This window comes from Elephas maximus, chromosome 2, assembly GCF_024166365.1.
Source record: "Elephas maximus indicus isolate mEleMax1 chromosome 2, mEleMax1 primary haplotype, whole genome shotgun sequence".
NCBI lineage: Eukaryota > Metazoa > Chordata > Mammalia > Proboscidea > Elephantidae > Elephas > Elephas maximus.
Genome location: NC_064820.1, coordinates 233712940 through 233857118, shown reverse-complemented (window position 1 = coordinate 233857118; position 144179 = coordinate 233712940). Strand labels below are relative to the sequence as shown.

General features: G+C 41.4%; 1 protein-coding gene across 4 annotated transcripts; it reads right to left on the bottom strand.

The window, feature by feature from the left end:
* Positions 1-39232: 39232 nt before the first annotated feature.
* Positions 39233-102910, bottom strand: NLRP3 (NLR family pyrin domain containing 3). Of its 4 annotated transcripts, none has more exons than XM_049875140.1 (11): positions 102689-102910; positions 59051-59112; positions 58199-58612; positions 56517-56630; positions 54248-56006; positions 50321-50491; positions 46719-46889; positions 45864-46034; positions 41454-41624; positions 40778-40948; positions 39233-39527 (listed from the first exon to the last, which is right to left on the bottom strand). In XM_049875140.1, exons 3-11 carry the CDS (start codon positions 58479-58481, stop codon positions 39428-39430), a joined length of 3111 nt encoding a protein of 1036 aa, XP_049731097.1. In that variant the 5' UTR covers positions 58482-58612; positions 59051-59112; positions 102689-102910; the 3' UTR covers positions 39233-39427. The 4 variants fall into 4 exon arrangements, with proteins under 4 accessions (XP_049731097.1, XP_049731096.1, XP_049731095.1 ...); XM_049875139.1 differs by having other exon boundaries at positions 58199-58519; XM_049875138.1 differs by lacking the exon at positions 102689-102910 and adding an exon at positions 62444-62538.
* Positions 102911-144179: the final 41269 nt, after the last annotated feature.

Genomic DNA, 144179 nt, shown 5'->3' with positions numbered 1-144179 from the left:
TTGTTATGTAGCATACAACTAGGAAAGAAAAATAACAAGAAGCCCCCAGACATCAGAAAGAGAAGGAAACTAGTAATTAGTAGGATAATTAGTAACTACAAGTTCACGGCACAGTAGTCTATAACTAAAACTTCAGGGTGATAGTCTTACAATCCTTAAAAAAAAAATCACTGAGGAATATATATTTTTGAATCTGTTTTACACAGATGACAGAAAGTGTGATTTAGAGGAAGGAGACTGAGAGGGGAGGTGGTCACCGCCCCCACTGAGACAGTGTTTCTCAGAAGGGGTCAGAGGACTCCCTTCCCAGACCACATAAAGCTCCTATTTGAAATGCTGCCTCCCGACTCAACGCCAGAGCAGCAGATGCAACGACACTGTGGGTGGAACATGGGAATCTGCTGCTCATTTAACAGTCTCCCTGGAATTTTCTCAGGCACCCTAAATACCCGTAGACTTCAACAGTAGAAGGGACTTGCTCAAGGCCCACAGGTGCCAGTGGAAGACAGATCGGGTGAATCAGGTCACGGGGGAGGATAGGGGAAGACATTCCAATGAACAAAAGGGAAAAGTATCTGAAGAAAGTAAAACAGGGCAAATAAAATGTAGAGTATAAGCAAGTACAGGATCTTCGTAGAGAACAGTGAGACCAATGCTAATAAAGTGTACATTTCGCTAGAGATCATGGCTGGATAAAGGGGAGAAACTAAAAAATATTTTTGTTTAAGTCTTTTTAGATGATGACTGAATTTGCTTGAATACAATTCATTGTCATGTTCTACCATAGCCATATTCATTCTTAGCCAGCCTTCCCTCACATGATGTAATCAGCTCATAGACAGGCAGTGGCTTAAAGCAGTCTTTCTACTTTTGGAAAAAATATCACAGTTGATAGCTGTGAAAATTTTGTGGCATATATATACACACATAAAAATATTTTGGAGTCAGAGCAAAACAGTAGAGGCAAGATAGAACCTGGGAAAAATGGAGTAGAAAATAATCAAAATGACAATAAATTTCAATATTTTTTTATAATTATTGTAGAAAGGAATATTTACAGGTACATCTCTAAATTTTTAGGTTGATATCCTAGATGGGTCCCTAATTCAGCTGTTGATTTATTCACAGAACGTTTGTAAGAGACCACACTGTACTGAATATGTACAAGGCAGTGAGGCTACACAAGAGAAAATAACTTACTTATCAAGTTTTCTTTTGACAATAAGCAAGTAAACATTTTTAAAGGTAAAGACAAATTATTATAAGTGTTAAAAAGTAAATTTATTTGGCAGCATCTGGTGGAGACCACTTCAGCTAAATCATCAGAGAAGACCTCTCTGAAGAGGTAAGACTTGAGCTGAACTAGAAATACTGGGAAGATCCAGCATTTTAAGAAGTCAGGAGTGAGAATTTCGCAGTTAAAGAACAAAGGCCATGGGCCATAACATGGATTTTGCATTTCCCAGAAGCCAGAGAAAAGGGAAACAATAGTCAGTTAAAGGCTCAAAAGCCACAAGCTAGGACCAAACTAAATGCTCAGGGAATGTGTAGCTTTCCCAGTCAAGGAAAAAATGATCCCATGGCTTTGTAGAGTGGAAATTGTAAATAATATGAATATATCACCTTTGCATCAGAATATGGTGAAAAAAAACTTCTCATGAATGGTACTGTAGAAACAGACACTGACCCAGCTGGAGCTGCCATAAAGCAGGGTTAACTAAAGAAACTTAGGAACCTGTCCGCCCAATAGCATCAAATAGAATGTATCATAAACACATTTCTTTTTGACTCCACTGCTCTAGGATTTTAAGTCACTTCGGGGTATGCTGAAATGAATCAAGTGAGATGCCTGCCTCATTTAACTGAAATTATCATGCAAATGATTTGCATCCTTTCCACTCAAAGGAAGGAAGAGCACCCTATTTCCACTATTCAAAGTTAAGGCTCTTTGCATTTTCAGAAGCCTGAGAAATCCATGTCTGCAGTTAATGACCACAGCAAGTTCTTATTTGCTAGGAGTTCCTGATTTACCACAGTGTGCCAATGTCTACAAAAGACATTTGTAAGAGAATAAATAACACAGATAGTCTCACATAAGAATGAAAATAAAATCAAGAAAGTTGATGAATAAAAGAGTAAAAAGACAAGATGCATTTATTTTTGATTATTATGTATTAATAACAGTTAAAAACTGTGGCAGGTATGCTTGGGTGATACAAAAAATTGCAAACTGTTGACAATCTAATTATTTAGAATATGGTTTGGGGGAGAAATTTAAATACATGAAGTGGTTAGGTAGCAGGCAAGATTGCATTTTCCTTAATCCCAAGTAACTGATATGAAACTAATTTCTGTAAGACCTCGGAGACAGCAGACACTATGACATGGTGATCAGAGTAGCCAGAAAGTGGAATGAACCATTGATGTGGGTAGGTGATTTGGGTAGGGGAGAGCCATCACACCGGTGGAAGCACTTGTATGTGGACATGTTTAGAGAGATTGATGTCAGCAGACTCTCTGCCTGGAGGAAAGGACTCAAGTTGGGAATAACTGGAGATCATTGAATTTTGCTGGCGGAAAATGGGAAACCTAATTATGGATTGTTCAACTAATTATTTTAAATTGACATTATGGGAAGACAGCCTATAAAAGAAGATTCTGACAAAAAAGAGGAATGGCAAAATGGATGTTTTCTAAGTGGGGATGCTGAAGCATGCCAGCATGATGGGTGCTGGACCTGAGCTACAGTGTCAATGAGTAGGGGAGAGAAAGAAGTCAGGGGGGTACTGCCAACAACAGAAAAGTAAGTTTGGGCATAGACATAGTGTAGATGAGCAGCAGGAAAGGGAAAAGGGCTTTCTCAACTTCATTATGACCCCGTGATATTGTTATATACCGTAACATCCATAATGTCCAACAAAGAATATATCTTGCCCCCCAAAATGGGCAATTTGCACAAAATCTACGTGAAACATTGTCCTGACCTCAATCTACACCCCTTTACTGTTACGCTGCTGTTTCCTTAAAGTGCCCTAAGAATTTACATGAACTCACGATTCTTCTCTACCACTTTTACTACTACTTGCTTTAAGATAGGCCTTGACTAATGTTTTCCCAGGAACTCTCAAGACTTAACCAAATTGGGGAATTGGAGGTGAAGCCAACATGGCGCTGTAGACAGAAGCACCATGCCATCCCTCTGCAGCAAAGACCCAAAAAGCTAAGTAAAACAAATTTACAAACGTCAGTCCTGGAACCCTAAGCACCAAATGAAGGTATAAAAAACTCAATTAAGCACTGAATGGAATAAGAAACCGACAAATAACAATAAACGAGGAGAGCTCTGGAGTAGAGGTCCCATACCAGCTAATGTGACCAGATTCGTCACCTTGGGCTTCAGCCACAAAAGAACTCAGGGAGTACAGGAAGGCAACTTCATGGAGCTCCTAGCGGGAGACAGAGTACCCAGTAACCAGGGAAACACACTTTCCCACCCCTCACCATCCTAACTTCTACAAGAGCCTCCGTTGCTTGCCAACAGGCCATGGTTGCTCAGCCGGAGTGACACTAGCTCACTGCTGCCAGGGGCCCGCCCCACCCCTACTGGCCAGCCCCTTCAGCCCTATTTGTTTGCTTGTTTTTTTTTATTTGGGAGGATCATATTTTTATTTGTTTTTTGATTTTTTGGGGGGGAGGCTTTTTTGGTTGTTGCTTCTCTAGCCCCGTAGGCCATTCCCCCCTCCCCCCTCTTGAGAAGTTGTGATTGTTTGTTTGGTTTGGTTGTTTTTTTCTTTTTATGGTTTGTTTGTTGAGGGTTTTTTTTTTTTTTTGGCTTTTTTTGATGCTTTTTTCCCTCTCTCTTCCTTCTTACTCTTTTTGCTAGATCTGTGTGCCATTCCCTCTCCTTTGTGACAGGCTGTGATTTTTTGGTTTGTTTATGTTGTTGTTTGGCCTTTTGGGGGGGGGCTCTCTCCCTTCCTTCTCTTTCTCCCAAAAAGCTAACCCTGTGAGCCATCCCCTCCACTTCTTGACAGGCTGTGATTTTGGGCTTTGTTTATTTTGTTCTTTGTTTGCTTTTATTTTTTGCTTTTTTTGTTGTTGCTTTTTTCTCTCTCCCTCCCTTCCTTTTTGTTCTCCCAACCAGATAACCGTGTTGTGTGCTATCTCCTCCCCTTCTTGACAGACTGTGATTTTTTGGTTTTCTTTGCTTTGTTCTTTTGTTGTTGTTGTTTGTTTGTTTATTTATTTATTGGCCTTTTATGTTGCTTCCCTCTCTCTCCCTTCCTGCCTTTCCTTCCCCCACTCAGCTAGCCCCATGTGCCATCCCATTTCCTTCTTCATAGGCTGTGATTTTTTGGTTTGTTTGCTTTGTTCTTTTTTTTTTTTTTTTCCTGTTTTCTCTCTCTCTCTACTACCTTTCCATTCTCCTGCACACCCAGCCTTGTACACCACCCCCCTCCAGGAGAGACCATGCTGCGCAGCTCGATTGGAGAGTCACTGAACTTGGCCTTCCTGTGTCTGCATTGCCATCACCAACCAGCTCCTTCATTGCCATTTTATTTATTGTTTGTTTATTTGTTTTTTTGGTCTTTTTTTCTGGTTTTGTTGTTGTTGTTATTGTTTCTCCTCTCTCTCTCCCTTCCTTCCTTTCCCCTGTCGCATACACCCAGCTTCATGTGCTGCCCCCATCTTCTTGGTGTCTGTGCTGTACCACTCACATAGAGAGCCTCTGGCACACAGCCTCCTGGGCTCTGTACCACCCTCAGCACCATACTTTTCATTTTTCATTATCTTTCCACCTCTCCTTTTCCTTCTCCATCCCATTCCTTTCTCTGCCTTTGTCCCTTCCTGACAGACTGTGCCATGCCACCTGACAAGAGAGACATCAGCTCACCGCCACAATTCTGCCCCGCCTGCAACAGCCAGCTCACCCACTGCCATATTTTTTGTTGTTGTTGCTGTTTTTATTTTTTTGTTTGTTTGTTGGTTTCTTCTCTCTATATCCCCTCTTTCCTTGCTCCCGCCCACTAGCCCCATGCACCACCCATGCTGCTTCTTGACAGGCTGAGCCACATCACACTGATAGAGAGCCACCAGTACATAGCCTCACCAGCTCTGCCCCATCCCCATCCACCAAATCCTACCACATCGCCATTTTATTTACTTTCTTTCCATTTATTATTTTTTCGCTTCAATTTTGCCTTTTTTTTCTTTTTGGAGGGGCTTTGTTTCTCTCCCTTAGTTCTCTTCTTTCATCCACCCACTTAGCACTGCACATCATATCCTCTCCTTTCCCTCCTGATTATCTGCACCTTGTGCAAAGCGCCACACCCCTGAGCAACATCAGCGCAGTTCCCCGGACCCTGCTCTGCACTGCCCCCAGCCCCACCCTGTCACCCCTGGTTTGCACCGCAGACTACCCATCCCCACCTCTCCACCTCCACTGGATCTGCCATGCTGCACCATAGCTGAGTGACTGGCCCTACCCACTTGGACAAGGTAGTGAGAAAATTGTGTGTACAGGCAAGCAAACAACAAAACACCCAGCCTGCCTGCCCAGACATAACCAAATAAAACAAAAAATCCAGATGGAACAATCAATACATGAAGAAAATAATTCCTGGATGTTCCAGAGACAGCAAACAATCTCAAGATATGTTTTTTTTTAAAAAAAAAAAAAAAGGAGAGGATGGCTCCAAAAAACAACCAAAATAAAACACCAGATGGCCTTCTGCTAGAAGAAAAGACAGTAGAACTACCAATTAGGAAATTCAAAACAAATACACAGGGTTTTCCAACAGATGAAGGAAAATGCAGACAAAGATAAGGAAAAATAATGGAGAATAAAGGCAAAAACATGGAAAATACAGACAAAACAATGGGAGAAATCAGGAAAATAATACAGGAACAAAATTTCAAAATAGATAAACAACTAGAAATCATACAAACACAGCAATTAGAAATCCAAAAGATAAAAAACAAGATTTCAGAAAAGGACAGTGCAATACAAGGTTTTAGGAGCAAATTAGAAACAATGGAAGGCAGGATCAGTGAAATGAAAGATAAATCCTTGGATACCACTTTGAAGAAAACTCAGAGAAAAGAACAAAGAAAAGTGAAGAAACTCTGTGAATGATGTGGGGTAAAATCAAAAACAAAAATCTGCATGTGACTGGAGTTCCAGAATAGGAGAAGAAATAGGAAAACACAGAGAGGAAGGGATACTTCCAGACTGATTCTATGAAGCCAGCATAACCCTGATACCAAAACCAGGCAAACACACCACACAAAAAAAGAAAATTACAGAGCTAAATCTCTCATGACTTATAGATGCAAAAATTCTCAACAAAATTCTAGCCAATAGAATTCAGCATCATATCAAAAAAATAATACACCACGACCAACTGGGATTCATACCAGGTATGCAAGGATGGTTCAACATTAGAAAATCAATCAATGTAATCTACCACATAAATAAAAGGAAAGAATCACATGATCATCTCAATCGATGCATAAAATCATTCGGCAAAGTCCAACACCCATTCCTGATAAAAACTCTCAGTAAAATAGGTATAGAAGGGAAAAACCTCAACATAATAGAGGACGTCTATACAAAACCAACAGCCAACTCCATTCTTAATGGAGAGAGGCTGAAAACATTCCCCTTGAGAACAGGAAAAAAGACAAGGATGCCTTTTTTTCACGACTTCTATTTAACATTGTGCTGGAAGTCCTAACTAGAGCAATAAGGCAAAACAAAGAAATAAAGTGCATCCAAATTGATAAGGAAGGAGTAAAACCGTCCTTATGTGGATGTTATGATACCATACACCCCCAAAAAAAACTCAAACCCATTGCCAATCAGTTGATTCCAACTCATAGCGACCCTAGAGAGAACCCAAAAGACTCCACAAGAAAACCATTGGCAGTAATGAAAAGATTAGGCAGACTAGCTGGATATAAGGTAAACATACAAAAATCAGTTGGATTCCTATACACCAATAAAAAGAACAATGAAAAGGAAATGAGGAAAACGATATCATAATACCCCCTTAAAAAAATAAAATAATTAGGAATAAATCTAACCACTGAGGTAAAAGATCTATGCAAAGAAAACTACCAAACACTAGTGCAAGAAACCAAAAGAGACCTACATAAATGGAAAAACATACCATGCTCAGGGATAGATAGACTCAACATTGTGAAAATTTCAATTCTACCCAAAAAAAAAAAAAAAAACTAAAGCAATCTACAAATACAATGCAATCCTGATGCAAGTATCAACAGCATTCTTTAACAAGATGGAAAAAGTAATCATTAACTTTATAAGGGAAGGGAAGAAGCCCCAAATAAGTAAAGCACTCTTTAAAAAAAAAAAAAAAATTTTTTTTTAAGAAGAATAAAATAGGAAGATTTGCACTACCTGACATCAGAACTTACTATACAGCTATGGGAGTCAAACAGCCTGGTGCTGGTACAATGGTAGAGAACCCAGAATGTACATCCATCAACCTAAGGTCACTTGATCTTCAACAAAGGCCCAAACTCCATCAAATGGGGGGAAAGACAGCCTTTTTGACAAAAGGTGCTAGCAAAATTGGATGTCCATCTGCAAAAAGATGAAACATGACCCATACCTCACACCATACACAAATATTAATTCAAACACATCAAAGACCTAAATATAAAACCAAAAACTATAAAGGTCACAGAAGAAAAAATTGGGTCAATGCTAGAGGCCCTAATACAGGGCTTAAGCAGGATACAAACTGTAACTAACAATACACAAACACCAAAAGATAAGATAGATAACAGGAATCGTCTAAAAATTAAACACATGCTCATCAAAAAACTTCACCAAAAGAGTAAAAAAAGAACCTACAGACTGGGAAAAAATTTTTTGACTATTACAAATCCGACAAAGGTTTGATCTCTAAAATCTTCAGGAAAATCCAACACCTCTACAACAAAAAGACAAATAATCCAATTAAAAATGGCCAAAGGAGAGCTAGCGGAGCCAAGATTGCGGACTAGGCAGACGCTACCTCGGATCCCTCTTACAACAAAGACACGGAAAAACAAGTGAATCAATCACATACATAACAATCTACGAACGCTGAACAACAAACACAGATTTAGAGATGGAGAACGAACTAATATGGGGAAGCAGCGATTGTTTTCAGAGCCTGGAGCCAGCGTACCAATCAGGTACGGCACAAGCACAGAGAGCTGCTCCACCCCCCTGAACTAACCCCGGGAGGGGGACCAGCCGGTTCCGTGGCAGCATGAGACGCAGCCGGTAGGAGAAGTCCCCGGGAGGCAGTGACTGGTCTTGGAGCAGGAAGAGCAGCGTCCCAGCCGGGGAACCGTCTCGCCGGGATTTGGACTGGACGCAGGTACGGCATAAACACGGAGAGCTGCTCCACCCCCCTGAACTAACCCCGGGAAGGGGCCCAGCCGGGTCGCGCGGGCGGTGTGGGACGCAGCCCATAGGAGAAGTCCCCGGGAGGCAGCGACTGGTATTGGAGCTGGGAGAACAGCATCCCAGCCGGGACACTCGGTCACGGCACAAGCACGGGGAGCTGCTCCACCCGTCTGAACTAACCGCGGGAGGGGGCCCACCTGGTTCGCAGGGGCGGCACGGCCACGTGGCTGGAGGGACGAGAAGTCCCCGGGAGGCAGCGACTGATTTTGGAGTCAAGAGTGCACCATCCCAGTAGGGGAGCCTTGACGCTGGGCGTGGGGCTGGAAGCGGAGGATCTGACCGTGACTCCAGCGGGCCAGACCCCCCGGGCAATCTCCACACAGCCAGCACACACAGGCGACGTGCCCGCGGGAATCTCAGATATAATAGTCATTCCAAGCAAGAGAAGCAACTCTGGCTGTATTCTGAGGTGCTACTCTCCTATCTCTCTGTTCCCTCCCCCAACCTCCCCAGGCTGCTTCATTAACATCCGAATAGCCTGAGACAGAGGGAGAACTCTCATAAGGGTCTGACTGCATTTTTTTTTAGCGGATTTTCTGGAAAAACTAGTTTCCCAGTGATGGCTCGGAGACAACAATCCATATCAAACCACTTAAAGAAGCAGACCATGACAGCTTCTACAACCCCCCAAACAAAAGAATCAAAATCTTTCCCAAATGAAGATACAATCCTGGAATTATCAAATACAGAATATAAAAAACTAATTTACAGAATGCTTCAAGACATCACATACGAAATAAGGCAAACTACAGAAAAAGCCAAGGAACACACTGATAAAACTGTTGAAGAACTCAAAAAGATTATTCAAGAACATAGTGGAAAAATTAATAAGTTGCAAGAATCCATAGAGAGACAACATGTAGAAATCCAAAAGATTAACAATAAAATTACACAATTAGACAACGCAATAGGAAGTCAGAGGAGCAGATTCGAGCAATTAGAATGCAGACTGGGACATCTGGAGGACCAGGGAATCAACACCAACATAGCTGAAAAAAAATCAGATGAAAGAATTTAAAAAAATGAAGAAACCCTAAGAATTATGTGGGACTCTATCAAGAAGGATAACCTGCGGGTGATTGGAGTCCCAGAACAGGGAGAGGGGACAGAAAACACAGAGAAAATAATTGAAGAACTCCTGACAGAAAACTTCCCTGACATCATGAAAGACGAAAGGATATCTATCCAAGATGCTCATCGAACCCCATTTAAGACTGATCCAAAAAGAAAAACACCAAGACATATTATCATCAAACTCACCAAAACCAAAGATAAACAGAAAATTTTAAAAGCAGCCAGGGAGAAAAGAAAGGTTTCCTTCAAGGGAGAATCAATAAGAATAAGTTCAGACTACTCAGCAGAAACCATGTAGGCAAGAAGGGAATGGGACGACATATACAGAACACTGAAGGAGAAAAACTGCCAGCCAAGGATCATATATCCAGCAAAACTCTCTCTGAAATATGAAGGCGAAATTAAGATATTTACAGACAAACACAAGTTTAGAGAATTTGCAAAAACCAAACCAAAGCTACAAGAAATACTAAAGGATATTGTTTGGTCAGAGAACGAATAATATCAGACATCAGCACAACACAAGGTCACAAAACAGAATGTCCTGATATCAACTCAAATAGGGAAATCACAAAAACAAACAAATTAAGATTAATTAAAAAAAAAATACACATAACAGGGAATCATGGAAGTCAACAGGTAAAAGATCACAATAATCAAAAAGAGGGACTAAATACAGGAGGCATTGAACTGCCATATGGAGAGTGATACAAGGCGATATAGAACAATACAAGTTAGGTTTTTACTTAGAAAAATAGGGGTAAATAATAAGGTAACCACAAAAAGGTATAACAACTCTATAACTCAAGATAAAAGTCAAGAAAAACGTAAGGACTCAACTAACATAAAGTCAAACACTATGAAAATGAGGATCTCACAATTTACTAAGAAAAACGTCTCAGCACAAAAAACTATGTGAAAAAATGAAATTGTCAACAACACACATAAAAAGGCATCAAAATGACAGCACTAAAAACATATTTATCTATAATTACCTTGAATCTAAATGGACTAAATGCACCAATAAAGAGACAGAGAGTCACAGACTGGATAAAGAAACACGATCCATCTATATGCTGCCTACAAGAGACACACCTTAGACTTAGAGACACAAACAAACTAAAACTCAAAGGATGGAAAAAAGTATATCAAGCAAACAATAGGCAAAAAAGAAGAGGAGTAGCAATATTAATTTCTGACAAAATAGACTTTAGACTTAAATCCACCACAAAGGATAAAGAAGGACACTATATAATGATAAAAGGGACAATTGATCAGGAAGACATAACCATATTAAATATTTATGCACCCAATGACAGGGCTGCAAGATACATAAATCAAATTTTAACAGAATTGAAAAGTGAGATAAATACCTCCACAATTATAGTAGGAGACTTCAACACACCACTTTCGGAGAAGGACAGGACAGCTAGTAAGAAGCTCAATAGAGACACGGAAGACCTAATTACAACAATCAACCAACTTGACCTCATTGACTTATACAGAACTCTCCACCCAACTGCTGCAAAATATACTTTTTTTTCTAGCACACATGGAACATTCTCTAGAATAGACCACATATTAGGTCATAAAACAAACCTTTGCAGAGTCCAAAACATCGAAATATAACAAAGCATCTTCTCAGACCACAAGACAATAAAACTAGAGATCAATAACAGAAAAACTAGGGAAAAGAAATCAAATACATGGAAAATGAACAATACCCTCCTGGAAAAAGACTGGGTTATAGAAGACATCAAGGAGGGAATAAGGAAATTCTTAGAAAGCAACGAGAATGAAAATACTTCCTATCAAAACCTCTGGGACACAGCAAAAGCAGTGCTCAGAGGCCAATTTGTATCGATAAATGCACACATACAAAAAGAAGAAAGAGCCAAAATCAGAGAACTGTCCCTACAACTTGAACAAATAGAAAGGGAGCAACAAAAGAATCCATCAGGCACCAGAAGAAAACAAATAATAAAAATTAGAGCTGAACTAAATGAATTAGAGAACAGAAAAACAATTGAAAGAATTAACAAAGCCAAAAGCTCGTTCTTTGAAAAGATTAACAAAATTGATAAACCATTGGCTAGAGTGACTAAAGAAATACAGGAAAGGAAACAAATAACCCAAATAAGAAACGAGAAGGACCACATCACAACAGAACCAACTGAAATTAAAAGAATCATTTCAGATTATTATGAAAAATTGTACTCTAACAAATTTGAAAACCTAGAAGAAATGGATGAATTCCTGGAAAAACACTACCTACCTAAACTAACACATTCAGAAGTAGAAAAATTAAATAGACCCATAACAAAAAAAGAGATTGAAACGGTAATCAAAAAACTCCCAACAAAAAAAGCCCTGGCCCGGACGGCTTCACTGCAGAATTCTCCCAAACTTTCAGAGAAGAGTTAACACCACTACTTCTGAAGGTATTCCAAAGCATAGAAAATGACGGAATACTACCCAACTCATTCTATGAAGCCACCATCTCCCTGATACCAAAACCAGGTAAAGACATTACAAAAAAAGAAAATTATAGACCTATATCCCTCATGAACATTGATGCAAAAATCCTCAACAAAATTCTAGCCAATAGAATCCAACAACACATCAAAAAAATAATTCACCCTGATCAAGTGGGATTTATACCAGGTATGCAAGGCTGGTTTAATATCAGAAAAACCATTAATGTAATCCACCACATAAATAAAACAAAAGACAAAAACCACATGATCTTATCAATTGATGCAGAAAAGGCATTAGACAAAGTCCAACACCCATTTATGATAAAAACTCTTATCAAAATAGGAATTGAAGGAAAATTCCTCAACATAATAAAGGGCATCTATGCAAAGCCAACAGCCAATATCACTCTAAATGGAGAGAACCTGAAAGCATTTCCCTTGAGAACAGGAACCAGACAAGGATGCCCTTTATCACCGCTCTTATTCAACATCGTGTTGGAAGTCTTAGCCAGGGCAATTAGGCTAGACAAAGAAATAAAAGGTATCCGGATTGGCAAGGAAGAAGTAAAGTTATCACTATTTGCAGATGACATGATTATATACACAGAAAACCCTAAGGAATCCTCCAGAAAACTACTGAAACTAATAGAAGAGTTTGGCAGAGTCTCAGGTTATAAAATAAACATACAAAAATCACTTGGATTCCTCTACACCAACAAAAAGAACACCGAAGAGGAAATAACCAAATCAATACCATTCACAGTAGCCCCCAAGAAGATAAGATACTTAGGAATAAATCTTACCAAGGATGTAAAAGACCTATACAAAGAAAACTACAAAGCTCTACTACAAGAAATTCAAATGGACATGCTTAAGTGGAAAAACATACCTTGCTCATGGATAGGAAGACTTAACATAGTAAAAATGTCTATTCTACCAAAAGCCATCTATACATATAACGCACTTCCGATCCAAATTCCAATGTCATTTTTTAAGGTGATAGAGAAACAAATCACCAATTTCATATGGAAGGGAAAGAAGCCTCGGATAAGCAAAGCATTAATGAAAAAGAAGAAGAAAGTGGGAGGCCTCACTTTATCTGATTTCAGAACCTATTATACAGCCACAGTAGTCAAAACAGCCTGGTACTGGTACCACAACAGGCACATAGACCAATGGAACAGAATTGAGAACCCAGATATAAATCCATCCACATATGAGCAGCTGATATTTGACAAAGGCCCAGTGTCAGTTAATTGGGGAAAAGATAGTCTTTTTAACAAATGGTGCTGCCATAACTGGATATCCATTTGCAAAAAAATGAAACAGGACCCATACCTCACACCATGCACAAAAACTAACTCCAAGTGGATCAAAGACCTAAACATAAAGACTAAAACAATAAAGATCATGGAAGAAAAAATTGGGACAACTCTAGGAGCCCTAATACAAGGCATAAACAGAATACAAAACATTACCAAAAATGATGAAGAGAAACCCGATAACTGGGAGCTCCTAAAAATCAAACATCTATGCTCATCTAAAGACTTCACCAAAAGAGTAAAAAGACCACCTACAGACTGGGAAAGAATATTCAGCTATGACATCTCAGACCAGCGCCTGATCTCTAAAATCTACATGACTCTGTCAAAACTCAACCACAAAAAGACAAACAACCCAATCAAGAAGTGGGCAAAGGATATGAACACACATTTCACTAAGGAAGATATTCAGGCAGCCAACAGATACATGAGAAAATGCTCTCGATCGTTAGCCATTAGAGAAATGCAAATTAAAACTACGATGAGATTCCATCTGACACCAACTAGACTGGCATTAATTCAAAAAACCAAAATAATAAATGTTGGAGAGGCTGCGGAGAGATTGGAACTCTCATACACTGCTGGTGGGATTGTAAAATGGTACAACCACTTTGGAAATCCATCTGGCGTTATCTTAAACAGTTAGAAATAGAACTACCATACAACCCAGAAATCCCACTCCTCGGAATATACCCTAAAGATACAAGAGCCTTCACACAAACAGATATATGCACACCCATGTTTATTGCAGCTCTGTTTACAATAGCAAAAAGCTGGAAGCAACCAAGATGTCCATCAACGGACGAATGGGTAAATAAATTGTGGTATATTCACACAATGGAATACTACGCATCGATAAAGAACAGTGACGAATCTCTGAAACATTTCATAACATGGAGGAATCTGGAAGGCATTATGCTGAGCGAAATGAGTCAGTTGCAAAAGGACAAATATTGTATAAGACCACTACTACAAGATCTTGAGAAATAGAAAAAACAGAGAAGAACACATACTTATGTGGTTACAAAGTGGGGAGGGAGGGAGGGAGGGAGAGGGCTTTTTATTGATCAATCTGTAGATGGGAACTGCTTTGGGTGAAGGGAAAGACAACACTCAAAACAAGGAAGGTCAGCCTAATTGGACTGGATTAAAAGTAAAGAGGTTTCCGAGATAAAATGAAAGCTTCAAAGGTCAGCGAAGCAGGGGCTGGGGTCTGGGGAACTTGGTTTGAGGGGACTTCTAAGTCAATGGGCAAAACAATTCTATTATGAAAACACTCCGCATCCCACTTTGAATTGTGGCGCCTGGGGTCCTAAATGCCAACAAGCGGCCATCTAAAATACATTAATTGGTCTCAACCCACCGGGAGCAAAGGCAAAGGAAGAACACCAAGGTCACACGACAACTAAGAACCCAAGAGACAGAAAGGGCCACTTGAACCAGAGACCTACATTATCCTGAGACCAGAAGAACTAGTTGGTACCCGGCCACAATCGATGTCTGCCCTGTCAGGGAACACAACAGACAACTCCTGAGGGAGCAGGAGACCAATGGGATACAGACCCCAAATTCTCATTAAAAGACCACACCTAATGGTATGACTGTGACTAGAGGAATCCCAGAGACAATGCTCCCCAGAACTTCTGATGGCACAGGACAGGAACCATCCCCGAAGACAAATCATCAGGCATGAAAAGGACTGGTCAGTGGGGGGGAGAGAGATACTGATGAAGAGTGAGCTAATTAAATCAGGTGGACACTTGAGAGTGTGTTGGCAACTCTTGACTGGAGGGGGGATGGGAAGATAGAGAGAGAGGGAAGATGGTAAAATTGACACGAAACGAGAGACTGTAAGGGCTGACTCAATAGGGGAGAGCAAGTGGGAGAAGGGAGTAAGATGTATGTAAACCTACATGTGACAGACTGATTGGAATGGTAAATGTTCACTTGAAGCTTAATAAAAATTAAAAAAAAAAAAAAGAAGTGGGCAAAGCATAAGAACACACACTTCACTAAAGAAGATACTCAGGCAGCTAACAGATACATGAGAAAATGCTGTCGATCATTAGCCATTAGAGAAATGCAAATTAAAGCTACGATGAGAATCCATGTCACTCCAACAAGGCTGGCATTAATCCAAAAAACACAAAATAATAAATGTTGGAGAGGCTGCGGAGAGATTGGAACTCTTATACACTGCTGGTGGGAATGTCAAATGGTACAACCACTTTGGAAATCTATCTGGTGTTATCTTAAACAGTTAGAAATAGAACTACCATACAACCCGGAAATCCCACTAATCGGAATATACCCTAGAGAAACAAGAGCCTTCACACAAACAGATATATGCACACCCATGTTTGTTGCAGCTCTGTATACAATAGCAAAAAGCTGGAAGCAACCAAGGTGTCCATCAACGGATGAATGGGTAAATAAATTGTGGTATATTCACACAATGGAATACTACACATCCATAAAGAACAGTGACGAATCTGTGAAACATTTCATGACATGGAGGAACCTGGAAGGCATTATGCTGAGCGAAATTAGTCAGAGGCAAAAGGACAAATATTGTATAAGACCACTATTATAAGATCTTAAGAAATAGTATAAACTGAGAAGAACACATACTTTTGTCGTTACGAGGGGGGGAGGGAGGGAGGGAGGGAGAGGGTTTTTTATTGATTAATTAGTAGATAAGAACTGCTTTAGGTGAAGGGAAAGACAACACTCAATACATGGAAGGTCAGCTCAATTGGACTGGACCAAAAGCAAAGAAGTTTCCGGGATAAAATGAATGCTTCAAAGGTCAGTGGAGCAGGGGCGGAGTTTGGGGACCATGGTTTAAGGGGACTTCTAAGTCAATTGGCAAAATAATTCTATTATGAAAACATTCTGCATCCCACTTTGAAATGTGGCATCTGGGGTCTTAAATGCTAACAAGCGGCCATCTAAGATGCGTCAATTGGTCTCAACGCACCTGGAGCAAAGGAGAATGAAGAACACCAAAGTCACACGACAACTAAGAGCCCAAGAGACAGAAAGGGCCACATGAACCAGAGACCTACATCATCCTGAGACCAGAAGAACTAGTTGGTGCCCGGCCACAATCGATGACTGCCCTGACAGGGAGCACAACAGAGAACCCCTGAGGGAGCAGGAGATCAGTGGGATGCAGACCCCAAATTCTCATAAAAAGACCATACTTAATGGTCTGACTGAGACTAGAGGAATCCCGGCGGCCATGCTCCCCAGACCTTCTGTTGGCACAGGACAGGATCCATCCCTGAAGACAACTCATCAGACATGAAAGGGACTGGACAGTGGGTGGGAGAGAGATGCTGATGAAGAGTGAGCTAATTATATCAGGTGGACACTTGAGATTGTGTTGGCATCTCCTGTCTGGAGAGGGGATGGGAGGATAGAGAGAGTGGGAAGCTGGCAAAATTGTCACGAAAGGAGAGACTGGAAGGGCTGACTCATTAGGGGGAGAGCAAGTGGGAGTACGGAGTAAGATGTATGTAAACTTATATGTGACAGACTGACTTGATTTGTAAACGTTCACTTGAAGCTCAATAAAAGTTAATAAAAAAAAGTATAAGGTAGATATTGAACATAAGTCATTATAAGCATTCACATATGACCCACATGGAAATACTGATAAGATAAATATCAAATTTTCAAAAAAAAAAAAAAACCAAACTGGTTGCCTTCCAGTTGATTTCAATTCATAGCAGCAACCCGACAGGACGGAGTAGAACAGGCGCATAGAGTTTCCAAGGAGCTCCTGGTGGGTTGGAACTGCCGACCTTTTTGTTAGCAGCCATAACACTTAACCACTATGCCACCAGGGTTTCCAGGGTTTTTTGTTGTTGTTGTTGTTGTTATTTTTAACTACTCTATGACCCAGAAATTCCACTGCTAGGAATATACCAAGAGAATTGAAAGCAGCGACATGAACAGACATATGTACACCAATGTTCATTGCAGCACTGTTCACAATAGCCAAAAGAGGAAACACCATAAATGCCTATCGACAGATGAATTTTGAATTCTCATGGACTCCAGACTTTCTAGAGCCCTCGAGGCTGGATGAACCCCTGAAACTATTTCCAGCAGATAATCTTTAAACCTGAAATCAAAAATATCTACTGAAGCCTTCTTTAAATCAAACAATAAAACAATAGGTTAGCTTAATTAATAAAGAATTTCTGCCTTAAGCATTGTACTCTTTTAAAGAACTATCTATATGGAATCAAGTTGACAATAGCAACTTGAAAGATTAGATAGCAAGTTTAGGGGGTAGTGATTTTATGTTAATGGAGGAGAAACAATTTGCAAAAGGAGGATGAGAATGGCTGCACAACTTGAATGTAAACAATGTCACCGGATTGTACATGTAGAAATTGTTGAATTGATATATGTTCTGTGGTTGTATATTCAACAATAACAAAAAATAAAACAGATCTTTTTTTTAAAATAGATCAATTCTGTAGGGTGTCACAAGACCAGTTTCTAGACACAGCAGGAAGCTGGACTGTCAGGTACAAACAGCAACTGAACTTAAGTGAACTTCAAAAATGTACCATATTCTGTTCAAAGTATCTTCATTTTATCCTAAAAACAACACTATGACCATGAATTATTAACCTCATTTTACAAATTAGGAAACAGAGACTACATAACCCCAATGGCCCAGACCACAATGCTTCTCAGGAAAATGGAACTATGAATGTGCTCTATCATTTTTCCAGAAGAACAGAAAGGCAGGCCCATTTTTCCAGCATCACAGATGCTGGATGGCCCTTAAAAAAAATTACCACAGGTCCACGTGACTGTTACAATCAGTCAGAAGGAACTGTGTAACCAGAGCCTCCCCCTAAGAAAGTCCCTCTTGCTTTCTTCATCGAAAGAGGAATTCAAATTCATAAGTAAGCATGTGGGAGCTTAGGGTGGGACTCTTTCTAGGGAGCAAAAAGTACTGGTGTTTGTTCCTAAAGGGCATGTTTCAAAATATAATGGAAAACACAGAACCTGATTTAAAAAATATAAAAAAAAAGTATTTTTATGAAAGTTAACCTATAATTTACATTGATAAATCATTTAAAATAAAATCCATCCATCATCACAAGTAAGTGAATAGGCACTCAAAGTTGTGCAAAACATGCATTTGTCTCAGGATAGATGCATCTTGACTTCCCTCTTTTAAGAAGAGCTGTGGTTAGATTTAGCCAAAACAGCATGCTTGGGAGTTTATCTTCCAGGGAGTCTCTGCTAATCCCTGGCTCAGGATGAGTCTCTCTATATCTGATTCTATTTTTTACCTCTTACACATACTGGACATCATCCCAATACTATGCAGGATACAGAGACCTTCATCTTCCCACCTTGGAACCAAAACCAAATCCATTGCCGTGGAGTCGATTCCAACTCATATTCACCCTAAAGGACAGAGTAGAACTGCCCCATAGGGTTTCCAAGGAGCACCTGGTGGTTAGCAGGTGTAGCTCTTAACCACTTACACCACCAGGGTTTCCCTTCACACCCCACCAAATACGTATTCACTAGCTTGTTCTTCCTGTATCCGCTTCTCAATGAGCTGTAGCATACTGTCCACCTTTTGGAGTCCAGGTGAGACCACCAGCTTACTGGGTGTGGAACTCAGATCTTCATCTACTTGACAATGTACTCCCGCAAGGGTATTTCATGAATAGTCATGACTTTTGATTAATGCTGATGTGCTCCAACTTCTTCATTATATGTGTGCTTCCCTTCCTGAACCATATCAGACACGCTCTATCCTTGTGTGGGTAAGAGGTGACTTCAACTCCATTACTCCATCATCATGAAAGGGCTTTTCTGTGTACATCACCAGGTGGATGCTTGTGTATATGTGGCCCCATTATTGATAAGGCTGCCTCTAAATATCTAGGTGTTTCTGGTGATCACATCTCTTACTTACCTTTATCTTTTATGATTACTTTGTCAAAGCAAGGTGAAACATTGGCCTTGATTGAGGAGATGGGGACGGTAGAAAGAAGGACATTCATGTTGCTGTGATCATCTAGTGGCAGTTTTCCACTCTGGCAGTAGTATAATCTACATCTGACTCAAGAGCCATTTTTTTCAAAAAACAAGACAAAATATTCTCATCTGCTGTACACTAGACGATCCCTGCAATCAGTGCACTCACCTGAAAGTTCAGGTATGTGAGTGGGCACTGAAAAGGTCTCACAGAGGACTGAAGGCTTGAGTTTCAGGAGTTATATGTGCATCTGTCCTAAAATTCCACATTAATGAACAGGAGCAATAACATGTATTATCCAAATCAGAGGATTGTCTAAAAGTCATGTATGTTGGGTCATATAATTTTTTACTTTATTTTGAATACTGGTGTGCTTGTTTTAGAAATCCACCATGAACCACGCCACAAAAGAGAGATCATTCAGCAATTTAACACTAATTGCCCTAAGCTCTATTTTCCGGTAGATACATCCCTGATTCCAACTCATAGTGGCCCTATAGGACAGAGTGGAACTGCCCCATAGGGTTTCCTAGGCTGAAATCTTTATGGGAGCAGGCCACCAGATTTTTTTCTACTTCAGAGTGGCTGATGGGTTTGAACAACTGACCTTTCAGTTAGCATCTAAGTGTTTAATGAGGGCTCCAGTACTATATTCCCTTAGAGTGTAAGATTCGGTTGGTCTGGGGTGGGATCCAAGAATTTGTGTTTCTAGCCACTTCCCAGGTGATGGTAATGTTGGCTTGTGGACCACATTGTTTTAACCTTATCTGGAAGAGCCAGATCTCCCCACAAAATCAACCATGTAGCATACAAATGAAAATAATTGGAACTGTGAGAGGAAGATGTGGGTTATCTCGAGGGTTTGTAAAGGATCTCTGTACTACTTAGGGCAAAACTAACAAACTGCAAAATTGTTCACACCTTAACAAAATATGGTTCATTTGTTACGAAATAGCCAATGAGGGGGTTGCTGGTCAGAGGACAGTTCCCTTCCACATGGCGATTCAGAGTTTAACGATTCGTCTGTCTTGTGGTTCTGCCATCCCATAGGACCTTGGAGTCTTTGTATCCAGCCAATGGATCAAAATTAAAGGGTGAAGAAGGCACACTCACTTCTTACCCATCTTGGCCCCAAAATGGTGCATCACTTCCACTCTTATTTCATTGCTGAGAATTAGTCAAATGACCCCACCTAATTGCAAGAGATGCCTTGGAAATGTAGTTCTGGCTGGGCTGCTGCTTCCGGCACCAACTCTACGCTATGTCAGGGGGGTGTGGATTTTGGTGGACAATTACCCGTATCTGTCTCAGTTTAGGTATAAACTTTTCCATTGCTAAAAAAATAAATTCAAACAGTACAGCCTTCTGAGAGTGGATCATTAGTAAGAAGCAGCACAGATGTAGAAAGTCATCTTCCTCTAGCACTATAGCTCATCAAAGTTAAATTCCACTTTGTGGCAATTATAATCCATGTATTTAATTAAAGCCATGCTACATTTCATTGATGGTCATTAGCATCTCGTTACTTCCTTCACTCCAACTTTATGTCATTGGCCTTCCCAGGCTTAGAGCAGGCATGAAATAAAGGTCTGACAAATGAATAAAAGGCTTTTTCAATCAATTAATCAACTTTAAATTTACAGAGCTGCAGCAGAACAATGTGATTCCAGCATTTACACTCAAATTTCTCCAGAAAGTATTCTGATGGGAAAGAGGAGTTTGGTCCTCAGAGACCGCTCCTTTCTACCTGTATACACACTGTCAGCAGGGGTATCAGGAAACAAAACCTTCATCAGAGTAAGCAAGGTGAATCACACTGCATTATTTAGAAAAATCCCAATAGATTTTTTCTATGACTCTTGTTTTTCTAAAAGTCTTCAGTTGCACTAAACTCATTAAGTCATCTGAATTTACATTTTAAGGACCGTATTATTAAATCTTTTGAAATTGAGAATTTTTGGTAGCTAACGTTTTCATCATTTAGTACTGAGTATTTATAATTTCTATTTTAATTCCCTATTGAAGCATGAATTTTTAGAAGTGTGTTTCTAGCTTTCAGATGTATCTTTTCTTGCTGATGTTTTTATTTATTTATAAACTCATTGTATTATAGTAATAGAATGTGGCCAGTATAACAATTCTTTGGTATTTGCTAAGACTTGTTTTGTGACCTAGTTCATGGTCAATATTTGTAAATATTATGTGTGTTCTTAAAAGCGTGTATATTCCTTAATTATAAGGTAGAGGTGTCTGTATACTTTTATCAGAACAAGCTTATTAATTGTGTATTCAAATTTTTAAATTTTCCTGAATATTTTTTTGTTATTAGTATTAGATAATTTTGGGCAGAACTGTGCTAAACTCTGCCACTAAAATGCTAATTTTTCCAAAGTTCTGACTATCGATAGATAGATAGAGATGAAGATAATATATATGTGGATCTCATTAGTCATGGTAGTTACATTCTATAAGACCAGCATGAATACTGAATTATCACATACTGAGGAAATGGAGGATTTGGTTCCTGCAAGCTTCTGGTCACAACATTATCACCAATCATTCAATACGTAACTTTGTTTTCTGTGTTTTTCTGTATAAAGACAGCTTATTTAATATATATTCCTTACAAATAATTAGTTGTATGCAATATGTCTTTATAATACAATGCTAACCGAGAAGGGTTTAACACTTTCCTAATCCTGAGTAAGCAACTATAAATTTCTTTGGCTTTCAGCATCACAACAATGCTGTCCGCTATGCCGTTTTTTTTTTTTTTTTTCGGTCTCATCTCATGAATCCATAAATGAAGCCACTTCCCCATCTTTCTCAAAATTTCATCATATACTAACAACGTCACTTTAGGGTTTTGGGGATGCTCTCATGTATAGATCGACAAATTTCCTCTTCCTCTTCCTTTTTCTGGGTTTACCATATTGTTGATTCATTAACATTGAACTCATGGTCAATTAACACTGTAACTCATGCCTGAATAAAACTTACCTGCAGTTAGAAGCCAACAAGTCAGTTCTGACTCAGCCACCCTATGTACAACAGTACGAAATGCTCCCTGGTCCTATGCTATCCTCACAATCGTTGTTATGCTTAAATCTGTTGTTGCAGCCACTGTTTCAGTCCATCTCATTGAGGGTCTTCCTCTTCTTCACTGACCCTCTACTTTACAAAGCATGATGTCCTTCTCCAGGGACTGATCCCTCCTGACAACATGTCCAAAGTATGGGAGACGTAGTCTCACCATCCTTGCTTCTAAGGAGGATTCTGGCTGCACTTCTTCCAAGACAGATTTGTTTATTCTTCTGGCAGTCTATGGTATATTCAATACTCTTCGCCAACACCATAATTCAAAGGCATCAGTTCTTCTTTGGTCTTATTCACTGGTCAGCTTTCTCATGCATATGAGGCGACTAAAAACATCACCTTAGGTCAGCATACCTTGGCCTTAAAGTGACATTTTTGCTTTTTAACACTTTAGAGAGGTCTTTTGCAGCATATTTTCCCAATGCAATGAATGGGTCATTTGATTTCCTGATTCCTGCTTCCACAGGCATTGATTGTGGATCCTAGTAAAACGAAATCCTTGACAAAGTCAATCTTTTTTTCCGTTTATTGTGATGTTGCTTATTGGTCCAGTTGTGAGGATTTTTGTTTTCTTTATGTTGAGGTGCAATCCATACTGAAGGCTGTGGTCTTTGATCTTTATCAGTAAGTACTTCAAGTCCTCTTCACCTTCAGCAAGCAAGTTTGTGTCATTTGCATATAGAAAGCTGTTAATGAGTCTTCCTCCAATCTTCTTCTTCATATAGTTCAGCTTCTCAGATTATTTGCTCGGCATACAGATTGATTAAGCATGGTGAAATGATACAACCTTGATGCACACTTCTCCTGATTTTAAACCACACAGTATCCCCTCGTTCTGTTTGAACAACTGTTTCTTTGTCTATGGACAGGTTCCTCATGAGCACATTTAAGTGTCTGGAACTCCCATTCTGTGCAATGTTACCCATAACTTGTTATGATCCACATAGTTGAATGCCTTAGCATAGACAATAAAACACAGGTAAACATCTTTCTGGTATTCTCTGCTTTCAGCCAAGGTCCAAGTGACATCAGCAATGATATCCCATGTTCCACGTCCTCTTCTGGATCCAGCTTGAATTTCTGGCAGTTCCCTGTCCATGTACTGCTGCAGCCTCTTTTGAATGATCTTCAGCAAAATTTTACTTGTATGTCATATGAATGATATCGTTCAATAATTTCTGCCTTCTGTTGGACATATTTTCTCCATAAGGCATACCACAGCCTTCTTGCTCCTAGGAACACTTGACACTTTAGCACTATACTTGGCAGTCATTTTTAAACAGTGAAATCACCAACAAACAAAAATACAAAAATGTGAAAAAATGTGGCACTAAATAGACCACAAAAAAGACTTTCATTTACAATATGAGAGCAGAAACTAGAAGACAGAGTGTCATCTTGTTTGACCTCAACTGGGGCCATGCACATCTGGTAATTCAAACTTTCACTGCTCTTCTCATGTCTGTAAATATCTGTGAAAGCCCCCAAAATATTGATTTTAGAGTTACGAATAAATTTTACCAAGTAGGAAAATTTGCAAATATGGAATTTTGACAAGGGCCAACAGTATATGTATTGTATACCTATATTGTACTTACATATATATGGGATGTGTATATATATATATAAAAGGAAGCCTGGTGGCTAACTGAAAGCTCAGCTGTTTGAAACCACAGTGGCTCCACAGGAGAAAGATGTGGCAGTCTGCCTCTCCAGAGATTTACAGCCTTGGAAACCCTATGGGTCGCTATAAGTCAGAATTGACTCAAAGGCAATTTTTTAATATATATGTATATGTATACTTTCAGGCTAAGTTGTTAGATACGCATTAGCTTAGACTTTTCATTTGTTCCTTTCCTTTGTATTTTAACTTCTTGAAGTCTCAGGTTAAGTCTCTTACTCCATAAGGATCACGAAGTCAGCAACCCAAAGATGGGGGAACAGAATACATCTTATATTACTCTCTCTGTGAACATCCTGGGACAAATTCCACGGACAAAGGGGGAAATAATTCACAAAGAATCAGGAAAAGAGGCTTGAATACGCAGATTGAGACAACCTCTGGCAGCCTATAATGTCACCTGTATTTTTCCAGGTCATAGAAAGCAGGTCAGTAATTTCCTGCTTTTAAATTCTGCCAGTATACTTTACCAGTAACTGCACAATCTATAAAACCAAAAAAAACAAACCTGTTGCTGTCGAGTAGATTCGAACTCATAGCGACCCTATAGGACTGCCCCATAAGGTTTCCAAGGAGCAGCTGGTGGATTCAAACTGCCAAACTTTTGGTTAGCAGCCTAAGTTCTTAACCGCTGCACCACCAGGGCTCTGCACAGTTATCCCAAAACACCAAAAAAGTTATAGCAAGGTTAAAATGGTAACACTAACTCCTGGAACTGGTGTTATCACTAGCAGCCTGTTGAAGCTTTCCCACTGACCAAGATTCTTAAGAATATGTCTGCCACTTGAGAGAAAAAGAGCGTCTCAGGAAATGAAAACTTTTAGTGCAGCCAGTGAGACAGAGGCATAATATACTGACCATGCTATATAATTTTAATCTGGATTTCTAGACTAACAGTTATGTTTTTTGAAAAAAACATATTTTTCCTCGGTGGTCAAAGCCAGGATGTGTTACCATCTGCCCCAAGTGGCCTTAACCAAGTGATCATCTGCACCCCTCAAAATACACACAGGAAGAGTGCAGTCTGGGTGCTGTTGCCAACAAGATATTTTTGTAAGATAGACAAGGAAAATACATGTAAGCATCTTGTGACCATGGAGTAAGCATCCTGTGAAACTCTCCGTAATTGCTAACTATAGTAATAATCAGTAACCAGAATGCAATTATTATAATATTCATTGATTTTCCTGTAATTGCCCTCCCTATAGCTTGATTCTTCTTTTTACCCCATAAGAATTGTAAGAATACTTGTGTAACAAAAAGGCCCTGGGACTACCTGGTTCCATTTTCAATGAGCTACATACTTTCCCAATTGCAATTGTTGTAAACCCTTAATAAACCTCTCTGTTTTAACTTGAAAAAATGTGCAATTTTTTCTCTGCAACAGGAGCCTGATTCGTATTTGTGATTGAGGTAGGGAAAAGCCCCTGCTTTTGAGGAGGACAGTGCCTGTATTATTAGTTCCTACGATTCATCAGTTACTGTCTCAAGGTTAGAAAAATGACAGAACAAATTATGTGGGTGGGAGCCAGTGGTGTGCTGGTTAATGTTTAATAACTGCATCTCCAGGAGGGAAAAACCTAATCTGTAGCATTTTTCACTTCCCACGGTATAAATGTTTCCAGCGTAATCAGTTTCAAGCTGCCAACATGGTGTTAACTGGCTCACAAAATTCCTCCCTGGAAATTTTGCAATCAGATTTCAAGAAATTTCAGCCCACCACTGAACTCTAGATGAGTACAACTGGCTTTGATTTATCTAAAGACCAAAAGGTAAATGGATGGACATTTCAAGGTCAAATTTATTACTAAAATGAGTTGTCATGAGCCTTTCTATGGAAGTATCATGTGAAAATACCATGTCTTGCTTTTCCTCGTTCCTAAGTACACCTGGAAGGAAACAAACAACGACATTATTTCTAATTATTTCTACATTTTCATAGGCCCTCAAAAACTCTCCGGTTAGTGATGATCCGATATTAGGTTGTTCTCAGCGTCAACATAATTTCAAAGCAATAAAGTCAATAGTATTGTCGCTTCGTAGAATCCTATCTCTATACCCCCTTATTCTTACTCCTTTTTTATTAGTCTCCCCCACTTGTTACCTCTATTTTACCAGACGTTAGCAATCACCTGGGGACCAGAAAATTCATCAGGTTGTGAACTGTGAAGTTCAAATTATATTTTACTGGACTTGAGACCACACAATATGTATTATTATAGACCATATATTGGCCAAGCCACCACATAGCTGGCACCTGACCAAACAATCCTGCTGGTCAAGAAACTCTGTCTGTGTCAGCATTGACCACTGGGGTGTAAATTATTAGTTCTTTGGGCCTATTACATCCCCCTCCACTAGGTAATTACTCTCATATAAACACCATCTGACACATGACTTAAGTGTTCTATCTGTCAGGGGTCTGGCAGGAAACAGATGGCACAATTAAATTGGGCAATCTGAGGTGCCTACAACAAAAGGACCCTTTACATTGGAGTGTGTGTAGGCAAGCCATAGGGATTGTTCAGTATCCAGTGGATGGGTACTGTGAGCCTTCTCTTCATAGGCCTGGAGGCGTAAGGGAGAGAGTAGTTACCAGAACCTAGAGATGCACAGTTGGATGGAAAGGGCCAGCTCATTCTCCTCCTTCTGATCTCCTTCCATTGTTCTCCACTGACCCACATCAACCTAAAAGCAAGAAGCCCAGGAAGCTCATCGGTAGAGTCCATTAAGGCCAGTGTCTTGGTTACAGAGCAATTTGCTTTTTGTAATGAGCTATTTTCTGTTGTAATGAGCCACCTAGCACAAGTCTGAAATCACATCATTCATCAAGACACATTAATTGTTCTTTCCCCAGTTCCATTTGATTTTCTGGCACATCTTCAAAGTCAAGAAAGTACTGAGGGTTCTCTCTGTGGAATGGCTAAGCTCAAAGACTTCAAGACCTGCTCTTCACAGATGGTAATAATATTAATCTTTTTCCACAGTGTCACAGTAAGTAATTCTGGTCCCAAAATTGTTTCCTCCAAATCTTTCACTCTCTCTGATTTGTACGGTGTCCGCTTGGCTAAGCTAGAACTGTTCCCTAGGATCTCCATCCCTGCATGATATTTCAAAGGTTAAAGGGAAGCAGTAGCCTTTACTCTCTGGAGGCGGTCATGAGTAACTGAGACAAGACAGACACAAAGGTGCCCAGACTTCCAGCTTGTCCTGGCTCTTCCTCATTCTACATATACCTCGACTTCCCAACTCCTTGTCCTGCCAGCCAACAACGCCCCCAGGTCACCACCCTCACTGAGGAAGCAGCTGTCCATAGACTTCTCCACCAGCTCTCTTTTGCACTCCCATGCCAGCAGCTATACAAGTCTAGTTTGCCAGGTTCCCCCCCCCCGCATGCTCAGAGCTGTTAACCTGCACTGCTGCTCAGGGTTTTCTCTGCTCCTCCAAAGCCTCCTAACTTCCTGAACTTCTCAAGAGTTTTGTAATATCTTACCTTTATAAAAATCCCTAAAGATTTTTAAGAACAACAATGAACACAATTAAGAACAGCAATGAATCTGTGAAACATCTCATAACATGGAGGAATCTGGAAGGGATTTTGCTGAGTGAAATTGATCAGATGCAAAAGAACAAATATTGTTTGAGACCACTAGGATAAGAACTCAAGAAAAAGTTCAAACACAGAAGAAAATATTCTCTGATGGTTACAGGGGTGGTAAGGGAGGAAGAGGGGTATTCACTAATTAGATAGTAGACAAGAACTATTTTTGGTGAAGGGAAAGACAACACACAATACAGGAGAGGTCAGCACAACTGGACTAAGCCAGACAAAAGAAGTTTCCTAAATACAACTCAACACTTTGTAGGCCAGAGTAGCAGGGATGGGAGCTTGGGGACCATGGTTTCAGGGCACATCTAGGTCAGCTGGCATAACACAATGTATTAAGAAAACATTCTGCATCCCACTATGGTGAGTGGTATCTGGGGTCTTAAACACTAGCAAGTGGCCATCTAAGGTGCATCAATTGGTTTCAACTCACCTGCAGCAAAGGAAAATGAAGAACACCAAAGACATAAGGTAAAGGTTAGCCCGAGACAGAAATGGTCACATAAACCAGAGACTACATCAGCCTGAGATCAGAAGAACTAGATGGTGTCTGGCTACCAACCATGACTACACTGGCAGGGAACACAAAAGAGATTCCCTGATGGAGCAGGAGAAAAGTGGGATGCAGATCTCAGATTCTTGTAAAAAGACCAGACTTCATGGTCTGACTGAGACTAGAGGGACTCTGGAGGTCATGGTCCCTGAATCCTTTGTTAGCCCAAGACTAGAACCATTCCTGTAGCCAACTCTTCAGGCAGGGATTGGACTTGACTATAATATAGAAAATGATACTGGTGAGGAGTGAGCTTCTTGGCTCAAGTAGACACATGAGACTATGTAGGCAACTCCTGTATGGAGGTGAAATGAGGAGGCAGAGGGGGACAGGAGCTGGCTGAGTAGACAAGGGGAATATAGAGCAGAGAAAGAGTGTGCTATCTAATTAGGGGGAGAGCACCTAGGAGTATATCACAAGTTGTATGAGAGACTGACTTGATTTGTAAACTTTCACTTAAAGCACAACAAAGAAAAAAAATCCCCTATTCAATAATACTCAGAGTAATACAATCTCCTAAGGTGCATCTTCCTGAGGTGTGTATGCACAGTTCTAGAGACAGTGGAATACAACTGAGAGATGCTGTACTTTTGTGCTTCTCTCCTTTTTTAAACTGGTTCTTAAATTTCAACTATTTGCAATGAGCTATTTTCTCAGTTGAAACTCTGGTGAAATAGTGGTTAAGTGCTATGGCTGCTAACCAAAAGGTCAGCAGTTCAAATCCACCAGGTGCTCCTTGGTGGAGGCAGTTCTACTCTGTCCTATAGGGTCGTTATGAGTCAAAATCAACTCGACCTCAATGGGTTTAATTTTTTTTTTCCTCAGTAATGGAAAATACAAAGTGCTTAGATTGTGTCTCTCCCAGAGAACCTGAGACAAAGCCATTCTTACAGGAAAATTATTTTGGAAATTAACTAGGGAACAAGATTGGAAGACCAGGGAGGGCAAGGGCAAAAACAAGGAAAGCAAATACAAGGGGGTGTTGTTAAACTGGCCCCTAAAGTGAGTTGCTTTTTTTGTTAGCTTTCCTCAGAGACACTCAGGAGATGGTTCTCAACCCCCTACCCTGTTCATAGCTTGACCCCCTAGAGCAACCAGATACCGGTACCTATAACAATCATCCCTGCCCCTCTAAGACTGTAGGACACAGCCTGTACCACACAGTTGATGACCAGATACCTGGACACCTGAGCTGAATCCACACAAGAAAAGTGAATGGACTCATAAGCTCATATACCTGATAACAGATCTAGCCATCGGGTGACAGGATGTCAGTGCTCCAAAGGCGAAAATAATCAATCTACCTCACTCAAGCAACCTATTTGGACATATCAAAATAAAACAAAGCAAGAAACTAGGATACAGTAAGCAAATATAAAATAAACCAATATAATAACTTATAGATGGCTCAGAGATAACAGTCAATATCAAACCATGTAAAGAAACAGACCATGATCGCTTCAACAAACTCTTAAAACAGAGACTCAAAGGACCTTCTGGATGAAGGAGCCTTCCTGGAATTACTGGATGCAGAATTCAAAAGATTAATATACAGAACTCTTCAAGACATAAGGAAGGAGATCAGGCAATATGCAGAACAAGCCAAAGAACACACAGATAAAACAGCTGAAGAAATTAAAAAGGTTATTCAAGAACATAATGAAAAATTTAATAAGCTGCAAGAATCCATACAGAGACAGCAAACAGAAATTAAGAAGATTAACAATAAAATTACAGAATTAGACAAATCAATAGAAAGCCAGAGGAGCCAAATCGAGCAAGTGGAGGGCAGAACAGGTGACCGTGAGGATAAAGTACTTGGCACCAACATATTTGAAAAAAAATCAGATAAAAGAATTTAACAAAATAAAGAAATCTTAAGAATCATGTGAAATAAGAGAAATAACCTACAAGTGATTGCAGTACCAGAACAGGGAGGGATAGCAGAAAATACAGAGAGAATTGTTAAAGATTTGTTGGCAGAAAACTTCCCTGATATCGTGAAAGATGAGGAGATATCAATCCAAGATGCTTATCAAACTCCACATAAGGTAGATTTTAAAAGAAAGTCACCAAGATATATTATAACCAAACTTGCCAAAACCAAAGGTAAAGAGAGAATTTTAAGAGCAGTCAGAGATAAATGAAAAGTCACTTACAAAGGACAGGCAATAAGAATAACTCAGGCTGCTTGGCAGAAACCATGCAGGCAAGAAGGCAATGGGATGACTTCTATAAAGAACTGAAGGAAAAAAATTGCCAGCCAAGAATCATGTATCCAGCAAAACTGTCTCTCAAATATGAAGGTGAAATTAGGACATTTCCAGATAAACAGAAGTTTAGGGAATTTGTAAAAAAAAAAAAAAAAAAACCAAACCAAATCTACAAGAAATACTAAAGGGAGATCTTTGGTTAGAAAATCAGTAATATCAGGTATCGACCCAAGACTAGAACACTGGACAGAGCAGTCAGAGGTTAGCCCAGACAGGGAAAGCACAAAAATAAATTAAGATTAAAAAAAAAAAACACTCAAAACAGGGAAACAGATGTCATTATGTAAAAGAAGAAAAAGTTAAAATAACAAAGAGGGACTAAGAAATGTAGTCATAGATCTTTCATATGGAGAGGAAGACAAGGCGATATAAAGAAATAAAAGTTAGGTTTAAACTTAGAAAAATAGGGGTAAATATTAAGGCAACCCGAAAGAAGACTATCCTGCTCATCAAAATAAAATACAAGAAAAAGTAGAGACTCAGCAGAAACAAAATAAACAACAAAGAAGAAGAGGAAAAGACAATATATAAACTGCTCAGCACAAAAAATTAAGTGGGAAATAGAAACTGTTAACAACACACAAAAAAAGACATCAAAATGCCAGCACTAAACTCATACCTATCCATGATTACAATGAAAGTTAATGGACTAAATCCACTGATAAAAAGACAGAGAGTGGCAGAATGGATAAAAAGACATGGTCCATCTATATGCTGCCTATAAGAGCCACACTTAGACTTAGAGACACGAACTAACTAAAACTCAAAGGATGGAAAAAAAATATATCAAGCAAACAATAATCAAAAAAGGGCAGGAGTGGCAATATTAATTTCTGATGAAATAGACTTTAAAGTTAAATCCACCACAAAGGATAAGAAAGGGCACTATATAATGATTAAAGGGACAATATACCAGGAGGATATAACCATATTAAATATTTATGCACCCAATGACAGGGATGCAAGATACATAAAACAAACTCTATCAGCATTGAAAAGTGAGATAGACAGCTCCACAATTATAGTAGGAGACTGAAACACACAACTTTTGGTGAAGGATGGGAGATCCAGAAAGAAGTTTAATAAAAACACGGAATATCTAAATGCCACAATCAACCAACTCGACGTTATAGACATATACAGAACACTGCACCCAACAGCAGCTAAGTATACTTTCTTTTCTAGTGCACATGGAACATTCTCTAGAATAGACCACATATTAGGTCATAAAGCAAGCCTTAGCAGAATCCAAAACATTGAAATATTACAAAGCATCTTCTTTGACCATAAGGCCATAAAAGTAGAAATCAATAACAGAAAAAACAGGGAAAAGAAATCAAACACTTGGAAACTGAACAATACCCTGCCCCAAAAGGCTGGATTATAGAAGACATTAAGGATAGAATAAAGAAATTCATACACTCCAATCAGAATGAAAACACTTCCTGTTAGTGAAAGCAGTGCTCAGAGGTCAATTTATATAAATAAATGCACACATACAAAAAGAAGAAAGGGCTAAAATCAAAGAATTATCCCTACAACTTGAACAAATAGAGAGAGAGCAACAAAAGAAACCTTCAGGCACTAGAAGAATGGAAATAATAAAAATTGGAGCAGAACTAAATGAAATAGAAAACAGAAAAGCAATTGAAAGAGTTAACAAGACCAAAAGCTGGTTCTTTGAAAAAATTAATGAAATTGATAAACCATTGGCCAAACTAACAAAAGTAAAACAAGATAGGAAGCAAACAACCCAAATAAGAAATGAGATGGGTGATATTACAACAGACTCAACTGAAATTAAAAGAATCATATCAGATTACTATGAAAAAGTGTACTCTAACAAATTTGAAAACCTAGAAGAAATTGATGAATTCCTAGAAACACACTACCTACCTAAACTAACACAAACAAAGGTAGATCAACTAAGTAGACTCATAACAAAAGAAGAGATTGAAAAGGAAATCAAAAAACTCCCCCCCAAAAAAAGCCCTGACCCAGACAGCTTCACTGCAGAGTTCTACCAAATTTTCAGAGAAGAATTAACACCACTACTACTAAAGGTATTTCAGAACATAGAAAAGGACAGAATACTCCCAAACTCATTCTATGAAGCCACCATATCCTTGATACCAAAACCAGGTAAAGATACCACACACAAAAAAAAGAAAATTACAGACCTATATCCCTCATGAACTTAGATGCAAAAATCCTCAACAAAATTCTAGCCAATAGAATTCAACAACATACAAAAAAAATAATTCATCATGACCAAGTGGGATTCATACCAGATATGCAGGGATGGTTCAACATTAGAAAAACAATTAATGTAATCCATCATATAAATAAAAGACAAAAACCACATGATTTTATCAATCGACTCAGAAAAGGCATCTGACAAAGTTCAACAGCCATTCATGATTAAAAACTCTCAGCAAAATAGGAATAGAAGGAAAATTCCTTAACATAATAAAGGGTATTTACACAAAGCCAACAGCCAACATCATCCTAAATGGAGAGAGCCTGAAAGCATTCCCCTTGAGAACAGGAACCAAACAGAGATGCCATTTATCACCACTCTTATTCAACATTGTGCTGGAGGTCCTAGCAGGAGAAATTTGGCTAGATAAAGAAATAAAGTGTATCCAGATTGGTGAGGAAGAAGTAAAAGTATCCCTATTTACAGATGACATGATCTTATACACAGAAAACCCTCAAGAATACTACTGAAACTAATAGGAGAGTTCAGCAGAGTATCAGGATAAGAGATAAACATATAAAAATCAGTTGGATTCCTGTACACCAAAAAAAAGAACATCGAAGAGGAAATCACCAAATCAATACCATTTACTGTACTATAAGAAGATAAAATACTTAGGAATAAATCTTACCAAAGATGTAAAAGATCTATACACAGAAAACTACAAGACACTACTGCAGGAAACCAAGAGAGACGTACATAAGTGGGAAAACATACCTTGCTCATGGATGAGAAGACTTAACATTGTAAAAATGCCTATTCTACCAAAAGCGATCTACAGATTTAATGCAACTCTGATCCAAATTCCAACATTTTTTAATGAGATGGAGAAACAAATCACCAACTTCATATGGAGGGGAAAGAGGCCCCAGATAAGTAAAGCATTACTGAAAAAGAAGAAAAAAGTGGGAGGCCTCACTCTACCTGATTTGAGAACCTATTATACTGCCACAGTGGTCAAAACAGCCTGGTACTGGTACAACAATAGATACATAGACCAATGGCACGGAATTAAGAATCCAGACATAAATCCGTCCATATACGAGCAGCTGATATCAGTTAAATGGGGAAAAGACAGTCATTTTAACAAATGGTGCTGGCATAATTAGATATCCATCTGCAAAAAAATGAAATAAGACCCATACTTCACACCATGCACAAAAAATAAACTCAAAATGGATCAAAGACCTAAATGTAAAATCTAAAATGATAAAGATCATGGAAGAAAAAATAGGGACAACGCTAGGAGCCCTAATACATGGCATAAAAAGTACACTAAACATTACTAACAATGCAGAAGAGAAAGCAGATAACTGGGAGCTCCTGAAAATCAAACACCTATACTCATCCAAAGACTTCACCAAAAGAGTAAAAAGATTACCTACAGACTGGAAAAAGTTTTTAGTTATGACATTTTCGATCAGCATCTGATCCCTAAAATCTACATGATATTGCAAAAATTCAACTACAAAAAGACAAATACCCCTATTAAAAAATGGGCAAAGGATACGAACAGACACTTCACTAAAGAAGACATTCAGGTAGCTAACAGATACATGAGGAAACGCTCACGATCATAAGCCATTAGAGAAATGCAAATCAAAAGTACAATGAGATTCCATCTCACTCCAACGAGGCTGGCATTAATCCAAAAAACACAAAATAATAAATGTTGGAGAGGCTGTGGAGAGAGTGGAACACTTATGCACTGCTGATGGGAGTGTAAAATGGTGCAACCACTTTGGAAATCAATTTGGCGCTTCCTTTAAAACTGGATATAGAACTACCATACAATCCTGCAATTCCACTCCTTTTAATACATTTAAAGTTATAAGAGCCTTTACACGAACAGATATATGCACACCCATGTTCATTGCAGCACTGTTCACAATAGCAAAAAGATGGAAGTAACCAAAGTGCCCATCAACAGATGAATGGATAAATAAATTATGGTATATTCACACAATGGAATATTACCCATTGATAAAGATCAATGATGAATCTGTGAAACATTACATAACCTGGAGGAATCTGGAAGGCATTATGCTGAGTGAAATCAGTCAGCTGCAAAAAGGACAAATATTGTATAAAACCACTATCATAAGAACTCGAGAAATAGTTTAAACAGAGAATATTCTTTGATGGTTACGAGAGGGCAGAGGGAGGGAGAAGGGTTTTCACTAATTAAATAGTAGATAAGAACTATTTTAGGTGAAGGGAAAGACAACAAACAATACAGGAGAGGTCGACACAACCGGACTAAACCAAAAGCAAAGAAGTCTCCTGAATAAACTGAACACTTCAAAGGCCAGCGTACCAGGGGCAGGGGTTTGGGGACCACGGTTTCAGGGGACATCTAAGTCAACTGGCAAAATAAAATCTATTAACATTCTGCATCCCACTTTGGAGAGTGGCGTCTGGGGTCTTAAACGCTAGCAAGCAGCCATCTAAGATGCATCAATTGGTCTCAACCCACCTGGAGCAAAACAGAATGAAGAACACCAAAGACACAATGTAATTATGAGCCCAAGAGGCAGAAAGGGCCGCATATAAAGCAGAGACTACATTAGCCTGAAACCAGAACTAGATGGTGCCTGGCTACAACCGATGACTGTCCTGACAGGGAACACAACAGAGAACCCCTGAGGGAGCAGGAGAGCAGTGGGATGCAGACCCCAAATTCTCAGAAGACTAGACTTAATGGTCTGACTGAGACTAGAGTAACACCGGAGGTCATGGTCCCCAGACCTTCTGATAGCCCAAGACAGGAACTATTCCCAAAGCTGACTCTTCAGACAGGGATTGGACGGGACTATGGGATGGACAGTGATGCTGGTGAAGAATGAGCTTCTTGAATCAAGTAGACACATGAGACTGTGTTGGCATCTCCTGTCTGAAGGGAAGATGAGAGGGTAGAGGGGGTCAGAAGCTGGACTAATGGACACTAAAAGTGAGAGTGGAGGGAAGGAGTGTGCTGTCTTATTTAGTGGAAGAGCAATTGGGAGTATACAGCAAGGTGTTGATAGGTTTTTGTATGAGAGTCTGGCTTGATTTGTGAACTTTTGTTTAAGCACAATGAAAATTAAAAAAAAAAAAAAGATTATTTCAGGCCAATAGTTTCAGGGGTTCATCCAGTCCCCATGGCTCCAAAAAATCTGAATTTCATGAGAATTTTAAGTTCTGCTGTATATTTTCCACCTTTTGGTCAGGATTCTTCTCTAGAATCTTTGATCAAACTGTTTAGTCGTGGCTGCCAGGTACCATCCAGTGCTTTTGGTCTGATGGCAAAGGGGGAAGTTGTTCATAGAGGTGATTAGCTACACATTCCACTTCCTCCTCCTATCCCTGACTCTCCTTTATTCTCAGTTGTTCCAATTGTTGTGCCTTGGATGGCTGCTTGCAAACTTTTAAGACCGCAGGCACTACACAACAAACTAGGAGGTAGAACAGAAGCACTAAACATATTTTTGGCCAATTAACTGGGATGTCCCATAAAACCTAAACTTTTAAACCAAGGATCCAAATCCCTTAAAGTGTTTTGTCGTACATAAGAAGCCTCAGCAGCTACTCTTTGCCAGTTCAGCCTTTTACAGGTGTGCAACTTATTGGTGGCAGTTAAATTAATCAGCTGTGTTCTGTAAGATTTTAACTAACATTTTTCTCCCAGGATCTCACTCTGGAGTCAGATTAATCGCTGGAGTCAGCGATTCTGACTCATAGCTACCCAATAGGACAGAGGACAACTGATCCATAGGGTTTCCAAGAAGCAGCTGGTGGACTCAAACTGCTGACCTTTTGGTTAGCAGCCTAGCTCTTAACCACTGCACCACCAGGGGCTGCAGAATCGGGGGTTTAAATCCAAGTTTTGTTATTTTCTAGATGCATGACTTTGGAAAAGTTATTTGAGTTTTCTAAGCCTCAGTTTTCTCTTCTGTAAAATGGAGGTACATACAGTATCTACTTCATAAGACTGATGTGAGGACTCAGTGGGATAAATAAGTGTAGGGTGTTTGGTCAAACGACTGCAGGGATCCAATTAATCTGGCTCACCACTGAGTCCTCAGCAACCAACACAATGTCTAGATACTTTATAAATTTTATTGCTATGATTGATAAGATTTTTAGGAATACTGTTAATCATTTTAATCTTTTAACTTTTCCTTTTGAAACAATTTCATATGCACAAAAAAGTTACAGTAATAAGAATAATATAAAGAACACACAGTTTCACCAGATTTACCCATTATCAACATTTTTTACCCCATTTGCTTTATCATTTGCATTCTCTCTCTCTCTCTCTCGTTATACATAATGTTTTATTTTTCTTAAAAAATTGGAGGTAAATTGCATACAGGATGGCCCTTCACTCTTAAACGTTTCAGTGATTATTGAGAAGAGGGATATTCTCCTATATAACTATGGCATAGTCATCAAAGACCATAAATTATCATTAATAAAAATAGTTTTATCTGATCTACCACCCATATTCTAATTTAGTCAATTGACCCAAAAGTGGCTTTTATAGCATCTTTTCCTTCCAGTTCAGGATCCAGACTAGGGTCTGGTACTGCATTTAGTTATCATGTCTTTTTTATCTTCCTTTAACCTGGAACATTTTCACAGCTTTATTTCTTTTCCTTTTTTTTCTTTTATGACATTATTTCCCTTCCTTTTTGAATAGAATTTCTTCATTTGGAGTTTGTCTGATGTTTTCTGAAGAGTAGGTTCCCACTACGCATTTTCAGCCAGAATCCTATATAGGTTTCTTCTTGAAACATCATATGTGGAGACAAATGTCCATTTGCCCTCACTGATGTTATATTTTATGATATACTCAAGGTATGGTCCAATTTCTGAATAGTGTGTAGGTAGTATTTTTTTTTCTTTTGCAACTGAAGATTCATCTGTGGAGACATATTTTAAGATTATGCAGCTATCCTGCTCCTCATTTAAATTTCCCTCAAACTTTGTGCTTAATCCAATCTGTACTATGGTGGTTGAAACTATTTTTTTCAACTGCATGCTGTTGATTTTTATATATTGAGCTTATATCCAGCAACTTTGCTCATTGTTTTAATTCTAATAGTATGCATAGCCTCATGGATTTTTCCAAATAAATAGTCATACTGTGGGTTCTTTATTCAGATATTCCTCAGAGCCACCAAAGGGCTAACTCTTAAGTTTACCAGAGCACTTTTAAATTCCTAGTACTCAGAAATTTCACTTTCTCTCTTTCAAGCTCAGCTATGTGTTTTTAAATTACCCAGCTTGTCAAAGTATCTGTAGCAGGTAGGCAATCTGAAATAGCTAACTTTACCATGAAGTAGAAAGCAAATGTCTGAATCAGTGCTATTCAAAAATGCTGGTCCTAGACAAGACAAAGAGTATGAACCTGAATGTAAATCTCACACCGCTTCCTTTGTTGAGAAAGTCTTACTATGGAAAAAAAAAAAAAAGTCAGCTTATCTTAAAAATTGTGCTTAGTAATATGATTGACTTACATTCTTGTGCAAGCTTCTTATGCACAGTTCATGAGCCACATTTTGAGTAACAGAGTTTGGATGGCCTCATTTTGCAAATGAAGTAATATTTCCATTCCAAGTGATTCCATGTGGCTCAGGAACTGTTCCATGCAGAGTGAAACAATCAATCACTATTTATTAACGATTAATGTTAACTGAAGTGTTGTAGATGAGCTGTTTTGGGATGAGATAAATCTCGAAATAAATTCTTACCTATTAAAGGCAAAATGCATTTTCCACATAATAGTCTATTTAGTATTCTAAGACCCTGCATGGTTTCCATTCTACCAAAGCTGGAATTCTAATTATTAGCATTAGGGTGAGGGCATTTTGTTTTCCACTGATGACAGTTGAATTGTTTGAAAAGATTTTAAAACTACATAAATCAATTTCATTTATCTTTAGTAATTTAAATAAAGAGTTCTTGTTGTAATCTTTTAAAATTAAAGAAAGGAAACAATTATACTCAATAAATACTATGAAGTTTTTATTTTGATCTCCAAATAGCTACAGTAAACACAAATTATTTTTATTAGAAAATATTAATGTTACAAAAAATTAAAAATAAATAAGGTGTTGCCACAAAATTGCAACATAATACATAATTATCTCATTCTATAACATGGTCAGTTAAGAGAAAGATGGTATAGATGATAATATCAACAAAAGTAAACAGAAGAAGGGAAAAAGATGGAAGGAAAAGGAGCACTAGAGAGAGTGAAAGGAGGAGAAAAAGACATAAAAAGTGCTTTATTGAATGAATTAATCACACAAAGCCACCAAGGCGAAATATCCTCTAACTGAGGCACTATGATTAGAACAATATGATCTTAATGATTTTATTGCCATGGTGTCTTCAACCCGAGGATAACAAAGATGTTCAAATCCCCTACATAAAGGCACCATCAGCAAGCTTCCACTCTCTGACTCTGGGCCAGAAGAATCACAGAGCTGTGGTCTTGACCTTGGATCGAGAAGCATTCATTCCCACTTGTGTGCACGTGGAACATGAGTGCTATAGAACATGGTGCCAGGCACCCCTGCTTCCATAACTACCAAGAAGGCTCAAAGACAATGGTCAACTCAGGCTTTTCTTCTTGAAGTGTTCCCAATGCACGTCTTGTCTCATAATTGAAATACATGTCACACAAGCTGTAAAAGCAAATAGAAAGCCTTGGGTTGTACTATTCAAAGAAATTCTCTACACGGTTTTGGCCTCAAAAATCTCAACTCACTTCCCTTAACCCTATAAACCTCTAAGCTCTGAAATTCTGTGCTACATGTGCAATGGAGTTATTATTATTTTTTAACCTTTGATTTTGGAAAATTTAAAAAATATGTAAAAGTATAAAGAATAATATAGTAAATTTGCATGTGCCCACTACCTAGCTTCAACAGTTAACAATTAATGGTCAATTTTATTTCATCTATGCCCTACCTGCTCCTCTGACAAATGGATTATTTTAAAGACATACCATGTATCTATAAACATTTCGCTGTATAACACTAAGAGGGTTTTTTAAAACACACTATAATGCCATTATTACACCTAAAAAATTAGCATTAATTTCTTAAATATGATCACATATTCAGTCGACGTTTAAATTTCCTTGATTTTCTTGCAACTTTTTTATGCTATGTTCACTTAATCAAGAGCCATATAAAGTCCATACATCGCAATCAGGTGCTTTGCTTCCTATATCTTTTTTGGTATACATTCTTCTTCCTTCTCTTTTCTTAAAATTTCCTTTCAGCTTAACTATTAAAAAAATCAGATCATTTGTTCTGTGTAGTTTCTAACAATCTTGATTTGGCTGATTGCGTGGGCTGACAGAAGCTGTGAGACTAATAAGATCGCCCTTATTAGAGAGGTCATGAGTACACTGGTGGTATTGTTAATTACTGAAGGAAGCCAATGGTAACCAAACACACTGCAGATAGGCTAAATGTTATGAAATTTCTGATCTTAATATTTCTAGAGCACTCCTTCGCCGCTTAGGAAACCTCAGAAACAAGACCAACAACACTCGCTCAATGCAAAGACCTTTCCAATTGGAATGAACTACAGACTTGTCCAGTTCTTTAAAATACAATCCCTTGCATATAAATATAATCCTATTTGGCCAGTTTTGTTAGGACTGGTGTTTCTTTTGGGAATATGGATGGAAAATCTTTTCACACCCAACCAAACTTTGGTTATTCTAGATGCCTCGATGGAGTTAAATACGTAATTAATGATGCATATAACCTATTTAAAAAAATTTAAACCTGCACTAACTGGCAGAAGCACAACCTAACCTTGAGTAAAAATGAAGCCATAGCCTTCCTGGGTTTTTGTGACCGGTCAATTTTTCCTTAGAACTCTGAACCCTACTGCACAAATCTCTCCAGAGCACACTTACTGTAGGCTACTCAGGAGGCAACTCTGTTGTTTGAGTACTTCGCAAAGAAGAATGACACCCAGGTCGCCCAGGTCATTACTGCCGAGGCTCAGCTCTTGCAAGCTCTGGTTAGAGGTCAGAAGTGTGGACAGGTCCCAGCAGCAGTGTGAGGTGAGACTGCAGTTGTCTAATCTGCAAGAAAGGGGGTGATTGAAGGAAAACATTCCTTTAGCTTTCCTCCCAAATCTTCCAGACCTTAGCCTATGAAGTTTAGAACACAAATAGTATAGAATTTGTGGAACAACCTTACATGTCAATAATTATTTTTCTCTCCTTTTTTAGATGGGACAATTTTTTTTTAAGTTATTGGATTGTGTATATCAAATTAATAAGTAATTTTTAAATTGATGTTCCCAAAAAATCTGTGTCTCCCCCCAGATTTTCCCAAAACACAAGTCCCATGCTACCCCACTCTTTTGTGGTAGACAGGACTGTGGTGTAAAAAAAATTTGAGTTTCTTCCTTTACACCATTTAGTAGTAGAATTCTTCCCAGTCCTATAATCCTTTAATAAGCCAAACACTTGAAAGCTACCATCACTTCTCAAACATAGATTATCTAGCTGTCCTTCTCCCCAAACTTCCCTCCACCCTTAGCTACCACATATCCCCATCACCAGTGTAAGCCAAGGAACTTACTCCAACATCTGAAGCTTACAGTTGGGGTTCATGAGGCCCTCACAGAGTATCTTGATCCCTTTGTCTCCAAGAGCATTGTCCCTTAGGTAAAGGTGCGTGAGATTCGGGTTAGTGCTGAGTGCCAAGGACAGAGCTGGACAACAAAGTGATGTAAGGCCAGAATTCACCAATCTGTTGAAACAGTCAGAGAGAAGAGCCCTCAATATCCAGGCTTCCCTGACAGCACAGCCATTTCTTCCAGAAAGACACCCAGGTTACCCATAACCAGTAATAATCCTTAACATCAAAGAGTCATGTCTTATTTGATTCTTACCTCAGTCTGGCAAGGGAGGCAGCACAGTTATAACTATCATGTACCTTTTACAGATTAGAAATCTGAGGTTCATGAAATCATGTCTTTTTCTCAAGGTCAAATAATTGGGCGTATGTTGAAGAGATGTGAGAAAGGGTGGAAAGAGCAGACTGCGTTCTTACAAATCAAGACTAATTCAAGATGACTCAAAATGGGGTGGAGCAAGGGCAGGAGTAGCAATCTGGGGCTGGGTCAGAGAGGTCCTTGTGTGCTGAGCTAAGGTATGTCACCTTCACTCTGACGTCAAAGAACTTTGGAAAGTTTTAGAGCAAAGGCCCAATATTATCAAACTTCCAGTTTAGAGAGATTCCACTGGTGTTACATAAATGAAACGTGACGGGGGGAGAGAACTGAAAGTAAAGAGAACAGGGAATTTAGAATTGCCCTCTGGTTACTGCTGGGAAGCCTGCTGGAAAGTCCCACTACTGAGTAAGACAGGAAGGAGAGGTCAGGAGCAGGTCAAAGAATGGGGGTGGCAGAGTAGGTTACAATAATTAAACCAACACTGGAAATGCTCCATTTGTGACACTTGTGAAATATTCAGGGGAAGGAGGAGCAAGTACAACGTGCAGCCAGAGAAAAGGGCCTAAATCCAAGAAAAGAAAATTCGGCTATATCTAACAAAATATAAAATATCAAAAAGTTTTGACTCACTAACTCTACTTGTAGGTACCCTTGCTAAAGAAACGTTCACACCTCCATAAAGCTGTGAAAACAAGGATTCTCATTGCCCCGTTGTTTGTAGTAGTGAAAAAGTAGAAACCCACTCAAAATTTCATCATTCGATGAATGGTTAAATAAATTATGATATATACAATAATATAAATCTACATATAGCAGCATGGAAATTTATCCATGATAAATGCAAAGAGCAAATCATAGGAAAGTATTTATGCTTTTATTCCATGTTTGATAAATAGAGTGTATGAAGATGGATTAGTAGATGAACAGGCAGACAGAAGTATGAATGGGTGTTCGTATAAAACAAAATCAAAGTTTTCTCATCAAACAGTTTAAAACGGTTCTCTCAAAAGTGGAGTGAGAAGTTGTTTTCACTTTATACTTCACATATCTGTATTATTTGATATTTTTTCTCTGAGCATGTATTACTTTTGTAATAAAAATCTAACAGGTCTGGATTGTTGCTGAAGCTAAGGGGCATATGAGAAAGTCAAGAGAGTGTAGAAGCATTCAGAAAATAAAGAAACTAGTGGTGAAATCCTCAGACCACAGCACGAGATACCAACACAGGACCCAGAGAAGAGGAAGCTAAAAAATTAGGAGGAAAGACTGAGAGGAAAGAGAAGAAAACAGTTTCAAGGAGGAGGTGAGGAACAGAATTGGAGGCAGCAGATACCAATTAAGTAAGGACTGAGAAGGATCTACAGGAGTTGAACCAGAATCACTGAGCACCATGGGAAAAGAGGGTCAACTGAGAAAGTCTATGCCCTGGGCTTCTTCATTTCTGTTCCCTCTGCCAGGAACGCTTTTCCCTCAGCTCCTTCATGATGCAGGCCCTTGCTTCGCTTAGTACCTTCTCAAGTGTCACCCGTTCAAGAGGCATTCCCTGACCACCTAGCCAAAGTAGCAGCTTGCACTGTCACTCTGGCTTTTCTCATAAAATATATTTGCATGTCTATTTGCTTGTCTGTTGTTTCTCACCTCCTGTAAATATGTTGCTGAAAACAGTGTCTTGGTCTGTTTTATTCACTGCTCCCATCAGCACCCACAACAGATCCCCCAGCAAACAATACAGTCTAGCAAATAATGGGGCAAATTCATATCTTTTGAACATACCGAGTGCAGCAGAAGTCAACTTGCTGAGAGAGAGTAATAATAAAAGATGAGAAAATTGAGGCATTGAATACAGACTTTTTCCAGAAACTTGTCTATGGTAAGAGATATGGTTATATCTGGGGATGGCTGATGGGACAAGTCCAAGGAAGTATCAAACCTTTTTGAAGATAAAAGACAGTTAATTACAGAGTAATGGATTATTCCTCAGGAAATACCCTTCCTGGTACATTTGGTCTTTAATTCTGGTCTGGTTGGTACTTATCTCAATAATGTGAATGAAGACATATACAGTTTGCTTATTGTATTCAGAGATAAAATTGACAGAATCAAGATTCAAAATATCTAGACAACGAGTTAAAGGAAAGATAAGATGAAATTTAACAGCACTAAATGTGAGATCCCACACTTGGAGAGAAGAGAACTAGATGGAGAAGGCCTAAATGGAGTCCACTAGCAGTAAGTCATAAGGCAGTGCACTGGGGATTAAGGGAGTGGCCGATGGGGTCACACAGGACTATGTCTGCATCTGGGTATCCTTGGGCAAAGGTTTTAAGTTCCCTTAGTATTTTCTTTCTCCTCTGTAAATTGGGAACACGTATCGACTTTGCAGGATTTTCATGAGGCCAACTGAGATAACCCATATAAAGAACATGGAACACATGTGATACATATTAATTGTGTTATTATTAGTAGGTATTTGTTATTATTATCTATCAAGGATAAATGAAGAAGAAATTGCCAAGTTGTCAATTATTTCATTATAATGGGATCAATAATCAATGTCCATGGAAGCAGCAGTCAAGAAACCAAATGGCATACTGCATTGGGCAAATTTGCTGCAAAAGACCACCTTAAAGTTTTAAGAAGCAAAGATGTCACTTTGATAACCAAGGTGCATTTGACCCAGTGGTGTGGGTGAAGAATATTGACTATATTATGGACTTCCAGAAGAACAAAATAAATCAGCCTTAGAAGAAACACAACCAGAATGTTCCAAAGAAGCGAGGATGGCGAGACTTCATCTCTCTTACTTTGGACACGTCATCAAGAAAGACGAATCACTAGAAAAGGACATCATGTTGGTGAAGCAGAGGGTCAGCGAAAATGAGGGAAACCCTCAATGAGATGGATTCACTCAATAGCCTCAACAATGGGCTCAAAACGTATCAATGATCATGAAGATGACACAGGACCAAGTGATGTTTCATTCTATTATACATAAGGTCATCAAGAGTTGGAGCCGATTCAACGGCAACTAACAAAAACAAAAAAGTCCAACAAGAACTGATAAACTGATGTAACTGCTAAAAACATAGAAAACATAAGATCTTCCAGCAACAGCACAGTGCCCCACCAAAGAAAGTAAAAGTCCCACCATGCATGTTCAAGAGTACTAGGTTCAAGTCTGGGCATTTAGAACATTAACTAACCAGCTTTAATGTAGGAGAGCATGAATAAATTGGTGAAGGTGCTAATCCACATAATATTGAGGACTTAGAGGTACTTAGACAAGAGATAAGAAGGCCCAGGGTGTGAGTGTTGTCTCTATGGAACTGAGATCTGAGTCAGCCAGTGAAGCTCTATGGAGCAGACCAAGGACTGATGCACAGAACAAAGATGGGGTGCTGCCTAAGTATAAGAACTGTCTCCTAGTTAAAACTGTATCCTACTGTAGAGGAAGCATTGAGCAGCAATGACACACATGCTTAGAAGTGTTCACCCATAAAATAAGTGACTATCCACAAGAATTTCTTAGAAGGAAGTCTTTCATCCATTCATTCACTCTTTTTCATTCAATTTTCATTTAGTTGGGCTGCACAACTTCTAAGGTTTCTTCCAATTAAAAATCTCTCATTCCATAATCCTAAATATCTTATTCTATGACCACCAGTGTCTGTCACATTGACTCCAAATCACGGTAACCCTACGTGTGTCAGAGCAGAACTGGGCTCCCCAGAATTTTCAACGGCTGATTTTTCAGAAGTAGACCACCAGGCTTTTCTTTTGAGGAGCCTTTGCATGGACTCAAGCTTCCAGCCTTTTGGTTAGCACCCAAGCTTGTTAACTGTTCCACCAGGGACCCCAAAATATCTTATTAACAGTAGAATATGTTACAAGTATATAGTGCTTCAAACCACTTCAGATACTGTTTCCTCACTTATCCACCCTCAACTCCATCTGATTAGAAATAATCCTCACCCGTATTTTCCAAATAACTGAAGAGGAGTTGCCTTCCTGCTAAGATGCCCAAGAAGACTTACCCCAATTTCTGCAGTTTACATTGTGGATGCTTTGCTTTTTCACATAAAATTCCAACTCCTGCATCTCCCAGGGCATTTTCTCCCATGTAGAGTCTGGTCAGGGACTGGTTGGTGGTCAGGACTGACGCAAGATCTGGACAGCAATCTGATGTGAGACAGCAGCTGACCAGCCTTCCACAGAGATGGCAGAGTGTCACAATCACACCTCTCTCTCTCCCCACTTATCACCTTGAGCTAAAAAGGCTCGTACCTGCTTCTGTCTCTAGTCTAGTCCGTACATGGGAAGGCAGCAAGTCCAAGCTCAATATTAACTGTTGATTTTTTTTTAATGTAATAGCAAATAAGATTCTTTCAAGTCCATTCTAAACTCACACTGCTCCTCCCACCTTCCTACCATTTTTAAGTGTCTTCTTTGCTTCTTAAAAATTCACATCTCCCCGAAGTGTGCAGTGAAGGGCTCTATACAACATACGTGTCTGCACTGCTTTAGCTCTGTTTCCTATTGGGGTGGGGACTGAGGGTGGCATTTGTCATGAAGTTCTAAGATTCTTCTAAAATCCTGGTTTTATTTTCTCAGCTAGGCAGTAAGTACTTTAAAGGGAGGCATCATTACTTTTATGACTTATGTTTCCCTCCAGGGCATAGTATGAGCTTTTCCCATAACAAACACTAACTGGCAAACACTCAGAGATAAATACAGGAAGTCCTCTACCGGGCAGAGCTATTCTCACACTAAAACTCTAACCCATTGCTGTCAAGTCGATTCCGACTCACGACGACCCTAAAACTCTAGCCCCTTGTATTTCAGGAAACCCGCAGTCTTACCCTTCATAAGGGAAATTAGTGCAGACTCACCAGAGCTTCTGCAGATTGCAGAATAAATGCCGCAGTCCCACACACAAATGTTTGACCCCAGAGTCTCCCAGGGTATTGTTGCTGAGGTCCAGTTCCACCAGCTTCTGGTTGCTGCAGAGGACCGAGGAGATGCCCAGGCAACAGTCATGAGTAAGACCACACCGCCCCAACCTTCACACAAAGAACAAAAATAGAAAGAATCAGAACATGGCCTTCTTCTCTGCAACTGCCTGACACTCTATGCTTAATTTCAGCACCAGGACACTTGTTTTATCATGATGCAAAAAGAAAATTATAACACCGTTTTCATTAAAGTATAATCTTCTTATCAGCGAACTCCTGAATAGACCCTGAGTCATCCTGGGAAGTTGGCTCTCAGGCTCACTAGCTCACAGCCTGAGACCACAATTACTAAGAACCAGTCAGTGAGTCCTCAGTAGTAAATAACACCAGCCTAAATGTAATGAATCCTCAAATGGATAAACGGTGTATTTCTGTTTCGTAAATGAAAAGGGTGATAAACCTGTAGGTTCCACATCCTTTCCACATGCACTCTCAATTCCAGGTCCTAACAGCTGAAGTTCCTTCAACTTAATGCTGTCCTGTCTAGGGCTGTACCCATCTACTTTCCTTCACCAACATTGTACTCCATAGCTCTGTTTGATGATTTAATCCCAGCCCTCCATCTGGAGGAGCAAGAAACATTGTTTCTTAATTTGTTTTACAATCACCCTGTCATTACCACCACCATACCACTACCAACAATGTGTCCCTGCCATTGGGCAAGGACAACTTTCCATCTGTTTTCCAGGACAATATTTCATATGTCCTAGAGCCTGTTGGAAACCCTGGTGGCATAGTGGTTTAGAGCTATGGTTGCTAACCAAAAGGTAGATGGTTCAAGTCCACCAGGCGCTCTTTGAAAACTCTGCCCTATAGGGTCACTATGAGTCAGAATCTACTTGATGGCAACGGGTTTTTGGGTAGAGCCTGTTGGGCCACCCCCTTCTCTGTCCCTATCCTGACGCCAACTGCAAGCATGTGGACAACCAGATCTCTACTCATCCACAAAACATCTCATTATCACCCATGTTTTCCTGCTTGTGCCTCTTGAGACCACAGCTGACTCTCTAAAATCACATGGGGCGCCCACCACGCACAGGGAGCAACTGTTGGGGGAGGGTGTGGAATGACCTTGGAGAGGTAAGTGAAGTGCAAAAAACAGCCAGAGCCTTTAAAAAAAGGGAGGGGGGATTTATAATTTATCAGACAAGCGAAGAGAAGGCATTTAAGCAAAGGAACTGCATAAATCAATTTTTTAAACAATCCTCTAAATTCTGTGTGGAGAATGGATTTGTGTGGAGGGAAGTGGGTGCAGAGAGGCCATACAGACAATGTTATTTTAATAGTATTTTTTGAGCCATGATGTTTGTTATGACGCTTGCCTTGATGGTGCAAACACAATGGCAAAACAAACACAAATCCTGTCCTCAGTGAGCTGACACTCTGGAAAACTATTACAATAGTCCAGGCAAGTCATGGTGGTAATTTAGCCCCGGACTGGTGGAGTGGAGATGAGGAAAGTAGACAATTGTTTGGTGGTGTTTTTAGGTGCCATTGAGTTGGTTCCGATTCATAGCAACCCTATGTATAACAGAACCAAACACTGCATGGTCCTACGCCATCCCCACAATTGTTTCGATGTTTGAGCCCATAGTTGCAGGCACTGTGTCAATCCATCTCATTGAGGATATTCCTCTTTTTAGCTGACCCTCTACCAAGCATGATGTCCTTCTCCAGGGACTGGTCCCTCCTGATAACATGCCCGAAGTATGTGAGACAAAGTCCCACCAGCCTTGCTTCTAAGGAGCATTCTGGCTGTACTTCTTCCCATACAGATTTGTTCGTTTTTCTGGCAGTCCATGATATAGTCAATATTCTTCGCCAACACCATAATTCAAAGCCTCGATTCCTCTTGGGCCTTCCTTATTCATTGCCCAGCTTTCACATGCATATGTTGTTGTTGTTATTAGGTGTCTTCAAGTCACTTCCTACTCATAGTGACCTGATGTACAACAGAACCAAACACTGCCAGTTTATCATGATGTTGCTTATTGGTCCAGTTGTGAGGATTTCTGTTTTCTTCACGTTGAGGTGCAATCCATACAGAAGACTGTAGTCTTTGATCTTCATCAGTAAGTGCTTCAAGTCCTCTTCACTTTCAGCAGCAAGGTTGTGTCATCTGCATATGGCAGATTGTTAATGAGTATTCCTCCCATCCTGATGCCATGTTCTTCTTTGTATCGTCCAGCTTCTCAGATTATTTGCTCAGCATATAGATTAAATAAGTATGGTGAAAGGATACAACCCTGACCCACACCTTTCCTGGTTTTAATCCTCACAGTTTCTCCTTGTTCTGTTCGAATGGCTGCCTCTTTTTCTATGGACAGGTTCCTCATGAGCATGTTTAAGTGTTCTGGAACTCCCATTCTTCGAAATGTTATCTGTAATTTGTTATGATCCACACAGTCGAATAGTTAATAAAACACAGGTAAACATCTTTCTGGTATTCTCTGCTTTCAGCCAAGATCTCTCTGAGATCGGAAATGACATCCCTTGTTCCACATCCTCTTCTGAATCCAGCTTGAATTTCTGGCAGTTCGCTGTCAATGTATTGCTGCAACTGTTTTTAAATTATCTTCAGCAAAATTTTACTTGCATGTGATATAATATCATTCAATAATTTCTGCATTCTCTTGGATCACATTTCTTTGGAATGTTTATAGGTAAAATTGATAAGACTTGGTCAAGGGGTGGTATGAGAAAAAGACAGAGGGAGGTATGACACCATCCAAGAGTGTCGGGCTTTAATACTGGCTGTGTAGTTCATCAAAAATGCAGATGCTTCTGCATATCACAGAGAGTGTGACTGAATAGAGCTGGAAGCATGGCTCAGGTTATCTGCAAATTCAAGTCAAGTCAACTCAATCTGGGCTGAGGAGCAAGCGTTGTTTTAGTAAAGCTACAGAAAATTCTCTGTGGTGATTAAACCCATATATCATATTCTGATATATGATATATGATAAATCTGATGGTTTCCAGCCTAGGCAACTACAATTCTATATGATGAAGCCCTCTAATTCTCATCACATGACCAGGGAAGTATCAAACTCGTGGCCTTTTTGTTGAACTATAAGAAAGGACTTCTTTTTAGTCCCCCTTCATTCTCCTCAATCTAAAACGTTCCAAACTACTAGCCTCCAAACAGTTGTGCCTTCCCACTTACCATGTCCCCAAGACTTTTATCATGGATTGAATTGTGTCCCCCAAAAATATATGTCAACTTGGTTCGGCCATGATTCCCAGTACTGAGACAGAAAGCCTTCCCCTGGAACTGCTACCCTGAATTTGGACTCCTAGCCTACTGGACTGTGAGAGAATAAATTGTTTGTTGAAGGCTTTCAATTGTGGTATTTCTGTTACAGCAGCACTAGGTGACTAAGACAACTTTCTCCAGTCCTTCTTCATTCACTCACATTCACATGCATGGATGTGTGAGTGTGTATGCACACACACACACATGCACACACAGAAAGACTTACCACAATCTCTGAATGTTACAGCCAGGATGCTGGAGGGTTTCACACAACACCCTCATTCCAGGGTCCCCCACAGTATTGTCACTAAGGTCCAATTCGGTAAGGCTCGGGTTAGTGCTCAGGACCGAGAAAAGGTCCCTGGAAAAACTGGAAATGAGGTAGCAGTTCACCAAACTAGAAGATGGGAAGAGGGAAGGGGAAAAATTATCAGTCTCTTACAATACCAAATTGAAGCTAGGGGCCAGGAGTGGCTGGTACCAGTTCAAAGTCTCCCAGGGATTAAGAAATCGGTCACAGAACTAAACATCATTCACCCAGAAATGGAAAGGGCCTGAGTGAGCCTTGGCAAAACCAATTCCCCATAACTTACAGTGTAAAGAAAGCAAGTCTGTGGCTTTGCCTGACTATAAGTGCCTTCTGCTCCCTCGGGTTTTCTTCTCCCTTACTCATCAGTCAGACATCTTGTCCATGGGCCTGGAGACCCTATGATATGTATTCCAGAGGGTTTTTCATATCAAGGGGTGCTTTCAAGAATCACAAGACCTGGGTCTCACCCAAAGGAATAAAACTGTTGAACTCCCAGGTAATTCCATTGTGCAGCCACTGATGCACTGAATCACTGATGGCTGTTGTTAAAATGCAGATTCTGACTCAGAAGGTCTAGGATCAGGCCTGAGATTCTGCACTTCTGACAAGCACCCAGCTGGTCTTTGCAGTGTTCTAGAACATACGAAGGCAAGTGCTTACCCTCAGAGAAAAGTAGCTGCCTCTAGAGAAATAAGCACTGGGCTTCCGCCTCAGGGCCTGTGAGGATGAGTTCCTGCCGCCGTCGTCACAGCCGAGTGACCTTGGTCAGCTTTCCTGTTGTCTCTGCCTCACTTTCCAGCTCCTTCGTGAGCAGATCTACTTCCTTCCTCTCCTCTTCCTCTCCATCTTCCCCCTCTACTCTCTGCGCTCTCTCTTTATTTCTCTCCCTTCTTCCCCCTCTCTTTCTCTCTCTCCTGCCTTCTATCTAGCCATTCTGAACTCTTGTCATTGTCAAAAAGGACCCTTCTTTCCCACCTTCTGCCATCCAAACCCCTATTCCCTCTGCCTGGGTTGTCCTTTCCCTGCACTCACTCCCTAGTCCTCAGAACTGAGCTGAGGTGTGACTCCTTGAGACACCTTCCCTAACTCCCCAAGCTGGTCAAGGGTTCCTATGCTCTGAGTGTCCTTATAATTGCACATGACGCTCTACCCTCTTCACTTGTTTCCCAGCTATCTCCACAACCAGGCCTGAAGCTCGTCATGGGCAGGACCTGGGTCTCAGCCATTGCCACAGTCCACGTGAGCAGTCCCTGATGACTGAGTGATGAATAAAAAGGCCGTTCCGGTAGTGGTGCCAAGGCAGAAAGTCAGTTGAAGGACATATCCTCCCTTTTTTCTTAATTTTTATTCAATGTCATTTTTTTTTCCACGTCTTTTATAGAGGTTAAATCCATACATGCCCCGAGGGCCCACCTCCACCCAGCCACTGTGGGCAGTCTCTGTTACCTGCTGAATTGTACAGAACAGTCCCTGTTCCATTCCTCACCCTTGTACCCGTGAATGTGATCCTGTTTGAAAATAGGGTTTTCCCTTTCTGTAAGTTAAGGAGGTCATATTGGAGTAGGGTAGGTCTTAATCCCTTCTGAGTTGTGCTTATAAAAGGAGAGAACAGACAAGGGGAGTCATACACAGAGGGAAGACAGACACCATGTGAAGATGTGCCTACAATCCAAGGAAAGCCAAGAGACATCTCAGGCTTTAGAAACCAGAAGCGACAAGGAAGGATTTTCCCGAAGAGTGGACAGAGACTATGGCTCTGCTGACACCCCGAATTTGGACTTCTAGCCTCTAGAACTGAGAGACAATAAATTTCAGCTCTTTAAAGCCACCCACTTTGTGGAATTTTGTAATGGCCGCCCTAGGAAACTAAGATGCCCCCATCCGGGGGTCACTGAATGTTAACCCTGGAAGTGACTTCCAAAATCAGGTAACTCAACCAGTTCATTTTATAGACACAGAGACTGGATTCCAACTCCCAGCAAATCTGTGTGCAAGAGACCCTGAAGTGGGTGCTTTTGGCAACTGCCTGGAACAAACAACATGGGGGGCTAGAGGAGGTAGTCTCACCTTTCCAGTCCTGTTGTTGTTAGCTGCCATCAAGTCAGCCCCTAACTCATGGCAATCCCATGCACAATGGGATTGGGCAGCTGTGATCTATAGGGTTTTCACAGGCTGATTTTTTGGAAGTAGATCACCAAGCCTTTCTTCCTAGTCTGTCTTAGCATGGAAACTCTGCAAAAACCCTCAATTTCCACTCATTACCTTTGCACCAATGAAGCCACCTCCCCACTGTCACCTACATACACTCTTCCTCAGACCATTTTCATGCATTTTTTCATGCTAGTCCCCACGCCCAGAATTCCCTTCATACTGCCAACCTTCAGGCAGGCTTAAACTTCACTCCTCTGAGAAGCCCCCTCAGCCTCCAGCTCCAAGGGCACTCTGCTTTCCTGTGTTCCTGAGACATAGTCTCCAGGGCTGTTCTGCCCCTCGAGTATTGACTGGCATGGCTATTTTACTATTATGTATTAGAGCTCCAAGTAGATTACAAGCAATTTGAGTTTAGAAACATTTTTATACATTTTTATCGATGGCAGTGGGTGTTTAATACTCGACATGGAGCCCTGGTTGCACTGTGTCTATGCGTTAGGCTGCTAACCAAAAAGTCAGCAGTTCATATCCACCAGCTGCTCCTTGGAAACCCTGTAGGGCAGTTCTTCTCTGTCCTATAGGGTCGCAATGAGTCAAAATCGACTTGAAGGCAATGGACTTGGTTTTTGGTTTATACCCCAAGTAATACCTAGAATTGTTCCTTACGCTGAATTGCTATTCAGCAAACATCTCTGTTCATTGTTTTACTAATTTTTTGCCCATCTCATTTATCCACCTGCCTTACCACCACTAGTGGATCTCAGCCAATGAAAGGGCGCAGTAGAAATAGGTGTGTAGTGGTGGCATTATTAGGTAATATTGGTAATTGCCTGGAGTCCCTGGGTGATGCAAAGGGTTAATATGCTCAATTGCTGTTATGGATTGAATTGTATCCCCCAAAAATATATGTCAACTTGGCTAGGTTATGATTCCCAGTATTATGTGATTGTCCACCATTTTGTCACCTGATATGATTTTCCTATGTGTTTAAATCCTATCTCTATGATGTTAATGAGGCAGGATTAGAAGCAGTTATGTTAACGAGGCAGGACTCAATCTACAAGATTAGGTTGTATCTTGAGTCAATCTCTTTTGAGATATAAAAGAGAGAAGGGAGCATAGAGACAGAGAGACCTCATGCCACCAAGAATGAAGAAGCAGGAGGGGAGTGCATCTTTTGGACCCGGGGTCCCCCCACTGAGAAGTTCCTAGACCAAGGGAAGATTGATGATAAGAATCTTCCCCAGAGCCAACAGAGAGAGAAAGCCTTCCCCTGGAGCTGGCACACCGAATTCAGATTTCTAGCTTCCTAGACTGAGAGAACAAATTCCTCTTTGTTAATATCATCCACTTGTGGTATTTCTGTTATAGCAGCACTAGATAACTAAGACAGCTGCTAACAGAAAGGTTGGGGTTTGAGTCTACCTAGAGGCACCTTGAAAGAAAGGCCTGGCAATCTACTTGTGTAAAACCAGCAGTTGAAAACCCTATGGAACACAGTTCTACTCTGGCATACATGGGGTCGCCATGAGTCAGAGTCGACTTGACAGAAGAAACCGGTTTATGGGTTTTAGTGGCAAATTAATTTGAAAGACAGTTGAGAAGAGGGAAGAGGGAGCAACTGGCAAGAAAAAGGTGGCTTAGAAAGAGGAGGGCATTCTCTATCCCCTGCCTGAAGCTGAATTTCCTTACCGGTAAGAACAGGCAGCGTGTGAACATGGTGAAACACAATTAACCACAGGAAGACGTCGACCTTCCTCCTCCTCCTCTTCTTCCTCCTTGGGCAAGTTGTGAAAAAAACCCAGGGAAAGTGATTCAACACGACAACTGTTCTCAATGCAAAAAGAAGAAACTACATAGTCCATCCTAGTGGTGAGGTTGACCTCAATTTTGGGGAAATGGCCCATGGCCCTTTGCACAAAGTCCTCCTCCTGCATCTCGTACAAGCAATAGAACAATTCTAGCTGGCTGGGCTGGGTCTGCAGCTTCTTGGCCTTAGCTTTAGCTTCTATCCACTTGAGCAACTCCTGCCTAATTTGCTGTGAGATTTTGCAACTTAATTTTTTTTCCAGGTAAGAGGTTCTCTCCTGGTTTACAAGGCCAAAAAGGAAACGAACAACAAAAATCAGATATCCTTTTTCAAATTTGCCGTAATTTTCAAGAAGGACTGTCACATCTCGGTTGGGAAGCTTCAAACAACTCAATGACATGTTCCTCGTTTCCCTCTCTTCCTCCTCTTCCAGCAGGTAGTACATGGCAGCAAAGAACTCCTGGAAAGTCAAATGAATAAAGCTGTAGAACTTCTCACAGTCCACTTCCTTCTGAAAGAGGTTCATCCTCAGGAAAGCTGACACATCGGCCTTCTGCAGGCCATGATTCCTGAGGTCATACTCCTCAAATAGGATTTTCTGGTTCCAGATTCCATCCGCAGCTAAAGAACAGAGCCCTCGTAGGTTGGCAGGGAAATGGTGCTCCTGGGTTCCTCCTCTGGTCTGCAATAAACTTGAGAGAAAAAAGGTGTACACAGCAGTGGTGGTCTTGGATGTCTGAGCAAGGGATTTTCCACTCTCCATCTGCTGCTTCAGCCCAGTGCACACTATCCAGCAAACCAGGGGGATAAAACACATTGTGAAGAGGATCTCATTCTCCTGAATTAACCTAAAGGCTTCCTTAGCTTGGTGCCCATCTGAGAAATACTTAAAGAAATATTCCTTCCTCCTGGCCTCTGAGAAACCCAGGATCTCCACATGGCGGGGATGGTCCAATAAGTGTTGGAGTTTCTCTAGGGCTACGGGTCGTGTGGTGATGAGCAGGGAGGCCTCAGGAAGCAGCCTCTTTCTAATGAGGCTACTCAGGAGAATGTCACCTCGATCTGCCTTCTGCCAGTCTGTGCAGAGCTCCCCTGTGTGCTCATCAAAGGCACCTTGCAGCTCGTCAAAGCCATCCATGAGGAACAGGATCTTGGATGGCTTGCTCACTATCTTGGATATGGGAGGGTTTGGGTCAGGGCAACAGCTAACGATCAGGTCTCGCAGACTCCTCCGTGTCATGAGGCTCACCTCCCGACAGTGGATGTAGAATAAATAGTCAAACCTGTCTTTGTAAAGTTGCCCCGACGCCCAGTCCAACATAATCTTCCTGGCCAATATTGTTTTCCCAATGCCAGCTGCTCCCTGGAACACCACTGTGTGCACAGGTTCAGCATCCTCTTCATCAGGCTCGAACAGGAGTTCTATCTTGATGGAACTCGTGGGACTGTCCCTGGTCTTGGCCGCAGTTTGACCGATAGCCAGAAGCTCATGCTCCCTCTCCTTTCGGCTGGGGTGCTCCTTGACAAGACTTAGCCGGGTGTACCGTTTGTTGAGGCTCACAATCTCACCCAGACGTGCATTTCTGTCTTCAATACACTGGAACCTGCTTCTTACATGTTTTCTGTATGCCCTACAGTAATCTAAGGCAAAGACAGAAAGTTAGACTTTGGAGAAAGCCCTTCACACACCCACTTGAAATGAACTATCCACAGGGACCCGTGATCAGTAGCAAGTGGGAACTGGAACTGAGAAACATGAGAAGCATCTCTCTGCTGCTTGTCTATGGAATGTTCCAGAAACTCTGGTGTCAAATTCTTCATGTACACAATTTAGCAGAAGAACAGCAAACCATCCAGAAAATGCTTTTTTTGGATCTTATTTCCTTACGTAGTCTGCAGCCCAGGCCTGTTTAAACCAGAAACCCTTAATCATCTACCTTCTCTTGGTTCTGGGACTGGAAGAAACCATGCGAACATCAATTCAGTTTCTTCAGGTGATAATAGATTTCCTGAAACAGGAGTAGTTTGCATCCCAATAAACATTGAGGGGTTAGGAGAAGCAGCATGTAGGATAGTCAAGGTAATCAGCTTCCCAGCGCCCCCTGAAGTGGGTCTCAGAGCCTAATTGGAAGCACCGTTCCCATCACTTACCTTCCTTTTTTTTACAAAAAGAGATTTTGGAAAGAAACCCTAGTAAACCCATCCACTCTTCTTCAATGCTTTCTTCCCGGCACATCACATTGGGTGTAGAATCAACTGCACTATCTGAATATAAAAGGAAAAAAAATACCAAGTGTCAAAAACTGGCACTCCTAACTCACCCATTGCCATGGCGTCAATTCCAACTCCTAGTAACCCTATAGGATGGAGTAGAAGTGCCCCATAGGGTTTCCAAGGTGCCAGGAGTCAGAATCAACTCAACAGCAATGGGTTTGGTTTGGTTTTTGGTTTTGTTATCTATAGGTCTCCAGACCACACCTTAGTATTTACGCTAAAGAGGTGACTCAGGTGGGGGCTGGCCGGGCCAGAAAGAACGCCTCATAATATCAGCTGACCTCAGGAGGTAGGTCATCCATTCTTTTGTGCCTACATAATGAAGCCCCAATAAAGGCTCTGGACACAGAAGCTCCATGTACTTCCTGGTTGGTGAATGACATCAATGCATTTGGGAACTTCCAAGCTTACATCTAAGATCTTGGGCAGACTTGGCAGTCTGGAGAACTATGTCCTTTATTTTGTGAAATACAACCTAACATAAGATAGTTAGGGTCAGAGAAAGAAGTGCTTGCATGTGCAATTGGTTTGAGAACAGAAGTGGTAGAGAGGTAAAAAGTGGGGATTAGATATTATTCATACAGAAGGCAAAACAGCATAGTGGTTAAGAGCCAGACTTCAGCAAAAGGCACACAGGGCTTTGAATCCTGCCCTTGGCTCTGACTAGAATGGTAATTAGAACCTCCTCAAGGCTAACTTTGTTCATTTGAAAGTATGGATAAAAACAGCACCTAGTTCACAGGATTCTTGTGAGGTATGAACAACAAAATTCATGAATATGGCTTCACAAAGTAGTTATATAACTATTATTATAATTATAGTTTGGTTATATGAGTATATAAGTACTGACACAATTATAATTATGATAATTTGCTGTTAACATTCCACTACTAGGTAGTCCAGGCTAATTCCACCTCCCTCATTACATTATTTTTACATTTTTATTCTCCTTCATTACACCCTACCCTTGCACCAATTCTCCATGCTTCTCCTTATTTATCAATTCATTTTATGCCCCTCTTCCACCACCGTTTGTTCAACATCATCATCCTGTGGTTTTCTAGGTTCCTCTGAGACTTCCCGTATGTACTTCTCTTGACTAGAATACCAGGCCAAAAGGAGAACCTCACCCCCAACATATACACAGGATTAAGAGAATTTCTTTTGCCACTCCAACGTCAAAGTAGTGGCCATAAGAAAGACTTTGTCCCACAAACTATGTAATTCTGGAAGGTGAAAACCTGGCTCCTGAGCTATGGGAAGAAGAGACGGAAGCTTGCTGACTCATGAGGCTGGCTTTGGACAGAAACCAGGATGCCACCATCTGGATATAGAACTGGAGGAAGCTCCTGGCAGAGGACTCTCTTGTAAGAAAGTGAGATTAACCAGGACAGGCCTCTTGGCATAGATAAGTTCTGAGCAGGGTTTTTAACAGAGTTCGAAAAAAGCAAATTGCTTTCCTCCATCTTGTCACAGCACTGCTATGAAAGGAAGAGGATAAAGCCAAAATAATAAGAGGAAGGATTAAAAGGAAAACATGCTGTCTTCGTTCCACTCACCCCACTCGGGCTCATCCCTTTTAGCTTTCTCATAAAGATCTCTCCTGTTGATTGTAGCAAAAATCTGCACAGCCATGCCCCACGCCTTCCTCTCCCCATTGAAGTCGATCATCAGGGTCGCTAGATCCAGGTGGTCTGCCTTTTCTGTCTGGCCCCGAGGGAGTGAGACATAGCCCGCTTGGGAAGGATAGTCTTCCAAGAGCATTTTGAATTTTTTAAAGTCTTTGTCCTCCAGGTCCTCCAAGAAACAGGCCAGCCTGCAGCGCACACTTTCCATCCTCATCTGCAGCTCTGATCAGCGTCCTTGGGCATAAATCGGTGCTGGGAAATTGAGTAGTGAAACCATGTATGGGTAAGAAGAGTCCTTCTTAAAAGTATTCCCCTTGCCCCAAAGAAAATTAAATTATCAAAAATCTAGAAAAATGAACAGAAAAAAATATTACTTGACTTTAATGAGTCACCATCTTTACTTTTAAAAATGACCGAAATAATTATTGTGCTGTTAACTGCAGTGAGTCGGCCCCCAACCCATGGGAACCCCATACGCAATGGGACAAAATGCTTCCTGGTCATGTGCCATCCCCAGGATCAGTTGAGGATCAAACCATTGTGATACACAGGGTTTTCACTGACTGATTTTTGGAAATAGATTGCCAGACCTTTCTTCCTAGTCTATCGTAGTCTGCAAGCACCGCTGAAACCTGTTCAACATCATAACGACACTCAAGCTTTCACTTTCTGATGGGTGGCGACTGCACTTGAGGTGCACTGGTGGGGAATTTAGCCCAGATCTCCCACATGGAAGAAGAGAATTCTGCCACTGAGCCATCACTGCCCCCACCAAATACTTACCAGAAAATTATTCTGTTGGCTTGATTCAAGAGTATGTCATGAGCCATGGAAGAAAGGTTTCCCTATGGAAAGAAAAAAAAAAATTAAACCCACAGACTTGATAGGATTCACAGTGTAATGTATGCCCAATCTCACAACCGGCTCATGATGGTACCTCAACACACCACCAAGAGAGCACTGGTTCCGTTGATTACTGGGCTACTACTTTCAACAAACTACTACTCCTCAACTTCAGTTTCCTCATCTATAAAATGAGAGAGTGGTATCAAAGAGAAATACTGAGTACTCTGCTAAAGTAAAAGCAAAGAGGTTTATTAAAGGCAAGATGCAATTTAAACTGGGGAAAGGTTAGATGTCACAAAGTGAAATCTAACGCTCTGAGGAGTTACAAGCACCCAGGCAATATTTACATCGTTAACTCAGGAACTAATGGCACAATACTCTGATTGGTGTTTGGTGAGGTGAGATAGCTGAGGGTGGGGTATCTGGAGATGGCATTTTTGGTGTCATTGGTTACATTGTTACAGTTGGCTTTTAGAGATTGGATACAGAGCATAGATGTGCAGAGCATAGTTGTACAGAGCATAGTTGTACAGAGCATAGTTCAGGAAATTCCTGCTGAGGAGGGATCCTTAGGTGCTCACGAGATGATTACAAAACACAGATTCTGAGAACAAATTGTTAAAATAGCCTGAGGATATTTAACACAACAGGTTTTGATTACCGTTTGAGTCAAGACCCCCAGGTATGTTGTTTAGCTTAACCACAGAGAAAAACATTTCTTTAGTGATAGGGTTGGTTCCTTAGTGATAGAGTTGATCTGTGTGTAAAAGATTAACAGTCTGTTAACAAGAAACAGAAGTTAAGATGGAGTATGAGAACAGACTCTGGATCAAGCATTTACTTCGGTCAAGTGGCCTATAAATCCTGGGGCTCCACAGTAGTGGAAAAGATCATTTTTAAGTTCTTTCCAACTGAAAGCTTCCATTTCTATGTCTCTGTTTTGACCTGAGGAAAGATGGATGAAGTACAAAAGAAGGGGGAGGGTATGAGACGGGTCACTATGGTGATAACAGGGAAAACTATGATTAGAGAAAGGAGCGAGAACACAGAGGGAAGGTGGGTGACTGCGGGGGAGGATGAAAATGGATTGAGAGAAAATGAAATGAAATAGAATTTAGGATACCTAACAGAGAATGGAAAACCCTGGTGGTGTAGTGGTTAAGTGCCACGCCTGCTAACCAAGAGGTCAGCAGTTCAAATCTATCTACAAGGAGGCGCTCCTTGGAAACTGTATTGGGCAGTTCTACCCTGTCCTATAAGGTCGCTATGAGTCAGAATTGAGTCGACAGCAGTGGGTTTGGTTTCCTTTTTTTTTTTTTTTAAGAGAGAATGAGGAAACCCTGGTGGTGTAGTAGTTAAGAGTTTGACTACTAACCAAAAGGTCAACAGTTCGAACCCACCAGGTGCTCCTTGGAAACCCTATGGGGCAGTTCTACTCTGTCCTATAGGGTCGCCATGAGTCGGGATCAACTTGGCGGCAACGGGTTTGGTTTGGTTGTTTGTTCGTTAATGTGCTAGGCTCTGCACTGATTCACATACTCAACTAACCTGCACAAAGCCTTATGAGGAAGGTATTTTCCTAGTCCCATTTTAGGGAGGTAGAAACTCTGACTTAGAAATGTTGAGTGACTTGCCCAGGATTTCAGAGCTGGAAAGGGACAAAGCCAGAATTTAAACCAGGGCCATCTAATTCCAAAGCTCATGCTGTTAACACTTAAACTTTTCATAGGCTAAAAGGATAAGAATTTTTTTTTTCCACTAAATAACTCGGTGTCTCAGTCAGGCAAGAGCCCTAGTGGCTCAGGGGTTAAGTGATTGGCTGCCAACAGAAAAGTCGGTGGTTCGACCTCTCTCTGAGGAAGGAAGACGTGGCAGTCTGCTTCAGTAAAGATTTACAGCCTTGGAAATCCTATGAGGGCGGTTCTACCTTGTCCTATACAGTCACTATAATTCGGAATCAACTCGACAGCAATGAATTTGGTTTGGTTTCTCAGTCAGACAGAAACGAAAATGGTAAAAGACAATAAAATAATTGGTTAAAAGGCAAACATTTCCCCAGCACTTATGACGCACAGCCTTTCATTATGGTGTTTGTTCACAGACATAATTTTCCTTCGAGTTCTGCGAAAGCCGGAAATATGCTCTCCTATCTTTAGATCTCCGATGTCTCCTGGATTTTGAACTAATGGGTGAATGAGTTGGCTTGTTTGGAATGACTCCCTCGATCCGTTCATTTTACCATATTTTGCAAAGCTCTCTTGTTGTTAGCTGCTGTCAAGTCAGTCCCCGACTCATGGTGATCCTATGCACAATGGAAAAGAAGCACTGCCTGTGGCATCCCGTGATCAGTTGCGGATCAGGCCATTGTGATCCACAGGGTTTTCACTGGCTGATTTTCAGTAGACCACCAAGCCTTTCTTCCTTGAAAAAGCGCAAACAAGTACCAGTTGCCATTGAGTCAACTCCGACTCGTGGTGACCCCTTGTGTGTCAGAGGATAACTGTGCTCCACAGGGTGTTCAATGGCTGGTTTTCAGAAGCACATTGTCAGACCTTTCTTCCAAGGCTCCTCTGGGTGGAAACCAACCTCCAACCTTTTGGTTAGCAGCTGAGTACATTAACCCTTTGCGCCACACAGGGACTCCCTGTAAGGCAGTGCACTAGCCCAAAGCCCTAAAAATTATCATAAAGAGAGTCATTCTGTGGAATGAGCAAACTCTCCAAATCTGAATTTAGAACAACTTCAGTTTGATGTTCAAGAAGACATCTCAAATTCTCTCACCTCCTCCCCCCAAGCTCGTCCCCCTGTTCATTAGGAGACACTCTTCCTCCAGACAGGCCCATCTGCTCCCCCAATTCTTCCCAGTTCCTGTTACATCAATCTTTCTTGATGCCTCGCTGTACACATCTGGACTCTATCTCTCCTCTGTATTCAGACAGCCCAGGCCAAGCACACTCCATTCTGTTCTTCACCTCCACTGCCCCTTGGATTGTAAGGAGGTAAATTTCCTCACGTTCATCCCATCCAACAGACCCCCTGAGAAGATGCTTGGCAAACCCAGTGAAACTTGGGTCTAAGCCATGACTTCTGCCCTTGCCTGCTGTCTTTGCTTCCTCCCACCCCACACATACACACGCACTCGTACACACATAGAACCCAGAATAAGGATAAGCATAAAAGAACACTCCATAAATGTTGTTGAAGGACAGACTTGGCTGGTATCAGGAAAAATTCCTAGCTCATTAACCAAGACAAGTTCTGCTCCTAGACACATCCTCCCCATTCCTCCCCAGCCCTTTTGGCCACCCTGCTGTGTGGACCCCAACTCACCCAGACACCAGCCTCAGGGACAGCAGAGAGGAAATGCAATAAATTCATAGCAGTCACAGACCCAGCAGGAGCAGGAAGGATGTGGCCTCAGTGTGGAGTGAACAAGCTTGCATCACAGCCAAAGGCAGAGATGGTTACTCACATCACTGGATTTCCCCAAAACAAAATAAATGGGGCTCTCGAAATTGAGCCTGGTCTTTGAGTTTATTAATTTTAAGTGTATTTGCTCCAAATAAAGCAAATAAACCAGAGAGAGAGGGAGGGGGAGAAAGATTGATTAAGAAGGAGCAAACCCAATTGGACTGGACCAAAAGCAAAGAAGTTTCCGGGATAAAATGAATGCTTCAAAGGTCAGCGGAGCAAGCGCGGGGGTCTGGGGAACATGGTTTGCGGGGACTTCTAAGTCAATTGGCAAAATAATTCTATTATGAAATCATTCTGCATCCCACTTTCAAATGTGGCGTCTGGGGTCTTAAATGCTAACAAGCGGCCATCTAAGATGCATCAATTGGTCTCAACCCACCTGGAGCAAAGGAAAATGAAGAACACCAAGGCCACACAACAACTAAGAGCCCAAGACACAGAAAGGGCCACATGAACCAGAGACCTACATCATCCTGAGACCAGAAGAACTAGTTGGTGCCCAGCCACAATGGATGACTGCCCTGACAGGGAGCACAGCAGAGGACCCCTGAGGGAGCAGGAGATCAGTGGGATACAGACCCCAAATTCTCATAAAAAGACCAAAATTAATGGTCTGACTGAGACTAGAGGAATCCCGGCGGCCATGGTCCCCAGACCTTCTGTTGGCACAGGACAGGAACCATCCCCGAAGACAACTCATCAGACATGAAAGGGACTGGTCAGCGTGTGGGAGAGTGACGCTGATGAAGAGTGAGCTAATTATATCAGGTGGACACTTGAGATTGTGTTGGCAACTCTTGTCTGGACAGGGGATGGGAGGATAGAGAGAGAGGGAAGCCGGCAAAATTGTCAAGAAAGGAGAGACTGAAAGGGCTGACTCAAGAGGGGGAGAGCAAGTGGGAGCAGGGAGTGAGATGTATGTAAACTTATATGTGACAGACTGATTGGATTTGTAAACGTTCACTTGAAGCTTAATAAAAGTTAATAAAAAAAATAAGTAAAAAAAAAAAAAAGAAGGAGCAAACCTACACTATAGAAATTATGTAAGGGTGTTCCTCAGATAGAAGGAAAATGATCTTAAATGGAGGGAGTGGAGATGCAGAAGGAAATAAATAAAGCACCATTAAAATGGCCTGTATGTGGATCAATTTAAACAAACATTGTGGTTATATTGACTCTATAGTATATTTCAAGATTTAATTTTTTTTATCATTTTTTTATATAAGCTGAAAATGTGTGTCTTTAAACAAGTGAATTAAACCAACTTATAGTACTGGAAACCCTGGTGGCGTAGTGGTTAAGTGCTATGGCTGCTAACCAAGAGGTCAGCAGTTCAAATCCGCCAGATGCCTCTTGGAAACTCTATGGGGCAGTTCTACTCTGTCCTATAGGGTCGCTATGAGTCAGAATTGACTTGACGGCACTGGGTTTGGTTTTTCTTTCTTTCTTTTTTTTTTTTTTTGGTAGTTATTACTATTTAAAAAGAAGAACAAGAGAAAAAAAAAACGAGTCTGCATTGAGATTGGAAACACCCTGCCACTCCTCTACCAGGATCCTGTAGAAGCAATTGTGGGGGCGGGGGAGGGGAGGTGAAACTGGCTGCGCTCAGTTGAAGCTCTCCTCTCTCTCCTGCTGCTCACAGCAGCTTGGGGGAGTGTTGCAATCACTGGTGGTAGGAAAGGGAACTGAAACTAGGGATAGGCTAGAGCTAGGAAACAGTCTAAAGCATGACCTGGCCTTCAGGCACCATGTGCTTTCCTCTCACAAAAAGGGAGTCAGCAGGCAGCACAAGCTCTCTCCATCGCATGTTATTGTTAAGGCACACAGACTGCCCTGTACTCCAAATTCTACTCTCTGGAGGAGGCAGAGCCATGATGGCAGCTTAGTCATATGCACCATAATGTCCCCCTGCACCAAAAACCCCAAAAACAAAGCAAAACAGCAGATAACAATCCAGGAATGCTGAACATAAAAAAAAAAAAAAAAAAACACTGATTGGAAGGGATATGGAAAACAGTGGAAGAAGAGCAACAGAACAATGGGGCTCAGCCAGCCATCCTGGCCCACCACAGCTAACTTAGGACAAAGCCAGAGGTGACCTTGGGTGAAAAAAGAGCAAGGCAACTTCATGACTTTCACAAAAGGGATAGAGAGCCTTTATAGACACACACAAAAAGAAGCAGAGACAGGGAGGATGCCAGATTCAGAACTAGAGATATTCACAAGAGGCGGTCCTTGACCTCAGGGGTGAGAGTGCATATGAGGCAGTGGACTTACAGAGTGTTAGCAAAAGCTTTCCCATCCAACGAGTCACCAGGCAGCCCACCTCCTTGCACTTGGGAAAGAACAGGTCCCACTAGCTGGCTGCAGTGGATACAACGTGCCTTGGCACCCATATATCCTAGCTGGGGGAACATTCTCACATATCCATCCTCCTGACCAGAGGCAGCAGAGGGCCCCATACCCCCACTGCCTTGCCTCACAGGGGGACCATAACATAAGCCTATTCTCTTACCCCACCCCACTCACCAGATGTGACTCCATCTCTTAACCCACCCAGGGAGGAGCAGAAGAGCCGTGACTGTGCACACATCCCTCCATAGTCCCTTCTTCCCTTTCCCCACCTGACATGAGGCATTACTACTATGCACACATCTGCCAGGAGTGACTCCATCCTTTAACCTACCCAGCAAGGGGCAGAGGAGATGCAACTATGGGCGCAAACCCCCGCAGTCCCTTCTTTCCTTCCCTCACCTGACACAAGGTGACACCACGGTGCATTCATCCACCAAGCTCTAATCCATTCCTTATCCTGCCCAGCAAGAGGCAGAGGAGCTATGGCTACCTGCACAACTCCCACTGAGACCCTTTCATCCCTCCCCTTGCCCCATACAAGGGGAAGAAGAGTAAGTGCGCATATACCCACCCACTGCACCTTCTTCCCTCTTCCTGCCAACAACAGACAGTTCAGCAAGACTGAGCAAAAATCTGCCTGCCATTCCTTCCTCCCTCCCCCTGCCCAGGAGGAGGTAAAGGTACAGTGGCTGTGTGAACATCACCCTATAGCCCTTCCTCTACCTCACACACCTCCCTCCTGCAACCAGCAAGAGGAGATGAGCATGTCCCTACTCACCCACCACACCTACCACATTGGCCACTCCATCTGCCCAGAGGGCATCATTCTACACTCCTGAGCCACCAAACTGAAGAGAGACAGCGGCCAAAGTCCAATCAACCCACCCATGAGATCAGCAAGCAGAGACCTGAGCTCCCAACTCTACCCACAGCTCCATTCGCCCAAAAACAGGTATGGAAGGTTCCATCATAGCCAGTCCAGTGACCAGAGCACCACTCCAGCCACACCTGCCAGGAATCACCAGAACAACAACAACAACAACAAAAAACAGGACCCAGCAAAGGAGTACACAAATAAAAAATAAATACAATAACCCCTTAATTTCCTAGAGACAACAGACAATGGCAAACCATCTAAAGAAGCAGGCCAAGATGGCCCCAGCAAGTGACCATAATACAGAACAAGAAATCCTCCCTGAAGAAGAAAAGGTAATGGAGCTTCCTGATAAGGAATTCAAAAGACTTATGTATAGGGTCCTTAAAAGAATCAAGCAAAACACAGACAAAACTATAGAAAACACAGGTAAAACCAAGGAAAGCACAGACAAAACACTAGAAGAATTCAGGAAAACGATACATTAACAAACAGGGAAAATAAATAGACAATTGGAAATGATACAGACACAACTAGAAATCCAGAAGCTTAAAATAAAATTGCAGAAATTTGCAATTCAATGGAAAGTCATAGGAATAGACTTGAAGAAATGGAAGAGAGGATCAGTGGAATAGAAGACTAATCCCTCAACACTAATTTGTTTGAGGAACAATCAAAAAAAAAAGTGTGAAGAAAAATAAAGAAAACCTAAGAGTTACGTGGGATACCATTAACAGGAATAACTTATGCATAATTGGATTCCCAGAAGGAGAAGAGTCAATAAAATTTCAGAGAGAGTTGTTGAAGATATGCTAACAGAAAACTTCCCTAATACCATGAAAGATAAGAACATAACCATACAAGAAGCACAATAAACCCCATATAGGATAGACCCCAATAGAAGAACACTGAGACATATCATAATAAAAAAAACCCATTGCCGTCTAATTGATTCCGACTCATAGCGACCCTATAGGACAGAGTAGAACTGCCCCGTACGGTTTCCAAGGAGTGCCTGGTGGATTTGAACTGCCAACCTTTTGGTTAGCAGCCGTAGCTCTTAACCACTATGCTACCAGGGTTTCCAAATAGAACTTTCCAAAAACAAAGACAAAGAATCCTGAAAGTGACTAGAGAAAAAAGAGAGATCACCTACAAAGCAGCATCAATGAGACTAAGTTCTGATTACTCAGCAGAAACCATGCAGCCAAGAAGGCAATGGGACTATACATATAAAACTTTGAAAGAAAAAAAAAAGCCAACCAAGAATCATATATGCAGCAAAATTATCCCTCAAATATGGTGGTGAAATTAGGACGTTTCCAGATGAACAGAAATTAAGGGAATTTGTTAAAAAACAGACCAGCTTTACAAGAAATATTACAGGGAGTCCTTCAGAAAGAAAACTAATAATACACCAGACAACAACTTGAGATTAAAACACGTGACAGCTTCAGATAGATATCAACCCAGATAAAGAACTCTCAAAAATAAAATAAAAGTAAAAGATGGAAAACAAGGAACCAATGGTATCAATCTGTAACTGAGGACTACTTTGGAACATAAAGAGGGAATAAAGGCTATAGGTTTAGAACTTCCATGTTGACAGGAAGTTAAGGGAGTACTTCTTTAAACTTAGAAAGAGAAAGGTAAATTTGGGGGTAACCACAAAGGAAGTAAATGAACCTACTCATCAAAATATAAAAGAAGAAAATCAAAACTACTCATCAAAATATAAAAGAAGAAAATCAAGATTCAGCACACACAAAACCAAAAATAATGAAGTAAATAAAAAGACAAGCCAAAATAAAAAAAAAACCTCAGCACAAGACATTAAGTGGAAAGCAGAAACAGTCAACTCCACAAAAAAAAAAAAAACTTAAGAAAATGACAATAAACTTATATGTATCAATAATCATGCTGAATGTAAAAGGCCTAAATGCACCAATAAAGAGACAGAGAGTGGCAGAATGGATTAAAAAAACACAACCCATCAATACGATGTCTGCAAGAGACACACCTTAGACACAAAGATTTAAATAAACTGAAACTTAGAGAACATAAAAAGATATATCAAGCAAACAATGACCAAAAAGGAGCAGGAGTGGAAATATTAATCTCTGATAAAATAGATTTTAAAGCAAAATCTGCTATAAAAGACGAGGAAGGACATTATATAGTGACTAAAGGGTCAATTCACCAAGAGGACAAAACCATAATAAATATATATGCACCCAACAGAGCTTCAAAATACATAAAACAAACTGTAACAGCACTGAAAAGAGAAATAGACACTTTCACAATAATACTAGGTGACTTTAACTCACAGTGCTTGGTGAAGGACAGAACAACTAGAAAGAAACTCAACAAATACACTGAGATCAAAACACCACAATCACCCAGCTTGACCTCATAGACATAAACAGAGCACACCACCAACAGCGGCGAAGCACACATCCTTCTCCAGTGCTCATGGGTCATTCTCCAGAACAGATCACACTTTAGGCCACAAAGCGAACCTCAACAAATTCAAAAGCATTGAAATGATACAAAGCAAATTCTCTGACCACAATGCTATAAAAGTAGAAAAGAAGAGCAAGAGAAAGAAAACCTAATAAATGGATATTAAATAATACCCTGCTTTGAAACTACTGGGTCACTAAAGAAATCGAAGATGAAATTTTAAAATTCCTAGAATCAAAAGAGAAAAACACAAAACACCAAAACCTTTGAGACACAGCAAAAGCAGTATTCAGAGGTTAATTTATAGCAATAAAAGCACACATCAAAAAAGAAGGGCAGAGGCGGGGCCAAGATGGCGGACTAGGTGGACGCTACCGTGGATCCCTCTTGCAACAAAGACTCGGAAAAACAAGTGAATCGATCACATACATAACAATCTACGAACCCTGAACAACAAACACAGATTTAGAGACGGAGAACGAACAAATACGGGGAGGCAGCAATTGTTTTCAGAGCCTGGAGCCAGCGTACCAGTCAGGCGGCTTCATTAACATCCGAACAGCCTGAGCCAGAGGGAGAACTCTGATAGGGATCTGACTGCATTTTTTTTAGGTGGATTTTCTGGAAAAACTAATTTCCCAGTGATGGCTCGAAGACAGCAGTCCATATAAAAACCACATAAAGAAGCAGACCATGACAGCTTCTACAACTCCCCAAACAAAAGAATCAAAATCTTTCCCAAATGAAGATACAATCCTGCAATTATCAGATACAGAATATAAAAAACTAATCTACAGAATGCTTCAAGACATCACATACAAAATAAGGCAAACTGCAGAAAAAGCCAAGGAACACACCGATAAAACTGTTGAAGAACTCAAAAAGATTATTCAAGAACATAGTGGAAAAATTAATAAGTTGCAAGAATCCATAGAGAGACAGCATGCAGAAATCCAAAAGATTAACAATAAAGTTACAGAATTAGACAACGCAATAGGAAGTCAGAGGAGCAGATTCGAGCAATTAGAATGCAGACTGGGACATCTGGAGGACCAGGGAATCAACACCAACATAGCTGAAAAAAAATCAGATAAAAGAATTTAAAAAAATGAAGAAACCCTAAGAATCATGTGGGACTCTATCAAGAAGGATAACTTGCGGGTGATTGGAGTCCCAGAACAGGGAGAGGGGACAGAAAACACAGAGAAAATAGTTGAAGAACTCCTGACACAAAACTTCCCTAACATCATGAAAGACGAAAGGATATCTATCCAAGATGCTCATCGAACCCCATTTAAGACTGATCCAAAAAGAAAAACACCAAGACATATTATCATCAAACTCACCAAAACCAAAGATAAACAGAAAATTTTACAAGCAGCCAGGGAGAAAAGAAAAGTTTCCTTCAAGGAAGAATCAATAAGAATAAGTTCAGACTACTCAGCAGAAACCATGCAAGCAAGAAGGGAATGGGACAACATATACAGAGCACTAAAGGAGAAAAACTGCCAGCCAAGGATCATATATCCAGGAAAACTCTCTCTGAAATATGAAGGCGAAATTAAGATATTTACAGATAAACACAAGTTTAGAGAATTTCCAAAAACCAAACCAAAGCTACAAGAAATACTAAAGGATATTGTTTGGTCAGAAAACCAATAATATCAGATACCAGCACAATACAAGGTCACAAAAGAGAACACCCTGATATCAACTCAAATAGGGAAATCACAAAAACAAACAAATTAAGATTAATTAAAAAAAAAATAATACACATAACAGGGAATCATGGAAGTCAATAGGTAAAAGATCACCATAATCAAAAAGAGGGACTAAATACAGGAGGCATTGAACTGCCAGATGGAGAGTGATACAAGGCGATATAGAACGATACAAGTTAGGTTTTTACTTAGAAAAGTAGGGGTAAATAATAAGGTAACCACAAAAAGGTATAACAACTCCATAACTCAAGATAAAAGTCAAGAAAAATGTAACGACTCAACTAACATAAAGTCAAGCACTATGAAAATGAGGATCTCACAATTTACTAAGAAAAACGTCTCAGCACAAAAAAGTATGTGGAAAAATGAAATTGCCAACAACACACATGAAAAGGCATCAAAATGACAACACTAAACACTTATTTATCTATAATTACGCTGAATGTAAATGGACTAAACGCACCAATAAAGAGACAGAGAGTCACGGACTGGATAAAGAAAAAAGATCCATCTATATGCTGCCTACAAGAGACACACCTTAGACTTAGAGACACAAACTAAAACTCAAAGGATGGAAAAAAATATATCAAGCAAACAATAAGCAAAAAAGAAGAGGAGTAGCAATATTAATTTCTGACAAAATAGACTTTAGACTTAAATCCACCACAAAGGATAAAGAAGGACACTATATAATGATAAAAGGGACAATTGATCAGGAAGACATAACCATATTAAATATTTATGCACCCAATGACAGGGCTGCAAGATACATAAATCAAATTTTAACAGAATTGAAAAGTGAGATAGACACCTCCACAATTATAGTAGGAGACTTCAACACACCACTTTCGGAGAAGAACAGGACATCCAGTAAGAAGCTCAATAGAGACACGGAAGACCTACTTACAACAATCAACCAACTTGACCTCATTGACTTATACAGAACTCTCCACCCAACTGCTGCAAAGTATACTTTTTTTTCTAGCGCACATGGAACATTCTCTAGAATAGACCACATATTAGGTCATAAAACAAACCTTTGCAGAGTCCAAAACATTGAAATATTACAAAGCATCTTCTCAGACCACAAGGCAATAAAACTAGAAATCAATAACAGAAAAACTAGGGAAAAGAAATCTAATACTTGGAAAATGAACAATACCCTCCTGAAAAAAGACTGGGTTATAGAAGACATCAAGGAGGGAATAAGGAAATTCATAGAAAGCAATGAGAATGAAAATACTTCCTATCAAAACCTCTGGGACACAGCAAAAGCAGTGCTCAGAGGCCAATTTATATCGATAAATGCACACATACAAAAAGAAGAAAGAGCCAAAAGCAGAGAACTGTCCCTACAACTTGAACAAATAGAAAGCGAGCAACAAAAGAACCCATCAGGCACCAGAAGAAAACAAATAATAAAAATTAGAGCTGAACTAAATGAATTAGAGAACAGAAAAACAATCGAAAGAATTAACAAAGCCAAAAGCTGGTTCTTTGAAAAAATTAACAAAATTGATAAACCATTGGCTAGACTGACTAAAGAAATACAGGAAAGGAAACAAATAACCCGAATAAGAAATGAGAAGGACCACATCACCACAGAACCAACTGAAATTAAAAGAATCATTTCAGATTACTACGAAAAATTGTACTCTAACAAATTTGAAAACCTAGAAGAAATGGATGAATTCTTGGAAAAACACCACCTACCTAAACTAATTCAATCAGAAGTAGAACAACTAAATAGACCCATAACAAAAAAAGAGATTGAAACGGTTATCAAAAAACTTCCACCAAAAAAAAGCCCTGGCCCGGACGGCTTCACTGCAGAGTTCTACCAAACTTTCAGAGAAGAGTTAACACCACTACTACTGAAGGTATTTCAGAGCATAGAAAATGATGGAATACTACCCAACTCATTCTATGAAGCCACCATCTCCCTGATACCAAAACCAGGTAAAGACATTACAAAAAAAGAAAATTATAGACCTATATCCCTCATGAACATAGATGCAAAAATCCTCAACAAAATTCTAGCCAATAGAATCCAACAACACATCAAAAAAATAATTCACCATGATCAAGTGGGATTTATACCAGGTATGCAAGGCTGGTTTAATATCAGAAAAACCATTAATGTAATCCATCACGTAAATAAAACAAAAGATAAAAACCACATGATCTTATCAATTGATGCAGAAAAGGCATTTGACAAAGTCCAACACCCATTTATGATAAAAACTCTCACCAAAATAGGAATTGAAGGAAAATTCCTCAACATAATAAAGGGCATCTATGCAAAGCCAACAGCCAATATCACTCTAAATGGAGAGAACCTGAAAGCATTTCCCTTGAAAACGGGAACCAGACAAGGATGCCCTTTATCACCGCTCTTATTCAACATCGTACTTGAAGTCCTAGCCGGGGCAATTAGGCTAGACAAAGAAATAAAGGGTATCCAGATTGGCAAGGAGGAAGTAAAGTTATCCCTATTTGCAGATGACATGATCTTATCCACAGAAAACCCTAAGGAATCCTCCAGAAAACTACTGAAACTAATAGAAGAGTTTGGCAGAGTCTCAGGTTATAAAATAAACATACAAAAATCACTTGGATTCCTCTACATCAACAAAAAGAACACCGAAGAGGAAATAACCAAATCAATACCATTCACAGTAGCCCCCAAGAAGATAAAATACTTAGGAATAAATCTTACCAAGGATGTAAAAGACCTATACAAAGAAAACTACAAAGCTCTACTACAAGAAATTCAAAAGGACATACTTAAGTGGAAAAACATACCTTGCTCATGGATAGGAAGACTTAACATAGTAAAAATGTCTATTCTACCAAAAGCCATCTACACATATAATGCACTTCCGATCCAAATTCCAATGTCATATTTTAATGGGATAGAGAAACAAATCACCAATTTCATATGGAAGGGAAAGAAGCCCCGGATAAGCAAAGCATTACTGAAAACGAAGAAGAAAGTGGGAGGCCTCACTCTACCTGATTTCAGAACCTATTATACAGCCACAGTAGTCAAAACAGCCTGGTACTGGTACAACAACAGGCACATAGACCAATGGAACAGAATTGAGAACCCAGATATAAATCCATCCACGTATGAGCAGCTGATATTTGACAAAGGCCCAGTGTCAGTTAATTGGGGAAAAGATAGTCTTTTTAACAAATGGTGCTGGCATAACTGGATATCCATTTGCAAAAGAATGAAACAGGACCCATACCTCACACCACGCACAAAAACTAACTCCAAGTGGATCGAAGACCTAAACATAAAGACTAAAACAATAAAGATCATGGAAGAAAAAATAGGGACAACCCCAGGAGCCCTAATACAAGGCATAAACAGAACACAAAACATTACCAAAAATGATGAAGAGAAACCCGATAACTGGGAGCTCCTAAAAATCAAACACCTATGCTCATCTAAAGACTTCACCAAAAGAGTAAAAAGACCACCTACAGATTGGGAAAAAATTTTCAGCTATGACATCTCAGACCAGCGCCTGATCTCTAAAATCTATATGATTCTGTCAAAACTCAACCACAAAAAGACAAACAACTCAATCAAGAAGTGGGCAAAGGATATGAACACACATTTCACTAAAGAAGATATTCAGGCAGCCAACAGATACATGAGAAAATGCTCTCGATCATTAGCCATTAGAGAAATGCAAATTAAAACTACGATGAGATTCCATCTCACACCAACAAGGCTGGCATTAATTCAAAAAACACAAAATAATAAATGTTGGAGAGGCTGCGGAGAGATTGGAACTCTTATACACTGCTGGTGGGAATGTCAAATGGTACACCACTTTGGAAATCTATCTGGCGTTATCTTAAACAGTTAGAAATAGAACTACCATACAACCCAGAAATCCCACTCCTCGGAATATACCCTAGAGATACAAGAGCCTTCACACAAACAGATATATGCACACCCATGTTTATTGCAGCTCTGTTTACAATAGCAAAAAGCTGGCAGCAACCAAGGTGTCCATCAACAGATGAATGGGTAAATAAATTGTGGTATATTCACACAATGGAATAAAAAAACAGTGAGGAATCTGTGAAACATTTCATAACATGGAGGAACCTGGAAGGCATTATGCTGAGCGAAATCAGTCAGAGGCAAAAGGACAAATATTGTATAAGACCACTATTATAAGATCTTGAGAAATAGTATAAACTGAGAAGAACACATACTTTTGTGGTTATGAGGGGGGGGAGGGAGGGAGGGAGGGAGAGGGTTTTTTATTGATTAATCAGTAGATGAGAACTGCTTTGGGTGAAGGGAAAGACAACACTCAATACATGGAAGGTCAGCTCAATTGGACTGGACCAAAAGCAAAGAAGTTTCCGGGATAAAATGAATGCTTCAAAGGTCAGCGGAGCAAGCGCGGGGATCTGGGGAACATGGTTTGCGGGGACTTCTAAGTCAATTGGCAAAATAATTCTATTATGAAATCATTCTGCATCCCACTTTCAAATGTGGCGTCTGGGGTCTTAAATGCTAACAAGCGGCCATCTAAGATGCATCAATTGGTCTCAACCCACCCGGAGCAAAGGAAAATGCAGAAAACACCAAGGTCACACAACAACTAAGAGCCCAAGAGACAGCAAGGGCCACATGAATCAGAGACCTACATCATCCTGAGACCAGAAGAACTAGTTGGTGCCCAGCCACAATAGATGACTGCCCCGACAGGGAGCACAACAGAGAACTCCTGAGGGAGCAGGAGATCAGTGGGATACAGACCCCAAGTTCTCATAAAAAGACCAAACTTAATGGTCTGACTGAGACTAGAGGAATCCCGGTGGCCATGCTCCCCAGACCTTCTGTTGGCACAGGACAGGAACCATCCCCGAAGACAACTCATCAGACATGAAAGGAACTGGTCAGCAGGTGGGAGAGAGATGCTGATGAAGAGTGAGCTAATTATATCAGGTGAACACTTGAGAGTGTGTTGGCAACTCTTGACTGGAGGGGGGATGGAAGGATAGAGAGAGAGGGAAGCTGGCAAAATTGTCACGAAAGGAGAGACTGAAAGGGCTGACTCAACAGGGGAAGAGCAGGTGGGAGTATGGAGTAAGATGTATGTAAACTTATATGTGACAGACTGATTGGATTTGTAAACGTTCACTTGAAGCTTAATAAAAGTTAATTAAAAAAAAAAAAGGGCAAAAATCAAAACATTAACCCTACAATTGAAACAATTAGAAAGAGAGCAGCAAAAGGAGCCCACAGTTGCCGAAGAAATTAAATAAAAACTAGAGCAGAAACAGAGAACAACGGAAAGAATCACAAGACTCAAAACTGTTTTTTTGTTTTGTTTTTAAGGATTAATAAAATTGACAAACCACTGGCCAAAATGACAAAGGAAAAACAGGAGACAATGCAAACAACCTGAATAAGAAATGAGACAGGTGACATTACAACAGAGCCGGATGAAATAAAAAGGATCGTAACAGAATAATATGAAAAATTGTTCTCCAACAAATTGGACAAATTTCTAGAAAAACACCACCTACCTAAACACAAAGTGACACAGAAAACTGGAACAGATGCGTAAGAAAAGAAGAAATTGAAGTAGTCATTAAAAAAATTCCTCCCCCCCCCCCAAAAAAAAGCCCTGGCCTAGACAGCTCCACTGGAGAATTCCACCAAACATTCAGAGAAGAGTTGACACCAATTCTATTCAAACTATTCCAGAACATAGAAAAGGAAGGAATTCTCCCAGACTCATTCCATGAAGCTAGCAGAACCCTAATATCAAAGCCAGGCAAGGAAACCACTAAAAACTATAACTACAGACCAATATGCCTCATGATTATAGATGTAAAAATTCTCAACAAAATTCTAGCCAATAGAATCCAACAGGATATCAAAAAAATAATGCGTCATGACCAAGTGGGATTCATACCAGGAAGACAAGGCTGGTCCAACATGAGAAAATCAACCGACATAATCTACCAGGTAAATAAAACAAAGGAAAAGAATCGCCTGATCATATCAATCGATGCGGAAAAGGCCTGTGATAAAATCCAATACCCATTACTGATAAAACCTCACCGAAAGAGGAATAGAAGAGAAATTCCTCAACATGATAAAGTGAATTTATACGAAACCACAGCCAGCATTATCCTACAATGGACAGAATGTGAAACCATTTGCCCTGAAAATGGGAACCAGACATGGATGCACTTTATCACCACTCTTATTCAGCATTGTACTGGAACCGTTGTTGTTGTTAGGTGCCATCGAGGCGGTTCAGACCCATACCAACCCTATGTACAAAAGGGTAAAACACTGCCCAGTCCTGCACCAGCCTCACAATTCTTGCTATGTTTGACCCCATTGTGGCAGCCACTGTGTCATTCCATCTCGCTAACAGTCTTCCTCTCTTTCGCTGACCTTCCACTTTACTAAGCTTAATGTCCTTCTCCAGGGACTGATCCCTCCTGGGAAAATGTCCAAAGTATATGAGAGGCAGTCTTGTCATCCTTACTGCTAAGGAGCATTCTGGTTGTACTTCTTCCAAGACAGATTTGTTCTTTTGGCAGTCCACAGTATATTCAATATTCTTTGCCAATACCACAGTTCAAAGGCATCAATTCTTTCATCTTCCTTATTCATCCAGCTTATACATGCATATGAGGCAATTGAAAACACCATAGTCTAGTCTTCAAGGTGACATCTTTGCTTTTCAACCCTTTAAAGAGGTCTTTTGCAGCAGATTTGCCCAATGCAATGCATCTTTTGATTTCTTGACCCCTGCTTCCATGGGTGTTGATTGTGGACCCAAGTAAAACAAAATCCTTGACAACCTCAATCTTGTCTCTGTTTACTATGATGTTGCTCATTGGTCCGGTTGTGAGGATTTTTGTTTTCTTTATGTTGTGTAATCCATACTGAAGGCTGTGGTCTTTGACCTTCATCCGTAAATATTTCAAGTACTCTTCACTTCCAGCAAGCAACATTGTGTCAGCTGCATAACACAGGTTATTGATGAGTCTTCCTCCAATCTTAATGCCCTGCTCTTCTTCATAGACTCCAGCTTCTTGGATTATTTGCTTAGCATACAGATTGAATTTTTTTTTTTATTGAATAGGTATGGTGAAAGGATCAACCCTGACGCACACCTTTCCTGACCGTACACCAAGAAGTATCCCTTTGTTCTGTTCAAACTACTGCCTCAATCTATGTACAGTTTCCTCACGAGAACGATTAAGTGTTCTGGAATTTCGATTCTTTGCAATGTTATTCACAATTTGCTATGCTCCACACAGTCGAATGCCTTCTCATAGTCAACAGAACACAAGTAAACATCTTTATGGTATTCTCTGCTTTCAGCCAGGATTCATCTGCCATCAGCTATGACACCCCTGGTTCCAGGCCCCCTTCTGACTCCAGCTTGAATTTCTGGCAGCTCCCTGTCAATATACTGCTGCAGCCACTTAATGATCCTCAGCAAAATCTCACTGGCCTGTGGTATTAACGATATTTTTCAATAATTTCCACATTCGGTTGGACCAACTTTCTTGAGAATAGGCAGAAACATGGATCTTTTCCAGTCAGATGGCCAGCTAGCTGTCTTCCAAATTTCTTGGCATAGAGAAGTCAGCACTTCCAGCACTGTACCCATTTGTTGGAACATCTCATTTCCTGGAGCCTTGCTTTTTGTCAATGCCTTCAGTGCAGCTTGGACTTTTCCCTTCGGTACCATCAGTTCCTGATCACATGCTACCTCTTGAAATAGTTGAACGTTGACCAACTCTTCTTGGTATAATGACTCTGAGTATTCCTTCCACCTTCTTTTGATGCTTCCTGCATCGTTTAATGTTTTCCTGATAGAATCTTTCACTTTTGCAACTCTGGGCTTCAATTTTTTCTTCAATTCTTTCAGCTTGAGAAATGCTGACCATGTTTTTTCCCTTTTGGTTTTCTGTCTCCAGCTCTTTGCGCATGTCATTATAATACTTTGCTTCTCGAGCCACCCTTTAAAATCTTCTGTCCAGCTCTTTTACTTCATCAATTCTTTATTTTGCTTTAGCTACTCAACATTCAAAACCAAGTTTCAAAGTCTCTTCTGACATCCATTTTGGTCTTTTCTTTCTTTCCTGTCTTTTTAATGACCTCTTGCCTTCTTCATGTGTGATGTTCTTGACATCATTCCACATCTTATCTGGTTTTTTATCATTAAGTGTTCAACATGTCAAATCTATTCTTGAGATGATCTCTAAATTCAAGTGGGATATACTCAAGGTCATACTTTGGCTCTTGTCAACTTGTTCTAATTTTCTTCAGTTTCAACCTGACCTTACACATGAGCAATTGATGGTAGGTTCCACAGTCGGCCCCTGGCCTTGTTCTGGTTGTTATTGAGCTTTTCCATCTTGTCTTTCCACAGATGCCGTTGATTTGATTCTTGTATATTCCTTCCGGTGAGCTCCACGTGTATAGTCACCATTTATGTTGGTTAAAAAAGGTATTTGCAAAGAAGAAGTCCTTGGTCTTGCAATATTCTATCACGTGATCTCTGGCATCATTTTTATCATCAAGGTCATATTTTCCGACTACCTTCCTTCTTCGTTTCCAACTTTCATTTTCCAATCACCACTAATTCCCAATGCATCCTGATTGCATGTTCAATCAATTTCAGACTGCAGAAGTTGGTAAAAATCTTCAGTTTCTTCATCTTTGGCCTTAGTGGTTGGTGAGTAAATTTGAATAATAGTCATATTAACTGCTCTTCCTTGTAGGTGTGTGGATATTATCCTATCACTGACAGTGTTGTACTACAGGATAGATCTTGAAATGCTCTTTTTGACAGTGAATGCAATGCCTTTCTTCTTTAAGTTGTCATTCCTAGCATAGTAGGCCACATGATTGTCCAATTCAAAATGCCAATATCAGTCCATTTTAGCTCACTAATGACTATGATATCAATGTTTATGTGTTACATTTCATTTTTGACAATGTCCAATTTTCCTAGATTCATACTTTGTACATTTAATGTTCTGATTATTAATGGATGTTTACAGCTGTTTCTTCTCATTTTGAGTCATGCCACACCAGCAAACGAAGGCCCTGCAAGCTTTGCTCCACCCACATCATTAAGATCATCGACTCTACTTTGAGGAGGCAGCTCTTCCCCAGGCATATTTTGGGTGTCTTCCATAGGAGACTCATCTTCTGGTGCTATGTCATACAACATTCTGCTCCTATTCATAAGGTTTTCACTGGCTAATGCTTTTCAGAAGTAGACCACTGGGTCCTTCTTGCTAGTCTGTCTTAGTCTGGAAGCTCAGCTGAAACCTGTCCTCCATGGGTGACACTGCTGGTATCTGAATACCAGTGGCATAGCTTCCAGCATCACAGCAACACACAAACACCCACAGTATGACAAACTGACAGATGCATGGGGGGATTGGAAGTCCTAGCCAGAGCAATAAAGCAAGAAAGGAAATAAAATCATCCACATCAGTAAGAAAGAAGTAAAACTATCCCTATTCACAGATGATATTATGCTTGTCGTGGATTGAATTGTGTCTTCCAAAAACATGCCTCAACTTGGCTAGACCATGATTTCCAGTGTTGTGTGCTTGTCTACCATTTTGTCATCTGATGTGATTTTCCTGTGTGTTGTAAATCCTACCTCTATTACGTTAATGAGGCAGGACTTAAGCTACAAGATTTGATTGTGTCTTAAGCCAATCTCTTTTGAGATATAAAAGAGAGAAGCAAGCAGAGAGACAGGGGGACCTCATACCACCAAGAAACAAGAGACAGGAGAATAGTGTGCCCTTTGGGCCTGGGGTCCGAGCGCTGAGAAACTCTTCAGCTGGGGAAGACTGATGACAAAAATCTTCCCCCAGAGCCAACAGAGAGAGAAAGCCTTCCCCTCAAGCTAGAACCCTGAATTCAGACTTCTAGCCTTCTAGACTGTAAGGGAATAAATTTGTCTTTGTTAAAGCCACTCACTTGTGGTATTTCTATTATAGCAGCACTAGATGACTAAGACAAAGCTATACATAGAAAATTCTAAGGACTCCACAAGAAAGCTTTTGGAACTAATAGAAGCATTCAGCAAAGTGGCAGGATACAAGATTAACATACAAAAATCAGTTGGATTGCTCTAATCAACAAAGAGAAGTGTGAAAAGGAAATCAGGAAAACAATACCATTTACAATAGCCTTCAAAAAGATAAAATAGGAATAATTTTAACCAGGGACATGAAAGACTTATACAAAGAAAACTACAAAACACTACTGCAAGAAACCAAAAGAGACCTATGTAAATGGAAAAATATACCATGCTCTTGGATAGTAAGATTTAACATTGTGAAAATGTCAATACTACCCAAAGCAATACATAGATGTAATGCAATCCTGATCCAAATCCCAACAGCATTCTGCACTAAGATGGACAAATTAATCACTAACTTTATGTGGGAGGGAAAGAGGTCCCAACTAAGTAAAGCCTATGTCTTAGTCATTTAGTGCTACTATAAGAGAAATACCATAAATGGGTGGCTTTAACAAAGAGAAATTTTATTCTCTCATAGTCCAGTAGGCCAGAAGACCAAATTCAGGGCACTGGCTCCAGAGGAAGACTTTCTTTCTCTGTCAGCTCTGGAGGAAGGTCCTTGTCATCAGTCTTCCCTTGGTCTGAGAGCATCTCAGTGCAGGTACCTCAAGTCCAAAGGACGTGCTCTGCTCCTGGCACTGCTTTCTTGGTGGTATGAGTTCCCCCCTCTCTGTTTGCTTCCCTTTCCTTTTCATCTCTTGAGAGATAAAAGGTGGTGCAGGCCACAACCCAGGGAAACTCCCTTTACATTGGATCAGGGATGTGACCTTTGTAAGGATGTTACAATCCCACCCTAATCCTCTTTAATATAAAATTATAATCACAGACCTTCTGTTGGCCCAGGAGAGGAACCATTCCACCAGCAAGCAGCCACCTAAGATGCAACAATTGGACTCAACCCACCTGGATCAAAGGAGAATGAAGAACTCCACAGATGCAAGGTGATTACGAGCCCAAGAGACAGAAAGGGCCACATGAACCAGAGACTACATCATCCTGAGACCAGAAGGACTAGATGGTGTCCAGCTACAACAGATGACTGCCCTGACAGGGAACACAACAGAGAACCCCTGAGGGAGCAGGAGAGCAGTGGGATGCAGACCCCAAATTCTCATAAAAAGACCAGACTTAATGGTCTGACTGAGACTGGAAGGACCCCAGTGGTCATGGCCCCCAGACCTTCTGTTGACCCAGGACAGGAACCATTCCTGAAGCCAACTCTTCAGACATGGATTGGACCGGACAATGGGTTGGAGAGGGATGCTGGTGAGGAGTGAGCTTCTTGGATCAGGTGAACACTTCAGACTATGTTGGCATCTCCTGCCTGGAGGGGAGATGAGACGGTGGAAGGGGTTAGAAGCTGGTGAAAAGGACATGAAAAGAGAGAGTGCAGGGAGAGAGTGGGCTGCCTCATTAGGGGGAGAGTAATTGGGAGTGTGTAGCAAGATGTATATGGGTTTTTGTGTGAGAGACTGGCTTGATTTGTAAACTTTCACTTAAAGCACAATAAAAATTATTTTAAAAAAAGAATATATAATTTTGTAATGAAAATTAAATGAATTTTTACCTAGTGCAGGTGCCAAGCTGGCATGATTTAGATGGTCCTGAAATAGCAAGATATCCGCAGCTGGTCTTTCCTGCTTTTCCATCCCTCCATCGATATATCATTTCTCTACCTAATGATGCTTATTTCTCTTCCCTTCCCCAGTTGGTGCTAATCTTTGCCTTTTAATCCATGACAAGACCCAATAAAATTCCTTATTTTTAAAGCAGTTTGAATCTGGATTTTCTGCTACTTAGATCCAGGGTCATCTTACACAGTAGATAAGATTTTTAAGGTGCTATTTGACTTTTTTTTTTTTTATTTGACATTTCTTTGTGTGCTTCCATTTTTCTGGGGTTGACAGTCATATAATAATCACTAGCATAGGTATAGCAATTGCTTACAACCTGCACCTATTCTAACTGGTGGGTGCCTGTGCCCTAGATAGCTGCCATCGAGTTGACTCCAACTCATGGTGACCTCATGTACAACAGAACAAAATATTGTTCAGTTCTGGGCCATTCTCACATTTGCCTGCAATTTCAAGTCCATCATTGTGGCTATTGTGCCAATCCATCTTACCGAGGGGCTCCTACGCACTCACTGGCCCTATGCTTCACCAAGCACAGTGTTCTTCTCTAGTGATTGAGCCATCCTGATGATGTGTCCAAAGCAAGCAAGTTGGACAATGTTCTGTTGTGACCCATAAGCTTTTCATTTGCTAATTTTTTTAAATAGATTGTCAGGCCTCTCTCTGTAGTCTGTGTAAGTCTGGAAGCTCCACTGAAACCTGTCCACCATGGTTGACCCTGTTGGTATTTGAAATACTGGTGGCATAGCTTCCAGCATCACAGCAACACACAAGCCACCACAGTGTAACAAACTGAGAAGTAGTAGACCTGTTCCATACCAAAACCAAACCCGTTGCCATCAAGTCAATTCAGACTCATAACGACCCTATAGGACAGGGTAGAACTGCCCCATAGGGTTTTCAAAGAAAGGCTAGTGGATTCGAGCTGCCAACGCTTTTAACCACTGTGCCACCAGACCTGTGCCGTGGAGATTGTTAAATATTTTGAAAATGACCTCTGCTTTCAACCATTACCACTTCCTCATTATATGGCCATCATAATCTTCCCTGTGGCAAATAACAGCTGCAAAATAAGGCATTTTCAGCCAGCTTTGCATTTCAAGTTAGAACAATGGCCTTAAATGAAGGGCTTTTATTATAGAAAGCAGGCATTTTCAGAGACAAAAGCTTTGTTGAGATCCAAATGGCTGTATGCATTCGTGAACTTAGAAAATAAATTTTTTTATTTCATGAACCATAGCATAGGGAAGACTCTGAGATGATATAAGAGCAATTTGGCAGCAGGAGGAGGGGTTTAGAGATTTCAGCAGCAGGCTGGATTGGGGAAATGGGGAGTAGGCACTTCTGGGTCTTTGAATCAGTGCCCAGAGCCCAAGCCCACACATCCAGGCCTAGCCCCAGTATAAGAACACAAACCAGTATGGGGGGATCTAGGGGGTCTCACCACAGAGGAAACATGCCCCACTCTGCAAGATGCAGCCCAGTGAGACTACAGCCCCTGAGAAAAACCCCATTTCTGAAATGACAAGGAAAGAGCCTGAGATACCCAGTGGGCAAACTGGGATGTATTTGCAAAACCCTGCATGCCCCACCGGGTGCAGGATGCAACCAAAGGCACCCATTCCACTAAGGGACAGAAGTTCTGAGACGACTGAGAATTCCAAGAGGTCTGAGACTTGGATAAGGAGAAAGGAGCCAGCATGGTACCAGATGCCACAGGGAAGAAGACTGGTAGCCAAGCCTGGCAGGATGTCCTCAGTGGGGCCCAGCAAGGACAGAGACCACCAGCACAGCACTCCTACTGCCAGGGAGAAGAGAAGACATGGTAGGTGGAGAGCCTCCAAGGCTCTGAGTTTACCTAAAAAGAGACTATATTTAAAATCAATAGTCACTGATGGATGTCAAGATTGGCCATTTTACTTTCTATCATCAGCAGAAACATGGTAAGGCAGGAAGGGACAGTCAATGAACTAAGATTTCCATTTTAGAAAATCAAGTTATAATTTTGCATGCCTGACTCTGAGCTCTTGTGATGAGAAGCCAGTATAAGGTAATAAGAGCAGCCTGGCTAGGGTCCTTTATGTTGATATTGCTACTCCTTTTCTCATTCCAACCATGGCCGTGTCCTGGGGACTGCTGGAGCTGCCCCTTCCCTTGGCTGTCACTCTGCTTCCCCACCTGAGACAGGTGCCCATGTGTTCATGAGCCTAGCCATTCCTGCAATTCCATTTCTTGGTCCCCTACAACTTCTGAGAAGTGGATAAAGAAAGATTTGGCCTGCCGTTGTGGAAAAAAAAAAAAAAAAAGCTGTCAATTTCTACTCCATAAGAGAAGAGACCAATCCTTCCTATCAGCAGCCTGCACAGCACGTTGGAAATCAGCTTCTTGGTTCTCACTTTCTTGTCCCTGTGTTCATATGCTTTTGTCTAGAGCAAGTCTTCACAGGAAGCACTGGCATCAAACACCTCCTTGTGGGGTTCCTTGGCTAGAGAACCGCTTCCTTTAAGTTCTGAGATCCGACCCAGAGGTGCTGCAGGCGCGGTCGAACAGAATTGCGCGGAGAGATGGGATTCGACCCACCTACACGTTTGGCATCAGAGAAGTGAGGAACTGATCTGATTTCCTAGCAGCCCCTACTCCCAATGCTTCTGAGTATTTCTGGAGGACACCTTCCCAAATAAAGCAAATTGGGGAGCTTTTGTCTCAAACCACTAACCGGAAGGAAAAAACAAACAAACATATATTCTCAATCACAGAAACAGTGGGAGGTATGTTTTCATAAGCCCTGTATCAGTTGACTAAAACCAGTGATCAGGTCATCAGTATTTTATCTTATCGATAAAATATAAATTAAAAAAAAAAAAAAAACTTTTACATATAAGAAGATGAATTCAGGCCCTCTTAGAAATGTTTTTGTAAATTTTGAGTAAAATTTTACTTAATTCATCTTAAGCAGAAATAGATAATTCTTAGTTATAATTTTTAGAGGCCATACAAAATATTGGACTCACAGTATATTTTACAATTTTAAGTAAGTTGCCAACATGTAAAATCAGGGATTTTGTATATAAAATATTCAGGTTTAAAGGTTCTGTCTAAAACTTAGAATTCTAGAACCAATTCAACCAACGTTCCCTCAAGGAAAGTGTGTTCAGGTATTAGTACTGGCTGGCCCATTTAACTAGAGCATGTATTCTTCAGTTTTCTGCAGTCCCCACCACTCCCTGAGACCTCGTAGATTCAGTCTACACCTCTCATTTATATTGCCTTCTGGCAACTGTAAGAATTTGAATTTACAATTCCTGGCTTTCAAACTTACCTTTGAACAAAGAAAATAAATATTTTAAGTTACTACTTCAGAAAGAAGGGACATCCTGGAAAACTCAATGATATAAAAATAAATTTGTTTTAAAAAAGCAGTAGCTTTACACATTCCCAATTCTGATTTTCTCTCTCCTGTTTAGTCTAGAAGGGACTAAAGAAGAGCTGAGGTATAAATGCTGCTCCTAGCACTGGCAAAGTTAAACATAAACAGCTATATTTCATTTTACACACTATACCAAAATAAATTACAGATAGATTGAATAGTTAAAATAATTACGTAAGCATAGAAAGATCGTACAATAGAAACACACCACCATTTCATCTCTTAGGTCATCTCTACATGATGTTGCTGGTTCTGGAGAAGGGAGAAGCTACGTACTTTCTGCTTTATACGATTCTGTATCTATCATCTGAGTTTGTTATAAGGACCTTAAGCAATTCGTAAAAGTCAAAAAGATTTACTGTTAAAGAAGGCAGAGGAGAAACATCTAACCCCTGTGTCATCTCTGAAATCAAACAAGAACAACAAGAAAGAGAAACATTAAAAAAGAAAGAAATCTCCACCTCTATGAAACAGGAGTCCCTGAGTGGTACAAACGGTTAATGCACTCAGCTGCTAACCAAACGGTTGGAGGTTCAAGTCCACCCCGAGGTACCCCAGAAGGAAGTCCTGGTGACCTACTCCCAAGAAATCAGCCACCGAGAGCCCTGTGGAGCATGGCTGCACTCTGACACACGCAGGTTGCCATGAGTCAACTCTGCTATTGGCTCTTCTGTAAAACCAAACTCAGGGGAAGGATCCCAGAAGCTGAGATAGGAACTTAGATGACTGAGGTGAGGAGGGATACAACAAGGAAAATCTTCTGCAGGCCTTGCATGGAATAGAGAGAATTCAGGGTTTTTCCAGAGTAGAGAGCACACACTCATGGGCGAGCAGTAACCTCAAGGGTCACCCTCCTTGAAACTGCAAGGTCAGGGTCTTTATGCAACTTCTCTGAATCGCGTGGACAGCAGCAGTGGCATAGACATTGAGGCTGAACAGGGATATGCATTTTCAGGAAGAGATCTGTTACCACGGTGGAGGGAAACTATGGGTTGAAACCACAGCCACCATTGCTAATGCCAGTCAGCTGAAGGGAAATAAAAGCTAAATCACACAGAAATCTGTGGCATGCAAGGTTCTGATGTGAGACTTGTCAGTCTACATACATCATGGCTATCTATGTACATTAGTACATCACGCCTTGAGGAACTACAGGGCAGTGAGTCCCTGCACTTCATTATTGTCTTCCATATATTCCAGGCAGAGCACTGTGGAAGCTTCCAACCCAGAACCATCAATCCAACCAGCTGCCGTTGAGTACAATCTGATTCATGGCAGCCCCATGTGTATCAGAATAGAACTGTGCCCACAGGATTTTCAGTGGTAGATTTTCTTTCTTCCAAGGTGCCTCTGGATGGACTCTAACCTCCAGTCTTTCAGGTAGCAGTCCAGTATGTTAATCATTTGCACCACCCAGATACTCTGGATCTGTCAATAGCAAAAAGAAAAAGTTCCAAGAAAAGTGTTTTTTGCCCCTTGCCAAAGGACTGGGAAAAGGGTGACCTAACAACAAAAAAACTTTTTGAGTAATACTCATCCTAATCCAACCAAACACCACACTCCCCCCACAGGAGGTTTGACTGGGGCCAAGGGAGAAGTTGATCTTTCACCCCACCTTTATCACTCCATGTGGAAATGCTGGTGGCGTAGCAGTTACGTGCTACAGCTGCTAACCAAAAGGTCAGCAGTCTGAATCCACCAGGTGCTTTTTGGAAACTCTATGGGGCAGTTCTACTCTCTTCTATAAGGTCACTGTGAGTCCAGATTGACTCCAGGGCAAAGCGTTAGGATTTTTGGTTTTTATCACTCCATGAAACAGGCATCAAGCTCAGATTCCCCTGCTGTCTACATGCTGCCCTCAAGAAACTCATTTCATAAACAATGATATAAGTTGGTTGAAAGTAAAAATATAAAAGAAGATACAGCATGCAAAAAATAATAAAAGAACAAGCAGAAGTCTACATAGAACTTCAGAGTAAACAAAATTACTAGAAACAAAGGAGGTTACGCAATGATAAAAGAATCAATCCACCAAAAAGACATAGCAAAGCTAACTGTGTACATAACAAACAGCACAGCCTCAAAATACATGAAGCAAAAACAAATAGAGCTGACAGATGAAACAGATAAATCCACAATTATAGTTGAAGACTTCAGCATCCTACTCTCAGCAATTAATAGAAAATTGGCAAGGATATAAAAGAAACAGGAATCATATAGAGAATGTTCTCTGACAATAATGGATTAAAATTAGAAACCAATAAAAGAAAACATGAAACTCTCCAAACCTTTGGAAATTAAACAACACACTTTTAAGTAATCCATGGATGAAAGAGGGAGTCTCACAGAAATTTAAAAAATTAAAACAAAGTGAATGAAAATAAAAATACAATGTATCAAAATTTGTGTGATATAGATAAAGTAGTGCTGAGAGGGAAATTTATAATTTATAATAGTAAATGTTTACAAGAGGAAAAAATCAATAATCTAAGTTCCTACCTCAGAAACTCGAGAAGAAAAAAAGAGCAAATAAACCCAAAGCAGCAACAGAAAGATCAATATTATTGACAAACATCTAGCAAGTCTTATAAAGATAAACAGAGACAAGATACAAACAAATACCGAAAATGAAACATGAGGTATCACTACAGATCTTGCAGCCAACAATGGATAAGAGTGGAAAACTATGAACAAATTTATATTCTTATTTGACAGCTTAGAGGCAAAGGACCAATTCTTTGAAATTAATAAGCTCACCACAATGAAACAGACAACTGAATTTCCCTATAACCATCATAGAAATTAAATTTCTAATTCAAAAAGCTCCCAAAATAGATCTCACCAGGCCCACTTGGTTTCATTCGAGAATTCAACCAAACATTTAAAGAAGAATTAAAACCAAATTAATATAATATCTTGTGAAAGGTAGAAGAGGAGGGAACACTTACCAATTCATTGCATGAAGTTAATATTACCTGGATACAAAACTAGACAAGGACAGCCCAAAAAAGAAAATTGTAGACCAATATCTCTTATGAAATTAGACACAAATATAAACAAGAAAATATTAATAAATTGAATCCAACAATGTATAAAATATTATACACCATGACTAAATGGAATTTATGCAAAGTATGCAATTCAACATTTGAAAATCAACCAATGTAATCTATCATATCAATAGGTTAAAGAAAAATTTTATGATTGTGTAAATTTATGCAGAAAAAGCATTTGACAAAATTGAACTCCCACTTAGGAAAAAACTCTCAGAAATCTAGAAATAGAGGGGGACTTCCTCAACTTGAAAAAAATAATCTACAAAAAATTCTATAGCTAACATCATTTTTGGAGTTTCTGGGTGTTGCAGACAGTTAACCCACTAAGTTGTAAATCAAAGGTTGGAAGTTTGAGTCCAACCAGAGGTGTCTCAAAAGAAGGATATGGCAATCTACTTCCAAAAAAATCAGCCATTGAAAACCCTAAGGCGCACAGTTCTATTCTGACAAACAGGGTTACTATGAGTCTGGGTTTCCATGCGTTACAGTCAACTTGACAGCAGCTGGTGGTGGCGTGTCACGTTTAATGGTGAAAGACTGAGATCTCTCTGCCTGACATCAGGAACAAGGCGAGAATGGGTGATCTGGACCAGAAGTTTTAGCCAGAACAATTAGAAAAGAAAAAGAAAGGAAAGACAACCAGATTGTAGAGAAAGAAGTAAAACCATCTCCATTTGACCATGCTGAGACATGATTTTGATGATCTTGTATAGAGAAAATACTCAGAAATACACACACACACACACACACACACACAAAGTCCTCCTAGAACTAATAAGTGAGTTGAGCATGGTCTCAGGGTAAAAGATCTATGCTCAAAAGTTAATCACATTTCTATATACTAAATATTAACATGTGGAAAACAGAATTTAAACACCACCATTTTCAGTCACTCCAAAGAAAATTAAATACTTAGGTATAAATTTAACAAAAATATGCACAGGATATGAATGCTGAAAATTGTAAAATGCTGATGAATGAAATCAAAGATCTAAAGAAATTGAGAGACATATCACATCCGTGGATTAACAGACACAAGATAGCTCTCCCCACATTGATCTCTAAGTTTCACACAATTCCTAGCAAAATACCAAATATTGTCATGGATTGAATTGTGTCACCCAAAGATATGTGTGTCAATTTGGCTAGGCCATGATTCCCAGTATTATGTGACTGTCCACTGTTTTGACATCTGATGTGATTTTCCTATGTATTGTAAATCCTACCTCTATGATGTTAATGAGGCAGGAGTCAATCTACAAGACTGGATTTTGTCTCGAGCCAACCTCTTTTGCAACATTTTGTCTCGAGCCAACCTCTTTTGCAACATAAAAGAGAGAAATGAATAGAGAGACGGGGGACCTCAAAGCACCAAGAAAGCAGTGCCAGGACCTGGGGGTCCTTTGAGGAGAAGTTCCTAGTCCAGGGGAAGATTGATGACAAGGACCTTCCTGCAGAGCCGACAGAGAAAGCCTTCTCCTGGAGGTAAAGCCCTGAATTTGGATTTCCAGCCTACTAGCCTGTGAGAGAATAAACTTCGGTTTGTTAAAGCCATCCACTCGTGGTATTTCTGTTACAGCAGCACTAGATGACTAAGACACATACCAAACCATCAAACCCATAGCTGTTGAGTTGACTCCAACTACTAGTGACCCTATAGGAGAGAGTAGAACTGCCCCATCAGGTCTCTAAGGAGCCGTTAATGGATTTGAACTGTCGACCTTTTGGATAGCAGCCAAGCTCTTACCACTGTGCTACCAGGACTTCTTTGTAGACATAGGCAATTTTATTCTAAAATTAGATGGAAAGGTCAAGGAACTACAAAAGCTAAAACAATCTTGAAAAAGAATAATAAAGTGGGAAGAATTATTCTATGCCCTGTTAAAGCCGACTATATAGCAACGTCAAGTAAAACAATGTGAGGCTACTGGTGGAGGAATAGACATATAGGTCAGTGGGGTAGAACAGAGAAATAGACTCCCCATGAACATGCTCAACTGATTTTTGACAAAGTTGCAAAATTAATTGAATGGAAGAATGATAGCCTTTTCAACAAATGGTGCTGGGGCAATTACAAATTCATAGACATAAATAAATAGGTAAAGACAGACAAGTAAGCCTTGACCTTAACTTCATATCTATACAGAAATTAACTCAAAATGCACCATGGACTTCATGTAAAATATAAAACTGTGAAACTTTTAGATAAGACACAGAGAACATTGTTGGGATAGATGATGATTTCTTAGACCTGACACCAAAAGCATAATCCATTAGAGGAAAAGTTGACAAATTGGACTTAATCAAAATTAAAAGTTTTTGTTCTTAAAAGGCTCTGTTAAGGGGATGAAAAGACAAGCTATAGACTAGGGGGAAAAAACTGTAAACCATATATCTGACAAAGGATGGGTGTCTAGGACACGTAAATAACTCTCAAGACCAATTGTAAAAAATACGTATATATGTAAAATGAGAAAACAGGCAAAGGACGCCAAGAGACTTTTCACTGAAGAGGGTCAGAGATGGCAAATAAGTGCTCAAAAAGATGTTCAGCATCATTAGCCATTAGGGGAATGAAAATTTTAACTACAATCAGATACCACGTCATACCTACTAGAAGAGCAAAAATAAAAAATAGTGACAACAACAAATGTTGGTAAGGATGTGGAAAAACTGAGTACCTCATACTTTGCTGGTGGAAATACATAGTGTTACAGTGACTCTGGGAAAAAGTTTAACAGTTTCTTCTAATACTAAACATGAAATTACCATGCCACCTAGTAATTTCATTCCAGGGCATTTATCTTAAAGAAATGAAAATTTACTTCCACTCAAAAATATGCACTGAAATGTTCGTGGCAAGTTTTTTGTTTGTTTTTGTAATACCCAAAAATTGGAAACAACCCACATGTCCTGCAGCAGATGAATAAATAGGTAAACAAAATATTCAAAAAGAAATCTCTAGGATATTCTCCTGAGCGGAAAAAGTCAATCCCAAAAGATGACTTACTGTATAACTCAATTTCATAACATTCTCAATATGACAATTTTATAGAGATGGAGAACCAATTAGTGGTTTCCAGGGGTTCTGGGTGGGGGAGGTGTGAGACTGATGCAGTTATAGAAGGGCAACAAGAGCAACCTTGTGTCAATAGAATTCTGTATCTTTACTGCACCAAAATCAGTATCCTGATTGTGCTGTTATGTTATCGTATTTTTGTAAAGTGTTATCATTGGGGGAAATTGGTTAAAGTATACATGGGATTTTTCTGTATTATTTCTTACAATTGCAAGTAAATTTACCATTGTCTAAAAATAAAAACACAGAGGTGAAGCTATATGCACTCATATGAAATTATATTTAACATTTTGAAGTGAAAAAATCAAAGTAAAGTGTGTAACATGCCAACATTGTGTGTGTGAGAATGTTTTAAGGTTATACACGCATACACACCCATCTGGAAGGATTACATGCACACACACACACACACACACACACACAAAAAGTGATGTCTATAGGGAAGGAAATCAGGAAACCGGGACTCAGATAGATTGGGATACTTTATTTTCATTCTATACCTTTTTAGATGTTAGTTTAACATGTGCGTAATAGTTTCCCCCCCCCCCCAAAATTAGATGATACAGAGGAATAGTTGGATGGATGAGTTGAAAAAAGTATGAATAGATAATGGGTAGTAAATGAAAAGAATGAGTAGTTGCATGGTGGATGGATGGATAGGTGGGATGGTTGGTAGGTGAATTAATAAAGTGATAAAGAGTACTGGAACCTGTCAGTTTGTCCTACTATAGTAGGTTTTGTGTTGCTGTGATGCTGGAAGCTATGCCACCAGTATTACAAATACCAGCAGGGTCACCCATGGTGAACAGGTTTTAACAAAGCTTCCAGACTAAGACAGACAAGGAAGAAGGACCTGGAGATCAACCACGGAAAACTTGACGAATAGCAGTGGAACATTGTCTGATACACTGCCAGAAAATGAGCCTTTCAAGTTGGAAGGCACTCATAATAAAACTGGGGAAGAGCTACCTCCTCAAAGTAGAGTCAACCTTAATGATGTAGATGAAGTAAAGCTTTTGAGATCTTCATTAGTTGACAGGCATGAGCCAAAATGAGAAGAAATAGCTGCAAACATCCATTAATAATCAGAACTTGGAATGCACCAAGTATGAATCTAGGAAAATTGGAAGGCATCAAAAATGAAATGGAACTCCTAAAGATTGAGAGCCTAGGCATTAGTTAACTGAAATGGACTGGAATTGGCCATTTTGAATCAGACAATCATATGGTCTACTATGCCGGGAATGACAAGTTGAAGAGTAATGATGTCGCATTCGTTGTCAAAAAGAACATTTCAAGATCTATCCTCAAGTACAATGCTGTCAGTGAGAGGATAATATCCATATACCTACAAGGAAAACTAGTTAATACAACTATTATTCAAATTTATCCACCAACCACTAAAACCGAAGATGAAGAAATTGAAGATTTCTACCAACGTCTGCAATCTGAAATTGATCGAACATGCAATCAAGTTGCATTGAAAATTACCAGTCATTGGAGTCGGAAAATTGGAAACAAACAAGAATAATCAGCAGTTGGAAAATATGGTTTTGATAATAGAAACAATGCCGGAAGTCAAGTGATAGAATTTTGCAAGACCAATGACTTATTCATTGCAAATACCTTTTTATAACAACATAAACAGAGAATATACATGTGGACTTCGCTGGATGATATACACAGGAATCAAATCGACTACATCTGTGGAAAGAGACAATGGAGAAGCTCAGTATCATCAATCAGAACAAGGCCACGGGCTGACTGCAGAACAGACCATCAGTTGCTCATATGCAACTTCAAGTTGAAGCTGAAGAAAATTAAAACAAGTCCACAAGAGCAAAAGTATAACCTTAAGTATATCCCACCTGAATTTAGAGACCATCTCAAAAATAGACTTGACACATTGAACACTAATGACTGAAGAACAGACGAATTGTGGGATAACATCAGGGACATCACACATGAAGAAAGCAAAAGGTCTTTAAAAAGACAGGAAAGAAAAAAAGACAAAAATGGATATCAGAAGAGACTTTGAAACTTGCTCTTGAATGTAGAGCAGCTAAGATGAATGCAAGATACAACGAAGTAAAAGAGCTAAACAGAAGATTTCAAAGGGCAGCTCGAGAAGACACAGTGAAGTATTACAAAGAAATACATAAAGACCTGGAGTTAGAAAACCAAAAGGGAAGAGCACGCTCGGCATTTCTCAAGCTGAAAGAATTGAAAAAAAATTTAAGCCTCGAGTTGCAGTATTGAAGGATTCTATGGGTAAAATATTGAAAGATGTAGGAAGCATCAAAAGAAGATGGAAGGAATACTCAGAGTCACCATACCAAGAAGAATTGGTCGATGTTCAACCATTTCAGGAGGTAGCATACGATCAAGAACCAATGGTACTGAAGGAAGAAACCCAAACTGCCCTGAAGGCATTGGCAAAAAGCAAGGCTCTAGGAATTGACGGAATACAAGATGAGATGTTTCAACAAAGAGATGCAGCACTGGAGGTATTCACTCATCTATGACAAGAAATTTGGAAGACAGCTACCTGGCCAATCTGACTGGAAAAGATCGATATTTGTGCCCATTCCAAAAAAAAGGTGATCCAACAGAATGTGGAAATTATCGAATAATAGTTTTATCGTTAATCTAATACACAGGTAAAATTCAGCTGAAGATAATTCAAAAACAATTGCAACAGTACATTGACAGGAAACTGCCAGAAATCCAAGCCAGTTTCAGAAGAGACGTGGAACTAGGGGTATCATTGCTAATGAAAGCAGAGAACACCAGAAAGATGTTTACCTGCATTTTATTCATTGTGCAAAGGCATTTGACTGTGTGGATCATAAAAAATTATGTATAATATTTTGAAGAGTGAGACTTCCAAGACACTTAATTGTGCTCCTGAGGAACCTGTACATAGACCAAGAGGCATTCATTCAAACAGAACAAGGGATGCTGCGTGGTTTAAAATCAGGAAAGGTGTAAAGAAGACAAAAATCCTCATAAATGGACCAATAAGCAACATCATGATAAACAGAAGATATTGAAGTTGTCAAGAATTTCATTTTACCTGGATCCTCAATAAACGCCCATGGAAGCAGCAGTCAAAAAATCAAACAATGTGTTGCATCGGGCAAATCTGCTGCAAAAGACCTCTTCAAAGTGTTAAAAAAAAAAAAAAAAAAAGATGTCACTTTGAGAACTAAGGTGCACCTGTCCCAAACCGTGCTATTTTCAATCACCTCATATGCATGGGAAGGAAAGTTGGCAATCAGAAAGGAAGACCAGAGAAGAATTGATGCCTTTGAATTATGGTGTTGGCAAAGAATATTGAAAATACCATGAACTGCCAGAAGAACAAACAAATCTGTGTGTGAAGAAGTACAGCCAGAATGTTCCTCAGAAGGGATGAGGTGACACTTTGTCTCATGTACTTTGGACATGTTATCAGAAGGGACTAGTCCCTGGAGAAGAATATCATGCTTGGTAGAACAGAGGGTCAGTGAAAGAAAGGAATACTATCAAGAGATGGACTGACACAGTGGCTGCAATGATGGGCTTAAGGATTGCAATGATTTCGAGGATGGTGCAGGACCAGGCAGTGTTTTGTTCTATTGAACATAGGTCGCCATGAGTTGGAAACAACTCAACAGAACCTAGCAACAATGAAGAGGAGAGAGAGAGAAAGGATGAAGAAAGGGAAAGAAGAAAGGATAAATATATCTAGTTCAATGATTCTACTCTATGTAATATATCCTAATGAAACAAAGGACAGGCAGAATTTCATTCTCTTGTGCCGTGAGTCACCATGAGTCGGGGGCCAACTTGACAACTCGATGGCAGCTAGCAACAACAATGGGAAAATTCACATGTGCAAATATGTACAGTTCTGTATTATTTTCGATATAGAAAATTCTGAGGAAAAATAATTCATTGCTATGGCGGATTGAATTGTTTCCCAAAAATATGTGTCAACTTGGTTAGGCCATAATTCCCAGAATTGTGTGGTTGTCCTCCATTTTGTGACTGATATAATTTTCCTATGTGTTGTAAATCCTAATCTCCACCCGTGGTTAATAAAGCAAGATTAGATTATGTTAAAGAAGATTATGGTGGGATGTAGCACCATTACTCAGGTCAAATCCCTGATCCAATGTAAAGGGAGTTTCCCTGGGGTGTGGCCTACATCACCTTTTATATTACAAAAGATAAAAGGAAAGGGAAGCCGGCAGAGAGTTGGGGGCCTCCTACCACCAAGATACAAGAGCCAAGGGAAGATTGATGACAAGGACCTTCCTCCAGAGCCGACAGAGAAAGAAAGCCTTCCCCTGGAGCTGATGCCTTGAATTTGGACTTCTAGCCTACTTGACTGTGAGAGAATAAATTTCTCTTTATTAAAGTTATCCACTGGTAGTATTTCTGTTATAACAGCACTAGATGATTAAGACAATTGCTAACCACAGGAAAGTGATTGAATAAACCAGAGTGCACCCACTTGGTAAAATATTTTAGAGATATTTAAAATATCTGTGCTAGATTTCATTGTTGCTCAAAATACTTGCTGCGTCTTCCTGGGTGAGAGTCCACCACTCTCTTCTTGTTGAGCTTGGGTGGCCTGACTATGTGACTGGCTTTTGTCTGTTGAAATATGAGCAGAACTGAGAGGCACCACTGCTCAACAGCCGCTTTAAATCACCGGCATGGCTGTGCTCTCGTTTCCCCCTGCTGCAAGACTGGAAAGCATCCTGGAAAAGAGCTGCTCCATCAGCCTGGGACCCTGGGTGAAGTGACATAGGAAAGATCCACAGATGGCTTACAGCAAACATGTGACAGAGCAAGATATGAACATTTGCTGTAAGAAGCATTGAGATTTTGGGGTTAGTCCATGGTGAAGCACGATTTAGCTTGCCTGTTCAGCTGTTACAATGTTACATGTTGACAAATCAGAACATTCAGCTTGTGACTCTTAGACAAGTTCACTTTACAGTTTGTCCCTAAATCCATTGGATATATAGATAAAATACTCCCTGACAAATAGCAAGACCTCCAGCTTGCCCTTTCTTGTGTCCCTTTGGGAACCCCTAAACAGAAGGGGATGGCTCTTATCTTATTCCTGTTGCTCTCTGCTCTTTTCCTTTACTCCGAAGAATGCTCTCAAGGTTTCTGGACTGTTATCTGCTGGTCCTTCACACTATCTGCTGATAGTTCCCTGGCTGTCATCTACTGTTACTTGATAATATCAGTAGGTACTCCATTCCTCCACCTCGGAAAGCCCTTTGGGACATTGGCTCCTTCTACTGCCACCACCACAAAGAGCCCTTTGTTCCCACCTGTCTTCAAGTTCCTCAGCTTTCATGACATTTGTCACTATGCAAACATGTCCCTGGCCTCCAGTTCTCCCCCAGCCATGAGGTAAATGCTTTTCCCTTCCCTTCTTTTGGGCAGAGAAATGGGGTCCCTCATCCAAGTTGCTTGGGCCCCTAATGACACAATTCATGCAATTTTACTGCATGATCCTGCCCTTCCCTGCAAATGTTTTCAGGGGCTGTGATGGCTAAGGTTGTGTGTCAACTTGGCTGGGCCTTGATGTTGCCAGGTGAAAACCCCAGGTTTTGCTCGGCGTGACTTGTTACAGCCCATAAACAAGAGACCAACGCGGGAGATCAGAAAGACACCTTTAGGGACTCCAGGGTTGAGAAGGGAGAGTGTTGACATGTTGTGGGGTTTTTAACCAATGTCATACAACAATGTGTGTACTGTTTGCTGAGAAACTAATTTGTTCTGTAAACCTTGATCTAAAGTTCAAGAGAAAAACAAAAGAAAGAAAGACGCCTTTATTTTGTTGTTCAAGGAAAGGAGCAATCGGGGCTGCTGCCTCCAAGACTGCTTGCAGGCAGCCTGGGGAGGTGGGCTTTTACAGAGAGCAGACAAGGAAATGCTAATTTATCATGAATATTCAGGGTTGACCTTCACACAGGCTCTCAGAGCTTGGGGATGACTATTCATTTTCTTTAGACAAGGGTTCGATACCCCAGGATGGAGGAAGGGATGAATTTTTCTTCGTTAGGATGTTAAGTCTCCACCCAGAGGCAGTTTGAGGTCATGTATGGCCTGTTCTGTGGTTATCTTGTCAAGTACAATTTCAGGAGAGAGGGAGGGAAAGGAAGGATGTTAGCCTATTTCCAGTTCCCATCAGCCACTTGGAGCTTTGGTGATGCAGTAGTTAAGAGCTCACTGTTAACCAAAAGGTAGGCAGTTCAGGTCTACCTGCCACTCCTTGGAAACCCTATGAGGGAAGTTCTACTCTGTCCTATCGAGTCAGAATCAACTCTACAGCAAAGGGTTGGTTGGTTTTTTTTTAAGGTGCAGGAAATTGGAAGCCTAGAGACAACATCAAAGCTTATTCACCCTCAAGACACTCACCAAGACCCACTCTAGGGGACGATGGTGGCTCATCTCTTCAGAGGGTCTCACACACTTAGATATTTGAGCTTATCTCCAGGTTAGGTTTTATTCGCTATCATACAATTATAAGTGCGAGTCCATGCAGTACAGTGTGTGCCTAATAATTCTTTTTCATATCCTTGTAATTGTTCTGTACAAAGCAATATCATTACAAGGCATTTTCCGAGTGTGCTAAGATGTTTAAAAGCAATAGAAAATTTCCAGGTAACAGTGAACAGCCATCTTTCAATCACTAGATGGTATACTATGCCACTGATATGTGTTGATTTTTGCCCCTAAAATGATATTTTCGAGTCCTAACCCTGGTATCTGTGAACATAACCTTATTTGGAAACAGGGTCTTTACAGATGTAATTAGTTAAGTTCACATGCGGTCATACTAGAGTCAGATCCTGACCCAATGTGACTGGTGTCCTTATGGAAAGAGAAGAGACACAGAAACAACAGGGAAGAATGTCATATGAAGAATGAGTCAGAGGTTGGAGTGATGCTGCCACAAACCAAGGAATCCCTGGGGCTACCAGAAACTTGAAGAGACAAGGGAGGATCTTCTTCTACAGCCTTCAGAGACAGCATGTCCCTGCCAACCACAGGAATTCAGACCTCTGGCCTCCAGCACTGTGAGAGAATAAATTTCTGGTGTTTTAAGCCAACCAATTTGTGTACTTTGGTACAGCAGCCCCAGGACACTAATACAGGCCAGGTTCATCAAAGTCGCAGAGTGAGATCATTTTGCGAAACAAACAAACAGACAAAACTCCCAAGTTTTGCATCATTCAGATATTTCAATCACTGCATTTGTGGTGTGCTTAGAAGTACTTGAGTTTTTTGTAAAAGAAAGTTTATTTAATGTAAACATTTCAAACACACCACAGTTTCATAACGCTGCTTTGTCACTTCCTCCTTTCACTGTACCGGGATTCTCAAGAAGAAAATGTAAGTGACCTGGAATCTCTGTTGCAATGCTTTTCCTGACCACATTCTGGGCACTTCTCATTTCCTGAACCTGATCCTGGCTGCTGCCCCAGCCACATCTTGAGCTAGGGCTTCCCAGCACCTCTGGGACCTGATCTCTCTCTCTCCCCTCCAGGACTCTCAGCACAACCTAGCTGCCTAGTTGCCTGGCCTCACCATCACCAGGCCCTGACCTCCAGCAGCTTGACAACATTGCTTCACCAAAGTGGGGGGTGCGGGGAGGGAGGGAGGGAATCCTCCCATTTTGGCCCGAAGTCATCTCCTGCCACTCTCTCTGTTACCTCCTTCTGGTGGTGGATGTTAGTGGCCATCCGCCCTCTACCCTTTCTCCCACTCCACCCAAGTGGGGAAAAAAAAACAAGAACCCAGTCTATTGCCTGTGGAGTCAACTCCAACTCATAGCAGCCCTATAGGACAGAGCAGAGCTGCCCCATAGGGTCTCCAAGGAGGGGCTGATTTTGGTTAGCAGCCTGAGCTCTTAACCACTGTGCCACAAGGAGAGGATAGAAAAGAAAAGCAAGGGCATACAACAACAGCAGAGATGACTGGAAACAAGAGACAGCCAGAAAAAGGAGGAAGTAAGTCATTGAAGAGAAGAGTATGCAATTTGTTGACGTTTACAAGAAAGAGGTAAAGGAGAGAATACTGGGGAAATACAGTGTTTTTTTCTGGAAGAACACTTAAAAGTTAATATAAAGAGTTACTTTTAAAGGGGGCGAGGGGTAAATAAGAAATGAGGTTGATAGGGACAGGGATGGAAGTGAGTCTTGCACACAATTGTTATTTTGAACTACGTAAGTTCTCATTTTGATCACAAACGCAATCAGTACAAAAACCCAGATCCTACAAGTCAACGGGCAAAACTCCCTTTCCTGGAGATCATAAATATGTTGTCTGCCACAACACTGTTGCTCATCAGCCACACTGACATTGAGGCCTGGTAATCCTGCTCTAGGGGGCTATCGGTAAGCCCCTCTTTTGTTGTGAAGTTAGATCAAAGCCTCCCTATGGCCCCCTGCAACTCTGAATTAGTAGAACTACAGGGACAGGAAGACGGGGATTTGTGGAGTTTCCTGCACCTTCATGCTATTTCACAGAGCTGTGGAATGGGCTTCACCATGTGCTCTCTCCAATTCTCCTGTTCCCTGAGAGTAAGAACCCTTCAAAGTGCACTGAGGGCACCTACCACCAACCCTAACTATCCCCGTGGCTCATTCCCCAGCAGTGTTTCATCAGACCATGCTCCGTTGCTTATACTTGAACAGACATGCAGCCAAACCTGGCCAAAACTGGGAAGGAGAGATTTCCATCTTTGTGAAATCCAGAGCTCCACACTGTGGAGCAATTAGTGCATCCAGTGTCTCCCCTCCACCTCACATTGCTGTTGTGGTGAACTGCCATGGAATCTAACCCCAACTCATGGAGACCCAAGGTACGATGGAACAAAATGCTGCTGCTAAGGATCAGAGCATTACGATCCATAGGGTTTTCATTGGTTGATTTTCAGAAGTAGATCTCCAGGCTTTTCTTCCTCATCCATCTTAGTCTGGAAGTGCCGCTGAAACCTGTTCAGCTTCATAGCAATACATAAGCCTCCACTGACAGACAGGAAGTGGCTGTGCGTGAGATGCACTGGCCAGGAATCAAACCTGGGTCTTCCGCATGGAAAGGAAAAATTCTACCACTGAACTACCAATGCCTCAGTTACCCTCACATGGAATGACTAAATGTTCTTCTTTTTCCGCTTCATCAAAACCCGTTTACAAGAAAAGCTCTTGTAAATCTTCAGGTAACGTTAAACTATCTTCAAATGTTTAGAGCTGAAGAGTCGTTAGAACTCATCTAATATCTTTCCTTTATAAAAGGATAAACGAAGATCTAGAGTGGCTGGCTTCCTCAAGGCTTAAACGACTAACCAGGAGGTAGGCAGTTCGAATCTGCCAGGCACTCCTTGGAAACTCTATGGGGCAGTTCTACTCTGTTCTATAGGGTCACTATGAGTGGGAATCGACTCAACGCACTGGGTTTTTTTTAAGCGCAGAGCAGCAGTCCTCAAACACATTGGTCTCAAGGCCTCTTTACATGCTCAGAAGTGAGAACTCCAAAGAGATTATAACAATAATATACACATTAACATAAACAATTCATTTTTTTTCATGAAAATGACTATGTTTTCCAAGACAAAAAATATCTAGTGAGAATAGTAACATGGTTTTACATGTTTGCAAATCTCCTTAATGTCTGCCTTAGTAAAAAAGCTGTTGGCTCCTCGGGTCTGCTTCCGCATTCTGTTGACTGCGATACCACATGACATGTAGCCTGTTGAAAATTCCGTTGTGATAGAATGAAAGTGAAAAGATACTGTCTTGGTATTATTGTGAAAATAGCTTCAGGTTTCCTAAAAGGATCCAGAGTTCTACAGGGGTCCCCAGACCACACTTTGAGAGCTGCAAGTCTAGCATAAGCAAGAGGAAGCCTGGAATTCTAGCCTCCTAAATCCCCCTCCCTGGCAATCTACTTCCGAAAATTAGCTAATGAAAATTTTATGGATCACAACAGATTGTTATCCAATATATTGCTGGAAGATGAGCCCCCCTAGGTTGGAAAAGGCACTCAAAATACACAGAAGCTGCAACAATGGATTCGAGCCTGCCAATGATTGTGAAGATAGAGAAGGACTGGGCAACATTTTATTCTGTTGTACACGGTCATCATGAGTCAAAGATGACTCAACAGCAGCTAAAACAATAATAAATCTCCCTCTGGTGCCTTTTACATCCTACTCAACTCTTAGGAGCCCTGGTGGTGCAATGGTTAAGAGCTCACCAGCTAACCAAAAGGTTGCCAGTTCGAATCCACCAGCTGCTCCTTGGAAACCCTATGGGGCTCTACTCTGTCCTGCAGGGTCACTATGAGTTGGAATCAACTTGATGGCAATGGGTTTATTTTTGTTTGGGTTTGGTTTTTAAACTACTATGCTTTATGTTACCTCTTACTTATATAAAAGAATCAAAATTTCTGTTAGGGAGACAACTCAAATGTCCATCAACTGATGAATGGATAAACACAATGAAGTATATCCATACAATGGAATACATTTTGACCATAGAAAGAAATGGAGTACAGACACATTATGACACAGATGAACCTTGAAAGCATGCTGAGTGAAAGAAGGCAGTCAAAAAAAAAAAAATCATGTTATATGATTCCATTTATATGAAGTGTCCAGAGTAGGCAAATGTATAGAGACGGAAAGTAGACTACCTGTTGCCTAGGCCTAGGAGTAGTGGGAAGAGGAGAGTTACTGTTAAAGGATACGCAGTTTCTTTTGGGGGTGATGAAAATGTCCTAAAATTGATTATAGTGATGGTTGCAGAACCCTGTGAATATACTAAAAAGCAGTGAATAGCACATTTTAAATGGGTAGACTTTATGGTACATGAATTATATCTCAATACAACTATTACCAAAAAGAAATTTCAAAATTCTGTTAGAGCTTTATAGAAAAATTTAGAGAATTTTTGGTTAGCAGCTGTAGAACCTAACCACTGCAACATCAGGGTTTCCAGAATTATGAAAGATATATTTAAATGCTGCCACGGACAGTGAAAAGAAACCATGGTCAAAGCCCCAGACATACATCCACATTACTCACATTGCTTGGCACACTGATGGGAGCTGTTCTTTTGGTTTGAACTGTTTCTCACAAGGACAACTCTATGTGGTACGGTCCAGGGTAAAAAACAACAGTGCTATATCTTTAATGCTTTAAGCCAAATAGTTTGGGCCAACCAATGAGTTGAGGGTTTTTAAGGCTTCATTCTATCACTGGGAAGCAGACTAAGGTTACCACAAAGGGGGTGGGGCTTCTGTGCTAAGACCTACAGGTTTCGCTGCCTCTCCCCCGTGTTCCAGCTCTCACCTTCACTCAGTTCCAGTTTCTCCTGTCCCCTGCCTTGGGTCTTCCATGAGCCAAAGATGATGTCCTTTGCTTTAATATAGATGCAAAAGTGCTAAGTCCATACGAGCACCCAGAATCCAGTAGCACATCAAAAGACCAAGGAAAGGGTTGGTGTGCGGTGAGATGGTCAGTTCATTCCAGAGTTGCGAGGATGTTTTACCATGAATTGCTTAACGTGATTCACTATATTAACAGAACAAACAAAAAAAATCAAGCATATGATCATCTCCATATAGGCCATATTAGTTTTCTGCAGCTATCTCAACAAGTTAGCACAAATTTGCTGGCTTACAATAGAAATTTATTATCTTATAGGTTTGGAGACCAGATATTCAAAAGCAAGGTGTCAGCAGGGCCACACTCCCTCCAAAAGCTCTAAAGCAGAATCTTTCCTTGTCTCTTCCAGCTTCTAGTGGCTCCAGGCATTCCTTGGCTTGTGGTTGCATGATTCCAAACCTTGCCTCTAACTTTTCGTGGCCTTCCCTTCTGCATGTTCCAATCTGCCTCTGCCTTTCTCTTATAAGGACACTTGTTATTGGATTTAGGGCCCACTCACATAACCCAGGATGATCTCATTTCAATATCCTTTACTTAATGACATCTGCAAAGACCCTTTTTCCAAAAAAGGTCACATTCACAGGCTCCAGGGGTTAGGACATGGACTGTCTTTCTGGACCCACCATTCAACCCACTACAACATCTGTTATTGATTTTAAAATATTCATGTATTACTGATTTCAAAGCACTCTTAAAAGTAAGATTATATGACCAAGTACATAATGTGACGATACATATACCTTTCACCACCAATAGGTACATGTATCTATTCACTGTTGTGCTGAATGAGAGACACTAGAGGCATCCCAATGAAAGATGGGAATAAGGCTATACACACCACCTCCTCTTACATAATACTGTTCTGGAGATAGTGACCTACACAATTAGATAACAGAGAGAAAAAAGAAATGTAAAAATGTAATGGAGGACATCAAATTATCCTTCTTTTCAGAAGATGTGATTGTTTACTTAAAAAATCTAAATCCTTACAAGAGAATTAACAAAGAAGTTAACAAAAAATAAGAGAATTAAAAATGCAGCTGAGTACAAAATTAATATATAGAAATCAGTAGATTTTATTTATTAAAAACACGAAAAGGTATAAAGGAAGAAAATGTATTTATAATGCCAAACAAAAATTTCAATGTCAAATAGGAAGGGATTTACTTAACAAGAAATGTGGCAGATCTGGAAATCCTGGCAGCACAGTGGTTAAGAGTTTGGCTGCTAACCAAAAGGTTAGCAGTTCAAATCCACCACAGGCTTCTTAGAAACCCTATGGGGCAGTTCTACTCTGTCCTATAGGGTCACTATGAGGATCAACTTGACAGTAATGGGTTTAATTTGGTTTGGTTTTGGTGGCAAATCTATATGAAGAAACATTGTAAAGGTACCGAGGGGCACCCAAGGAAACTTGAACAAAAGCAAAGGTGAACCACGTCCCTGGCTAGCACAACTCAGTCCCATGAACCTGCTGTTTCTTCCAGTTAATCCATAGAGTTGATGTGTTTTATGAAACTACGCAGAATTAAGTGTAAAAAGCCAAAATACTCTAAAAGAGGAAAGATTAACCCTCCCGGATATTAAAATATTTTAGCAGCCTATGCTGTGGAGTAAAGAAATTAACTTTACTCAAAATAATTTGATCTTAGTCCTGGGTTCCTGAGAGATAACTCTGTTGTTGCTACATGCTGTAGAGTCGATTCTGGCTCACAGAGACGACACGGGACAGAGTGGGACTTCCTAGGCTATAATTTTTACGAGAGTAGATTGCCAGACCTTTCTCCTGTGGAGTCGCTGGTTAGCAGTCAAGTGTTTAACCATTGTGCCACCAGGGCTCTCAGAGATAACCCTAAACCCTTGGAATTTCCTCAGTAATTGAGATGCCTTTGTAACCTATAGGCACCCAAACCACACCTGAGAGTTACGCTAATAAGGTGATTCAGGTGGGGGCTGACCGGGCCAGAAAGACCACCTCATGATATCAGCCCACGTGGGAGGATGGGGGTATGATTTAATCAACCATGCCCATGCAATGAGGCCCCAATAAAGGCTTTGGACACAGAAGCTCCGTGGGCTGATGATAGACATTCAAGCATGTGGAAGGGTTAGTGTGTCCATTTTTGGGACATAGAAGTGCCAGATTGGGAACCTTCCCAGAGCTCGCCCTACACATCCCTCTGTTTGTCTCATTTTCCCTACAATGTAACATAACTGTAATTTTAAGTAGAGCACTTTCCATGAGTTCTTTGAGGCATTCCAGAAAATTATCAAACCCAAGGTAGTAGTAGGAGCCAGCAGGTCAAAAGTAAGGGGATCCAGAGGCCCCCAAGCTTATGGCTGGCATCCTGAAGAGGCAGTGGGAAAACCCAAAGGGTGTAGCCAGTAGGTTAAAAGTGAGGGAGTCCTAGGGACTCCCAAGCTTGCAGCTGGAGTCTAAAGCCCCGGACTTACTTGGCATTCTGGAGGACAATGTCCTTTTAACCTGTGAGGTCTGACCTAACTCTGGGAGGTTGGGGTCAGAGGAAGAAGTGTTGCATATTGCAGCAGGTGTCAGAATTCTACAGAAAGGTGAAAAGCAGTAATTTCGACTTATGTTGATTATTATCCTTATAGCCCCCCACGTGCCTGTCAGTTGGTCGTACTGTGGGGGCTTGCGTGTTGCTGTGATGCTGGAAACTATGCCACCAGTATTCAGATACCAGCAGAGTCACCCATGGAGGACAGGTTTCAGCTGAGCTTCCAGGCTAAGACAGACTAGGAAGAAGAACCCGGCAGTCTACTTCTGAAAAGCATTAGCCAGTGAAAACCTTATGAATAGCAGCAGAACATTGTCTGATATAGTGCTGGAAGATAAGCCCCCATGTTGGAAGACACTCAAAAGATGACTGAGGAAGAGCTGCCTCCTCAAAGTAGAGTTGACCTTAAACGAGTGGATGGAGTAAAGCTTTCGGGACATTCATCTGCTGATGTGGCATGACTCAAAATGAGAAGAAACAGCTGCAAACATCCATTAATAATCGGAACCCGGAATGTATGAAGTATGAATCTAGGAAAATTGGAAATTATCAAAAATGGAATGGAATGCATAAACATCAATATCCTAGGCATTAGTGAGCCGAAATGGAATGGTATTGGCCATTTGAATTCGACAATCATATAGTCTACTATGCTGGGAATGACAACTCGAAGAGGAATGGTGTTGCATTCCTTGTCAAAAAGAACATTTCAAGATCTATCCTGAAGTACAACGCTGTCAGTGATAGGATAATATCCATACGCTTACACGGAAGACCAGTTAATATGGCTATTATTCAAATTTATGCACCAACCACTAGGGCCAAAGATGAAGAAATAGAAGATTTTTATCAGCTGCTGCAGTCTGAAATTGATCGAACATGCAATCAAGATGCATTGATAATTACTGGTGATTTTAATCCGAAATTTGGAAACAAGAAGGATTGGTACTTGGAAAATATGGCCTTGGTGATAGAAACAATGCTGGAGATCGAATGATAGAATTTTGCAAGACCAACGACATTTTCATTGCAAATACCTTCTTTCACCAACATAAACCACGACTATACACATGGACCTCGCCAGATGGAGCACACAGAAAACAAATTGACTACATCTGTGGAAAGAGACAATGGGAAAGCTCAATATCATCAGTCAGAACAAGGCTGGGGGCCGACTGTGGAACAGACCATCAATTGCTCATATGCGAGTTCAAGCTGAAACAAAAGAAAATCTGAGCAAGTCCATGAGAACCAGAATATGACCCTGAGTACATCCCACCTGAATTTAGAGACCATTTGAAGAATAGATTTGACACATTTAACACTGGTGACTGAAGACTGCACAAGTTGTGGAATGACATCAAGGACATCATACATGAAGAAAGCAAGAGGTCATTGAAAAGACAGGAAAGAAAGAAAAGACCAAGGTGGATGTCAGAGGAGACTCTGAAACTTGCTCTCGAACATCAAGCAACTAAAGCAAAAGGAAAAATTGATGAAGTAAAAGAACTGAGCAGAAGATTTCAAAGGGCAGCTTGAGAAGGCAAAGTAAAGTATTATAATGACATGTGCAAAGAGCTGGAAATGGAAAACCAAAAGGGAAGAACATGCTCGGTGTTTCTCAAGCTGAAAGAACTGAAGAAAAAATTTAAGCCTCGAGTTGCAATAGTGAAGGATTCTATGGGGAAAATATTAAATGATGCAGGAAGCATCAAAAGAAGATGGAAGGAATACACAGTCATTATACCAAAAACAATTAGTCGATGTTCAACCATTTCAAGAAGTAGCATATGATCAGGAACCGATGGTACTGAAGGAAGAAGTCCAAGCTGCTCTGAAGGCATTGGCGAAAAACAAAGCCCCAGAAATTGATGGAATATCAATTGAGATGTTTCAACACACGGATGCAGCTCTGGAGGTGCTCACTCGTCTATGCCAAGAAATATGGAAGACAGCTTCCTGGCCAACTGACTGGAAGAGATCCATATTTATGCCTATTCTCAAGAAAGGTGATTCAACCGAATGTGGAAATTATAGAACAATATCATTAATATCACACACAAGTAAAATTTTGTTGAAGATCATTCAAAACCGGTAGCAGCAGTGTATCGACGGAACTGCCAGAAATTCAGGCCGGTTCCAGAAGAGGACATGGAACCAGGGATATCATTGCTGCTGTCAGATGGATCCTGGCAGAAAGCAGAGAATACCGGAAGGATATTTACCTGTGTTTTGTTGACTATGCAAAGGCATTCGACTGTGTGGATTATAACAAACTATGGATAATGTTTCAAAGAATGGGAATTCCAGAACACTTAATTGTGTTCATGAGGAATCTTTATATAGATCAAAAGGCAGTTGTTCAGACAGAACAATGGGATACTGACTGGTTTAAAGTCAGGAAAGGTGTGCACCAGCGTTGTATTCTTTCACCATAGCTATTCGATCTGTATGCTGAGCAAATAATACGAGAAGCTGGACTATACGAAGAAGAATGGGGCATCAGGATTGGAGGAAGACTCTTTAACAACCTGCGTTCTGCAGATGACACAACCTTGCTTGCTGAAAGTGAAGAGGACTTGAAGTACTTACTAATGAAGATCAAAAACCACAGCCTTCAGTATGGATTGCACCTCAACATAAAGAAAACAAAAATCCTTACAACTACACCAATGCGTAACATCATGATAAATGGAGAAAAGATTGAAGTTGTCAAGGATTTCATTTTACATGGATCCACAATCAACACCCATGGAAGCAGCAGTCAAGAAATCAAAAGATGCATTGCATTGGGTAAATCTGCCACAAAGGACCTCTTTAAAGTGTTGAAGAGCAAAGATGTCACCCTGAAGACTAAGGTGCGCATGATCCAAGCCATGGTATTTTCAATCACATCATATGCATGTGAAAGCTGGACAGTGAATAAGGAAGACCAAAGAAGAACTGATGTCTTTGAGTTGTGGTGTTGGCGAAGAATATACCATGGACTGGCAAAAGAGCGAACAAATCTGTCTTGGAAGAAGTACAAACAGAATACTCCTTAGAAGCAAGGATGGCGAGACTGAGTCTTACATACTTTGGACATGTTGTCAGGAGGGATCAGTCCCTGGAGAAGGACATCATGCTTGGCAGAGTACAGGGCCAGCAGAAAAGACAAAGACCCTCAACGAGGTGGATTGACACAGTGGCTACAACAATGGGCTCAAGCATAACAACGATTGTGAGGATGGCGCAGGACCGGACAGTGTTTCGTTCTGTTGTGCATAGGGTCGCTATGAGTCGGAACCAGCTCGACGGCACCTAACAACAAGTTGGTAACAGAAAAAGGTCAGATTTGATATTTATCTACTCAGGTGTGAAATGCAGAATTGGCATTAAGGTGAAACAAGAAGGGCTCACTCTTCTGTCAAGATACAATGAGCCACTTTTAGACTCAGTTTTCACTTAGATAGCAAAAGGAAGGAGAGTGAAAAGTGTCAGCTCCCATGGCCCTTGTCCTGCACACCAAGAAAGGCAGTGCCTCAACGAAAGGGGCTGGGTGGCTGCAACACAAGTTGTGGGATCCCCATTGCTCAGGAGCCAATCCTAGACTTCAGCTAAGTGATTGTATTTTCAGCTCTGAGAAGAAGGTATGTCAGAAAGCCCTGTGTCTCGCCAGAAACTAAAAGGTGATGAGCTGAAAATTACTTAACTCTATTAAATTTTGATGTAATTATTATGGAAAAACAGTGCCAGGGCTGAGAAAAGCACATTGCTAACATCACCATATTTAATCCTCATAGCCTTCCTGTTGGTATGCGCTGTTATTATCAACATCCCCATTTAATAGATGAGAAAACTGAAGTTCAGACAATACCAGCATATACTACAGTATTTGTTACATGTAAGCAATAGTTCTGTGTATATTATAGAATATACCCTAAATTATATAGTTACATGTATTTTATTTATCTATTTATTGCACATATAGTATGTATAAGGTACTATTCTATAATGGTTAAGTTGTGGACTACTAACCGAAAGTTTGGTGGTTTGAGCCCACCCAGAGGCACCTCAGGAAACAGGTCTGGTGATCTGCTTCCAAAAGATCACAGTCTTGAAAATGCTATAGGGCCGTTTTACACTGCTCTCACAGGGTTGCTATGAGTCAGATTTGACTGGATGACAACTAACAACAACAATAGCTATATTATGCATCAATATGTGGTATTATATTTTTTTTAAAAATCCATTGCCGTCAAGTCGATTCCAACTCATAGTCAGACCCTATAGGACAGAGTAGAACTACACAATAGGGTTTCCAAGGAGCCACTGGTGAATTTGAACTGCCAACCTTTTGGTTGCCAGATAAGCTCTTAACCACTGTGCCACCAGGACTCCGAAGAAAGCAAAAGATAATTAAAAAGACAGGAAAAAAAGAAAAGACCAAAATGGGATGTCAGAAAAGACTCCAAAACTTGCTCTTGAACGTACAGTGACTGAAGCAAAAGGGAAGAAAAAGCTAACGGAAGATTTCAAAGGGCGACTGAAGAACAAAGTATTATAATGACATGTGCAAAGACCTGGAGTTCGAAAACCAAAAGGAAAGGACGCATTTGGCATTTCTCAAGCTGAAAGAACCAAAGAAAAAATTCAAGCCTTGAGTTGCAACATCGAAGGATTCTACAGGCAAAATATTAAACAACGCAGGAAGCATGGAAAGAAGATGGAAAGAATACACGGACTCATTGTACAGGAAGAACTGGTCAGTGTTCAACCATTTCAGGACGTAGCATATGATCATGAACTGATGGTGTCGAAGGAAGAAATCCAAGCTGCACTGAAGGCACTGGCAAAAAAAAAAAACAAGGCTCCAGGAATTGACTGAAAATCAATCAAGATGTTTCAACAAAGGAATGCAGCGCTGGAGGTGCTCACTTGTCCATGCCAAGAAATTTGGAAGACAGCTACCGGGCCAACGGACTGGAAAAGATCCATATTTGTGCCCACTCCAAGGAAAGATGATCCAACAGAATGCAGAAATTATCGAATGCTATCATTAATATCATAAGCAAGTAAAATTTCGCTGAAGATAACTCAAAAAGATAATTGCAGCAGGGAATTGCCAGAAACTCAACCCAGATTCAGAAGAGGACGTGGAACCAGGGATATCACTGCTGAGGTCAGGTGGGTCTTGGCTGAAAGCAGAGAATAGCAGAAAGATGTTTACCTGTTCTTTATTGTCTATGCTAAGGCATTCGACTATGTGGATCATAACAAATTATGGATAAAATTCCGAAGAATGGGAATTTCAGAACGTTTAATTATGCTCATGAGGAACCTATACATAGACCAAGAGGCAGTCATTTGAACAGAACAAGGGGATACTGCATGGTTTAAAGTTAGGAAAAGTGTACATCGGGGTAATATCCTTTCACCACACTTATTCAATCTGTATACTGAGCAAATAATTCGAGAAACTGGACTATATGAAGAAGAACACGGCATAAGGATTGGTGGCAGACTCTAACAACCTGTGTTATGTAGATGACACAACCTTGCTTGCTGAAAGCCAAGAGGACTTGAAGCACTTACTGATAAAGATCAATGACTACGGCGTTCAGTATGAATCACACATCAACATAAAGAAAACAACAATCCTCACACCTGGACCAATGAGCAACGTCATGATAAACAAAGAAAATATCGACTTTGTTAAGGATTTCATTTTACTTGGATCCACAATCAATGCCCATGGCAGTAGTCAGGAAATCACATGATGTATTGCATTGGGCAAATATGCTGCAAAAGACCTCTTTAAAGTGTTAAAAAGCAAAGATGTCACTTTGAGGACTAACTAAGGTGTGCTTGATCCAAGCCATGGTATTTTCAATCACCTCATATGCAAGTGAAAGCTGGACAATGAATAAGGAAGCCCGAAGAAGAATTGATGCCTTTGAATTATGGTGTTGGTGAAGAATATTGAATATACCATGGACTGCCAGAAGGATGAACAAATCTGTCTTGGAAGAAGTACAGCCAGATTGTTCCTTAGAAGCAAGGATGCCAAGACTTCACCTCATATACTTTGGACATGTTATCAGGAGGAACCAGCTCCTAAAGAAGGACATCAAGTTTTGTAAAGTAGAGGGTCATCAAAAAAGAGGAAGACCCTCAACTAAATGGACGGACACAGTGGCTGCAACAACGGGCTCAAACATAGCACCGACTGGGAGGATGGCACAGCAACCGGGCAGTGTTTCATTCTGGTGTACAAAGTGTAGCTGTGAGTTTGAACCTACTCAAGGGCACCTATGCTCATTTGACAAATGTGTAAAGTGCACTACAGAGAAGTTAGATAACATGGTGCACAAGGTCGCAAAGCTGGAGACAGCAGCACAGGACCCGAACTAATGCTATGTGCCTTCAAAGCCTTGGCTCTCAGCCACTGCCCTAAATTGACCCTCTCTTCTCCCTGCCCTAAATTGACCCTCTCTTCTCCGTCATCATTAGAATGAGTCCCAGGCCTGAGTGCAGCTTTACCTCAGTGCCTTCAGTCCCTACACCACCTGCGTCCCAGCACATCAAAGGACCCTCTTCAATTTTAAAATACTCTCTCCGCATTTCAATTTTAAATTTTTACTCCCCAATCACTTATGGAAATACCAGTTTCACATCTCCTAGATTCTAAATCTTGTGTTTAACAAAAGATATGATAAACAATGTTACAAAGACAAATGATAGAGAATATATCTGTGCTCCTTGGAAACGCTATGGGGCAGTTTTACTCTGTCCTATAGAGCCGCTATGAGTCGGAATCGACTCGATGGCAACGGGTTTGGTTTTGTTTTTTTCATGTCTGTGAAAATATTTTTACTTATATAATAAAAGATTAATACTGGGAATACGTAGAGAGGAGCTCTTAAAATAAAAAAAGCACGTAAGACTGTATTAGTTATCTGTTGCTGCATAACAAATTACTCCAAACATAGTGGTTTAAAACAGCGAACTTTTGTTATCTCAGTTGCTGTGGATAGGGGATCTGGTGTGGCTTACGGGGTGCTTCTGGCTCAGAGGCTCTCAAAACCGAGACCAAACTCATTGCCGCGATTCCGACTCATAGCAACCCTATAGGACAGAGTAGAACTGCCCCATAGGGTTTCCAAGGAGTGGCTGGTGGCTTTGAGCTGCTGACCTTTTGGTTAAGATCCAAGCTCTTAACCACTGCACCACCAGGGCTCCCAGAGTCTCTCAGGAGGCTGCAGCTGAGCTGGCCACAGCACAATCAGAGTCTGCTGCTGGCCTGAATCTAGAGGATCCATTTCCAAGCTCGCTCCTATGGCTGCTGGCAGGAGGTTTCTGTCCCTCGCCACATAGACCCCTGGGTAGTATTGTTCACAATACAGTAGCTTCCTTTCCTAGTGAGTGAACAGAGAAAGAAACAGAGAGAAAAACAAAGCAAGAGAACTCCCAAGATGAAAGCCAAAGTCTTTTAAAATCTAATCCTGGGACTGACATGTCATCACTTCTGCCATGTGCTTTTGGCCGCACAGATCAGCCCCTGCACAATGTGACCAGAAACCACACAAGACTTGAATAGTAGGGGGCAGGAATGAATGGTGGCCATCTCGGAGGCTGGCTGCAGAGACATCCAGTTGCCATTGAGTTGACTCCAACTCACGGCGACCCTATGTGTGTCAGAGTAGAACTGTACTTCATAGAGTTTTCAATGGCTGACTTTTCAGAAATAGATCGCCAGACCTTCCTTTCAAGACATCTTCGGGTAGACTAGAACCTCCAACCTTTCATTTCGCAGTGGAGCACACTAACTGTTTGTGCCACCCATGGACTCCTGCATAGGCATAAAAATGGTTATTCCTATAGATATTTGGTTTCCCCAGTTACTAGGGAAATGTGAATAATGACAATAACAGCATATTTTTCACCAGATAAGCCAAAATTTTAGAAAAAGTTTGTTAATACAGGTGAATGGGTATTCTTACACCCTGTCCCAGGAGCATAAACTAGAACCGAATCTGCAATAATCCCTGACCTAGTAACTTCACTCCTGGAAATCTCTCCTGAGCAAATGCTGACTCATGTTCACAATGATGTATGTCCCAAGGGGCTGTGTGAAGAAGCCTTTGCTGTACCAAGACAGGAAAACAGGATGCCTTGAATGGGGAATCATTTTTCCGTAGAAAAAAAAAAAAAATTTTTTTTTTATATCCACACTGGGAAACCCTGGTAGCCAGGGGTTAAGGGCGACGGCAGCCCACCAAAAGGTGGGCAGTTTGAATCCACCAGGCGCTCCTTGGAAACCCTATAGGGCAGTTCTACTCTGTCCTACAGGGTCGCTATGAGTGGGAGTCAACTCGACGGCAACAGGTTTTTCGTTTGTTTCTTATATCCACACTATGGGTGATGTGTTGCTAATTGAAGAAAGCTGCATGGCAAATCCATGCGTCTTACTAAGTAAAATAATTGTTTTTAAATCTGTGTGCAGGTAATACAGCCACACACAATGGAAATGTCAGGAGAACAGGAAGCGTTTATGCCTTGTTCACAGCTCAGCCCCCAGTGTTGTGCACAGAGCCACCCTGTATAAAAGGTATGCCACCAAACCTCTGAATGTGGATCAAGATCTATCTAGAAACATGCGCACTAAATAGTAGGACCAGGGAACTTTCACATTTTAGTCTACATAAACTTTACATACTTTTTTTTTAACAACAAATATGTACTTTAGTTTTGTGATTTTTTTCTTGGAACGCTGTTGTCACAACCAGCTCTAAACAAAAACCTTGAGACTGTCCAAAATCAGGCAAGGCTGCCACAGATAATGCTGGCTTCCTTCGAAAACGCCTCTCAAAGGGGTTTTCAGTCCCAGTTCAATACCTTCCTCAAAAATAAAAATAAGACTTTCTATTTGATTCATTCTTTGCTTCTGCAAAGCAAATTCCTTTCTAGGGAGGGTCCCGGGTGAATCCCTTTCTCCTGAGTGTGCAGAAAAACGAACATTCTTCCGCAAGAGGGCGCAGGAAACCAGCCTTGAACTTGCTCAGCTGAAAACGAGAGAAGAGAGGGGCGTGCAACGGGAACAAGCATCTTTGAGGCGACTGTTGCCTGGGACCCCAGAAATACAGCTTTGGAATGCTGGGGCAACACTGCAAGAGAAGCCAAGGCTTTATCCCCAGAATCATTTTCAAAACCGAGAGGATGGCCACGCGAACGATTTCTGTTTGGGCCACGTTCAGAGCATCTTCACCGCCCTCTTGTGGCCACAATAAGGTAAAACTGTGCAAAAAAAAAAAAAAGTCTCCCTCTGAAACGGGAGGGGCAAAGTCTCCATCGATGACTCCGCTGGAAGGAAAACACTCAAGTTTTAGTTCCCTTTGTCTAAAAAACGTGCAAAGTATGTGGCTCTCCCATGAGTTATCATTCAAGCGAATGTGCGTGTTCCAACTGCTCACGGTGGGCATCCCTCGCAGCAGCTGCGCCCTGTGGTACTTGAGCCCGCAGAACACAGCTGATGGCACCTTTTGCCATACTGGCTTCCCTGTCCTGTGTTCCAGGACCTCTGCGTGTGCGATTTTGCGGCAGGCCTTCTGTTCTGCACTCCTCAGGATAGTCTGCAGGGGTGGCAGTGTCATGGTCGTTCCTTGTCCGCAGTCAGTGGTGTCACTTGGGTGTCAGTACGTCACAGGGTGGTCATTGTCGACATCACCGCCCCCAGGGACGGCCTCCCGTACCAGATCATACAGCCAATATTACACATGTAAATTTATTACCAATTTTAATGACAGAATAATATGTGATACAGTTGTAAAGTGCTTAAATTTAATATTTCTTATATTAATACTGACAACAAAATTACATTATTAGACCCTTTACCACCTTAACTCATTGCGGTGGAGTTGACTCCGACTCATAGCTACCCTAGAGGACAACGGTTAAGAGCTCAGCTGTTAGCCAAAAGGTCGGCAATTCCAAGCCAGCAGCCACTCCTTGGAAACCCAATGGGGCAGCTCTACTCTGTCCTACAGGTTTCCCATGAGTCAGAATTCACTCAACAGCAATTTGGTAGGGTTTTCTACTACCTTAGAACAAAGAAACCCAGGTGGCTTAGTGGTTAAGTGCTAAGGCTGTTAACCAAAAGGTCAGCAGTTCAAATCCACCAGGTGCTCCTTGAAAACTCTATGGGCAGTTCTACTCTGTCCTATAGGGTCGCTATGAGTTGGAATGGACTAGATGGCAACGGGTTTGGTTTGGTTTAAATAGGACTGAGTCTAGCCCCACCCAGCTAGGCTTCCCTCCCAACTCACTCCCACCGTGAAGGCATGCAGCCCCACCCTTGGAGGTTGCCACCCAGCCAGTCCAGTTTGCTCCTTCAGGTGAAGCAGAGCAAGAATCAAGGACATGACTGGGCTGCAAAGACATAATTTTCCTTTCTCCCTACCCGGCCTCTGCCCGGTTTTCCTTGGCTTTCACTCTCAGGAGCCCTGGTTGCGCAGTGGTTAAGTGTTTGGCTGCTAACCAAAAAGTCAGCAGTTTGAATCCATCAATGGCTCCTTGGAAATCCTATGGGGCAGTTCCACTCTATCCTATAGCGTTGCTAAGAGCTGGAATTAACTTGCCAGCAGGGTGGTGGGGCAGGGCTCCATTTTGTTCTGAGCTCTCTCACTATTGGCAGAATATCCCACAAAGTGATTGGTAAAAAGAGCATTAATCAGGTTTTGCCCCTCCTCTAATCCTTCCATTTTCCCCAGCGGGGCCCTAGGGTGCCCATTTTGGTGTCACTTCTTCTGACAGTGTCACCCAGTGTGGTCTGTACCCCCACACCCACTTAGTGATGCCACTGTCCCCAGGCCAGGGAGGCACGGAGGAGGTGGTTGCCCCAGGGTTACCCAACAGAGGCGGCAGTCTCAGACATTACTTTTGAGAAACCATTTTAATTCTCCTGAAATCCAATTTCTAGGTCCGTGAAGTTGGGGTGACCCACCCAGGCCATTTGCCCTTGGGTGTCCTTTTGAACCTTTACCTTTAAGGAACCCGTTTTCCTGGAGTCACCTTCAAGTCAAACAATAGCCTAGTCAGCAGCTTAATGGAGATAGTTTTGCCTTAGGCACTGGGCTGTTTTTGGAGAATTATCTGTGTGCAGCCAGTTTCCAGGTTTTAGGATTTATGGCATGTCCTTAATTACTCTGTTTTTATAACTGACTGACCCTGAAGCCCTGCACCTGCTCTGAGAAACCAACATAGAAGGAATTTACAATGACCCTCACGAGACTACTCTGCCTGGACCCCACCTGCTTTCACTGTCCTGTTCCCTTTGGATTGACGCTGCCGGATGGTATCTGCTCACAATAAATATATTCTGTTACATTGCCTTTTGATGTTTCTCTGTACATTTCGGTTCTTAACACTTTCAAAATCACTTTTCAGCTTTGTCCCACCCAAATCACTTTAATTTTCATTCGAACAGAGCACAAGACCACTAATTTACAAGAAAAGCAGCTAATTGTGCCAGGAGGGCATGATGCAAAATGTACCAGGCACCCAGGTGTGTTTTTCCTCCAGCAAGTTTTCATCTTCACCATCCCGTTCTTGGGGTGTAGGGGGTGCGCTGACTCTAAAGGCCAAGAGTCAACTGCTGGTATCTGGGCAGAGAGGGAAATGACGCTTCAGGTTGTATTGCTCCTCCCTGCCCAGAAGTTTCCATTTGTTCCATATTGAAATGCAGAATCATATAAAACAGTGGTTCTCAAACTTTTAAGTAAAACACCTGGGAAATTTATTAAAAAAGATTTCTCGTCTTCACCTCCAGCAATTCTGGGACCTAGGAAGCCTCATTTTCATTTTAATGGCTTTCACCACACTTTGAGAAACATTAAGGCAGTGTTAAAATGCAGATTCTGAAGCTTCAAGCCCAGTGCTTCTCATTTGGGAGGTCTGTGGAAACGGCCTAGGAATCAGCAGTTTCCTCACACTCGGAATCAACTCCATGGCAGCTAACAACTAACAACACGCACACACCCCATAATTCTAATAAAAATACAGGTGTTCATAGACTGCTTTGTAAGAACCCACGTTCCTTCCGATATGCTACATTCACACTTTTTAAAACTGAAAGCCAAAGAAAAAATACAATTAACATTGCATCTAGTATATATGTATTTACTAGATTGGATTGGAGGAAGACTCATTAACAACCTGCGTTATGCAGATGACACAACCTTGCTTGCTGAAAATGAAATGGACTTGAAGCACTTACTAATGAAGATCAAAGACCACAGCCTTCAGTATGGATTGCACCTCAACATAAAGAAAACAAAAATCCTCACAACTACACCAATGCGTAACATCATGATAAATGGAGAAAAGATTGAAGTTGTCAAGGATTTCATTTTACGTGGATCCACAATCAACAGCCACGGAAGCAGCAGTCAAGAAATCAAAAGACGCATTGCATTGGGCAAATCTGCTGCAAGGGACCTCCTTAAAGTGCTGAAAAGCAAAGGCATCACCGTGAAGACTAAGGTGCGCCTGACCCAAGCCACAGTATTTTCAATCACATCATAAGCATGTGAAAGCTGGACAATGAATAAAGAAGCCTTTGAATTGTGGTGTTGGTGAAGATTATTGAATATATCATGGACTAGCAAAAGAATGAACAAATCTGTCTTGGAAAAAGTACAACCAGAATGCTCCTCAGAGGCAAGGATAGCGAGACTGCGTCTTACATACTTTGGACATGTTGTCAGGAGGGATCAGTCTCTGGAGAAGGACATCATGCTTGGCAAAGTACAGGGTCAGCAGAAAAGAGGAAGACCCGCAAGGAGGTGGATTGATACAGTGGCTGCAACAACGAGCTCAAGCATAACAACGATTGTAAGGATGGTGCAGGACCGGGCAGTGTTTCGTTCTGTTGTGCAAAGGGTCACTATGAGTCAGAACCAACTTGACAGCACCTAACAACAACATGGAAACCCTGGTGGCATAGTGGTTAAGTGCTACGGCTGCCAACCAAAGGGTCGGCAGTTTGAATCCGCCAGGCACTCCTTGGAAACTCTATGGGGCAGTTCTACTCTGTCCTGTAGGGTCGCTATGAGTCGGAATCAACTCAACACCAACAGTATATAAAATGTGAACAGATTTCAGGAAATAGTACTTAGCCTTACTAGAGTAAGATGAGAAAAAGTAACCCCTCTATAATCATAACTTCGTCATTGTTATAAGATTAAATTAAGTCCCCCCAAAATATGTATTGTAAATCCTAACCTCTACGCCTCTGGTTATAATCCCATTTGGGAATGCGTTGACTTTATTATGTTAATGAGCAGGGGCAGATTACCCAGTAAACAAAGTAAGCAGAGCTTTACTTGTGCTTACTTACTAATCTGTAGTACATAATTTCATGTGACTTTTGTGGTGAAAGCTGTGTGGAATTGTGCACTACAGATTAGTACGTAAGTGCAAGTCAACCCGTGTTTACCTTGCTTGCTGGGTAATGTGCCCCTGTCAGGCCTGTCAGGAACTGTAAATTTGAAAAGGGGCTTTGATTCCGTTAAGAAGGTGCTCTGGGGTTGGGAGAGACACAGATATCAGCCGCACCTAGAAGCAGAATCTTTAATGAGGTGAGAAAATGTGAAATTGTTCACTGCAGATGCTCTGGTAAGCAAGGTAAGCACTGTGCTTACCTTGCCTATTGGATAATCCACCCCGTTAATGAGACAGGATTAGTGTATGGAGTATTTTGAATCAATCTCTTTTGAGATAAAGAAGAGATTAAAGAAGCAAGTGAGTGAGCAGAGATGGGGTAAGATAGATGCCAAGACAAATGGAGATCTCCAAGAAACCAGGAAATAGAAGTTAAAGAGACTAGGACATTCCTTGAGAGCCAACAGAGACAGAAAGCCTTCCCCTAGAGCCAGCACCCTGAATTCAGACTTCTAGCCTTCAAAACTGTGAGAAAATACATTTCTGTTAAAGCCATCCACTTCTGATATTTGTTATAGCTGCAGTAGATAGCTAAGACAGTCACGTATTCTAAGAGTCAAAAATGCAGCAAAAATTTTTTTCCCTCCCTCAATGTCCTGTTCCCCTCTGTTCTGAATAAAGCTTTACCTCCTCTTGAGTCCTCTTTGTTAAGATGCATATTTGAGTCACTTTTCAAGTATGTATTTTTACCTTTTTCATGGCTATTGGCCTGGTTTTCAAAATGTACACTTGAAGAGCTTTTCAAATATAGACTACTCTTGTGTTCACTTCTGAAGATCAGTTCTACCACCCCATAGATTCCCAAACCAAAACTATTTCTGGAGGGAAGGGAGTCTAGGGTTGTTCTCAGAAAGCAGAACCCATGCAATTGTTGGAAAACAACAGTGGTGAAGTAACCCGTGGTTTTCTGGCTGGTGAGTGCTTGCCGGATTTTTCTTCTTGCAGATCTTGAGAAAACAAAAGCCATGTCTCAGAAATATCTGAGTCTACTGACGAATTTCCAAAACAAGAGTGATGTACTCTGACATCTTCTTATCTCTAATCTCTTTCCTTAAAAAGTAATAACATTAAAGTTGGCCAACTGTCTTAAGTGATGCATTCATGGTATCACAACTCACAGGTTGAAAAACATTGATCTAAGACCTGTTAGAAGGGGGAGGTTTGTTTCCTTATTCCAGAATTAAAAAGGGGATCTACAGGAATTTCTGCACCCAAAAAAAAAAAAAAAAAATAGGCTCCCTTTTTCCTGTTTTCAAAGGCATGGTATTCATTCAGTGGTTCCCCAGCAGCTGGTCTGGCAACAACCCAGAAAAATACAGTTTGAGAATCCTTCTAAAACTCCTCAGTAGAAAAGACGTGTGCAAAAGGCCACTGTGAGTTGTATGACACTGGGCTTTGGGCAGGAGTGGATTACCCAATAATCAAGGCAGGCACAGGATTACTTGTGCTCACTTACTAATCAGTAGTGCACAATTTCACCTGTTTTTCACCACATCAAAGATGTGCACTATAGATTAGTATGTAAACACAAGTAAGCCTGTGTGTATCTTGTTTAATGTACACGTTGCTTACTGTTTAATCTGCCCCTGGCTTTGGGTGACCTTTCTGGAAGAGGGAGAAGAATAAGAGGGAAAAGAGCCATGCCTCCAGATTCACAAGAATCTGGTCAGGAGGTGTAATTAATGAGGCGGACTTGGAGGCGACTCACCTGCTGGCAGTGATTATCAACTTCAAGAGATGAGCTTTTCTTTGCGACCTGGGCCAAATCGCCTGCGGGCAGCCTACGGGGCAGGGCCTGTTCCCTGCTCCTCAGTCTCTCAGATTCATTTCACTGGTCTCACCAACAAGGCATCAGGATTAGGGAGGGACATGGTCGTGCTGGAGGAGCCCTGGTGGCACAGTAATTAAGCTCTCAGCTACTAACTGAAAGGTCAGTGATTAGAACCCATTAGCTGCTCCATGGAAGAAAAATATGACAATCTGCTTCGGTAAAGACCGTTGTTGTGTCAAGTCAGTTCAGACTCATTGCAACCCTATGTACAACAGAACTCTGCCCGGGCCCAGGCCACCTTCATAACCAGTGCTATGTTTGAGCACAGTTTTGCAGCCACTGTGTCAATCCATCTCACTGAGGGTCTTCCTCTTTTTCACTGACCCTCTACTTTACTGAACATGATGTCCTTCTCCAGGGACTGGTCCCTCCTGATAACATGTCCAAAGTATGTGAGACGAAGTCTTGCCATCCTTGCTTCTACGGAGCATCTGGCTGTACTTCTAAGATAGCTTTGTTCATTCTTCTGGCAGTCCAGGGTTTGTTCAATATTCTTTGCCAGCACCATAATCAATAGTCATCAATTCTTCTTCGGTCTCCCTTATTCACTGTCCAGCTTTCACATGCATATGAGGGGACTGAAAATACCATGGCTTGGGTCAGGCACACCTTAATCCTCAGAGCGACATCTTTGCTTTTTAACACCTTAAAGAGGTCTTTTACAGCAGATCTGCCCAATGCAATATATCTTTTGACTTCTTGGCTGCTGCTTCATTGGGCACTGTTTGTGGATCCAAGAAGAATGAAATCCCTGACAACTTACAATGTTTCCTCACTTATCACGATGTTGCTTATTGGTCCACTTGTAACGGCTTTCTTTATGTTAAGGTGTACTCCATACTGAAGGCTGTGGTCTTTGATCTCCATCAGTAGTGCTTCCAGTCATCTTCACTTTCAGCAAAAAGTTGTGTCATCTGCATAAAGCAGGTTGTTAATGAGTCTTCCTCCAATCCTGATGCCTTGCTCTTCTTCCTATATTTCAGCTTCTCAGATTTTTTGCTCAGCATACAGGTTGAGTAAATATAGTGAAAGGATGCAACCCTAACACACACCTTTCCCGATTATAAGCCATGCAGTGTCCCCTTGTTCTGTTTGAGCAACTGCCTCTTGGTCTATGTTTAGGTTCCTCGTGAGCACAATTAAGTGTTCTGGAATTCCCATTCTTCAAAATATTATTCACAATTTGTTATGATCCACACAGCTGAATGCCTTTGCAGCGTCAACAAAACTCAGGTAAACATCTTTCTGGTATTCTCTGCTTTCAGCCAAGATCGATCTGACTTCAGCAACGATACCCCTCATTCCACACCTGCTTCTGAATCCGCCTTGAATTTCTGGCAGTTCCCTGTCAACGTACTGCTACAACCACTTTTGAATTATCTTCAGCATAATTTTACTTGCATGTGATATGAATGGAAACCCTGGTGGTGTAGCAGCTAAGTGCTATAACCACTAAACAAAGGTCCTGCAGTTTGAATCCACCAGGTGCTTCTTGGAAACTTTATTGGGCAGTTCTATTCTGTACTATTGGGTCGCTCTGAGTCGGAATTGACTCAATGACAATGGGTTTGGTTTTTGTTTGGTAATATGAATAATATTGTTCAATCGTTTATGCATTCCACTGAATCACCTTTGTTTGGGATAGCTCTTTGCGGCAGTTCTACTCTGTTTTATAGAGCTGCTATGAGTTGAAATCAACTTGACGGCATACAAAAAACAACATAGTCATGCTAGCACACTTTTTAAGGAGACTTCCTAGAGAAGCTGTTTATTTCTTTATATTTATTTATTTATTTATTATTTACTTATTTTATACAACTTGCCACCTTAGAAATGTTTGTTAGAAAGTCTTTCCAACAAACAGTGCTGGCAAAACTGGATATCTACCCGCAAAAAACTGAAAGAGGGCCCATACCTCACACCATATACAAAACCTAATTCAAACTGGATCAAAGACCTAAATATAAAACCAAAAATTATAAAGATCATAGAAGAAAAAATAGGGTCAACACTAGAGGCCCTAATACATGGCATTAACAAGATACAAACCATAACTAACAATATGCAAACACCAGAAGACAAGATAGATAACTGGAATCTTCTAAAAAGTAAACACTTAAATGCTGATCAAAAGACTTCACCAAAAGAGTAAAAAGAGAAAGTAAACCAAACCAAAACGAAACCCACTGCCGTCGAGTCGATTCTGACTCATAGCAACCCTATAGGCAGATTGGGAAAAATTTTTGGTTGTGACAAATCCAACAAATCTCTAAAATCTACCGGAAATCCAACACCACTAAACAAAAAGACAAATAATCCAATCAAAAAAATGGGCAAAGGATATGAACAGACACTTCATCAAAGTAGCCACTCAAGTGGCTAACAGGTATGTGAAGAAACGCTCTGGGTCACTAGCCGTTAGAGAAATGCAAATCAAAACCACAATGAGATACCATCTCACCCCCTACATTGCTGGCAGAAATCAAAAAAAAAAAAAACGGAAAATAACAAATGTTGGAGAGGCTGCGGGGAGACTGTAACTTTTATGCACTGTACAACCATTTTGGAAAACAATATGGCACATCCTAAAAACTAGAAATAGAAATATCATATGATCCAGCAATCCCACTCCTAGGAATATACCCTAGAGAAATAAGAGCTGTCATACAAATAGACATATGCACGGCCATGTTCGTTGCAGCATCATTCACGTAAGCAAAAAGATAGACACAACCTAGGTGCCCATCAACAAATGAATGGATAAACAAATTATGGTACATACAATGGAGTAGTACACAACGATAAAGGACAATGATAAATCGCCAAAGCATCTCACAACATGGATGCATCTGGGGGTATTATGTCGTGTGAAATAAGTTAATCACAAAAGGAACAAATATTGTATGAAGCCACTACTATAAAAACTCATGAAAAGGTTTATACACAAAAAAGAAACACTCTTTGATGGTTATGAGGGAGGGAATTGGGAAAAACACTAAATTTAAAAAAAAAATTTTTTTTTTTTTTTTAGATAAGAGATAAGTGGTAACTTTGGTGAAGGTAAGACAGTACTCAGTACTGAGGAAGTCAGCACAACTTGTCCAAGGCAACATCATGGAAGCTCCACAGACACATCCAAACTCCCTGAGGGACCAAATTACTGGGCTGAGGGTTCTGGGGACCATGGTCTAGGGGAACATCTAGCTCAATTGCCATAACATAATTTATAAAGACCATGTTCCATATTCTACCTTGGTGAGAAGCTTTGGGGTCTTAAAAGCTTATGAGCAGCCATCTAAGATACTCCACTGGTCTCACCCATTCGGGAGCAAGGAAGAATGAAGAAAACCAAAGATACAAGGGAAAGATTAGTCCAAAGGACTAATGGGCCACAACTACCACCGCCTCCACCAGATTGAATCCAGCACAACTAGATGGTGCCCGGCTACCACCACTGACTGCGCTGACAGGGATCACAAGAGAGGGTCCCCAACAGAGCTGGACAAAAATGTAGAACAAAATTCAAAATTCAAAATAATAACCAGACTTACTGGTTTGACAAAGACTGGAGAAACCCCAAAAGTATGGCCCCCAGACACCTTTATAGCTCAGTAATGAAGTGACCCCTGAGGTTCAGCTCTCAACCAAAGATTAGACAGGCTAATAAAACAAAGTGAGACTAAATGGGCACACCAGCCCAGGGCAAAGATGAGAAAGCAGGAAGGGACAGGAAAGCCAGGAATGGGGAACCCAAGGTCAAGAAAGGGAGAGCGTTGACATGTGGTGAGGTTGGTAACCAATGTCATAAAATGATACGTGTATTGTTTAATGAGAAAGTAGTCTGGTCTGTAAATCTTCATTTAAAGTATAATTTAAAAAAGAAAGAAAGAAAGAAATGTTGTCTGTTGTCAGTAGCCCTCAAGTAGATTTGGACTTGGTGAGTCCCTGTGTGCAGAGAACCGCTTCACAGGACTTTCAAGGCTATGACTTTTCAGAAGCTGCAGATGGCCAGAGTCTGTCTTCTCAGGCACCTCTGGGCTGGTCTGAACTGCCTACATTTCAGCTAGTATCCAGCACTTAAGGTGCCCCGGTGGCACGGTGGTGAAGCACTCAGCTGCTAACCAAAACGTTGTGGTCCACCAGCCACTCTCCAGGAGAGAGATGTGGCAGTCTGCTTCTATAAAGATTTAAAGCCTTGGAAACCCTGTGGGGCAGTTCTACTTTGTCCTAAAGGGTCGCTATGAGTCAAAAGCAACTCAATGGCAAGGGGTTTGGTTTTTCTGTTTGTTTTGTTTGTTTTCTTATCCGGCACCTGAAATGTTGCTATTGCCTGCCCTCTAGTGGATTCCCCCTGATAGCAACTCCATGTGACAGTAGAACTGTCCTATAGGGTTTCCAAGGAGTTGGAACCCACTGGTAGACACATAACAATTTTTACAGGGATCCCTGGAGGTGCAGTAGTTAAGAGCTTGGCTGCTAACGAAGAAGCTGGCAGTTCCAGCCCACTAGCTGCTCTTTGGAAACCCTGTGGGGCAGTTCTGTTCTACTGGGTTGCTATGAGTTGTAACTGACGACGATGGGGTTTTAATCTCTGCAGGGCAGATGCCAGGTCTCTTTTCTCGAGGAGCAAACCGCCAGCCTTTCAGTTAGCAGCCTCTACTTACCCAAAAAATAATAACAACAAAAAAAAACCGTTGCCTTCGAGTGGATTCCAACTCACAGCGACCTTACAGGACAAAGTGGATTCAAACCGCCGACCTTTTGATTAACAGCGGTAGCTCTTAACAACGGCTCCATCTGGGCTCCTACCCAAGAAATAGGAGCCTTAAATTCTAATTAGCTTAAAATATCCAAACAGTAACTTGGCAGTAAACACCCAGGGGCCTCTCCCATCCTTCAATGTCTCTATGCGAGACCCAATTCCATCTCCCGGTGGGCGCTGGGGCCTCAGGCCCCGAGCTAGAAACGGGGTGACAGACGGTGCCAGGGGGCTCAGGAGCTCCAGGCGCCCGCCAGAGTGTGCGCTAGGCTGAGGCTGCTGAGCACGCAGCACCCGCCAGAAAATTCCAGCCAAGGGCCCGGAAACCTCGCCTTCCCGGCCCTTCGCGCGGCCGCCTAGGTGCTCCTCCTAGGCCCCTCCCCTCCCGCCGGCCCACTCCTCCGGAGCCCCCGGGGAAGTTTCAGGTCAGGGTAGAGCCCGCACGAAGGGCGACTTGGGCAGCTGGAGCTGGCGGTGCGCAAGGACGGCACCACTGGCTGGACGAGGACGCGGGGAGCCGGGTACCCGCGCGCGACGATGTGCTCGGTCCCCGCAGAGCCGGCCCGCCCCTCATTGTGACGTCCCTACCGCAGCCAGTCAAGCTCCGCGCCCTGCTCCACCACGCCCGCGGGAGGAGGTGGTGCTTCGACCTGGGGAGCGTCGGGTCGCTTGCGCGGGCCGGGCTGGGGCTACTAGCCTCCGAAGCCTGGGAAGAGCGCAGCGCGGCCGGCTGGTCCCCGGCTACCCGCGGAGTCGGGGCAGTGCGCGCCCCGGGCCTGGGACTGGGTGTCCTGAGGAGGGAAGGGGCGGGCCCGCGTCACGGGGGGAGGTGGAAAGGAGAGGCCGAAGGGCGCAGAATCGTCTAGCCCCAGGCAAGGGGAACGGTTTGAACGTCTCGGAAAACCAGACTGCGGTCACAGGGTAAAATGACCCCAGAAGTAGGAAGTCACATGTTCTAGCCCAGAAATTCCTGGAATGCCTTTGCTTCTTAATCTTTGCTGACCAGGGTTTCTCCTCAACTAGGGAGCTTGATACCAGATAATGTCCTTTTAGTAGAACTGAAAAGTCCAGGAAGGCGCTGGACTCCTGAGCCAGGCCACTGATGCAGTAAGAGCCTCTTGGCCGGTCAAAACCCATTTTACAGACGGCGTGATTCTGACTTAGGACCAAAGCGATGAGGATGGGGTTCCAGGTCCATCGTATTCCAGAGCCCACAGCGCTATCTCTAGGGTGTTCTTCTCGGCAAGATACTAAATGCAGAGCTTGTCTTTGGTTCCAAAACATTATGCAAATCTGAGAGAGAAAGTCTTCACACAAGCCTGGAGGTAGTTGAGACCTACAAGGGCCTTCTTATGTAACTGCTGGGTTCAGTTCAGCGTTCAACCCCTGTACTCACTAACACTAGTCAGTTTTCCTCATGCTAGTGAGCCGAAGGCACTGCCTTCCTCTCCAGGGCTTTGAGCTGCCCTGCTTGTCTTTCTCAAATACACTAACTGAACCCTGGTACTTATTAAGATACCCTTGGCCTGTTGAAAATCTCTAATCAGCACCGTGTTGTCTTAAAAGATCCATTGCAGGACTCTGACAGCAGCCCTGCCTTTTTCTAACCAAAGAGAACAATAGAGCAGAAACTGCCAGACTCATGGTGTAAAATGTGTGCTTTTCTCAGAGATGCGGGTGTTAAAAAAAAAAAAAAATCAAGTTTTGCATTATGAAAACAGAAGAAGTTCTGTTACCTATGACACTAAAGATTATCTTGTTATATGTTATTAATGGTATTAGAAATGTATGCACTGTAATGAATAAATAATCTTTTAACTATGCTTTAAACTATAGCCTTTACACGTAGCTTGCTTTGTTTCTGAGCCCTGGTGGCATAGTGATGAAGAGCCACAACTGCTAACCAAAAGGTTCTCGGTTTGAATCCACCAGCCACTCCTTGGAAACCCTATGGGGCAGTTCTCCTCCGTCCTATAGAGTCACTGTGAGTTGGAATTGACTTGATAATAACGGGTTTTTCTATTTTGTTTCACATAATTGTTTCTAGGTGACCAGGTTCATTGAAACCAAAGAGGCTGGTTTCATTGCTCATTAACTTTCACTTGAAACCTATTCTTTCAGAAAGCAATAAAGATTAATAAACATATCCTACTTTCAAAACCTCAGGGGTTTTGTAACCATGACTCGATCATCTTGTGATTATCTTGTAACTGTTTAGCAAAGTTTTTTAAACTTAGATCATATTTTAACACATACAGTTTTTTTATGTTTATATGTTGTATTTTTCTACCTCAATCAATTTTCACACCTATCCAAAAGCAAGAACATGTACTGTTTAACGTAAATGTCAACCAATCAGTGATTTTGTTCAGTCTCTGATAACATTGTATGTAAGTGCTTTAAAAGATCCTAGTTAATTGGAGCACTAGTTCATTTGAGGATGACCTGCTGCCCAGTTTGCAAATTGCCTATTAAACCTGCATGTTGTTGTTGTCAGGTGCCTTCCAGTTGGTTCCAACTCATGCCAACATACTACAGAACAAAGCACTGCCAGGTCCTGCACCATCCTCACAATCGTTCATTTGTTTGAGCCCATTGTTGCAACCACTGTGTCAATCTCATTGAGGGTTGTTATGGATTGACGTGTGTCCCCCCCCCCAAATATGTGTTGTAAATACCTAACCTCTATGCCTGTGGTCTTAGAACTGGGAAATGCCAGAAATTCAGGCCAGATTCAGAAGAGGATGTGGAACCAGGGATATCATTGCTGATGTCAGATGGATCCTGGATGAAAGTAGAGAATACCAGAAAGATGTTTACCTGTGTTTTATTGACTGCACAAAGGCATTTGACTGTGTGGATCGTAACAAATTATGGATAACATTGTGAAGAATGGGAATTCCAGAACACTTAATTGTGCTTATAAAGACCCCATACATAGATCAAGAGGCAGTTGTTAGGACAGAACAAGGGGATACTGCGTGGTATACAGTCAGGAAAGGTGTGCGTCAGGGTTGTATCCTTTCACCATACCTATTCAATCTGTATACTGAGCAAAGAATCCAAGAAGTTGGACTATATGAAGAAGAATGGGACATTAGGATTGGTGGAAGACTCATTAACAACCTGCATTATACAGATGACACAATGTTGCTTGCTGAAAGTAAAGAAGACTTGAAACACTGATGAAGATCAAAGACCACAGCCTTCAGTATGGATTGCACTTCAACATAAAGAAAATAAAAATCCTCACAAGTGGACCAATAAGCAACATCATGATTAACAGAGAAAAGATCAAAGTTGTCAAGGATTTCATTTTACTTGGATCTACAATCAATGCCCATGGAAGCAGCAGTCGAGAAACCAAAAGATGCATTGCATTGGGCAAATCTGCTGCAAAGACCTCTTTAAAGTGTTGAAAAGTAAAGATGTCACCTTGAAGACTAAGTTGTACCTGACCCAAGCCATGGTATTTTCAATCACATCATATGCATGTGAAAGCTGGATGATGAATAAGGAAAGCAGAAGAAGAATTGATGCCTTTGAATTGTGGTGTTGGCGAAGAATATTGAATGTACCATGGACTGCCGAAAGAAAGAACAAATCTGTCTTGGAAGAAGTACAACCAGAATGCTCCTTAGAAGCAAGATGGCAAGACTATGTCTTACATACTTTGGACAAGTTGTCAGAGAGATCAGTCCCTGGAAAAGGACATCATGTTTGGTAAAGTACAGGGTCAACGAAAAAGAGGAAGACCCTCAATGAGATGGATTGACATAGTGGCTGCAACAATGGGCTCAAGAATAACAATGACTGTGGACGTGGCACAGGACCAGGCATTGTTCCGTTGTACATAGGGTCGCTATGAGTCAGAACCAACTCAATGGCACCTAACAACAACAACAACATGCCTGTGTTTATAAATCTCGTTTGAGAACCCATTCTCCTTGCTATGTTAAAATGAGACAGGATTAGTGTAGGGTGTGCCTTGAGTCAATTTCTTTTAAGATATAAAAGAGATTAAACAAGCATGAGAGAAGTAGAGATGGGGGAAGAGTGATGCTAAGCCTCATAAAGAATGTCCGGAACAGAAGCTCAAAGAGACAAGGTCCTTCCTCCAGAACTGACAGAGAGCACAATCTTTCCCCTAGAGCTGGCACCCTGAATTCAGACATCTAGCCTCCTAAACTGTGAAAAAATATATTTTTGTTTGTTAAAGACATCCATTTGCAGTATTTCTGTTATAGCAGCACTAGATAACTTAGAATTTGGTACTGAAAAGTGGGGGTGCTTCTCTAACAAATACCTACAATATGGAAGTGGTTTTGGAAATGGGTAATGGGTTGAGCTGGAAAAGTTTTAAACTGCTTGATAGTAAAAGCCTAGATTGCCTTGAAGAGACCATTGGTAGAATTATGGACATCAAAGACAATTCTAGTGAGGGCTTAGAAGGAAGTGAGGAGAGCTATAGACAAAGTCTCTGTTGTCTTGGAGAATACACATGGCACCAGCAACAGAACATTGCTAGAATTGCGGATGTTAAATGTGCTTCTGGTGAGGCTTTAAAAGAAAATGAGCATGTGATTGGACAGTGGAGGAAGGGTGGTGCTTTTTATGTAGTTGCAAAGAACTTGTCTGAATTATGTTCAAATGTTTGGTGGAAGGTAGAACTTGTAACTGATGAGCTTGGATATGTGGCTGATGAGATTTCTAAGCTACATCTTAAAGAAGCCATGTGGTTTCTCTTTGCTGCTTATCATAAAATGCAAGAGGAAAGAAATGGACTTAAAAGAGAAATGGACTTAAAAATGTGCAAATGAAAATAAAATTTGAATATTTGCAAAATTCTGTTGTACAAACTAAGAACTTGTGTCCTGGAATTTTCACCAAGGATGTGGCTACACAAACTTTGTCAAAGAGATTAAGCCTGTGACTGATGTATCTAACCAACTACCACAGCAGAAAACCCATTGGCTTAGACTGAAGGGGACAGAGAAAGAATGAAGGGAGAGAACACTGTCTGCCTGTTGGAATTCTACAGGCATGAGAACAGGCCAAAGAAGCTACATCTGTTGTCCTCCAAGAAAAGAACCATCCGTGGAGGACCTTGGAGATGAGCAGAACTGCTGGAAGGAGCAGGGGAAGCAGGGGCTTCTTGATTTCAAAGGGTGGGGCCATGCTCTCCTTTGTCTCAAAGGGTGGGGCCAGAGCCTCGTACATTTCAGAGTCAGACCTCCACCAATTCGATTCTGTTATGTGGGGATGCCATTAAGGTGTGCCAGGGGGATGGAGCTGCCATGCCCAAGGGGCAAAAGTATGGAGCCTTCTGGGACCAAGGGGGAAGGGTTGGCACTCAAATAGACTGGGAGAATGGGGCTGCCCAAAGCTAAGGGAGCAGAGTTGCTGTCCCAGTGGGCCTGGAAAGTGGAACTGAAGCCCAGGTCTGAAAGACCTCCACCCAGAATCCAGAGAACATGACCAACGCCCAGAGTCTGGAGGGCAGACAACTGCCCAAATCGTCTCAGAGAATGGAGGATTACTTTCAAATCATGAGAACTAATGTAATCTGTTCTGCTGGGTTTTGGACTTGCTTGGTGCCTCTTATCCCTTCTTTCCAATTTCTCCCATTTGTAATGGAAATATCTACCTTGTGCAGTTCTACTATTGTACTTTGGAAGCAGATAACTTGTATTCTAGATTTCACAAGTTAATAAACAAAGAGGAATTTTGCCCCAGGATGAAATATGCCTAAAGTCTCAGGCATATTTGATTTAGATGATTCAGAAGATGTAATTTTGGACTTGCAGTTGATGTAAGACTTTGGGGATGATGTGATGGAGCAAATGTGTTTTGCATGTGGCAAGGACATGAAGTTTTGGGGGCCAAAGGGTGGAATGTTATGGATTGAAGTGTGTGCCCCCCCAAAATATGTGTTGTAAATCCTAACCTCTATGCCTGCTGTTATAATCCCATTTGGGAATGGATTGTCTTTGCTGTTAGTAAGACAGGATTAGTGTTGGGTGTGTCTTGAGTCAATCTCCTTTGAGATATAAAAGAGGTTAAACAAGCATGAGAAAAGTAGAGATGGGAGAAGACAGATGCCAAGCCACATGAAGATCAGCCAGGAACAGAAGCTTGAAGAGACAAGAACCTTCCTCCAGAGCAGACAGAGAAAGCCTTCCCCTAAGAGCTGGCATCCTGAATTTGGACTTCTAGCCTCCTAAATTTTGAGAAAATAAATTTTGGTTTCTTAAAGCCACGCACGTGTGGTATTTCTGTTATAGTAGCACTAGATAACTAAGAAAAGGGTCTTCCTCTTTTTTGATGACCCTCTACGTTACCAACCATGATGTCTTTCTCCAGGAACTGGACCCTCCTGATGTCCAAAGTACGTAAGACAAAGTTTCAACATCCACCCTTCTAAGAAGCATTCAGGCTGTACTTCTTCCAGGACAGACTTGTTCATTCTTCTGGTAGCCCATGGCGTATTCAGTATTCTTCACCAACACCAAAATTCAAAGGCATCAATTCTTCAGTCTTCCTTATTTATTGTCCAGCTTTCCCATGCTTATGAAGCAATTGAAGATACCATGCCTTGGGTCAGGCACACCTTTATACTTAGGATGACATCTTTGCTTTTTAACAATTTAAAGAGATCTTTTGCAGCTTAATTGTCCCATGCAGTACATCGTTTGATTTCTTGCCTGCTGCTTCCATGGGCTTTGATTGTGGATCCAAATAAAATGAAATCTTTGACAACTTCAATATTTTCTCCGCTTATCATGATGTTGCTTATTGGTCCCCCCCCCAAAAAAACTAAACCTATTGCTATCAAGTTGGTTCTGACTTATAGTGACTTTATAGGACAGACTGGAACTGCCCCATAGGGTTTCCAAGGAGAAACTGGTGGATTGGACCTGCCAACCTTTTGGTTAGCAGCTGTAGCTCTTAACACACCCAACACTAATCCTGTCTTACTAACAGCAAAGACAATCCATTCCCAAATGGGATTATAACAGCAGGCATAGAGGTTAGGATTTACAACACATATTTGGGGGAGGGTGACACACTTCAATCCATAACATTCCACCCTTTCGCCCCCATAACTTCACATCACAGGGCTCCACTTATTGGTCCAGTGTGAGAATTTTTGTTTTCTTTCTGTTGGAGTGTAATCCATACTGAAGCTGTAGTCTTCCATCCTCATCAGTAAGTGCTTCAAGTCCTCTTCTCTTTCAGCAAGCAAGGTTGTGTCATCTGCATATCACAGGTTGTTAATGAGTCTTCCTCTAATCTTGATGCCTCCTTCTTCTTCGTATAGTTCAGCTTCTTGTATTATTTGCTCAGCATACAAAGTATGGCAAAAGGATCTAATCCTGAGGCAAACCTTACCTGATTCTAAACCACACAATATCACCTTGCTCTGTTCAAATGACTGCCTCTTGGCCTACATACAGGTTCCACATGAAAACAATGAAATGTTCTGGAATTCCTATTAATAAACAGATTTGTATAGCAATCTGTTAATGGTGTTCTGAGTTATTTATTTTTGACACAGGCAAAAAAAAAAAAAAAGCTGGAGAAACACTGGTTGCAGAGTGAGATCCAAATTCTTTAGCCTGATGTACAAGGGCCTCCCAGCTGTATCTTCTTTTAGTTTGTCATAGTTTCTTTCCAAATAGCACCTCTAGGAATGCCCTTCCCCCTTAGTTTTAAGCTAGTGAACCCCCAAAAATCCTGACACCAAACATAAATGATGCAACCTTGGAGACATCCCAGAATGACCTGGACATGGAAGTCCCACACTCCTCAGTCTCCCTGTTCCATCACACTGTGATCCTCTTTACCTGCAAGCCTCTATCCTCTTCCTGGCCATGAACAACTCTATATAGGACTAAGGCTCATGGGACCTTTGAGAGTGGGCATTGTGATGTCTCCCGTATAGTTATCTCCTTATTCTTTGCATTATAATCATTCATTTAATCTTCTAATGCTCCCATTGACTTTTCAGGTCTTCAAGAGGAAGCACAACTTTACCCATCCTTGAGCCCAGGCTGCACTGGGCTGGCAATCAGTAAATGCTAAATTGAATTAAATCAGACAAGAGAAATTAGGGCACATATTTCCATATTCATAGGGGAAGTCTCAACAAAGATATCCAGAATGCAGAAGACAAGATGGATGGAGGGGGGGTTCTATAAATTAGAACATGCAGGCCTCAGGGACCAATAAGGGGTGGGAGCTAAGAGAAAATGCAGAAGGTAACAAGTTTCACGCCTGAATGAATGGTCTCAAATTTGTCCGGATGCTAAATGTGAACAAGGGCTTGGAAGCAATCATTATAAAACTAGCACAAAAATCAGGTTTCAACAATTTCCTAGCATGTAGGCCAAGTTAGTGGGTGTGCATAGCTGGGTGTGTCCTGGCATCACACTGTCCTTCCTCATATACAGTGGAGCTGGGAGGAGACAGGCAAAGTTAGAAGGACCGGTATCTAGGAAGATTCAGGGATCTCTAGTAACTGAAATGCCATGTTTAAAGAATGTGAAAGTGCTTGGAGTGTTTGAGGAATGAGGGGGAAATTCTGAATGCTTAGTGTGTGGAGTTAAAGTATGGGTCTGTGGTCAATGGCTGAAAGGCAAACTGAGATCACAAGGAAATGAGATGTGCCACATGCTGAAGAGTTAAAAAGTTCACTCTCAGGTTACAGAAAGAAAGAGGACTATGATATACAAGCATAATTAGGTGCCTCTGGCTCTGTGCTAGGAAATTATGTGCAAGATTTAGCCACCCTTCCCAACCTTAAACAGCAAGGGGCAGAAGTGGGATTTTCCTTTACCTGGGTCTGGCTCAGGCATGTGTACCCAGTGTAGGCACAGCAAAGTCATGTGCATGAGACTGCATATATGTGAGCTGGCAGGGTGGTGACAGGGGAGGCCAGGAAGAATGTCAGGACATGTAACAGACATGGGGATGGGAATGCAAATGTTACGGGAAATAAAGTTCTAGCCTCTCACCGGTCAAGAATGAACAGGTAAGGTATGGAGTTTTCCACACAAGCAAAGATTTATTGAAGAGGCTTGCAAGCAGAGACAAGGAGGGCCTAGGCAATACTTACCCCCATCTCACAGAACAGAAGACTTGCCTGGGTTTTTAAAAGTTCTTGGGCAGGAAAAGATTCATGTTTATTCGTAGGCACAGGCAGGGAGATGCGAGCACAGCAGCTTTCTAAGATGGCTCCTGTCCCCGAGGCCTCTGGGATTTGTAGCAGGACTTATTATGGGGTGTCATGCCTGCACAGTCTCTTACTCCCTGAGTTCAATTCCCCAGCTGCGGCTACAGCCCCTCACTTCCCCTGGTGGAAGGTCACACAGCGTTCACAGGCGGATGTTCTGACGATGTCCCTGGGGCTGGTTTCATCCAGCTGCTTCTGAAAGACAACTTTAAAGAAGTTTGTGGGCTGTTTTCTGATACCCTGCCCCATTGTTCTGGAGAATGGCTTTGTTTCTGCACCCTGGCCCATTTCATGTTACTTTGCAGATTTGGGGGCCCCTCAGTTCCCTGTCTTACAAGGGGGACAATAATTGTGAGAGCGATTGAGGCAAATGGACTTCGTAGGACCCGACAATAATTAGATGTGAGGGCATGAATGCAGAGTTGGCAAAGGTGATCCGAGCATTCAAGAGAATACTATAAAAAAGAGCAAGATGAGGAGAAGTTGGGGAGAAAAGGATTGTGAGTTCAAGTTCAGACATTTCTAAGGCATGAGGAAGGGACAGGTAGGCATTAAGTTTCAGAATTATGAGTAAAGAAGTCTTCCCCTTTCCACTCCATCATCAGAGTCTTCTTGTTACCCAAAGCAGGTCCTGCTTGGAGCAGCTTCTCGTCAACAAAGACACACCGAGGTGAGGAGGGAGGAAGAGCATTTATTGCAAGTACAAAGGCAAGGAGCAAGGAGGTGTATACCTCAAATCAAGCTCCCCAAATGAAGCGAGGCAGAACCTCTTATACCATCTCTCACAAGGAAGTACTTATAATCATTATAGGCTACATAGGTTGCCATGGCACTTAGGCACATTAAGATAAATTGCATTTTTTCTTTGGCATGTAAGCTAATAAACAGGGTTTGACTGGCTCGAGCCACAACCAGCACTTTGAGGACAATGAACAAGACCGGGCAGGTTCCTCTTGGTCTGAGTAGCTCCCAACTGAGCCACACCCAACACCATCTCCTAAGCTTTTGTTTGTTAATGGACAGGTGGAGCTGGTAAGCAGCTCCTGGCTGCTGTTGGCTATCATTTTGATATTTCATGATCTTCATTGTAGGACAAAGAACTTAGTTTGGCTTTTTTGACTCTGGTTTCTAAATATAGCCCTTGGAATTCTTGAGCAATCAAGGTGTTGTGTTTTTCTAAAAATAGCCAGGTAACACCTAAACATGCAAATTCATTGGTAGTCTCCAACTCTTCACCTTAGCAACAGGCCTGAGAAAGTGAAGGGGACATGATGAGGTTTTGGAACAAACCATGGTCTGATATTTGTTAACAGGGTTAAAGAGATACCATTCCCGGTTGGCGCAAAAACTCTAATCACCCTGCTGCTGGGGTGGTCAGGTGAAAAAATTTACATTGAGAAGCCGTTTTGCTTTTCCTTGAACACAGATTTCTGGGTCTATGGAGCTAGGATGACCCACCCAGGCAGGCCACTTGGCCTTGGGTGCCATTTTGAACCTTTGAACCTTGAAGAAACTGGTTCCTAAAGGTCACTTTTCAGGCATACAATGGTCTAGATAAACCAGTAAGACCATTTCACCTTGGGAATTGTGCTCTTTTGAAGAATTCCATCAGTTTCAGAAAATAGACTCTACGGGTCAGACTGAGAGCTACAATTAGGGTAAATGAGTAATTAATTGTTCAAGTCAAAGCTGTATGAAATTCCTTCCCAACCACAAATTTGTTTAACAGTTCTGTTCAGACCCTTTATTTCATGGCAGTGCAGGTAAGATTTGGTATAAGAGTGTTTCAAGGTTCTCTCATCTTTGGAATGTTTTGACTCTTTAGTCAAAATGTTACCCTGATTTACAAATTGTATATTAAATAAACATCAATCAATTTCTATTATTGGCTTAATATGATTTTTGTTTTTAACAACATCATGCTTTGTATAGCAGCTCGTGTAGGCTTTAGGGTATAAAGATGGCTGAGGGAGGGATTTTTGGAGTCCCTTACTTGGAAACTCTATGGGGCAGTTCTACTCTGTCCTTTAGAGTCATTATAGGGTTGCCATGAGTCAGAGTCAACGCGACGGAGGTGGATTTGGTTTTGGGTTTCATCACTTGTGGTGCCAGGCGGGAGCAGGCATAGTAGTTTTTCAGTCCACCTAAAGGAAACCTGGTGGTGAAGCGGTTGACAGCACAGCTGCTAACCAAAAGGTTAGCACTTTGAGCCCACCAGCTGGTCCACAGGAGGACGATGTGGCAGGCTGCTTCTGTAAAGATTTACATCCTTGGAAACCCTGTGGGACGGGTCTACTCTGTCCTATATAGGGTCTCTATGAGTTGAAATCGACAATGGATAACTAGCTTACCTAGCCACAGGGGATCAGCTGAAGGAAGGCCCCTCTGAGTCCCTCACACACGGTACAAAGTGTGGTGTGCAGAGAAGTGTCTTAGTCTCTACCTGGACAGCCTTTTTGAGTCATGGGGTGGGGGGAACTCAAAAATAGATCTGCATCGTTTTGGTGTGCTGTCAGCTTCTATAAGCAGTAAAAGCTACTTTCCATGTGCTGACACTCTGGGAATGTTTTGTGTGTTCAGGATCAGATCAGAAAGATGTGGTATTCATGGAAGTATCACTGCTAGGGAAACCCTGGTGGTGTAGTGGTTGAGTGCTACAGCTCCTAACCAAAGGGTCAGCAGTTCAAATCCCCCAGGCACCCCTTGGGAACTCTATGGGGCAGTTCTACTCTGTCCTCTAGGGTCACTATGAGTCAGAATTGACTCGACCGCACTGGGTTTGGTTTTTTTGGTTTGTATCACTGTTAGTAATTGGTGCCCTTTTTCTAATGGTCTTCTGGCTATTAGGAATCTGGGACAACCTGTGACTATACCACATTCATTTACTTAGGCAACTGCCATGTGCCCCTTTTGGGGTTGAAGAGGCACAGAAGACTGCAGCATGTTGCACACCCCCACCCCTTTTCCTAGAAGATATTTATGTGGTACTTAGGGCTCCAGCTCTATGACCTGGGGAAGAGAATCAAATAATGAAAGGCAGGTACAATTGCTTAGCAGATGCCTAACACATTCTGGGCAATGTCTCCCCCCTCCAGTCCTCACATACTTCTGTAAAATTGGATCCTTGATCACTTTTCTCTACATGACCCTCAGTTCCAGTTCTGAAATTCTAGGAGGCTGAGATTTGGTGCACTTAAGAAGAGGATAGCAGGGAAGGTCAGAGAAAAAGACCAAACTAAAATTTAAGGGAAACATCTGTGAAAAACATTTATTAAAAATAGATATTATATTTCAGGAAGTTTTTCTTATCCAAAAACTAAAACCAAACCCACTGCCGTCAACTCGATTCCAACTCAAAAAAAAAAAAAAAACCCATTGCGGTCGAGTCGATTCTGAATCATAGTGACCCTATAGGACAGAGTAGAACTGCCCCACGTGTTTTCCAAGGAGCTCCTGGTGGATTTACACTGTCAACCTTTTGGTTAACAGCTGTAGCTCTTAACCACTACACCACCAGGGTTTCCATTCTAGTGACCCTATAATACCTGACCCAAAACTGATCTTACCTGCAGCTTCTGTTGCCCTTTTTTTTTTTTTTTCCACCCTACGTTGCTAATTAATTTTGCAGCATGGTTAATTTTTTTTTTCCCCCGGCTCAAAGAAAACCAAAAACCAAACCCAGCGCCGTGGAGTCGATTCCGAGTCACAGCGACCCTGAGAGCAGTCAGTGACAAGCCCACTACCTCATGATTTAATGAAAGACTGTGCACTTCCTTAACTTTAATTTTAGGAGGTCTCTTAACTACAAACAAGTAAAGGGCCAAATTTTCAGGAGTCACTTCTGATGCTAACTCGGTAACCATTAAGTCATCACCTCAGTAACTTGTATTCATTAAACAAAAAATATTTAAGTCTCTGTGAAATCTCCCTTCTCTAGGTGTGGTTTCCTCTTGCAGGAGCAGAATATTGTCCCAATTTGGAAAAGGTTTATTAAAGCACACAGCAATCAAATATCGTGTTATTGTTTTGAACTGATGTAAGATATTATTTTCAACACATCTAAGGAATGGCAGTGATCAGGTGTTTACCTCCTAAAAGAGTCAGAACCTGTCCAGGGGTGAAAATCAGGCTGTTTTTAATCAGGCTGGGAGGACAGGCAGAAAAGGCAGCTGCAAAGGTCACAGGAAACTGTGTCTCCCAAAATCATGCAGCAGCTGTGAAACGCCCTAACAACCCCCTCTTTGAGTGACTACTGGTGTCTTACCAGTGACCCCAGACCAGGCCTGCTGCATCCATCTAAGACACCACCCCCACCTCATGGCACTGCATAATCCCCAGGTAATGCCCACTTCTCTTAAACCCACCTCAGAAACGGCTACCAATCCAAAAGTGACCCTTCTCTCCTTATAACCTCCTCAGAACCTGCTAGCAGACATTCAAGCCTTACAAAGCCCAATTACGTTCTCCCTCTTATCAAGCCACATTCCAGGCTCCCCTGGGCACCCTCCCCCGCTGCATCAGGGCAATAAATCTGATGGTTTCAGTAAATCTGAATGTGTCCATGTACAGGCTCAGCAGGCGTTACCACCACCACGTTCAGGAACAGCTCCCAGACATTGAGGCTCGGTGTTTCTGTTCTGATTTCTTGTTTGCGGCACTCAAAACACGACTAAGATGAGCAGGGACATCACAGCTCTTAGGTGTGTGACCACTGGGCAATTTTATAGGAGCTCTTACACGAGCCCTGGAGCCAGGGGTTATCGTTTACAGTAGGCCAGAGGGGAGAAACACAGCTCTCTTGTGATAGATGAGAGGCCTGCATAGTGAGAAAATGCAATCCAACAAAGCTCCTTCACTCAGCCTTTTTCATGGGCCATTGCCTCTGCTGAAAATGGGGGTACCCAGATTAATCTCTTGCCACCCATGACCCCTGGAAGCCTGTGAACAACAATCAGTAATAATCACCATTACTATCCCTATTGCTGTTATCAAAGATACCGTTTATTGAGCATCTTTTATGCCCAGGCCCTGTGCTGATAGCTTTACAACATAGCTTCTTAAACGTCAACCTGTCTCTGTCGAGTGTACAAATAACCTAGCTGCAGATTAAACAAACAGGCTCCGGGTACGGACCAAACCAGAATGAAACCCATTGCCATCGAGTCAATTCCAACTCATAGCGACCCTATAGGACAGAGTAGAACTGCTCCATAGGGTTTCTAAGGAGCGGCTGGTGGATTTGAACTGTTGACCTTTTGGCTAACAGCCAAGCTCTTAACCACTCCAAGCTCTTAACTACTTTATAAGAAGCTTCCAGGGGAAGACAGGCGGTGCTGATCCAGAGCCTGGACAGCAGCGTTCATGTTTTTTACACATCTTTATTTGTTGTCTGTCCCCAAGCTTATTTTGAACACTTAATCTATGAATATAGCCCACATCAACGTACTATGGAAGCACGACATCCTCACCAGGGGAAATGTAATCACAACCTCCCATAGATTGCTGGGTTTTAATCATACTTCACTGTGTACAGTCCACTTAGGTGTAATTTATTATTTTTGTAATACAGTCCATTCACCCTGCCACTCTGCAGTCGCCTCACACCTCACTCTCTCGCTGCCGCCATCTCCCCATTTCTCTGCCTCCCCTGCTTCTCAGCTCAGGGTCCTGCTGCTTCTTTCACTGGCACAGTCAGAAAAAACCTGCTACAGACTCCCACAGCCCCAGTTCGTGCTGGACTGCCTCCATGCCCAGTCTGCCTTCTCTGGGCCCTGGGCCCCATCTGGCTTAGTTATCTAGTGCTGCTATAGCAGAAATACCATGAGTGGATGGCTTTAACAAACAGAAGTTTATTCTCTCACAGTTTAGTAGGCTAGAAGTCCAACTCAGGGCCTCAGCTCCAGGGTAAGGCCTTCTTTCTCTGTCGGCTCTGGAGGAAGGTCCTTCTCATCAATCTTCCGTGAACTAAAAGCTTCTCCTTGCAGGAAACCAGGTCCAAAGTACGCACTCTACTCCCGGTACTGCTTTCTTGGTGGTATGAGGTCCCCCATCTCTCTGCTCACTTCTCTCTTTTATAACCCAAAAGACATTGGCTCAAGACACAATCCAATCTTGTAGATTGAGTCCTGCCTCGTTAACTTAACTTCCACCTACACCCCCTCATTAACATTATTAATACCGTAGCGGCAGGATTTACAACACATAGGAAAATCTCATCAGATGAAAAAATGGAGGATAATCACACAATACTGGGAATCACAGCCTAACCAGACTGATATACATATTTTTGGGGGACACAATTCAATTCATGACACCATCCCTTCATGCCAGCTCTGGCCTTGGCTTTTGCCCAGTTCCTGTCTCAACCAGGTCAAGCATTGAAATTCTTCCTCCTTTAAGATGGGACCCCACAACCCCTTGGCCACAGCCATTCTTCTCTGCCCCACTGTCTCCAATTCCTCACCACCTTCTCTCTCCAGAACCCACTCCACTGCCAATGCTCCACACCATCTGCTCTGTTCAGGGGCCCTCTCTTTGCCAGATTCAAAGGTCCATTTTCTTTCCTCATCTAATTTGACCTTGCAGCAACATTTGACACCATTGACTCCTCCCTATTCCTTGAAATACAGTGCTTCTTTGAGATGCCAGGGCCCCTGGTTTTCCCTCTCCCTCATGGCTCCTCCTGTACTTACAGTCCTGGGACTGCGTCTCCACTCCTACTCATTCATTCAAGGACTCTGCAAGCAACCAATCCCAGGGGTCTCAACTCCAGCTACATGCTGGTCACTCCTAAATTTCTACCTCCAGCCTCAGCTTCCTCTCCTGTGGGCTATCACTACTTTCCTACTGGGCATCTCCAAACCAACAAGTCCAAAACCAACTTCCCCACAACCCTGCTTTTTCCCACTTTCCCATCTCAGGAGATGCCCCCCCACCCCCACCCAAATGAGGCCACAGCTACAGCATTTTTATTCCTTTAGCACCTCACAGGAAACCCCTGGTAACATAGTGGTTAAGTGCTACAGCTGCTAACCAAAAGTCAGCAGTTTGAATCCACCAGGTGCTCCTTGGAAACCCTATGGGGCAGTTTTACTCTGTCCTATAGGGTTGCTATAAGTCAGAATCGACCGCAACCGGTTTGGTTTGGTTTTGGTAACACCCCATAGCAATCCACCAGGTAATCTTCTCTGCTCTGCCTTCAACATAGAGCCTGAATCCAGTCACCTCACCTGCTCCACCTTGACTGGCCAGTTCCGAGTCACTACCATCTCTTGCCTGAATTTCTACAGCAGCACATAACGGGCAGCTATTTCTGCTGGGGTCCCTCCAATCTGTTCTCTACAGCATTCAGTTTAAAATGAAAGTCAGCCCTGGCCATGCCCTTCCTCGAAACTCTCTAGGTATAAAATCTAGTCTTCCCCCAGCCCACTGTCCTCGTCACCCCATCCCAGCCTTCCTGCCATCTTGGCTGTTCTTGGGCTGTGCTGAACACTCCTGGTCCACAGCCTTCACACCTTTTGCTCCCTCTGCTGAATCTTCTTCCTCACACATCACACAGCTTTCCCTCCACTTAGCTCTGCTCAAACGTTCTCTCCTCACAGCAGCCCCGCAACCACCGGCACTCTCCTTACCCTGTTTAATTTTTTTCATGACACTTATCACCCACTGACATTTTATTACATAGTTGTTTGTTCATGTCCTGATTTCTTTTCCAGCTCTTGAAGCTAGGACCTTTATTCTGTCCTCCCAAGGATGACACAATCATTGATTCACTGTAAGCATTTCATAAAAATATACAAAATCGGCAACATGATATAAACTAAACAAAAACATGCACATCGAGTGTGATGATGACCAACAATCACTGAGCAGGTCTTGGTGCTTTACCCGTGGTATCTGATTTAACCCCATTTAGTGCAGGGGAAAGACCTCCACATGGCTTCCAGTGCCCCTACCCTGAGGTCTATGAAGTCCTTCTCACCTCGTTCACTGCCCACCTGCCCATTTCGCTCACCACTGCACTCACCTGGGTGCCTTTGCTGTCACTGTGGCTTCCATTTGGGACACTGCTGTCTCAGCTATGAACTTGATTAACTCCCTCACCTCAAATGGCACTTTCCCAATGAAGCCTGCTCTACTCTTTAACACTGTGAATATCACCAACCCCTCTCCAGCACTCCCAGCATGAATTAAGCATGATAGACCATATTATTGAATTTGCTTATTGCCCCCTTCACCTCCCCTGCTAGACAGTTGTGTTCGCAGATGTATCCCAAGCACCCAGAGCAGGACCTAGCACTACAAGTGTTTAGTAGGTGTTCTATGCATGTTTGTTGAATGACTGAATGAGCCCTCACAGCCATCCAGCAAGGTAGATAGATAGCATCATCCCTATTTTCCGGACGAGGAAATGGAGGCACACTAAGATTAAATAGGCCAGAGATCATCTGGGTAGGAAGTGGCAAGACACAATTTAAATTCTGGTGACCCATTTCCGGAACCCAGACTCTTAAACATTGTGTTGAGATAAATGAAGGAAAAGAGCAAAGCGCGTATTCTAAATACAAAGGATTAACCTGTGGGGGCATGGGGGTTGGAAAAGAAGAAATAACTGCCAGAGAGGTGTCAGTTCAGAAGGTCTGGTCTGGGAAGTGGAAAGTGAACCCAATCTCTGGGTCTGCTTTTTATCTGTTTTAGGGCAGCAGTGGGCAGAGCTATGAGAGTCAGATCCCCAAACACTCCAGAACTCATTTCCTGACAGGTAACAGGGCTAGGAGCTACAGCAAAGGCTGCCAGGACAAATCCTATAGTCAGGACCTCCAGAGTGCCAGAAGATGGCCTGTTTCCTAAAGCAGCAAAGTCAGCTGTGTGGGGGGCCATGGTTCCTATCCAGACCTCTCCTCTAGGCCATGAACCTGACTGAAGCTTCTGAAAGGTTAAAAGCTGAGTACAATTAAGCCAGAAGGGGTAGTTCCTATCTCTGGCTGCCCTTTGGATTGTCCTTGGTTCAATGTTGTTCTTTCATTCCTTTGTTTTAGTACATCTGCTATCATCAGTACCTGGGCATTAGACAAACAGGAGATCTCAGTAACTCTGCTTGTCAGGATTGATTATTCCTGTGATTTAGAGGCCAAAATGGCGGCACCCAGACCAAGGAAATGAGAGGAACATCGCTAAGGGAGCTATCTGGTTCCTCGATCCAAACTGTGTCCTCTCCACACCCACTTGGCCAGGGTGACCTCTTTGTGGAGAACTGAATTTGACCTGCACACCCTTGAAACAGGCTCTGAAGGAAACCAGGACTACCCATAGTCCAGTCTCCCACTGGCTGATGGAGACTTTTCTCTGCTTTCTCTTCCATGAGTTCAACTTCAGTGTGGGGCAGGTGGTGGGAGAGAAAGGGGGGTGGTCTCCTGGGCATCAGATCTGCTCAGAGACCTAGGACACACTTTCTCCCAAGCTTTGGAATCTGGAAAATTAGGAATGAACCCAGGAAGACTCCTCTGAGCCTTTGGGCTATGTTCAGCATAGGGTGATAGCAAACAACTGCACTCATCTGTTACTGGTGGCTG

Bases quoted from the DNA above. Each gene is read 5' to 3' on its own strand.
- NLRP3 (XM_049875140.1), bottom strand. From the start codon at position 58,481: ATGAGGATGGAAAGTGTGCGCTGCAGGCTGGCCTGTTTCTTGGAGGAC. The intron at 56,007-56,516 runs GTAAGTGATGGG...TCTTTGCCTTAG, and splicing joins TTTTTGTAAAAAAAAGGAAG to ATTACTGTAGGGCATACAGA. The intron at 41,625-45,863 runs GTAAGTCTTCTT...CTGTTTCAACAG, and splicing joins TGTAAACTGCAGAAATTGGG to ATTGGTGAATTCTGGCCTTA.